This window comes from Dendrobates tinctorius, unplaced genomic scaffold, assembly GCF_039654945.1.
Source record: "Dendrobates tinctorius isolate UK_male_01 unplaced genomic scaffold, ASM3965494v1 ptg000036l, whole genome shotgun sequence".
In the NCBI taxonomy this organism is placed as follows: Eukaryota; Metazoa; Chordata; class Amphibia; order Anura; family Dendrobatidae; genus Dendrobates; species Dendrobates tinctorius.
The window spans coordinates 34,562,731-34,706,909 of NW_027361704.1; the positions used below are offsets into that span (position 1 = coordinate 34,562,731).

Genomic DNA, 144,179 nt, shown 5'->3' on the forward strand with positions numbered 1-144,179 from the left:
AAAAGGTTGAAAACTCTGCTGTGCATAATAATTTGGAACATGCATTTTGAGTGTTTCTTATTTTTAAAAATATACTGTTTTCATAGGCAGTTTGTTCAAAAACATTGCAATTATACTAGAATATTAGATGACTGGAAGCTAACAATGACTGCAATTCATATAGGTAATTTAGAGAAAATAGGAGGAAATATTTTTTGCATAATAATTTGGAACACAGTGTAGAAAAGGGGTAAACATCCTGTGGCCCACAATGCCATTCTGTGAGGTCCCCCCAACCATACGGACAGAAAAAATGCTTGTCTGACTGATTAACTATATGTGAGCGGCCACGCACAGAAGAGGAGAGACAGCAGTTGAGGAGCAGCGACTGGGAAGTACTAATGGCATCCTGTGTCCAATATTGTCTGTTCGCCCGTTCGGTACTCAAAAAAGTGGTATGTGAATTAGGTGGTCTTCCGTGCCTGTGGCTTGCTCCACTCCATGCGAGTTCTGAATCATTAGGTGGTAAGCAACAAAATGATCTATTGTAGCAAGCCACGCACACACATGACCTGTTCCTCTTCAGGGCCTTGTTCACACAGGTTTTTAGAAGATTTTACTGCAAAATCCACATAGACATGATTCAGATGCTCTTGAATAAACTTCCTATTAGTTTTGCTGAGAAATGTCCAAAATAACGTTATAAGACCAGCACCGTGTGCACTAGAGGAACTTTTCCCATTGGTTCAGTATGACAATGTAGCCTTTGGAAAAAAGGTACAGTGTTGCCCAGGCATTTTCTGTCAGTATTACTTCTTTAACCCCTTTGCGACCTTGGACGTACCTATACATCCAGGTTGGTAGGTACTTACCGAACTTGGACATATGGATACTTCCAGGTGATTTTGCACGCACAGAGGCTGTTCACGCGTTATCGCCGCAGGATGCTCAGCGATTCTGACAGCTGACACCTGCCACTTGAACACCCTAAGGCCCCTTTCACACGTCAGTGTCTCCGGTACATGTGGTGACAGTTTTCTTACGTACCGGAGACACTGACACACGTAGACCCATTCAAATGAATGGGTCTATGCACATAGCGTGTTTTCATGGACCGTGTGTATGTGTGCAAAATGCGCAGACATGTCCGTTTTCACCCGGACACACAGGCCGCACACAGAGAACAGTGCGCACTGTCCTCCGTGTGCACAGACAGCTGCCGGGGAAGTAGCACTACTGTAAGCTGCTGTTCCCCGGCGGCAGGTGCTGAACGGGGCTGTCATTTTTCTCCCCTGCTCTGCCGGCGAGCAGAGGAGAATGAATGAATGAAAAGCTGACCTGCTGTGACCTCAGGACTGTCGGAGAATGCAAGTGATGAGGTCATGGCAGTTCAAGCTCTGTCATAGTGACCTCATCACTTACATTTTCCGGAGATCACAGCAGGTCAGTTTTTCATTCATTCATTCTCCTCTGCTCGTGCTGATCGTGACAGAGATGGGGAGAATGGATGACAGCCGGCTTCAGCACCTGCCGCCAGGGAACCGGCTTACAGTAGCGCTTCTTCCCCGGCAGCTGTCCGTGTGGTACTGATGCGGCACACGTGTGCCGCATGTAGTACACACGGACACTGATATCTCCGGTACCGGAAATATCAGGACGTGTGAAACCGACCTAAATGCTACTATTAATATCGATCTGAGTATTTAGAAGGAAGGAAAAGGGAGGGAACCCCCTCTGCACTCCGATCGTCGCCCCGCGCTACTTCTGGGTCACCAGGTTCTAGCAAGCTTGATAGATCTATCATGCTCACTGCATATATAACAAGTTTGTGTGTTGAAGCAGGCTGGCAGTTCTAATGTATAGCAATGCTAGTGCATTGCAATGCATTAGAACTTCGATCAGATGCTGAAAGTGAAACTCCCATAGAGGACTAAGTGAAAGAGTAAAAAAAAAAAAATGTACAAATATTTTTTTTAAATATGCCCCCAGAAATGTACCCATAAATGAATATTTTTTATGAAAGAAAAAAGTTACACATATTTGATATCCCCACATCTGGAACGACCCGACCTATACAACTGTCCCACTAGTTAACCCCTTCAGTGAACAGCTTAAAATCATAGGCGATGCAAAAAACAATGCTTTTTCATCATACTGCCGAGCAAAAAGTTTAATAAAACGCAATCAAAAAGATAAATGTAAATAAAAATCGTACTGCTGAAAACGTCATCTTGTCCCACTATGAGTAAGCCGACATACAGCATCATCAGCAGAAAAATAAACAAGTTATAGCTCTCAGAATAAAATGATGTAAAAATAATAATTTTTTTCTATAAAATAGTTTTTATCGTGTAAAAGCGCCAAAACATTAAAAAAAATGAACTTGGCATTGCTGTAATTTTACTGACCCGAAGAATAAAGTTGCCTTATCAATTTTACCACACGCGAAACTGTATTAAAAAAATGGAAAAAATTCTAGAAGTGCTGTTTTTGTTCATTCTGCGTTTTTTTTTACGTAACAAATAGCAAGAGATCAAAAAATGTCTTGTGCCCGAAAATGGTGCCAATAAAAACGTAAACTTTTCCTGCAAAATACAAGCCATAACAATGCTGGCGGCCAAAATATGGAAAAATTAAAGCTCTCAAAATATGGTGATGTGTTTTTGCAATACAAAGCGTCTTTTAGTGTGTGTCAGCAGCCAAACATAAAAACCCAATATAAATCTGGTATCGCTGTAATCGCACAGACCCGAAGAATAAAGTCGCCTAATCACTTATACTGCACGAGGAATGGCGCCAAAAATAAAACCAATTCTCCTACTGTTGATTTTTTCATTCTGCCTCCCAAAGATTGCAGAAAGACTCGGCGCACATTTATCCTGCGCTCTACACTGAGCGATTACGCCAGGTTTTCCGTGTAAATCTCTGAAATACGAGATTCAGACGGATCCCCCAGCCGAAGATTCCCTATAATGAGGCAGATGGAGTCACTGTGGACGCCGTAGGACCCTGTGATCCAGCGGTGTTCATCTTTTTAGAATTGCATAATAGTGCAGTCGGCCACAGTTTTGTGCACTTCTGAAAAGAAGGCCACCACTGAACAGAGGCCAGATGGAGTCAAGAGTAACTCTGTTGCCTCATTATAATAAATGGATTCCTCGGGGGTCTCATCTGAATTGCATCATTCGGAGATTTAGATGGAAACTCCGATGTAAGCGATCAGCATAGAGCATTGGATAAATGTGATCGCAAATGTTATGTAGAATGTTCTCAATAAAAGCTTCAACTCAGTCCACTTCAGAATAGTCCAATATTTTCCTTTTAGGGCATGTTTCCACGGTCCGGAAACATTCAGTGTTATGGATGAGTCACCGAATGAGGAAAAAACAAAAATAATAGCTAAGTCCAGAAAACCAGAGAAGTTGGAAGCTATCGGATTGCAGACCCCTGAACCTATCCACAACAAATAGCAGTAGCCGTGGGGGATTCCTACGGTGCCCTAGACCTCTCGATCACAGCTGGAGAACTAAATTAGCCTAAAGACAGAAAGGGGAAATCTAAACTGCCCCAGAGCAGACCCCAAAGCAATAGGCAGCCCCCAACATATAATGACTGTGAAGCAAGATGAAAAAACACTAACACAGATAGAAAGATAGGTTGAGCAAATGATGGGGCCCAAGCTAACTAAATAGGACAGGATAGAAAAGCTGCTGTCTGCAATCTGCCAAAACCCTATCCAAAAATGAACCAACAGACTGATAGGAAAAACAGGCCCTGAAGTCACTAGGCTTCAAAAAGACTATATCAGCACTCAGGTATATTCTGAAGACAGAGCAAGAGATCAACAGATCAGAGACAAAAATGGAATTCAGCTCACCCCCAGCCGGGGATGGCTAAACTCCAAAAAACAAGGCAAACAAAACCAGAACTAAAGGGTACAAAAGGCAGAGCAAAACTTAGCTTTGAGAAGCAGAAATCAGACTGGTCTCCAAGAATCCAGCAGGAAAATCACCGGCAAGGCAGCAGGGCGTCGGCTGCCTTATATCCAGTCATCAGTTCCTGTGACCCAGTCATCATCTACCTGCTCAGCTGTTTGGTAATTAGCCTCACTACCTTCCTTCGCCAGAAGAGGGAGTTCATCAGACCTCACTGGTGAAGGGAAAAATGAACTCACAACAGTACCTCCCCCTTGAGGAGGGGTCACCGAACCCTCATCCATGCCACCAGGGCGATCAGGGTGAGCCCGATGAAAGGCACGCACCAATCTTTCGGCATGAATATCAGAGGCAGAGACCCAGGAATTATCCTCCTGACCATAACCCTTCCACTTAACCAAATACTGGAGTCTCCGTCTAGCCAGATGGGAATCCATTATCTTCTCTACCTCATACTCCATGTTACCTTCAACCAATACAGGGTCAGGAGGTGCCACCCCAGGAACTACTGGTTCAACAAACCTCTTCAACAATGACTTATGGAACACATTATGAATCTTAAACGTGACAGGAAGAGCCAACCGAAAAGAGACCGGATTAATAGTCTCCAAAATCTTGTAAGGGCCAATAAATCTAGGCTTAAACTTAGGAGAAGCCACCTTCATAGCGATATTTTTTGATGACAACCAAACCATATCACCCACCTTAAACTGGGGACCAATGGTCCCATGCCGGTTGGAAAACCGCTGGGCCTTTTCCTGGGAGAGAGACAACTTATCCACCACTTGGTCCCAGATCTGGTGCATTCTCTCCACCACAGTGTCAACACCTGGGCAAGCAGAAGGCTCCACCTGCCCTGAAGAAAATCGAGGATGAAACCCAAAGTTACAAAAAAAAGGTGACATCAAAGTGGCAGAACTAGCTCTATTATTTAAAGCAAATTCGGCCAAGGGCAAAAATGAAACCCAATCATCCTGATCAGCCGAAATAAAACATCTCAAATACGACTCCAAAGTCTGGTTTGTTCTCTCCGTCTGCCCGTTGGTCTGAGGGTGAAACGCAGAGGAGAAGGACAACTGAATTCCCAGCTTGGAACAGAAAGTCCTCCAAAATCTAGACACAAACTGAACTCCTCTGTCAGACACAATGTTCTCAGGAATCCCGTGCAAGCGAACTACCTGTTGCAAAAACAAGGGCACCAACTCAGAGGAAGACGGCAACTTAGGGAGTGGTACAAGATGGACCATCTTAGAGAATCTATCACAAATCACCCAAATAACGGTCATTCTCTGAGAGACAGGCATATCAGAGATAAAATCCATTGAAATATGGGTCCATGGCCTCTTGGGCACCGGCAAAGGCATCAACAACCCACCGGAGCGAGAACAAGGTTTAGACCGGGAGCAAGTCCCACAGGACTGCACAAAATTCCTGACATCACGAGACAAGGCGGGCCACCAAAAAGACCGACTCACCAGATCTCTAGTACCAAAAATACCTGGATGACCAGCCAATGCAGAGCAATGAACTTCAGACATCACTCTCTTCCTCCACTGGTCAGGAACATACAACTTTCCACTGGGACAACGCTCAGTTTTGTCCTCCTGAAACTCTTCCAGAGCACGTCTCAAATCGGGCGAGATGGCAGAAAGAAGTACCCCCTCGCCTAAGATGGTAGCAGGCTTGGTCACAACAGGAGAATCAGCAAAGAAACTCCTAGAGAGGGCATCTGCCTTGACATTCTTAGTGCCAGGAAGAAAAGAGACCACAAAATCAAAACGTGTGAAAAACAAGGCCCACCTAGCCTGTCTAGGATTCAAGCGTTTGGCCGACTCCAGGTAAATCAAATTCTTGTGGTCAGTAAGGACCACGACCTGGTGTTTAGCTCCCTCCAACCAATGTCTCCACTCCTCAAATGCCCATTTCATGGCCAACAGTTCCCGATTCCCCACATCATAGTTACGTTCGGATGGGGAGAACTTTCGGGAAAAGAAAGCACAGGGATTCATTTTAGATGTCATAGGATCTTTTTGGGACAAAACAGCTCCTGCACCAATCTCAGAGGCGTCCACCTCTACCTGAAACGGGAGTGAGACATCAGGTTGCCGCAGAACCGGAGCAGAAGTGAATCTTCGCTTCAGCTCCTGAAAGGAAGAAACAGCCTCCGGAGACGAATTCAGCACATCAGCACCCTTCTTAGTCAAATCAGGCAATACTAGAAAAATTAGCTATAAATTTCCGATAAGAATTAGCAAAACCCAAAAACTTCTGGAGGGCCTTCAAAGAAGTGGGCTGAACCCAATCATAAATGGCCTGTACCTTGGCCGGGTCCATTTCAGTAGTTGACGGAGACAAAATGAATCCCAAAAATGAAATCCTCTGTACCCCAAAAAGGCATTTCGATCCCTTGACATACAGGGAATTCTCCCTCAAAATCCGGAACACAGTCTGAACATGTTCCACATGAGAGTCCCAATCCTTGGAAAAGATCAAAATATCATCCAGATAGATAATCAAAAATGTATCCACAAAGTCTCGGAAAATATCGTTCATGAAGGATTGGAAAACAGAAGGGGCATTAGTGAGCCCAAAAAGCATCACCAGGTACTCAAAATGTCCCTCCGGAGTATTAAACGCCGTCTTCCATTCATCCCCATGCTTAATGCGAATAAGATTATACGCCCGCCTGAGGTCAAGCTTGGTAAACCAGCAAGCACCTTTAACTCTGGAGAATAGATCAGAAATCAGGGGTAACGGATATTGATATTTAACAGTAATTTTGTTGAGGGCACGATAGTCAATACAAGGCCTTAATGAACCATCTTTTTTAGCCACGAAAAAAACCCCAGCACCTAAGGGTGAAGAGGATGGTCTAATATGACCCTTCTCCAACGACTCCTTAATATAGGATCGCATAGCCTCGTGCTCGGGTACAGATAAATTGAAAAGCTGACCCTTGGGAAATTTACACCCTGGGCTCAGCTCAATTGCACAGTCATAACTCCTATGAGGAGGCAAAGACGCAGACTCATTCTCACTAAATACATCATAAAAGTCCGCCAAATAGTCAGGAACATCATGCGACTGGGGAGAGGTGGAGAAAACAGGAGCATCACTAAGGGCACACCGACAACCCCAACTCACCACAGACACAGATTTCCAATCCAAAACTGGATTATGGATTTGCAACCAGGGAAACCCCAGAACAATGGTATCATGCAAATTATGCAAGACCAAAAATCTGCAATTTTCTTGATGGTCTTGGGCGTCCCGCATTACCACCTGGGTCCAAAACTGAGGTTTATTTTTCGCCAAAGGGGTCGCATCAATACCCCTCAAAGGGATAGGCGTCCGCAAAGGCGTCATAGGAAATCCAGAACGTCTAGCAAAATCCAAGTCCATCAGGTTCAGAGCTGCTCCCGAATCCACAAAAGCCTTGGCGGAAAATGTGGACAGGGAGCAGATCAGAGTAATTGCCAGAAGAAACTTAGGTTGAACACCACCCACAGAAAACGTGTGAGCACAACTTTCTCTCGTTTAGGGCAGACAGAAATAATATGCGAGGCATCTCCACAAAAAAACACAGCTTATTATGCCTTCTGAACTCCTGACGTTGCGCCCTGGACAAAACTCTATCACATTGCATAGGTTCAGACATTTATTCAACAGGTGGCAACACCTCTCGTGCGGTCTTGCGTTCACGCAAACGCCGATCAACCTGAATGGCTAATGACATAGAATCATCAAGACCAGAGGGAACAGGAAATCCCACCATAGTATCTTTTACGGTTTCTGACAAACCTTTCCGAAAGAGAGCAGCCAAGGCATCATCATTCCAGGAGGTAAGGACCGCCCACTTTCGGAATTTTTGACAGTACAACTCTGCAGAATCCCGACCCTGGCTCAATGCCAACAGGGCCTTTTCAGCCTGATCAATAGCATTAGGTTCATCATACAACAACCCCAAGGTTTGAAAAAATGCATCCACATTATTTAGAATAGGATCATCAGGTTTCAAAGAAAACGCCCAATCCTGGGGATCGCCGCGCAGCAAAGACTACGAGTTAGGCTTCAAGGCAAAAAATAATTTACAATTATTCTTGAAATTCAAAAATTTAGACCGATCCCCAAAAAACACATCAGGAGTGGGGATCTTTGGTTCAGCAGCATGTGAATGAGTAAGATAGGCGGAAATTCCCCACACTTCCGCAGCGAGCTGCTCCACACGATCAGACAATTGCTTCATCTCCAATTTGAGAAAAAAAAATTCCCCCTACGGCCTCAGAGATATAGAGGAAAAAATATACACAAAGAAATTCTGCCACTTTTTTTTTTTTTTTTTCTTTCCTGCTATTGAGTACCCTAGGATCTGCGGTATGGCCAGTGATTCTGTTATGGATGAGTCACCGAAGGAGGAAGAAACAAAAATAATAGCTAAGTCCAAAAAACCAGAGAAGTTGGAAGCTATCGATTGCAGACCCCTGAACCTATCCACAACAACTAGCAGTAGCCGTGGGGGGTTCCTACGGTGCCCTAGACCCCTCGATCACAGCCGGAGAACTAAATTAGCCTAAAGACAGAAAGGGGAAATCTAAACTGCCCCAGAGCAGACCCCAAAGCAATAGGCAGCCCCCAACATATAATGACTGTGAAGCAAGATGAAAAAACACTAACACAGATAGAAAGATAGGTTGAGCAAATGATGGGGCCCAAGCTAACTAAATAGGACAGGATAGAAAAGCTGCTGTCTGCAATCTGCAAAAACCCTATCCAAAAATGAACCAATAGACTGATAGGGAAAACAGGCCCTGAAGTCACTAGGCTTCAAAAAGACTATATCAGCACTCAGGTATATTCTGAAGACAGAGCCAGAGATCAACAGATCAGAGACAAAAATGGAATTCAGCTCACCCCCGGCCGGGGATGGCTGAACTCCAAAAATCAAGGCAAACAAAACCAGAACTAAAGGGTACAAAAGGCAGAGCAAAACTTAGCTTTGAGAAGCAGAAATCAGACTGGTCTCCAAGAATCCAGCAGGAAAATCACCGGCAAGGCAGCAGAGCGTCGGCTGCCTTATATCCAGTCATCAGTTCCTGTGACCCAGTCATCATCTACCTGCTCAGCTGTTTGGTAATTAGCCTCACTACCTTCCTTCGCCAGAAGAGGGAGTTCATCAGACCTCACTGGTGAAGGGAAAAATGAACTCACAACAATTAAGTATTTGCTGCGGATTGAACGCTGCGTCCTGCCGCAGCGTTTAATCCGCAGTGGCCAGATGTTCCTGCATAGTGGAGGGGATGTTATGAAATCCCGTCTCCACTATGCGTCCGATTACGCGGGTGTCTTTTTAGTACGCAGCATGTCGGTTTACGTTGCGGAGACGCTCAGTCTACGCAAGGTAAACAGCCTGCGGCGATTAAGGATGTGTTTAATGAGCACATCCTGAATCACCGCGCATACAGAAGGGGGTGGGGCTTTGGGGGAGCGGGGTTTCCGCTTCGTCCAAAGCGCTGCGATTACGGTACGTGGAAACGTACCCTAAGTCATTCTTGCGTGTTTTTAGCTATGTGTTTTGGGTCATTATCTTGTTGTCTTGTTGCAAGACCCATGACCTGTGACTGAGACCAAACTTTCTGACACTGGGCAGCACATTTCTCTCTAGAATTTCTTGATAGTCTTGAGATTTCATTGTACCCTGCACAGATTCTAGACACCCTGTGCCAGATGCAGCAAAGCAGCCCTAGAACATAACAGAGCCTCCTCCATGTTTCACAGTAGGGACTGTGTTCTTTTCTTGTTATGCTTCATTTTTCCATCTGTGAAAATAGAGCTGATGTGCCTTGCCAAAAAGTTCCATTTTTGTCTCATCTGTCCATAGGACATTCTCCCAGAAGCTTTGTGGCTTGTCAACATGTAGTTTGGCAAATTCCAGTCTGGCTTTTTTCTGATTTCTTTTCAACACTAATGTCCTTCTTGGTCGTCTCCCATGATGTCCACTTTGGCTCATTCAATGACGGATGGTGCGATCTGACATTGATGTTTCTTGAGCTTGAAGTTCACCTTTAATCTGATTAGAAGTTTTTCTGGGCTCTTTCCCAACCATTCGTATTATCCGTCTCTTTGATTTGTCATCAATTTTCCTCCTGCGGCCACATCCATGGAGGTTGGCTACAGTCTCATGGAGCTTAAATTTCTGAATAATATGTGCAACTGTAGTCACAGGAACATCAAGCTGCTTGGAGATGGTCTTATAACTTTTAGCTTTAGCATGTTTGTCTATAATTTTCTTTCTAATCTCCTGAGACAACCCTTTCCTTCGCTTCCTCTGGTCCATGTTGAGTGTGATACACATTATGTCACCAAACAGCACAGTGAGTATCTGTAGCCCTCTATGCAGGCCACTCACTCATTCCAAGATTGTAAACACCTGTGATGCTAATTAGTGGACACACCTTGATTTAACATGTCCCTTTTGTCACATTATTTTCCGGGGTGCCATAATTTCTGTCCAGGCTTATTTCACGAGTTTTATTTTTTTAAAATTCTGTGGAAGCATGGTTGAAAAGCAATGTTTGAATTTCATTTGTTTATTTTCATAGATTTTTTATTTATTATTAATTTTGTCAGATTCAAGTTATTTCTGCCACCATTGTGGGTTTTTCTGTCATTAAACGAGGGGTACCAACAATTTTGACCACGTGTGTACCTCATAAAATGACACTGTTCAGAATTGTAAAATTTGGCCTGGTCATGAAGGTGAAAACAGGCTTGGGGAGTAAAGGTATTAAAAATAAATTTGATAATGGAGATCAACCTTATAACGATCAGTGCAATCCTGCTTCAGTTTGCATCAATAAAAATGGCCAAAAGATGCAAATTAAAGTTTTACTCTAGTATTCTTTCAAACTCCTTGATAAATACTGGCTTGTATCCACAGCTATCTGTCACTCCAAACTTCTACTTAGGTCTTTATAAAAACAAATCAGTTTGTTTGAATTCTGTTATTATAGAGGAGCAGTGCACCATATGATATTGAAAATGCTTCAGACAATTGATAATTGTTCTTTTGAGTCCAATACTTACACCACATTTAGGTGGTAAACGGTGAGGTACAGCACTGTTTTGGGTAATGTCCTCTTCGTTGGCATGAAACAGCAAAGGAAGAAGCTACATTAGTTAGATTTCCGATTCATTATTACTGGTGTTTTATACACCAGTCTAGATGGAGTGCACTGTAGTAAGATGTGTGCCTCTTAACCCCTTCACCCCTGAGCCTGTTTTCACCTTCATGACCAGGCCAAATTTTACAATTCTGACCAGTGTCACTTTATGTGTTAATAACTCTGGAACGCTTCAATGTATCCTACTGATTCTGAGAATGTTTTTTCGTGACATACTGTACTTCATGACAGTGGTAAAATTTGTTCTAGGACCTGAATTTCTTTGTGAAAAAATCGGAAATTTGTCAAAAATTTTGCAATTTTTAAACTTTTAATTGAAAGCAGCTGGATATGTAGACTAGGCCCTTTTACACCCCAGGGACTAAGGGTACGTGCACACGCTGCGGATTGTAGTGCGGATTTGGCCGCGCGGATTTTGTAAAATCTGCAGGCAAATTTGCAGGTCAAAAGACCTGCGGATTGCTCTGCGGTTTTGCCCTGCGGTTTTTCATCTCCTCAATGGAGGAGATGGCAAACCGCAGCGGAATCCGCAGAAAGAATTGACATGTCAATTCTTTCTGCGGTTTCAAAACCGCAGAAAAATCCGCTCCGTCTGCACTGCGGTTTTTTATTCCCATGGGGAATAATGGTACTGTATACTGCAGCAAAAATTGCTGTGGACCCGCAGCGGCAAAAACCGCTGCAGAACCACAGCAGAATCCGCAGCGTGTGCACACACCCTTAATGAGAGTTTTGGGTTTGGGGAATTTCAATGTACAATTGTTGATCTAGTCAAGAAAGGCCGAACATACAGCTCTGGCAAAAATTAAGAGACCACTTCCAAGTGTTCAGTTTGTCTGATTTTTCTCTTTATAGGTATATTTTTGAGTAGAATGTAAATTGTTCTTTTAGTCTACAAACTTCTGACATGTCTCCGAATTTCCAAGCAATAATTTTTTTTTTCTGAAAAGGAGAAATGGTCAAAATTTAAAAAAAAACAGTGCTTTCAGACCTCAAATAATGTAAAGAAAACAAGTTCATAATCATTTAGAAACAACAATACTAATGTTTTATCTCAGGAAGTGATCAGAAATCAAAATTTTGTGGAATAACCAAGATTTTTAATCACAGCTTTCATGTGACTTCGCATGCTTTCCACCAGTCTTTCACACTGCTTCTGGCCAAAAAATTTAAGCAGTTCTTCTTTGTTTGATGTCTTCCTCTTGATTACATTCCAGAGGTTTTCAATGGGGTTCAGGTCTGGAGAATGGTCTGCCCTTGGCAGGGTTTTGATGTGGTGGTCACTTAATTTTTGCCAGAGCTGTATATTTCCATCTCTTTACCCATCACCTGTTACTTCCCTCGTTTAATGTACAAGAAAGGAGAATGGCTTGGGATGATCAGAATTGAATATTTAGTAGACTGGTACCGCCTTCATTTTTCCGATACCAATTGTGAAATGCAACTTCGATGACAAAAAAAAATATTTTAACAAGTGAGTTTTCTCCAGCTCGAATATACAGTTAGGTCCATATATATTTGGAAAGAGACAGCATTTTTCTAATTTTGGTTCTAGACATTACCACAATGAATTTTAAGCAAAACAATTCAGATGCAGTTGAATTTCAGACTTTCAGCTTTCATTTGAGGGTATCCACATTAAAATTGGATGAAGGGTTTAGGAGTTTCAGCTCCTTAACATGTGCCACCCTGTTTTTAAAGGGACCAAAATTAATTGGACAATTGACTCCAAGGCTATTTCATGGACAGGTGTGGGCAATCCCTTCGTTATGTCATTCTCAATTAAGCAGATACAAGGCCTGGAGTTGATTTGAGGTGTGGTGCTTGCATTTGGAAGGTTTTGCTGTGAAGGAAACATGCGGTCAAAGGAGCTCTCTATGCAGGTGAAACAAGCCATCCTTAAGCTGCAAAAACAGAAAAAACCCATCCGAGAAATTGCTACAACATTAGGAGTGGCAAAATCTACAGTTTGGTACATCCTGAGAAAGAAAAAAAGCACCAGTGAACTCATCATTGCAAAAAGACCTGGGCGCCCACGGAAGACAACAGTGGTGGATGATCGCAGAATAATCTCCATGGTGAAGAGAAACCCTTTCACAACAGCAAACCAAGTGAACAACATTCTCCAGGAGGTAGGCGTATCAATATCCAAATCTACCATAAAGAGAAGACTGCATGAAAGTAAATACAGAGGGTTCACTGCACGGTGCAAGCCACTCATAAGCATCAAGAATCAAAAGGCTAGACTGGACTTTGCTAAAAAACATCTAAAAAAGCCAGCACAGTTCTGGAAGAACATTCTTTGGACAGATGAAACCAAGATCAACCTCTACCAGAATGATGGAAAGAGAAAAGTATGACGAAGGTACAGCTCATGATCCAAAGAATACTACATCATCTGTAAAACACGGCGGAGGCAGTGTGATGGCTTGGGCATGCATGGCTGCCAGTGGCACTGGGTCACTAGTGTTTATTGATGATCTGACACAGGACAGAAGCAGCCAAATGAATTCTGAGGTATTCAGAGCCATACTGTGTGCTCAGATCCAGCCAAATGCAGCCAAACTGATTGGTAGTCGTTTCATACTACAGATGGACAATAACCCAAAACATAAAGCCAAAGCAACCCAGGAGTTTATTAAAGCAAAGAAGTGGAATATTCTTGAATGGCCAAGTCAGTCACTTGATCTCAACCCAATTGAGCATGCATTTCACTTGTTAAAGACTAAACTTCAGACAGAAAGGACCACAAACAAACAGCAACTGAAAACCACCGCAGTGAAGGCCTGGCAGAGCATCAAAAAGGAGGAAACACAACGTCTGGTGATGTCCATGAGTTCAAGACTTCAGGCAGTCATTGCCAACAAAGGGTTTTCAACCAAGTACTAGAAATGAACATTTTATTTACAATTATTTAATCTGTCCAATTACTTCTGGTCCCTTTAAAAACAGGGTGGCACATGTTAAGGAGCTGAAACTCCTAAACCCTTCATCCAATTTTAATGTGGATACCCTCAAATGATTTGTTTTGTTTAAAATTCATTGTGGTAATGTCTAGAACCAAAATTAGAAAAATGTTGTCTCTGTCCAAATATACAGTGGGGCAAAAAAGTATTTAGTCAGTCAGCAATAGTGCAAGTTCCACCACTTAAAAAGATGAGAGGCGTCTGTAATTTACATCATAGGTAGACCTCAACTATGGGAGACAAACTGAGAAAAAAAAATCCAGAAAATCACATTGTCTGTTTTTTTTCATTTTATTTGCATATTATGGTGGAAAATAAGTATTTGGTCAGAAACAAAATTTCATCACAATACTTTGTGATATATCCTTTGTTGGCAATGACAGAGGTCAAACGTTTTCTGTAAGTCTTCACAAGGTTGCCACACACTGTTGTTGGTATGTTGGCCCATTCCTCCATGCAGATCTCCTCTAGAGCAGTGATGTTTTTGGCTTTTCGCTTGGCAACACGGACTTTCAACTCCCTCCAAAGGTTTTCTATAGGGTTGAGATCTGGAGATTGGCTAGGCCACTCCAGGACCTTGAAATGCTTCTTACGAAGCCACTCCTTCGTTGCCCTGGCGGTGTGCTTTGGATCATTGTCATGTTGAAAGACCCAGCCACGTTTCATCTGCAATGCCATTGCTGATGGAAGGAGGTTTGCACTCAAAATCTCACGATACATGGCCCCATTCATTCTTTCATGTACCCGGATCAGTCGTCCTGGCCCCTTTGCAGAGAAACACCCCCAAAGCATGATGTTTCCACCACCATGCTTTACAGTAGGTATGGTGTTTGATGGATGCAACTCAGTATTCTTTTTCCTCCAAACACGACAAGTTGTGTTCCTACCAAACAGTTCCAGTTTGGTTTCATCAGACCATAGGACATTCTCCCAAAACTCCTCTGGATCATCCAAATGCTCTCTAGCAAACTTCAGACGGGCCCGGACATGTACAGGCTTAAGCAGTGGGACACGTCTGGCACTGCAGGATCTGAATCCATGGTGGCGTAGTGTGTTACTTATGGTAGGCCTTGTTACATTGGTCCCAGCTCTCTGCAGTTCATTCACTAGGTCCCCCCGCGTGGTTCTGGGATTTTTGCTCACCGTTCTTGTGATCATTCTGACCCCACGGGGTGGGATTTTGCGTGGAGCACCAGATCGAGGGAGATTATCAGTGGTCTTGTATGTCTTCCATTTTCTAATTATTGCTCCCACAGTTGATTTCTTCACTCCAAGCTGGTTGGCTAAGTGTACGCAGAGATTCAAAATCTCCATTATCCTCTCGTCACTTTGGTCACAGGCAGCTGTGCCATCGAGCGTGTCACATAGCACTCAGATATCAGTGGGCCGCACACAATCCACAAGTGTCCAGTGTCCAAAAGTGTACGCAGAGATTCAAAATCTCCATTATCCTCTCGTCACTTTGGTCACAGGCAGCTGTGCCATCGAGCGTGTCACATAGCGCTCAGATATCAGTGGGCCGCACACAATCCACAAGTGTCCACTGTCCACAAGTGTACGCAGAGATTCAAAATCTCCATTATCCTCTCGTCACTTTGGTCACAGGCAGCTGTGCCATCGAGCGTGTCACATAGCGCTCAGATATCAGTGGGCCGCACACAATCCACAAGTGTCCACTGTCCACAAGTGTACGCAGAGATTCAAAATCTCCATTATCCTCTCGTCACTTTGGTCACAGGCAGCTGTGCCATCGAGCGTGTCACATAGCGCTCAGATATCAGTGGGCCGCACACAATCCACAAGTGTCCACTGTCCACAAGTGTGTGCAGAAATTCTAAAACTCCCCTGTCCTATAGACACCTTGTACCTTGTTTTACATTACTATATAGTTTGTTGGATTTTGTCTACATTTCTACCAAAAATGAGGAAGGCTGGTGGAAGAGGCCGTGGAATTGGGCGGGGGTTGGCAGCTGGTAATGATGGTGTTGGTGGTGGATCTGATGGTAGTGGCAAGAGCAAAATAGGACCGAATGCAGGAGGTGCTGACCCTGCGTCATCGTCTGGCTACATAAGGAGTCGAACGCTTAGTTTTCTAGGAGTTGGCAAACCGCTTTTAAAGGCAGAGCATCAGGAAAAAGTTCTGTCTTACATTGCTGACTCAGCCTCCAGCTCTATCGTCTCCTCTTCTTCAGTTGTAAAAAGTAAAAGCACTGAGTCGTCATTGGAGGCTCATGTTCATGAACCACACCTTTCCTTGTGTCCTTCACCCCAACCAAGATTGAAGGATGACGCAGGCCATACTACTGATTACTCCATGGAGCTGTTTTCACATACCATGCCTGGATTATCAAGTCAAATGGTGAATTACCCAGGCCAAGATGAATCTGACATGGAGTGCACTGATGCACAGCCGCTGATGGATGATTCTGCTGGTACATTCACTCAGAGCACTACATTGTCCTCGCAGTGTACAGAGCCAGATTTTGACCCTGATGAGACTCAGGTGCCCCTTCCCGCACACTATACCACCATACACGGTGACACAGAGAAAGGTGCACATGACATAGAAGAGGAGGTGATGGATGACCCAGTTGTTGACCCAGATTGGCATCCATTGGGGGAAGAGGGTGCTGCTTCCAATAGATCAGATGAGGAGCATCCACAGCAGACATCGACATCACAACAGCTGTTATCTGGCAGGCCCGGAGCACTCCAAAGACAGGTTCCAAACATCAAAAGAGTTGCTGGACAGCTTGTCCAGAGGGTCAAAAGATCACAGCGTGCTAGGCCGCAAAATGTCTGCCAAAGTAGGAAGAGTGCAGTGTGGCACTTTTTTGAACAAAATCCTCATGATCAGGCCAAGGTTATCTGTAAGAAGTGCGCAAAGACCTTTAGCCGAGGGAAAAATCTGAAAAATTTGAATACCAGTTGCATGCTTAGACATTTAACCAGCATGCACTTGCAAGCGTGGACACAACACCAAACCTCAAGTGCCACATGTGCAACTGATCACAACGAAGGTAGTCAGCAACGCTACATTGTTTCCCCCACTGTAAGCCCACCGGTTAGCACAGCAGCAAATGTTGAGGTGTCGTTGCAAGGCCACAGCAGTCAGGGAATCCCACTGTTATATCAACGAAAGACTGATTCTAGGCCATCAGAAAGAACACCAACTCCATCACAATCATCAACCCTCTCTCAGTCCGCCCTGTCCACCGCTACTTCCACCATATGCAGCTCTCAAGTCCAGCTCACCCTCCCAGACACTATGAGTAGGTCAAGAAAGTACTCAGTCTCTCATCCGCGTACACTGGGTTTGAACGCCCACATTGCCAAACTAATCTCGTTTGAGATGATGCCCTTTCGGTTGGTGGAAAGCACAGCTTTCCGCGAACTCATGGCCTATGCAGTACCACGCTATGACCTACCCAGTCGCCACTTCTTCTCTCGCAAAGCCATCCCAGCCCTCCACCATCATGTGAAAGACCGCATTGTCCATGCACTCAAGCAGTCAGTGAGCGGAAAGGTGCACCTCACAACTGATGCATGGTCCAGTCGGCATGGCCAGGGCCGTTACGTGTCCATCACTGCGCACTGGGTTAATGTGGTGGATGCAGGGTCCACAGGGGACAGCGGTGGTGGGACAGTGCTGCCTAGCCCACGGTATAGGAAACAGTTGGCTGTAGGCGTTCGAACCCTCCTCCTCCTCCTCCGCCAGAAGCGACAGCTCGTCCACAGAACGCAGTCGTACGAGCACTCCGTCTGCAGCTGCCACTGTTGCACACGATGTGTCCCCCTATCGAGCAGCTAGTGGAAAGCGTCAGCAGGCTGTGTTGCAGATGATGTGTTTGGGCGACAGACACACCGCCGAGGTGCTGGCCGAGTACTTGAAGCGACAAACTGAGTCATGGCTGGGCAGTGTACATCTTGAGGCAGGCAAGGTAGTTAGTGATAACGGCCGTAATTTTGTGGCAGCCATAGCCCTTTCAAAACTCAGCCACATACCTTGCTTGGCTCACACCTTGAACCTGGTGGTGCAGTGCTTCCTCAAAAATTATCCGGAGTTAACAGCCCTGCTCCAGAAGGTGCGAAGACTGTGCGCGCACATCCGCCGGTCGCCTGTACACTCCGTTCGTATGCAGAAGCTGCAGCGATTGCTCCACCTTCCCAACCACCGCCTCATTATCGACATTGCAACAAGGTGGAACTCCACCCTGCACATGGTGGAGCGGCTGTGCGAGCAGAGGCAGGCCATAATGCATTTGTGGGAGGATACACGGCCAGGCACTTTGAGAGCAGACATGGAGTTGACAGGCGTGCAGTGGTCGAAGCTGAAAGACCTTTGTAAAGTCCTTCAGTGTTTTGAGGAATGCACACGGCTGGTAAGCGCAGACGACGCCATCCTAAGCATGAGCATCCCACTTATGCGTCTGCTCATGCAAACTTTGACGCACCTTAAGGAGCAGGCGTCTGCAGCCAATGTTGATGAGGAGGAAGAGGAGGAGGGAATCCTTGATGACATTCAGCCATTGTCTGCTCAGGGACCTCTCCTGGACGAGGTGGAGGAAGAAGAGGAGGAGGAGGATGATGGGGATGATTACTTAGGGGAGGAGGATGCATCTCGTGGGGCAAGTGAAAATGTTGGCGTGGCAAGGTCTGGTACAGGGTTTGTGCGTGACTGGAGGGATGTGGATTTGCCAGAAAGTGCTCCTCCACCCAGCACTCGCAGTGCATCATTGACACCGGGAACATTGGCCCACATGTCAGATTATGCCTTGCGGGTCCTAAAAAGGGACCCCCGCATTGCCAAAATGATGAACGATGACGACTACTGGTTGGCCAGCATCCTGGATCCACGCTATAAAGGCAAATTACAAAACATCATGCCACAGGAGAACCTTGACCTAATATTGGCTAATAAACAAGCAACTCTGGTAAATCGGTTGCTTGAGGCATTCCCAGCACACAGCAGCGGTGATGGTTCTCACACGAGCCGTACGGGCCGGGGGCAGCTTGGCAGAGGTGTTCGTGGTGCACACAGCAGAAGTGGCGTTGGAGACAGGGGTTTCATGACAATGTTGTGGACTGATTTTTCAAATACCGCTCACACAACTGGTAATACTGCATCGATGGAAAGTGACAGGAGACAGCAGTTGTCAACTATGGTTACAAACTACTTTTCTTCCCATATCGATGTTCTCCCACACAGGTCATTCCCCTTTGACTATTGGGCCGCTAAACTGGACACCTGGCCTGAATTGGCCCAATGTGCCTTACAGGAGCTCGCTTGCCCAGCTGCAAGTGTGCTATCGGAAAGAGTCTTCAGTGCAGCTGGATCAATCCTGACAGAAAAAAGGACCCGTCTGTCAACCCAAAATGTGGATGATCTAACCTTCATTAAAATGAACCACGCATGGGTTTCCAAGGATTTTGTCCCACCTTCCCCTGATGACACATAGGGTGACAGAAAAATGGCTTGCTTTGGTCCACCTCTTCCTGGTACTTCACCTATTTCTCCTTTTGCATCAGTTGAATGTCCAACATCAACATATGCCACTTTCTAAAACTCCCTAACTGTGCTGCCTCCCCCCCCCATGGCCGGGGTCACCACCTAGCGCACGACACCGTGCGAGTGCCGGTGCCCTGGACAGGTGGGTAGGCCGACTCTTGGGCGCAGGCACTGGCACAGGGTCCCTCATAGTGCAATCAAGTGTCTCTGACGGTGGTGGTGCACACCCGCCGTCAGACACACCGCTGTACTATGAGGGGCCCAGTGCCAGTACCGACGCCCACGAGTGGGCCCCCCTTGCTTGGCCAGGGCCCCAGCATTTGCAATCTTTACCTCTCCCTGCTCCTCCGCTGTGTAATCTGGGCCGTCAAATCCATACTGTGCCTGACACCGTCTGAGCCTGCCTCCTGAGACATATATTTTGAATGTGTACGCTATCCATACATGTTATCCGGGGATATGGTACCCTTTCTAACCTTTGTGCAATGACGTGCAATCCATACTGGGCCTAACACCGTCTGAGCCTGCCTCATGCTGTATAGACATATATTTTGAATGTGTACGCTATCCATACATGTTATCCGGGGATACGGTACCCCTTCTAACCTTTGTGCAATGACGTGCAATCCATACTGGGCCTAACACCGTCTGAGCCTGCCTCATGCTGTATAGACATATATTTTAAATGTGTACGCTATCCATACATGTTATCCTGGGATACGGTACCCCTTCTAACCTTTGTGCAATGACGTGCAATCCATACTGGGCCTAACACCGTCTGAGCCTGCCTCATGCTGTATAGACATATATTTTGAATGTGTACGCTATCCATACATGTTATCCGGGGATACATTACCCCTTCTAACCTTTGTGCAATGACGTGCAATCCATACTGGGCCTAACACCGTCTGAGCCTGCCTCATGCTGTATAGACATATATTTTGAATGTGTACGCTATCCATACATGTTATCCGGGGATACGGTACCCCTTCTAACCTTTGTGCAATGACGTGCAATCCATACTGGGCCTAACACCGTCTGAGCCTGCCTCATGCTGTATAGACATATATTTTGAATGTGTACGCTATCCATACATGTTATCCGGGGATACGGTACCCCTTCTAACCTTTGTGCAATGACGTGCAATCCATACTGGGCATAACACCATCTGAGCCTGCCTCATGCTGTATAGACATATATTTTGAATGTGTACGCTATCCATACATGTTATCCGTGGATACGGTACCCCTTCTAACCTTTGTGCAATGACGTGCAATCCATACTGGGCCTAACACCGTCTGAGCCTGCCTCATGCTGTATAGACATATATTTTGAATGTGTACGCTATCCATACATGTTATCCGGGGATACGGTACCCCTTCTAACCTTTGTGCAATGACGTGCAATCCATACTGGGCCTAACACCGTCTGAGCCTGCCTCATGCTGTATAGACATATATTTTGAATGTGTACGCTATCCATACATGTTATCCGGGGATACGATACCCCTTCTAACCTTTGTGGAATGACGTGCAATCCATACTGGGCCTAACACCGTCTGAGCCTGCCTCATGCTGTATAGACATATATTTTGAATGTGTACGCTATCCATACATGTTATCCGGGGATACGGTACCCCTTCTAACCTTTGTGCAATGACGTGCAATCCATACTGGGCCTAACACCGTCTGAGCCTGCCTCATGCTGTATAGACATATATTTTGAATGTGTACGCTATCCATACATGTTATCCGGGGATACGGTACCCCTTCTAACCTTTGTGCAATGACGTGCAATCCATACTGGGCCTAACACGGTCTGAGCCTGCCTCATGCTGTATAGACATATATTTTGAATGTGTACGCTATCCATACATGTTATCCGGGGATACGGTACCCCTTCTAACCTTTGTGCAATGGCGTGCAATCCATACTGGGCCTAACACCGTCTGAGCCTGCCTCATGCTGTATAGACATATATTTTGAATGTGTACGCTATCCATACATGTTATCCGGGGATACGGTACCCCTTCTAACCTTTGTGCAATGACGTGCAATCCATACTGGGCCTAACACCGTCTGAGCCTGCCTCATGCTGTATAGACATATATTTTGAATGTGTACGCTATCCATACATGTTATCCGGGGATACGGTACCCCTTCTAACCTTTGTGCAATGACGTGCAATCCATACTGGGCCTAACACTGTCTGAGCCTGCCTCATGCTGTATAGACATATATTTTGAATGTGTACGCTATCCATACATGTTATCCGGGGATACGGTACCCCTTCTAACCTTTGTGCAATGACGTGCAATCCATACTGGGCCTAACACCGTCTGAGCCTGCCTCATGCTGTATAGACATATATTTTGAATGTGTACGCTATCCATACATGTTATCCGGGGATACGGTACCCCTTCTAACCTTTGTGCAATGACGTGCAATCCATACTGGGCCTAACACCGTCTGAGTCTGCCTCATGCTGTATAGACATATATTTTGAATGTGTGCGCTATCCATACATGTTATCCGGGGATACGGTACCCCTTCTAACCTTTGTGCAATGACGTGCAATCCATACTGGGCCTAACACCGTCTGAGCCTGCCTCATGCTGTATAGACATATATTTTGAATGTGTACGCTATCCATACATGTTATCCAGGGATACGGTACCCTTTCTAACCTTTGTGCAATCACGTGCAATCCATACTGGGCGTGAGAACGGCTGGCGAGCTGTTAAGCAAGCTACAGCACCTGTCCAGACAAGTACAGGGATTCCCTAGCGAGGAGACTTATTTGATTGTTTTCTATGTTGGGACAGCAATTTTTGGGGAGCACTATACTCTGGAGAATGATAGATGGGGCCCACCATACACTGGAACATTCCAAAGGTGGACATCAGACACTGGAGCAGCATTTACAGGGCCCATTATACACTAGAGCAGTAGAAATGGGGCCCATTATGTTTGGAGCATTATTTGGGCCCATAAGACAGTGGAGCTTCATCCATGGGGACCAACATATACTGTAGCATTATGTGGAGCTCATCATATACTGTTTCAAACATTATATGGGACCAATGATTTTGTATGGAGAAATAGATGGGCCTCGTCATGAGATGTAAAAAGTGAGGTATTTTTCATTGTACTATACCGCTATTTCTCTGCCGTATCGGAGCATGATGAGTTGTGGTATGTGTTAAAGGGGCGCTCTTTCGCCCAGGGCACATGAAAACCTGCAGCCAGCCCTCCCCCCCCACAAATTTAGCCAAATAACCCCCATTTTTCAGTGCGTAACTTGTATTATGAAGTTAATTAAGGTTGACAAGCTTAAGTAAGAAGAATTGATGCTTTTGGCATTCAAATGGGCACTGTAGGTGTGTTTCCTGTCCTCCTCTCACTGCCGACTTTTATTCCCCATTGACTTACATTGGGTTTCGTGTTTCGGGACGACCCCGACTTTTCCCTATAATCGGACGATCTTGCTCGACCCGACTTTTGGAAAAGTCGGGTTTCACGAAACGAAACGCGACCCTAAAAAAGCAAAAGTCGCTCAACTCTAGTTGTTATTACTGGCACAAAATGTAATAGTGCATAAAGGCATACTATTCCATGCAGGAATTAACATGTACTGTACCAGCAAAAGTGTGGACTAGTAGTGTGCTTTACAGATGCCTGTGATGATGTAGCAGTGTTGGCTGCTAGGGGTGAGGTATAAGTGCAAAGTGCATGTGCAAATGTTAAAGTAACATGGGTCCCCGCATAGTCTCCACCGAGGCATCAATCACAGGCACCAAAAGAAATCCATGAATGCATGAAAGTGTGGTAAAAAAAGGGGCATATGACCTGAGTATGGCAGTGCAGATCTGCGTCTTTTGACTTTTTTAAAGCAAAATTTGCTGGAATAATTAGCGGTCGTCATGTCGCTGTCACTAATTATTTTGGGATTCGTAGCAGCTTTGGGCCTGCTGTAATTTAAATGTTGTGGGTTTTTTTTTTGGTCCAGCAAGAGTTAATGTCTGTCTCTTGCTGGAGGAGGTTTTCTGTTAGGTTGGTCAGCTGATGTCGGTTGGTAACCACTCCCACCACCCTTTAAATAGTCACATGACCCATCAACTGATCGTCGGTTATAGAATTCTTCTAGGCAGACCAGCTAGGTGTTTGGAGCTCTTTGGTGACGGTGGTATTTCTGCGATTTGAGTTCCTATTCCTGGTGTTTTTAGAATCCTCGCCAGCCAGTGCACTTGTCAGTGTACACATGTGATGGCAGCGGGGGGAATGACCAGCATAGGGCGTTAGGGGAGCTTAGGGACAGGCACATGTTGTGTCAGGAGGTGTCCCAACCCTTGTTCCCTACCTTTCGGGCCTTCCTCTCCCTTTTCAGTCCTGTCGAACTTATATGCTGTGTCATTCGCCGGATCTACCTGTGTCCAAGTGTGACATTATAAACAACTCTACCTTTTTTCCAGAGACCCTATAGCTCAAGCGGAGACTTTTGCACGCCTGATCACAGATGAGGTTAGGGAGTTGCCGTCTCAGGTTGTGCAGCAGCTTCAGCTTGTGTCTGAGTTCTTGGTCTCGGCTCATGCCCAGGCTCAATCAGAACCTAAGATTTCTCTCCCTGACAGGTTCTCTCGAGGAAGAGATAAATTTATAGTGTTTAAGAAAGCCTATAAATTATATTTCAGGCTTCACGCTCATTCCTCAGAAAGTGAGGAACAATGAGTGGGGATTGTAATCTCTTTTCTTAAGGATTATTCCCAATCCTGGGCCTTCTCCCTGCTGACTAACTCTTCTTCTTTACGTTCGGTAGATAAGTTTTTTGCAGCTTTGGAGCTAGCGTATGGTAATCCTGATGGTGATTCACTGGCTAAGCTCTGTAAGATCAAACAGGGGGCCTGGCCGGCTCGGAGTTCCATAGATATACCACTGACACTCAGTGGAATGACCCTGTCCTTAGGAGTCATTTTTGTCAGGGTCTGTCAGCTAGACCAGGATTCTCTGGTGCAATATGCTACTCTAAGACCATTGGAGGCTGCCATGGCCTTTGCTATCAGAGTGCATAGACACCTCATGAAGAAGCTTACACCGACTCTGCCTCCTGTTGTTCTTCTTAGGGAGGAGGTTACACAGGTGCTGTCAGACGAACCCATGCAATTGGGGAGAGTCTCCCCTCCTACGAAGTTGTCTGCAGTTCGCCATGGGACTGTGGTCTTACAGATCACTATATTAACATCTGTCCATTTTGCCCCAAGTTGGTACTGCATCACAAAAACATCCCCTGGATGTTTGGAGGGAGATGACAAGGGTGTGTACATTTCCTTCACTTTTATGTCTCTGTTTACCATTTTGGCTAAAATAATGATTGGTGGGAAAGCTGAGACCATTCCGGTTCTTGTGGATAGTGGAGCTGAAATCACTTTGGTGGAGTCTCGACTTGCTCAGACCCATGATTTAGTCGTTAGGACACTAACAAGATCCATTCCTATTCGTGGTATTGATTCCGATCCTCTCAGCCAGAAGAGTTTAACCCGAATCGTACATAATGTGAACTTGCGCATAGGTTCTCTTCACGAAGAGTTCCTGTCGTGCTACGTCTTGGACAGTATGACTATGCTCATTGTCTTAGGCCTTCCCTTGCTGAAAAAACACAATCCGATCATTGATTGGTGGTCCAGAGAAGTAGTCAGTTGGGACAAGTTTTGTAAAAATAGTTGCCTGGGTGCTAATATCTCTGCCATCTTTATTAAATCTACCCCTTCTTCTCAGGTGGAGGTGCTACCAAGGAATAGGGGCAATACGCTACCACACCTCAGGTAAACACTGAATCTCGGTGTCCTCCTGGGAAGATTAGTCAGGGAAGGGTGGTGGTTCCCTTTGAGGTTCCTGAGGATATGAGTTTGATGACTAGAGATGAGCAAACGTTTCATGGTTCAGTTCGGATTCACCGAACGGTTCGTTGAACGTACCCGAACCACATTAGATTCAATGGGAAGCAAAACCAAACTCATAGACAAAAAGCTTTACAAACAACTAAAATTAGGGGCAGACACCAGGAAAAATTGCATCAATTGACCCACAGTAGAAACTTGCAAACGGCACAGAAGCAGTCAGCCATGGGGAATGCATGAGGTATCTGGTCCAGCATTTACAGCTTGGAATTGAAGTTTAAATGAGGACTTGGTGTTGACTCGGTTTGGGCTCCATGGGACTACTTTTGGGCTCAGAGAATTGAATAGGCCATTCCTTGCGTGTTTGGTTCCCTCCTGTCTCAGAATGTATGCTTTGCCCTTTCCTTTTCCCTCATGTGGTGTGTGTCCTGTCTTTGTGTCTGTATTCATAAAGTTATAATTTCAACAATCGGTGATATTATTTTATCATTACCGGATTTTTTGCTATATCAGTGTAGTTCATTTAATCTCTTCTGATTTGAAATGTAACTATTTATCCAGATCTATGATCTATGTTTATTTGTTAAAAATTCATAAAACGTTAATAAAAATTTACAAAGGATGGATGAGGATAAAATAGTTGAGGGCAGAGCTGCTTGTGCAGCGGTATGGTGGAGCAATGGTTAGTGTAGGTTGTAGGCTTGTCGGAAGAGGTATTTCTTCAGGTTCCTTTTGAAAGTTCCCATGGTAGGCGAGAGTATGATATGTTGAGGGACACAGTTCCAGAGTAGAGGGGATCTACGTGAGCGGAGATAAAAGGAGAGTAGAGAAGGAGATCTTGTGACGATCGAAGGTTGCGTTCAGGTAACTACGAGACTAGGTCACAGATGTATGGAGGAGACAGGTTTTGGATCACTTTGTATGCAATGTTTAGGGTTCAGAGATGGAGTCTCTGGGTAATGGGGAGTCAGTGCAAAGATTGACAGAGGGGAGAAGCCAGGGAATAGCAGGGTGACAGGTGGATTAATCAGGCAGCAGAGTTTAGGATAGGTTGGATGGGTGTGATAGTGTTACAAGGGAGGTCACAGAGCAGGAGGTTGCAGTAGTTGAGGCGGGAGATGATAAGGACATTCATTAGTGTTTTTGCAGTTTCATGGTTTGTGAATCTTCGAAACCAGGAGATATTTTTGAGTTTGACTCAGCAGGAAGGGGAAAGGGCTTGGATCTTAGACTTGAAGGAAAGATCATAGTCAAGCCATTGATTTTGATGGATAGGTCAGTTGGGGGGGGGTTGAAAGAGATGGTGGATAGATGATTAATTTGGTTTTATCCATGTTAAGTTTTAGAAACCTAGCAGAGAAGAAAAATGAAATAGAGGACTGACATTGTGGGATTCTGGTAAGTTAGGTGATATCAGGTCCAAAGAGGTGATACTGAAAGCCGTGAGGCTCTATGAGCTGTTCCAGGCCGAAGGTGTAGTTGAAGTAACGCAGGGGTCCTAAAACTGAACCTTGGGGGGCACTTTCAGATAGGGGGCGAGACGAGGAGTTGGTGTGTGAGTGAGAGACACTGAATATCCTGTCTGTTAGGTATGAGGAGATAAAAGATAGGGCCAAGTCTGTGATGCCAAGAGATGAGAGAGTCTAGTATTAGGAATGGTCCACTGTGTCGCAGGCAGATGACAGTTCCAGGAGGAGGAGGACACAGTTGTATCGCTTGGATTTGGCAATCAGTAGGTCGTTGTTGACTTTAGTCAGGGCAATTCAGTGAAATGGTGCAGTTAGAAGCCAGATTGTAAGCAGTCAAAGAGGGTAAAGGAGGATAGATTTGATGACAGTTCAAAATGGATGTGTTGTTCCACTAGTTTTGAGACATAGGGGAGAAGTGATAGAGCTATACACAAAGGATGGGTCAAGGGAGGACTTTTTGAGGATGGGTGTGATCAAGGTATGTCTAAAGCATGAGGGGAATACAACTGTTGTTATTGAGAGGTGGAAGTGGTGAGTTAGTTTTGGGATGAAGAATATTGTACGGCTTGGAATGAGGTGGGAAGGGATTGAGTCAAGTTCACAGGTGGGGAGACATGATTTGGATAGTAAAGTGGAAACTTGATCTTCTGTGATGGTGAAGTTGGTTTTGGAGGAAGAGAGTTCAGTAGTTATGAGGAGGGGCTGTGAGGACTTTAGGCAAAAGCTTTGCATTATGTTGTCAATCTTCTGCTAAAAGAAAGAGGCAAAGTTTTTAGCTGAGATGAGTGGATAGGGAGGGGAGCTGGGGGACAAAGAGAGAATTGAATGTATTGAATGTATAGCTGTTTAGTGTTGTGAGACAGGGATGATATGAGGGGTGAGAAGTAGGTTAGTTTTGCTGCAGTGAAAAATTGCACAGCATTTTGACAACTTCTGTTACTGGACAGACTACTCGACTCCCTTTCTTTGGCAGCCGCACATGGGTACGCCTTGTAGATGAGGGACATAATGTGCTCCAGTGGATGGCAAGCTCTGCATCAAGTGACCTCTCCTCCTCTTCCTCATCCTTAACATCACACACAGTACAGTCCTCATAAGTGACACCCCAATTACCCTTGTTTCCCCTGTATCACAACTCTCCAACCGCCCAACTGACTGTGGGGAACCACAGATGGGTGCGTCTTCGAAGCTGTTTGCACATTCTATTCAATGGCCATCACAGTTCTGCTCCAAAGATTCACAGACTCAAGAGGAGAAAAGCATCTGCATCAATGGGCAAATTTTTTTGCAGGTGGATTCAGGGCTGGACGAATTAGGGTTCAAGCAGAATTCAGACCCTCGTCACCAGACATTAACCCCCGGGAGTGTAGGTGATCCATTCCTGATGCGACTCAAAAACCTGAGGCACACGTGCATTTTAATGTGCTATCAGGGCAGGAAGAGGAGTATGGTGATTCTTAGGGCGAGGAATGGGAGAACAGAGAGAATGATAATTGGGTTGTAGACCCCATTTGATGTGAACCCAGAGCCATGCAGTTTAGTAGCTCATCAGAGAAGGTGGAGGAGGAGGAAGTTGAGTCGGTTACGTTGAGACAGTAGTGAGACAGATAGTGAGTGATGCAAACACGACGAGCACTGCATCCTCAGTCACAAATCTGGCTGTTGCAAGCAGTGGTCGTGGCAGCTCTGAAATTTGCAGAGGTGACAAGGCTTGGCTAGCCTGGCCTTTTTTTGAAACCACAATGGATGACTCAACTCAGGTTATCTGCCAACTTTGTAAAAAACTACTGAGTAGAGGCTAAAAATCCTATACTTTGCCTATTACATGCATGAACTGGAACAAGTGTGACCAACATGTGTCAGTCTGGTAATTGCACTGCCATAAAGTGCGGACTAGCGGGCCTCACCAACCACAGGCTGGCCATTTAACCACATCTACTGCTTCTTTCTCCTCCGTCAATTTGGCAAGTGTTCTTGCACAATTCTCCATCCGCAGAACCTTTACTTGTTTACCCGCTACAGTCATGGTGAGTGAGAGCCCGTCAGCTGTTACAGAAGTGGGCATGCCTCCTGTTTTTGACCGATCTCAGACAATGAGCACATCACATCTTTCTCAATCCACCATAACATCCGCGCCTGCACCTCAATCACAGTCCAGAAGTTTGTCATGTTCACCCCTACTCCATCCTCTGTCAGCACAGCAGCTAGACCTCCTACACATGGCAAAGCTAAGAGCTTGAACTTCACCATCTTCAATCTACTAATAATAATAACCTTTATTTATATAGCGCAAACATATTCCGCAGGGCTTTACAAGTCAGCAGTTCATATAAAACAGTCATAAGTTAAAAAGTTAACGATAATCCAATAATGAAAGCAAAAATAATGATTACTCTGCTCATAAAAGCTTACAATCTACAATGAGGTGGTGGTGACTAGTGTTGAGCATTCCGATACCGCAAGTATCGGGTATCGGCCGATACTTGCTGTATCGGAATTCCGATACCGACTTCCGATATTTTTTCAATATCGGAAGTCGGCATCGGAATCGGAAGTTCAAAGTTGATTGACAGCCTGACGTCATCATGATGCGCGGTGTGTGCGCATCATGATGCGCCGTCATTTCGGGCCTTCCGGGGGTCTCTGCCGGCCTGCCGGGGGGCTGTGCCGGCCTGCCGGGGGGCTGTGTGGACTGCCCGGGGTCTGTACCGGCCTGCCGGGGGGCTGTGCCGGCCTGCCGGTGGTCTGTGCACCCTGTGGGGGTCTGTGCCGGCCTGCCGGGGGGCTGTGCCGGCCTGCCGGGGGGCTGTGCTGATGTCCGGGGGTCTGTGCAAGCATCGTCCGATGGGACTACAAGTCCCATCGGGCGATGCCTGCTACCATGACAGTGATTGACACATTAGCCAATGATGGGACAGTAGTAGTCCCATCATCCGGCTAATGTGTTAAATGTTAAAAAAAAAAAAAAAAAATACTACATACATACTACATGCATGCTACATACATACTACATGCTACATACATACTACATACATACTACATACATACTACATACATACCACATATATACTACATACATACTACATACATACTACATACATAACACATATATACTACATACATACTACATACATACTACATACATACTACATACATGCTACATATATACTACATGCATGCTACATACATACTACATGCTACATACATACTACATATATACTACATACATACTACATACATACTACATACATACTACATGCATGCTACATACATACTACATGCTACATACATACTACATATATACTACATGCATGCTACATACATACTACATGCTACATACATACTACATATATACTACATACATACTACATACATACTACATGCATGCTACATACATACTACATGCTACATACATACTACATATATACTACATGCATGCTACATACATACTGCATGCTACATACATACTACATATATACTACATGCATGCTACATACATACTACATGCTACATACATACTACATATATACTACATACATACTACATACATACTACATGCATGCTACATACATACTACATGCTACATACATACTACATATATACTACATGCATGCTACATACATACTACATGCTACATACATACTACATATATACTACATACATACTACATATATGCTACATACATACTACATATATACTACATGCATGCTACATACATACTGCATGCTACATACATACTACATGCTACATACATACTACATATATGCTACATACATACCACATATATACTACATGCATGCTACATACATACTGCATGCTACATACATACTACATGCTACATACATACCACATATATACTACATACATACTACATGCATGCTACATGCTACATACATACCACATACATACTACATACATACTACATACATACTACATACATACTACATGCTACATACATACTACATATATACTACATGCATGCTACATACATACTACATGCTACATACATACTACATATATACTACATGCATGCTACATACATACTGCATGCTACATGCATGCTACATACATACTACATACATACTACATGTATGTAGCATGTAGCATGCATGTAGTATGTATGTAGTATATATGTGGTATGTATGTAGCATGTAGTATGTATGTAGCATGCAGTATGTATGTAGCATGCATGTAGTATATATGTAGTATGTATGTAGCATATATGTAGTATGTATGTAGCATGTAGTATGTATGTAGCATGCAGTATGTATGTAGCATGCATGTAGTATATATGTAGTATGTATGTAGCATATATGTAGTATGTATGTAGTATATATGTAGTATGTATGTAGCATGTAGTATGTATGTAGCATGCATGTAGTATATATGTAGTATGTATGTAGCATGTAGTATGTATGTAGCATGCATGTAGTATGTATGTAGTATGTATGTAGTATATATGTAGTATGTATGTAGCATGTAGTATGTATGTAGCATGCATGTAGTATATATGTAGTATGTATGTAGCATGTAGTATGTATGTAGCATGCATGTAGTATGTATGTAGTATGTATGTAGTATACTACATACATACTACATACAATACATTCATACAATACATACATAGACATACAGTACATATAACATAGAGTAACATACTTACCAATACTTGTCACATTGTTCCCCGAAGCCATTGTCTTTTATGGAATAAATATTAACATAACAAACCACAAAAATACTCACCCACGATCCGAAGCAGTCCACGAGTGTGTCCCACGACGATCTTGGGTAGAGAACTGCAGCATCAGCTGTTGCTGCCGTTCTCTACGGGCTGCAGGAATCCAATGACGGAAGGTAGGTATCCTTCCGCACTGTATTCCTCTGCCACTTAAAAAAAGTCCCTAGTCTCACTTTATGCCATTGCTGCGTGGGAATTTCCCACCGTGGACTCCCCAGGATCATCTACAGCAAAGTCATGACATCGGATCCATGGAAGGTGCCGCAGAGGAATGATAAAGGATGCACCCATTGTTTGGAACGGTGGCCGAATTGCCAGTCGAATAGACGTACAAGCATAGAGGCCCAATGGTAGGTTTCTAGGTCAGGGAGGCCCGCTCCGCCTCTGGACTTCGGGGCAGTCAGGATGGAATATTTCAGACGGGGTTTAGAGGCCTGCCAGATAAAGCGGATCAGTGCAGATCTGATGGTTTGGAAGAACACCTTCGGTGGTACAATCGGGACCGCCTGGAACAAATATAAAAACCTGTGAAGAATGTCCATCTTAAATGAATTCATTCTACCAAACCACGAGACATTCCTTCATCCGTATTCTCTCAGACGTTACAGAGTCGACTCTAGGAGGGGTAAGTAGTTCAGTTTATATAGGTCAGTCAGGTCAGTGGGAATCTGAACACCCAAATATTGAATAGCTCCAGACCTCCAACAAAAAGGAAAATTCCCCTTGGTCCTCACAAGTTCTGACTGTGTTAGGGAAATATTAATGGCTTCAGTTTTATGAATATTAATTTTAAAATTGCTGACTGCGCCGTATTTTTGAAAGTCGGCCATCAACGATGGGAGAGTAAGTGTGGTTGGGAGACATACAGCAGGAGGTCATCAGCATAAAGAGAGACCTTATAATGAACGCGGTCTACCCATAGTCCGTGCACACTGGGATTCTTTCTAATCGCCACTGCAAAATGTTCCATAACCACCGTATATAAAAGGCAGATAAAGGGCAGCCCTGACGTGTGCCATTCCCAATGGCTATGGAATCTGACAATGCACCATTGACTCTAACCTTTGCTGAAGGACCGGAAAACAAAGCCGCAATCCTATGTAGGAAACGATTCCCTAGGCCTATTTGTCGTAAAGCTGAGAACATGAAACCCCAGTGTACTCGGTCAAAGGCCTTCTCTGCGTCGATCGACAACAAAGCAAGAGGCTTATGTTTTAATTTGGCGTGTGCTGTCAAGATAAGGGTCTTTCCTATACCGTCTCTCGCCTCCCTTCCCTGCACAAACCCCACCTGATCCGAATGAACAACTAAAGGTAGAAGGGGTGCTATCCGGTTACCTAAGATTTTCGCATAAAGTTTTACATCGATGTTAATAAGGGATATTGGACGGTAGTTGGTTACCACTGTGGAATCTTTCCCTGGTTTCGGTATTACTGTAATAAAAGCCTCTAAGGATTGTGGGGCGAACAGTAAGTCATCTACGATGGAGTTAAAGACCGACGTCATATTGGGTTTAAGCTGCTCTCGGAACATCTTGTAGAAATGAGGAGTGAAGCCGTCCGGCCCCGGACTCTTACCTGCCAGGGTATTCTGAATGGCTTCGTCGACCTCATCAATCGTAAAGTCAGTTTCCAGTGGTGTCATTAAGTCAGCTGCTAGGAGGGCAGTATCATGTATGTAAGAGTCTATTTGAGGTTGGGAGTCTGTAGGCGGCTGATGGGGGCCATCCCCATTAATATTGTACAATGTGTGATAATAACGTCGCAATATATCAAGAATTTCCGTTGGGTTCGATGTTATTTGCCCACGGTGTCCCCGGAGAGATGGAATGTATGTGGTCTGGCAGCGTGGGTGTAGAAATCTGGCTAATAGGCGTCCACATTTGTTGGCTTGACCGTATAGTATACTTTTAAAACGGTTTCTATGGTGACGCGACTTCTCATTTAATAGGGACTTCAAGTCATCTCTACATTTGATTAGGTCAGACTGTACCCCTGCCCCCAAACCGGACTTATGCATTGTCTCCAGGGTTAGTATTTTTTCAGTGAGGTCCATGATCTCCCTGTTTTTTACCTGTTTCAGACGAGAACCGTGTTTAATAAGTACCCCTCTAAGGACGCATTTAAGAGCTTCCCATTTAATCGGCATAGCGGTATTGTCGTGTGCATGGTCTTGCAAGAATGCTGCTATGGTAGTCTTAACATCAGTCATGCAGGTAGGGTCTTTTAAGAGATTATCATTCAGTCTCCACGTCCACTGGCGCGTCCCCGAATCAGGAGGATTAATGTCCAGGAAGACTGGAGCATGATCCAACCAAAGGAAACCACCAATGGAGGGTTTCGGGTCCCATGCCAATGCACAATGGCTAAGTAGAAAGAAGTCTATTCTACCATACGAATTATGTGGCGTGGAGAAGAATGTATCGTCTTTCACATTGGGATTGAGGATTCTCCAAACATCAGTAAGATGTAGGTCATGAAGATCCTTTTTCAGAGAAGACAACTGACGATGGGAAAGGTAAGACCTCACCGCTGTGGAATCTATCGTCGGATTAAGGGTCAGGTTAAAGTCTCCTCCAAGTATAACAACCCCCTCAGCGAAATCTGCCACTTTCTTCAAAAAAGACCTAGTAGCTTGAATTTGGTCTCGGCTGGGGGCGTACCAACCCGCTATAGTGTAGGTTGTTGAAAAAATCTGGATTTTCAAGATCACGTATCTGCCTTCAGCATCAATTAGCGTGTCCAGTATGGTGTGTTGGAGGGATTTATGGAGTGATATAGACACCCCCCGGGATCGCGACTCCGGGTTGGCGCTGTGGAACCAAGTTGTATAGTAGCGGTCAGGTATGTTAGGGACATGGCCAATTTTAAAGTGGGTCTCTTGTAGTATCAATATATTTACTCTTTTCTTATGCATGCCGTATAGGATATGTGACCACTTCTGTGGTACGTTAAAGGGGAGGGAAGAGAAAAAGGGAATCAATTGACGATGACAACCGATTGAAACCTCAGTTCCGCACTGCCAGTAAGGATGATCCCCAATCCCCGTCCCCACATCCTACTAAAAGAGAAACAACCGCAAATAAAGAAGCTGAATAATCAGGCAATATCTCCATCTTCTGGATGTATACGCTCGTGTCTATTGGGCCCTCTTCTGGGTCGCCGCTGTCTCTGAGGGGCATGACCCCTGCGAGGGTCATCCATTCTATAAAATGATGGTAAAGGTGGCCACTCAGGTATGACCACTTCAGGTATATCTAGGGCGGCTGAGAATGCTGAAATTCCACTAGGATGACTCAAACGATGCACTCTGCCCCCTCTCTGAACCCGGAGGCAAAACGGAAACCCCCAGGTGTAGAGAAGATCATGTTGTCGTAGCATATCCAAGAGAGGGCGAAGAGCTCTGCGCCTCTGCAAAGTCCATCTGGACAGGTCTGGAAAGAGCTGTATGCGGGTATCCAAGTGGTCTATGGATCTTATCTTCCTGTCTGCCCCCATGACTGCATCTTTAAGTTCAATAAGGAATAAATTCTTGGACTTTGAGTGCGCTGCCAGACGAATTCAATAACCACACAAGGTTAAAAAAGTTAACCCTTTAATCCCTACGCGTTTCGAAGCGTAACGCTTCTTCTTCAGGGGTAGATACATGACTACAGAGAGCTGTCATCACATTTATACATACAGGATTCAAATTTGGCGCCCTCAGAGACACGAGGAGCGCCGCAAAAGGTCAAAGATCAAAGTGATTCAAGCATCAAAAAGTTCATAAAGGTTAAACATTCTCTAGTTAAAATCAAATCTTTATTATGTTTTACAGATAAAAGAAAAAGAAGAAGAGAAAAAGGATGATAAAAATATAAAGAAAAACGAAAAAAATGTATATATGTGTAAAAAGAACCCATGACGTTGAAAAAGAAAAAAAGAATCAAAGTCCAGCGAACACACCGCTATACCAGGGAGAGTGTTTGAATTTAAAAGAGAATTTGTGATCCGACCATTGGTATGAGTCTCAAAAATAGATATTTATAAAGTGATAAAAGGTGTATATATATGAATAAAAATATGCTAATGAAGTTGATGTGAACAAATGAATAAAGATAAAAATAATAAAAATAAAGATAAAAATAAATATGTGTCACTAGTTATTTTATTTCAAATTCCATGAGAAATCCGTGGCGTGAGCTGGAAGACAAAAGGAAAAAAAGAAGAAAAAAAGAAAAAACGCAAATGGAAGAAACCATGATCGGATACCGCTGAAGAAATATTAAAAATATTGTATAAAAAAGAAATCACCCAGAGCAAGAACTAATTATTATAAAAATCTGTATGCATGAAGATATTTTTTGAACAGAAAAACGCATAATTGATTTCATTTCAGTTGTCTTTTCGAGATGTGAGGTTCCAATAACACGAACCAGAGGAACAGGAAAAAATTGTAGGAAACGAAAAAATGCAAAACAATGACCAAAAAAAGGAAAATTAACACCTTAGTTTCCAGAACAATGTCCCATTATAAGGAATATGAACAAAAACAATACATAAAAAGTAAAAAATACGTCCAAAACACAAGCATGAATGAATAAAAAATATTATTAAATAAAAATATTGTTATTATTATTATGGAAAACGTGTAAAAGTACAAGAATTATTTAAAGAATATATACACCCGTATTGGCCATAATAAGTGCATATTAAAGTATAAATGGATAAGATTAACCCACTAAGAGGGTGTAAAAAATGTACAAAGAGAAATATATATATATATATAAAATATACATATACATAAAAAGAGAAAAATTATTAAATATTATAAACCATTCACCACCAGGTGAAAAAAAGGGAAAAAAAAGACCACATATGTGAAACATGTAGGAAAGGAATAGACACCAAAATCACAGTGTGTGAAGAGATAAAATCAAAAATTAATTGGTATAATAAAAACATATAAAATATATGAGGCATATAAAAATACAATAAAAACTCATAAATGTACCTGATTTAAAAAAGACAATAGGTAGATTAATAAATTAGTGCACATTTAGGAATAACACAGAAAATATCAAAGAAACACTTCAGAAATTTCATTTAACCCATTAGGTTTCAGAGTGTTCAACCTATAGATCCAGAAGATTTCCTTCCTATTGAGTTGTCCTATCCTATCCGGATGGTTGAAGGGAATCTGCTCAATGGGACTAATTTTTAATCCCTGAGGGTTTTTATCATGTTTTAATGAGAAATGTCTAGACAGACCATGCAAAAGAAAACCCTTTTTAATATTATGTCTATGGGAGTTCATTCTTAGATGTAACGGTTGTGTGGTTCTCCCCACATATTGTCTCCCACAGTCACACTCAATTAGATAAATGACATATTCTGAGGTGCAGTTAAGGAAATCACGAATAGGAAAAGATTCATCTGTAGTAGTGGATCTAAAATATTTCATTCTATGAGTAATATTGCTGCAACAAGCACAATTTTTCTTTCCACACCGAAAAATACCCCTAGGTATATTATTATTAATCACTCGAGTTTCTGTCTTATTTCTTAAACGACTGGGGGCTACAAAATTTTTAATATTAGGAGCCCTCCTAAAAGTAATCATTGGATTATTAGGGAGAATTTTTTGCAGAAGTGAATCATTAAGTAAAATGTGCCAGTTTTTACAGAGAACTCTCCTGATTTCCTTGTTCTCTAGACAATATTGGGTTATAAAATTAGTAGTGTATTTATTCTTATCTATTTCAACTTCTTTTTTTCTTCCGTTAATCAAGGAGTTTTGAGACATATTAAGACATCTATTATAGGCATTTGTTACTAATTTCTCAGGATAATTCTTTTTATTAAATCTGTTCATCAGGATTTTTGCTTGATCTTTATAATCCCCTACATCTGAACAATTTTTTCTAATCCTTCTATATTGATTATCAGGAATGTTCCTGAGCCACTTTCCATAGTGACCACTATTAAAAGGGATATAGCTGTTAGTATCAACGTTCTTAAAAAATGTTTTGGTTGCAATAAAATTCTCTTTAATAAAAATAGTCAAATCTAAAAAGTTAATTTCATTACTGTCAAATGTTGAGGAAAAAGACAAACCCCAATTGTTCATGTTAAGATCATGAATAAAATTATGAATATCATCATTGCTGTTATCCCATATAAAAAAGAGGTCATCAATGAATCTTTTATAAAGAATTATATTGTCATACCATTTTGATTTAAAAATATGGGACTCCTCAAAAATACCCATGAAAATATTAGCATAGGTTGGTGCGACCTTAGAGCCCATCGCAGTCCCCAGCTGTTGATGATATAAACTACCCTCAAAAGTAAAAAAATTATTTTTTAAAATAAATTCCATGCCTTTTAAAATAAAGTTTTTTTGTGCCTTGTTGAGTCTCTTATCACTTATTAAAACTTTATTAAAACAAGCCAATCCCAATGTATGCGAAATATTGGAATAAAGTGACGATACATCCATACTTAAAAATATAAAATTGGGTTTCCATTCGATATCATGAAGATATTGTATTAAATCAGTTGAGTCCCTAATGAAACTTTTCAGTGATGGGATATGTGTAACCATGATTCTATCTATAAAGTGAGATAGGTTACTAGTAACTGAGTCTATACCCGATATAATGGGTCTCCCCGGTGGATTTTCTAAATTCTTATGGATCTTAGGTAAATGATAAAAAAATTGTGTGCGAGTCCGTACAAATTTTAAAAATCTATATTCATTATTATTAAAGATATTATTATCTTTTCCTTCCTGAATTAGTTTATCATAATTGATTTTAACACTAGGGATGGTATCAAATGAAGTTTTCTTATAGTACCTGGGATCAGATAAAATTCTATGGGCTTCATTACAATAGTCTGACCTATTCTGCACGACTATACCACCACCTTTATCCGCTGAGCGAATTACTATATCGTGATTAGTTTTTAAGGATTTTAGGGCCAATTTTTCAGTTTTAGTTAAATTGGGTTTGGTTTTTACAGATTTTAATTCCTTAAATTCTTTCTGCACAATAGCGTTAAAGACATCCAGGTGATGACCTCTACTTTCAATCGGATAAAACTTGGTCTTAACCGGTACATCTAAATGAAACCCATCAGGATCTATAGTGTCATCATTAGATTAATCAATATTAATGCTTTTTCGAACAGGAATGGATTCCTTTATTAAAAAATGCCTTTTCAGTGTCAATTTTCGGATAAAAACTTGTAAATCAAGAAAAAGGTTAAAATCATTAATTTTATGTGTTGGACAAAATGTTAGTCCCTTAGATAGGACTCTAGTTTCATCTTTAGTTAAAACATAGGAAGATAGATTAAAAATGTTATTACTACCATCATCTAAATTTGCATCACTTTTAGTCTTAATTAAATTTTTACTTTCCCTTTCTTTTTTTCTCCCCCCTCTGGTTCCTCTATAGGATTTTTTCTTTTCCCGTTTTTTGGTGAAAAGAATTTTTTTATTTCTGTGTTTTTCAAAATTCGGGGTAAAAAAGGAACCGTAGCATTGTTGTCTAAATTAGTATTATCAATCAAAACAGTTTCATTAGTTGGAGTGCTGGATATATCATTATCATAAATCGAAAAATCAAAGAGGGATTTTTGTGTGCACTCTGGAAATTCGATAAGGGCAGGTGATGGGATGACTACAGGGATAGGTTTAATAATCTTAGTTTTACCAATGATAGGATTAGCGGAATCAATGAGATTTTTACTCACGTTAAATCCTTTCACTTGTTCCTTAATACTATCTAATTGTTTTATAGCATTGATTAAAGGTGCTGTCATCTTCGTGATTTTTAACTGAGGTGATTTTAAAAGAGCATTTAACACATTTCCTCCATTAAATTGCTCTTGTGCTGGGATAAGTCCATTATCCTTCCTAGTCTGTAATTTAGTACTAGGGTCAGTCATACAAACTTTATCAAAAACGTCAGAATCTTTTTTGTTGCCACATGTATTTGATTCATTGCCATTACTAACCACAGTATCAGTTCGATTTATGTTCCCTTTACCCACTATATTTTTATTTTTAATTTTATTGTCATTAAAAATCCTGTAATCCTCTCTATCCCTTTGCAATTTCTTAGATTTTTTTAAAATGGTCTCATGTTCAACCTGCATCACATGCGTTATTACATTAGAATTAATTTTTTTATATTCTGGGTGTTTAAAAAATGGGATCAGTTCTTTAGAGAAATTCAACACTTTATCTGCTGCTAATTCAGCAAGCTTAGATCTCTTCTTGTATAATAACAATATCATTCTATGCATACATATGTCCAAACTCTTATCCCATTCTTCCGTAAAATCTGAGTCCATGGGAAATGGAGAATCAAAAACTAACCTTAGCCCCCGTGGGCAAATGTTCTCCTCCAAATAAATAGATAAAAAACGGGCATCCAAATTATAGTATAGTTCTTCCTTCATAGCCTCTTTCAAATTCGTGAAGATTTTCCGGAATAAATTAGTCTCTTCATCCTTAAAGACCTCCGTAGTTTCCTCATTCTGAGCTGTATATCCAATATTCCCGATAGTCTGTAGGATTAGCCGTTCCCTTGATGAAAGCCTGTTTTGGAAATATTCCATCCTTTTTCACTGAAACGGACCCTCTGCTGCTTAATCAACCAAAAACACCGGCCGAACTTTCCAGGAACCGCCAGAGAAATTTCAAGGTTATTTTCACTAGAAGGTTGAAACAAAAGCGCAATAGGGTCTTATCCGGGTAAAATGTTCAATTCATGAATGTGTTAAACTCACCTTCTCAAAGATAAAATAAAGCTTGTATAGTGAGTCAGCCTGCTGCACGTCCAACGGTCCACAGCGGAACCGTACCACAATTCAATAAGGAATAAATTCTTGGACTTTGAGTGCGCTGCCAGACGAATTCAATAACCACACAAGGTTAAAAAAGTTAACCCTTTAATCCCTACGCGTTTCGAAGCGTAACGCTTCTTCTTCAGGGGTAGATACATGACTACAGAGAGCTGTCATCACATTTATACATACAGGATTCAAATTTGGCGCCCTCAGAGACACGAGGAGCGCCGCAAAAGGTCAAAGATCAAAGTGATTCAAGCATCAAAAAGTTCATAAAGGTTAAACATTCTCTAGTTAAAATCAAATCTTTATTATGTTTTACAGATAAAAGAAAAAGAAGAAGAGAAAAAGGATGATAAAAATATAAAGAAAAACGAAAAAAATGTATATATGTGTAAAAAGAACCCATGACGTTGAAAAAGAAAAAAAGAATCAAAGTCCAGCGAACACACCGCTATACCAGGGAGAGTGTTTGAATTTAAAAGAGAATTTGTGATCCGACCATTGGTATGAGTCTCAAAAATAGATATTTATAAAGTGATAAAAGGTGTATATATATGAATAAAAATATGCTAATGAAGTTGATGTGAACAAATGAATAAAGATAAAAATAATAAAAATATTTTTTTATATTTTTATCATCCTTTTTCTCTTCTTCTTTTTCTTTTATCTGTAAAACATAATAAAGATTTGATTTTAACTAGAGAATGTTTAACCTTTATGAACTTTTTGATGCTTGAATCACTTTGATCTTTGACCTTTTGCGGCGCTCCTCGTGTCTCTGAGGGCGCCAAATTTGAATCCTGTATGTATAAATGTGATGACAGCTCTCTGTAGTCATGTATCTACCCCTGAAGAAGAAGCGTTACGCTTCGAAACGCGTAGGGATTAAAGGGTTAACTTTTTTAACCTTGTGTGGTTATTGAATTCGTCTGGCAGCGCACTCAAAGTCCAAGAATTTATTCCTTATTGAATTGTGGTACGGTTCCGCTGTGGACCGTTGGACGTGCAGCAGGCTGACTCACTATACAAGCTTTATTTTATCTTTGAGAAGGTGAGTTTAACACATTCATGAATTGAACATTTTACCCGGATAAGACCCTATTGCGCTTTTGTTTCAACCTTCTAGTGAAAATAACCTTGAAATTTCTCTGGCGGTTCCTGGAAAGTTCGGCCGGTGTTTTTGGTTGATTAAGCAGCAGAGGGTCCGTTTCAGTGAAAAAGGATGGAATATTTCCAAAACAGGCTTTCATCAAGGGAACGGCTAATCCTACAGACTATCGGGAATATTGGATATACAGCTCAGAATGAGGAAACTACGGAGGTCTTTAAGGATGAAGAGACTAATTTATTCCGGAAAATCTTCACGAATTTGAAAGAGGCTATGAAGGAAGAACTATACTATAATTTGGATGCCCGTTTTTTATCTATTTATTTGGAGGAGAACATTTGCCCACGGGGGCTAAGGTTAGTTTTTGATTCTCCATTTCCCATGGACTCAGATTTTACGGAAGAATGGGATAAGAGTTTGGACATATGTATGCATAGAATGATATTGTTATTATACAAGAAGAGATCTAAGCTTGCTGAATTAGCAGCAGATAAAGTGTTGAATTTCTCTAAAGAACTGATCCCATTTTTTAAACACCCAGAATATAAAAAAATTAATTCTAATGTAATAACGCATGTGATGCAGGTTGAACATGAGACCATTTTAAAAAAATCTAAGAAATTGCAAAGGGATAGAGAGGATTACAGGATTTTTAATGACAATAAAATTAAAAATAAAAATATAGTGGGTAAAGGGAACATAAATCGAACTGATACTGTGGTTAGTAATGGCAATGAATCAAATACATGTGGCAACAAAAAAGATTCTGACGTTTTTGATAAAGTTTGTATGACTGACCCTAGTACTAAATTACAGACTAGGAAGGATAATGGACTTATCCCAGCACAAGAGCAATTTAATGGAGGAAATGTGTTAAATGCTCTTTTAAAATCACCTCAGTTAAAAATCACGAAGATGACAGCACCTTTAATCAATGCTATAAAACAATTAGATAGTATTAAGGAACAAGTGAAAGGATTTAACGTGAGTAAAAATCTCATTGATTCCGCTAATCCTATCATTGGTAAAACTAAGATTATTAAACCTATCCCTGTAGTCATCCCATCACCTGCCCTTATCGAATTTCCAGAGTGCACACAAAAATCCCTCTTTGATTTTTCGATTTATGATAATGATATATCCAGCACTCCAACTAATGAAACTGTTTTGATTGATAATACTAATTTAGACAACAATGCTACGGTTCCTTTTTTACCCCGAATTTTGAAAAACACAGAAATAAAAAAATTCTTTTCACCAAAAAACGGGAAAAGAAAAAATCCTATAGAGGAACCAGAGGGGGGAGAAAAAAAGAAAAAAAGAAAGGGAAAGTAAAAATTTAATTAAGACTAAAAGTGATGCAAATTTAGATGATGGTAGTAATAACATTTTTAATCTATCTTCCTATGTTTTAACTAAAGATGAAACTAGAGTCCTATCTAAGGGACTAACATTTTGTCCAACACATAAAATTAATGATTTTAACCTTTTTCTTGATTTACAAGTTTTTATCCGAAAATTGACACTGAAAAGGCATTTTTTAATAAAGGAATCCATTCCTGTTCGAAAAAGCATTAATATTGATTCATCTAATGATGACACTATAGATCCTGATGGGTTTCATTTAGATGTACCGGTTAAGACCAAGTTTTATCCGATTGAAAGTAGAGGTCATCACCTGGATGTCTTTAACGCTATTGTGCAGAAAGAATTTAAGGAATTAAAATCTGTAAAAACCAAACCCAATTTAACTAAAACTGAAAAATTGGCCCTAAAATCCTTAAAAACTAATCACGATATAGTAATTCGCTCAGCGGATAAAGGTGGTGGTATAGTCGTGCAGAATAGGTCAGACTATTGTAATGAAGCCCATAGAATTTTATCTGATCCCAGGTACTATAAGAAAACTTCATTTGATACCATCCCTAGTGTTAAAATCAATTATGATAAACTAATTCAGGAAGGAAAAGATAATAATATCTTTAATAATAATGAATATAGATTTTTAAAATTTGTACGGACTCGCACACAATTTTTTTATCATTTACCTAAGATCCATAAGAATTTAGAAAATCCACCGGGGAGACCCATTATATCGGGTATAGACTCAGTTACTAGTAACCTATCTCACTTTATAGATAGAATCATGGTTACACATATCCCATCACTGAAAAGTTTCATTAGGGACTCAACTGATTTAATACAATATCTTCATGATATCGAATGGAAACCCAATTTTATATTTTTAAGTATGGATGTATCGTCACTTTATTCCAATATTTCGCATACATTGGGATTGGCTTGTTTTAATAAAGTTTTAATAAGTGATAAGAGACTCAACAAGGCACAAAAAAACTTTATTTTAAAAGGCATGGAATTTATTTTAAAAAATAATTTTTTTACTTTTGAGGGTAGTTTATATCATCAACAGCTGGGGACTGCGATGGGCTCTAAGGTCGCACCAACCTATGCTAATATTTTCATGGGTATTTTTGAGGAGTCCCATATTTTTAAATCAAAATGGTATGACAATATAATTCTTTATAAAAGATTCATTGATGACCTCTTTTTTATATGGGATAACAGCAATGATGATATTCATAATTTTATTCATGATCTTAACATGAACAATTGGGGTTTGTCTTTTTCCTCAACATTTGACAGTAATGAAATTAACTTTTTAGATTTGACTATTTTTATTAAAGAGAATTTTATTGCAACCAAAACATTTTTTAAGAACGTTGATACTAACAGCTATATCCCTTTTAATAGTGGTCACTATGGAAAGTGGCTCAGGAACATTCCTGATAATCAATATAGAAGGATTAGAAAAAATTGTTCAGATGTAGGGGATTATAAAGATCAAGCAAAAATCCTGATGAACAGATTTAATAAAAAGAATTATCCTGAGAAATTAGTAACAAATGCCTATAATAGATGTCTTAATATGTCTCAAAACTCCTTGATTAACGGAAGAAAAAAAGAAGTTGAAATAGATAAGAATAAATACACTACTAATTTTATAACCCAATATTGTCTAGAGAACAAGGAAATCAGGAGAGTTCTCTGTAAAAACTGGCACATTTTACTTAATGATTCACTTCTGCAAAAAATTCTCCCTAATAATCCAATGATTACTTTTAGGAGGGCTCCTAATATTAAAAATTTTGTAGCCCCCAGTCGTTTAAGAAATAAGACAGAAACTCGAGTGATTAATAATAATATACCTAGGGGTATTTTTCGGTGTGGAAAGAAAAATTGTGCTTGTTGCAGCAATATTACTCATAGAATGAAATATTTTAGATCCACTACTACAGATGAATCTTTTCCTATTCGTGATTTCCTTAACTGCACCTCAGAATATGTCATTTATCTAATTGAGTGTGACTGTGGGAGACAATATGTGGGGAGAACCACACAACCGTTACATCTAAGAATGAACTCCCATAGACATAATATTAAAAAGGGTTTTCTTTTGCATGGTCTGTCTAGACATTTCTCATTAAAACATGATAAAAACCCTCAGGGATTAAAAATTAGTCCCATTGAGCAGATTCCCTTCAACCATCCGGATAGGATAGGACAACTCAATAGGAAGGAAATCTTCTGGATCTATAGGTTGAACACTCTGAAACCTAATGGGTTAAATGAAATTTCTGAAGTGTTTCTTTGATATTTTCTGTGTTATTCCTAAATGTGCACTAATTTATTAATCTACCTATTGTCTTTTTTAAATCAGGTACATTTATGAGTTTTTATTGTATTTTTATATGCCTCATATATTTTATATGTTTTTATTATACCAATTAATTTTTGATTTTATCTCTTCACACACTGTGATTTTGGTGTCTATTCCTTTCCTACACGTTTCACATATGTGGTCTTTTTTTTCCCTTTTTTTCACCTGGTGGTGAATGGTTTATAATATTTAATAATTTTTCTCTTTTTATGTATATGTATATTTTATATATATATATATATTTCTCTTTGTACATTTTTTACACCCTCTTAGTGGGTTAATCTTATCCATTTATACTTTAATATGCACTTATTATGGCCAATACGGGTGTATATATTCTTTAAATAATTCTTGTACTTTTACACGTTTTCCATAATAATAATAACAATATTTTTATTTAATAATATTTTTTATTCATTCATGCTTGTGTTTTGGACGTATTTTTTACTTTTTATGTATTGTTTTTGTTCATATTCCTTATAATGGGACATTGTTCTGGAAACTAAGGTGTTAATTTTCCTTTTTTTGGTCATTGTTTTGCATTTTTTCGTTTCCTACAATTTTTTCCTGTTCCTCTGGTTCGTGTTATTGGAACCTCACATCTCGAAAAGACAACTGAAATGAAATCAATTATGCGTTTTTCTGTTCAAAAAATATCTTCATGCATACAGATTTTTATAATAATTAGTTCTTGCTCTGGGTGATTTCTTTTTTATACAATATTTTTAATATTTCTTCAGCGGTATCCGATCATGGTTTCTTCCATTTGCGTTTTTTCTTTTTTTCTTCTTTTTTTCCTTTTGTCTTCCAGCTCACGCCACGGATTTCTCATGGAATTTGAAATAAAATAACTAGTGACACATATTTATTTTTATCTTTATTTTTATTATTTTTATCTTTATTCATTTGTTCACATCAACTTCATTAGCATATTTTTATTCATATATATACACCTTTTATCACTTTATAAATATCTATTTTTGAGACTCATACCAATGGTCGGATCACAAATTCTCTTTTAAATTCAAACACTCTCCCTGGTATAGCGGTGTGTTCGCTGGACTTTGATTCTTTTTTTCTTTTTCAACGTCATGGGTTCTTTTTACACATATATACATTTTTTTCGTTTTTCTTTATATTTTTATCATCCTTTTTCTCTTCTTCTTTTTCTTTTATCTGTAAAACATAATAAAGATTTGATTTTAACTAGAGAATGTTTAACCTTTATGAACTTTTTGATGCTTGAATCACTTTGATCTTTGACCTTTTGCGGCGCTCCTCGTGTCTCTGAGGGCGCCAAATTTGAATCCTGTATGTATAAATGTGATGACAGCTCTCTGTAGTCATGTATCTACCCCTGAAGAAGAAGCGTTACGCTTCGAAACGCGTAGGGATTAAAGGGTTAACTTTTTTAACCTTGTGTGGTTATTGAATTCGTCTGGCAGCGCACTCAAAGTCCAAGAATTTATTCCTTATTGAATTGTGGTACGGTTCCGCTGTGGACCGTTGGACGTGCAGCAGGCTGACTCACTATACAAGCTTTATTTTATCTTTGAGAAGGTGAGTTTAACACATTCATGAATTGAACATTTTACCCGGATAAGACCCTATTGCGCTTTTGTTTCAACCTTCTAGTGAAAATAACCTTGCATCTTTAAGTTGGTATTTGTGTACACGGCATATCACATCTCTCGGTGGGTCCTGCTCACTGGGCTGCGGGCCTAGAGCCCTATGGGCACGGTCTAGTTCCAATGGGGCATCTTGAGGTCTGTCCAATACCGAATTAAAAATGCCCCTTAAGGTGGAATCCAACTCCTGAGGGGGCACGGACTCTGGTAGTCCCCGTATTCTTATGTTGTTCCTGCGTCCCCTGTTTTCAGAATCATCTAGCATTTCTGCTAAGGTCTGTAGCTGTCTAGTTTGAATGGTCATAGCTGCCTCCTGAGCCTCTATCCTTCAGTCAGGGAAGCCAATAGCTGGTCATGGGACTCAACTTTCTCCCCGCATTGCTGAATGTCATCTTTAAGTATGGAAAGTTCAGCTTTATAGGAGGATTCCAAACGGGTAATGTATTGTTCCATATCCTGTTTCGTCGGGATAGCTTTTATTTTATCATATAACAAAGTGAGATTGATTCCCATGGGAGCTGTAGAGTGTCCCATAAAGAATGGAACTGCTGGTCCGCACTGCGGTATCGGTGAAGTTTTAGGCTGATGTGTAAGTGGGAGAGTCATGATGGGTGGGAGTCCAGCCTGATGGGCAGATGATATGGTACAGTTTGACTGCCCTCTCCCCATCGGATCGGTAGTCTCCTGCTCTGTAGCGCCTACGTTGGTGGCAAGGCCGGTGTCAGGGGGAGCAATGATACCTGTCTGGGGGCATACCGTGGAAAGCTTCGGGGACATCTCCTCCGGGCCCACGTGTGTCGCACTGGTGTGAGGCTGCGCTGCCGTGCCCGCGGGGTCTCCCTGTGAGAGGCATGTCTCCAGGGGTTTTGTGGTGTTACTCTGAGGAGAGCCCTCGGTCTCCCGCGGGGCCCCTGAGGTTATTGTGATAGGTCTCCGGGGGGTCTCTCCACGGTCTTTGTTTCCCGTGGCCTGCTTCCCCATCTCCTGTACCGTGCCTCCTGATGTCGGCGGAGCCGTCTTCACTCTGCGCGCCGGATCCAATATGGCGCCTGCAGCTCTTGTCCTCCCTGCTCCTGTAAAATAGCAGGGTATGCCGTGGGGAGCCTTCTCGGGTACCGCGGAGCTGATGGGCTTGCTCCCTTTGCCTCTCCTAGTATGCATCGGGGTAGAGGATTTCTGTATAGGTCTCTGATAGGTCGGTAGCCGGTATAGGAGCGGGAGCTCCCTAAAGCACGTCCTCACTCCTCAGCAGCCATGCCACACCCCCCCGGCCTGTATTTATTTCTTTTTTTTTAAATAAAGCATTGGTGATGTCAGCGAGTAGTGTCGGGTTATCATAGAGTAAGTGATCATACGGTGGTATATACAAATATTCCATGCATTGTAATCCGGAGGTGTATATGCCATATGCTCACTGCGTGACTCCCTCCCTGTGAGCTCTGTGATAATTAGATGAAATCCTTGACAAATTGGTTGGTCAGTCCAATCTGTTGGTCACGGAAATGCAGCTTTCCGCCTTGTGGATGGAGACGATTTTCGAAAGCTGATAGCCATTGCAGTCCCCCAGTACCAGTTGCCCAGTCGCCATTACTTCTCCAAGAAAGATGTGCGTGCACTACACCAGTATGTAGCAGACAATATCACCCGTTCATTGAAAAACATCTATGTCTGACAGCGTGCATTTCAACACTGACACCTGGACGAGAAAGCATGGACAGGGGCGTTACATTTTGCTGACTAGGCACTGGGTGACTCTGGTGGCTGTGGGGGAAGGGGCTGCTCCACAAGTCTTGGAATTCTCAAGGCTTGCAGGACGCTTAGGGATGGAGAACTAAACACACCATAAGAAGGAGAACTAAACTACTAGAGAACAGAGGTTGGAAAACTAAGCTACTAAACACCCAGGGATGGATGACTAAACCACTACACACCAGAAGAAGGGGAGTTAAACTACTAAACCACTACACACCAAGAGATGGTGAACTAAATCACTAGACACCAAAATGTCACTAGACACAAAGTCTTGGAATCCCCAAGGCTTGCAGGACAAACCTTTGTATTCAACCGTTCCTCCACTGCTTCTGCTTCTTCCACCACCTGTAGGGCCTTCACCTGTGCCATCAACCTCTCCCTTAATGAGACATGCTTTCCAACAGTGCATAAACAATCCCACCACCTCTGCACAGCCAGGGAAAACCACAGTCAAGCAGTGTTTAAATTAATATGCCTTGGAAAATGCAGTCAGACAGCTCAAGCATTGTGAACAGCTATCCAGGCTGAGTTTGAGCAATAAGTTTCTCCAGTGAATCTGGAGTCAGTGACGGCCGTGTGCGATAACGGTGTGAACTTGGTGGCAGACATATGTCTGGGCAACCTCACACATGTGCCTTGCATAGCTAACTGTCATGTCGGACGCTGTTCACACCACAGCGTCCGGCAGGCAGCGGTAGTTCCATCTCCGTCCACTATAGCCTCAGTGGCGCCGACTTGATTTTACTCAGGTTATCTGGGGTTAATCTAGCTGGAAATCAGGTGGGATGTTTGGTCACGCCCACGGTCTTTAAATAGTCGTGCTGGCCTGTGGGCGTCGCCGATTATAGCTTTTGTTTTGTGCCAAGTGGTTCCGGTCTGGAGTGGAAGCGTTGGAGAGAGAAATTCATAGCTGGTGTCGTATGATCCGTTGTTACCTTTTCGTCTTCCTATATTTGTGCTTTGTTTTGCCCTGTTCACATTATAGTATTGTCCTGTGTGGTTGCGGCGCGGTGTGGTTTGAGTTCTCCCTGTCTGTCATTACTGTGTGGGTTTTGGTGGTTTGACAACTCACTGGGTGGAGGGTGGAGGGTTCAGCTTAGGGCTGAGCAGGAGATAAGGAGGCTCAGGCATTTGCACCTTTAGCAAAAACCCTGGGTTGAGGGTCAGACAGGGTTTTCCCTAGTTTGAGGGACTCCGCAGAGGCCCGGGTTTTGTCAGCCTCCTTCGACCTAAGCCTCGCATAACACTAACGTCTTCTACCTGGTGGTACAGCAATTTCTACGTCACTGGGTGCCCTGCTGCAGAAAGTACAGTCGCTGTGTGCTCATTTCTGATGTCTGACATTGCCAAAATCAGCATCACTATTCCGATCATCTTCATGCTGGAATATACTTTGAATAGTCTGTAGGAGGATAATGATCCCCTCTCTGTTGTCTGTGGTTGGCAGGAGAGGATGGAGGAAGCAAGCTCTCCCGCTCTGCAGTGCGTTCGAAGATGGTGAGGAAGGCCTCCATATCATCCTCAGGACCCATCTTCCTCAGCGCTGATCGGATTTTGTACCTGGCCTCCGAATGGAAGGTGGTCGCTGGTGTGGACGTCTCTCGCAGAGCTGCAATCTGCTGCATCAACATGTTGTTTGTCTGCTGCAATTGGTGCTGCTCCTGCTGCCGTGACTGCAGCTCCTGCTGCCATTGCTCTTGTTGTTGGCACTGAAACTGCAACTGCTGCTACTGCATGAAGACCAACTGCTTCAACAGTTCCTTCATTTTGTCAGCAGGCTTGAGCTGTAGCGTTGCAGGCTTAATCACTGACATGCAGCACGCTTTAGGGTATGCCTCAGTTCACACTGCCCGCATTCTCCAACCATATGTAGTGCAGTGGAGTTTGTGCAGTGTGACAGACAGGCAGTGACCCAGGAAAGTTCAAAACAAGGTCTTTTAATGTCCAAAGAAAACTTACACTGGAACTCAAAAAGTATCCTCCGGATCGCAGCCGGGAATACAAGATAGTTCGTAACCGGGACCTGTTGCCATAGGTGTCAGGCATTTTGGCTCTGCTTGGCTCTGTGTTGCTTCACACAGGTTGGGCTCTGCAGAGCTTTCTGCTCTGCAGGCTTGCAAAACCAAACTGACACACCCAACCCTTTGTTGCAGGGGTTTTACAAGAAACCTGTAGTCTTAGGCCACATGGAAAACCCAGCCGTGGAGAAAACGGACTGCCTCACTACCATCCTGTAGTCCATTTAAAAAATAAAAGCCCATGACAGGTTTTCCTACATCTGCCTTGGACCAATAGCTTGCCAAAGACCAACACTTAGGGTCCCGTTTCACAAAGCAACGCTCCAGCGATCCCGACAATGATACGACCTGGTAAGGATCGCTGGTGCATCGCTACATGGTCGCTTGTAAGCTGTCAAACAGGCAGATCTATTCAATGACGCAGCAACGATACGGCGATCCGTGTAATGACCTCGGTGGTCGTTGGTACCTTGTCGCACAGCAGCTATTCTGACGACTTACACTTGTGTCCCTGAGTTCTGCGTCGCCAACAAGGTGACTTGTCGGCATCAAACACAGCGATGCATGCTGGCCAGTGGGACGCTAACTATCAAAAAATGGCCCAGGACATTCGCGCACAATCAACGATATCCAGGGGGGGGGGGCGGTCGCCGCTATTTGTCACACGTAGCGAGATAGCTGGTGAGGTCGCTGTTGTGTCACAAAATCCGTGACGTTTCAGCGATCTCGCTACCGATCTTGTTATGTGAGACGGGGCCATTGCTTTTATCTTGCATTGCAATCACAGTTATGCCTGTGACTGCAATGCTTTCCCGTGGCCTCAATACGCTTCACTGCGCATCCTGGGGGACATATAGCGACCCTTGCATATGAGACCGGTCACTGCCTCACAATGACCATGGGGTGAATTATACTGCAATATATGACTATGAGGTGCATTGTACTACTATATAGGACTATGTGGTGCATTATACTACTATAAAGGACTATGTGGTGCATTATACTACTATATATGACTATGGAGTGAATTACACTTTGCATGACTATGGGGTGCATTATACTACTATGTATTATTATTATTTATTATTATAGTGCCATTTATTCCATGACGCTTTACATGTGAAAAGGGGTATACATAATAAAAACGAGTAAAGTAATCTTAAGCAATACAAGTCACGACTGGTACAGGAGGAGAGAGGACACTGTCCGCAAGGGATCACAATCTGCCAGGGATGGGTCAGGATACAGTAGGAGAGGGTAGAGCTGGTCGTGCAGTGGCTTGGTCGATCGGTGGTTACTGCAGGTTGTAGGCTTGTCAGAAGAGGTAGGTCTTCAGGTTCTTGTTGAAGGTTTTCATGGTAGGTGAGAGTCTGATAAGTTGTGGTAGAGAGTTCCAGAGTAGGGTTGATGTATGGGAGAAATCTTGTATGTGATTGTGGGAAGAGGAGATAAGAGAGGAGTAGAGAAGGAAATCTTGTGAGGATCGGAGGTTGCATGTAGGCAAGTATCGGGAGATAAGGTCGGAGATGTATGAAGGGGACAGGTTGTGGATGGCTTTGTATGCCATGGCTAGAGATTTGAACTGGAGTCTTTCTGTAATGGGGAGCCAGTGCAGGGATTGACAGAGGGGAGAGGCCGGGAAATAGCATGAGGACAGGTGGATTAGTCAAGCAGCAGAGTTTAGAATAGATTGAAGGGGTGTGAGAGTGTTAGAGGGGAGGCCACAGAGCAAAAGGTTGCAATAGTCAAGGCGGGAGATGATGAGGGCATGGACTAGGGTTTTTGAAGATTCCTGGTTGAGGAATGTACGGATTCGTGAAATATTTTTGAGTTGAAGTTGGCAAGAAGTGTAAAGGGCTTGGATATGTGGTTTGAAAGAGAGATGTGTATCAAGGATTACCCCGAGGCAGCGAGCTTGTGGGACTAGGGAGAGTGGGCAGCCATATACTTTAATGGATAGGTCCGCTGGTGGGGGGTCGAGTGAGATGGGGGAAAGATGGCAAATCCTGTTTTGTCCATATTAAGTTTTAGAAATCTAGTGGAGAAAAAGGATGAAATGGCAGGCAGACATTGTGGGATTCTGGTTAGTAGGGAGGTGATATCTGGTCCAGAAATGTAGATCTGTGTGTCATCAGCATAGAGGTGATACAGAAAGCTGTGATATTCTATGAGCTGTCCGAGGCCAAAGATGTAAATGGAGAAGAGCAGGGGCCTAGGACTGAACCTTGCGGGACTCTGACAGATAGGGGGCGAGGTGAGGAGGTGGTGTGTGAATGGGTGACGCTGAATGTCCAGTCTGTTAGGTATGACGAGATCCAAATAGGGCCAAGTCTGTGATGCCAAGAGATGAGAGGGTTTGTAGTAATAGGGAATGGTCCACTGTGTCAAAGGCAAAGGACAGATCCAGGAGGAGGAGGAGAGAGTAGTGTCGCTTGGCCTTGGTGGTTAATATGTAATTGGTCACCTTAGTTAGCGCAGTTTCAGTGGAGTGATGCAGCCGGAAGCCAGATTGTGAGCAGTAGAAGAGGGAGCAGTTCAAGACGGACGTGTTGTTCCAGTAGTTTTGAGGCATAGGGGAGAAATGATATAGGGCGATAGCTAGACACAGAGGATGGGTGAAGAGAGGGTTTTTTGAGGATAGGTGTGATTGAGGCATGTTTAAAGCATGAGGGGAAACACCAGTTGTTAGTGTTATGTTGAAGAGATGGGTTAGGATTGGGATGAAGACTGTGGTGAGGTTTGGGATGAAGTGGGAAGGGATCAGGTCGAGTGCACAGGTGGTGAGATGTAATCTTGAGAATAGAGTGGAGAGTCGATCTTCTGTAATGGTGGAGAAGTTGGTTTTGGAGGAGGAGGGCTGGGCAGTTAGGAGAAAGGACTCTGGGTGTTGTCGAACAAAACTATCTCTGATGCTATCAATCGTCTGCTAGAAAAATGAGGCAAAGTCTTCAGCTGAGATGAATGGAGAGGGGGGTGGTGCTGGGGGATGGAGGAGAGAATTGAAGGTGTTGAATAGCTGTTTAGGGTTGTGAGATAGGGAGGATATGAGCGATGAGATGTAAGTTTGTTTTGCTACAGCGAGTGTGGCCTTGAAAGTAGTGAGGGACTGTTTGAATGAGATGAAGTGTTCTTAGGAGTGTGATCTTTTCCATCTCCGCTCAGCAACCCTGGAAGCCCGCTTCAGTTCTTTGGTCAGGCTGGTGTGACATGGCTGTCTGTTGATTTTGCAAGCTTTGGTATGTGTGAGTGGGGCAACCAATTCCTGAGCTACAGCTATTGTGGTTTTATATAGAGCGGCTGCAACATCCGCATTGTATATGAAATGTATGTCTGTAAGAGGGAGGAGGGATTCAGACAGTGAGTGTAGATCAAGGTGTTTAAGATTTCTGAAAGGATGTGCAAGTTTGTGGGGTGGGGATTGTGGACCTGGAGAGGTGAGGAAAGAGAATATAAGTAGGTTGTGGTCAGAAAGAGGTAGAGGTGAGTTAGAGAGGTTAAATAGGGAGCAGAGGAGGGTGAAGATGAGGTTCAATGTGTGGCTATCTTTGTGAGAGCCTGCAGAAGACCATTGATTGAGGAGGAAGTGAGAGATAGAAGTTTAGTGGCAGCTGAGAGGGAAGTGTCAATAGGGATGATGAAGTCGCCCAAGATGATAGTGGGGATGTCAGCGGAAAGGAAATGAAGTAGCAAGGTGGTGAAGTGGTCGAAGAAGGTGGTGGCTGGCCCTGGAGTGCGGTAAATGACAGCCAATTGGAGGTTGGAGGGGGAGTAGATACGCACAGAGTGCACCTCAAAGGAAGGGAGGGTATCAGAGGGTGGCAGTGGGATTGGAGTGAAGGAGCAGTTATCTGACAGGAGAAAACCAACTCCTCCGTCATGCTTGCTGTTGTGGCGGGGGGTGTGGGAAAGATGGAAGGTGAGCCAGGTTTTGGTGATGGCGAGGAAGGAAAGTTTGTGAGTAATGAAAAGATCATGGATGTAGGAAAGTTTGTTGCAGACAGAGTGAGCATTCCATAGAGCTCCTGTTAGTGGGACTGGGGAAGCGGGGCTGGGCGAATGGTTATAATGTTAGAGAGGTTACGGAAAGTTGTGATAGAGCGTGGATGGGAGGTAGAAATGACTGTGGGAATGTGGTGAGGAAGACCAGGATTTGGAGAGATATCACCAGCAGTGAGGAGGAGCAGAGAAAGTGTTAGCAGGTGGGAGCACTAGAGGGCATGAGGGGGCTGTCTGTGTTTGGAGACAGAGTATTGTATGTTGAGGAACAGTTCTGAGGAGGAGGTGAGATGGATGGGGAGGATGGAGGGAGAGATGAATAGTTCCCAACTAGGTGTAGGGATTAAGGGGGTTAGCAGAAAGTGAAGGATTATAGGGGTGAGAGTGAAAACAAACTGAAACATTGTTTACAGTTTCTCCTACTCTCCTCCACACTTATTCATTCCTCACACAACCGCCTCCAAGATTTCTCCCAAATATCCCCTATCTTCTGTAATGCCATGCCCTAACACGTCCGATTATCCACCACCCTCGGATCCTTAAAACGGAACCTGAAAAACCATCTTTTCAGGAAATCTTACAGCCTGCAATGACCATTCTGCCGCCTCATCACCATCAGAGCTGCTGCACCCTCGACCTTCTGTCTCTTCCCCACTATCCCGTAGAATGTGAGTCCGCAAGGACAGGGTCCCCTCCCCTCTGTACCAGTCTGTCATTGTAATTTTGTTTACTGTTAACGATATCTATAACGTTGTATCTAACCCCCCTTCTCATGTACAGCACCATGGAATTAATGGCGCTATATAAATAATAATAATAGTAATAATAATACAGTGACTGTATCCAGTTACCTTCAGTTCACTTCTGGTTCAATTCTGGATTAATTCTAAGCATCACAATTGTATGATACACACTTATGTGATACACGGGGCAGACTGACGTCTTGGCAGACTTAGGGTCTTTTAATTCAATCATTGAATGTGATTGAATTAAAAGCTATATTTTAGAGGTTTTTGTGTTTTGCTTCTGGTGCCTTTTTCAGACTTAGGGTCTGCAATATATTTGCTAGAAAGTGCATTCAGGTGTGAAGCAGAGAGGAGTGGTCTGTGCTCATCATGGTCAGATAAGTAAGAATCAGCCAGATGCATGTGATCAAGGCAGTGTATGATTATGGAGAGCATTATACTGCTATATATGACTATGTAGAGAATATAAACACATGGACCATGCACACAGTGAACAAGTCTGTAGGACAGTGTTCACACCACCAAAAGATTGAAACAAAGAAAAACATAGTATAACAAACGTATAAAAGTACTCTGTTGCAAAAAGTAACACTATACAGCAAGTGCTAGGAAAAAGATGATTACAAAAAAGGGTATTTGGTTGATAAGTTTTTTGCAAAAATGTATACTAAGCCGTTCTAGCAAACGTCAATATATACCCATGTAAGAGCAGTCCCTAACCGATGTATTTAAAAACCTGACCATGTGTATAGTACCTATATGAGCAGGATTCAGAATGGCAATGTCCGATGTGGACACGCTATGGAAGACAGCTTATATGTGCATGGCCCAAAATGTGTTGCATTCTACTATTGTATATGATTTTGGGGTGCCTTATACTGCTGTACATGACTATGTGGTGCATTATACTACTATGTATGACTGTGGGGTGCATTATACTACTATATATGACTGAGATACAATATACTACTATATATGACTATGGGGCTCATTGCACTATTATGTATGACTATGGTATATGGTACATTATACTACTATATATGACTATGTGGTGCATTATACAACTATATATGACTATGTGGTGCATTATACTACTATATATGACTATGTGGTGCATTATACTACTATAAAACAAAAATTAAGAGACCACTGCACAGTTTTATAAAAATCAGCTTCTCTACATGTCTGACAGCCATTCCATTCCAGTGTCAGTTGAATTTCAACCAGAGTACACCTCATTCTACTTAATGTGTTTCTGATTAGGTGATCACCTGAATCAAATCTTATTTAACAAAGGAAAGTATAAAAAACCCTGCTGTGGTGTTCACAATCCTCTTGCAATAGGACAAGCTGGATTGCAAAACAAGTGCTAGTAATATCCCAAAAGTAATAGGAATGAAAAAATAACTTTTAACCAAGCCAAAGGAGTTGAAAAGAAAAGTCTTGAGTGAGGAAAATAAGGGCTCAATTCTGGCTTTACTAGCAGAGGGATACAGTGAGCCTCATGTTGCCTACATCCATAAAATTTCTAAGACGCAGTCCATTACCACAAGGTCAAGCAGCAGATATTGGGGACAACAAAGCTACAGACCTTCAGAGGGTCGAAAACGACTCTCCACTGACCGGGATGACCGTCATCGTATTCAAATGTCACTCAGCAGCCGCAGGATGACATCTAGTGACCTACAAAATTAATGGCAGCTGGGGTGAAGTGCAGAACAGTTCATAACAGGCTCCTAGAGGCAGGGCTCAAGTCAGGTAAAGCTAGAAAAAAGCCTTTCATCAATGAGAAGCAAAGGAGGGCCAGGCTGAATTTTGCCAAAGACCATAAGGATTGGACCATAGAGGACTGGAGTAAGGTAATCTTCTCTGATGAGTCTAATTTTCAGCTTTGCCCAATACCTCATCATCTAATGGTTAGATGGAGACCTGGAGAGGCGTACAAGCCACAGTGTCTTGCACCCACTGTGAAATTTGGTGGAGGATTGGTGATGATCTGGGGATACTTCAGCAAGGCTGGATTTGGGCAGGTTAATCTTTGCGAAGGACGCATGAATCAAGCCGCATACAAGGTTATCCTGGAAAAACAGTTGATTCCTTTTGCTCAGGCAATGTTCCCCACTCTGAGGACTGTTTTTCCAGCAGGACAATGCGCCATGCCACACAGCTAGGTCAATCAATGTGTTGATGAAGGACCACCACATCAAATTCCTGTAATGGCCAGCTCTATCTCCAGACCTGAACCCCATCGAAAATCTCTGGCATGTAAGCAAGAGGAAGAAGGATAATCATAAGCCATCAAACAATGAAGAACTGCTTAAATTTTTGTACCAGGAGTGGCATAAGGTCACCCAAAAGCAGTGTGAAAGACTGGTGGAAAGCATGCGAAGATGCATGAAGCTGTGATTAAAAATCATGATTATTCAAAAAAATATTGATTTATTAACTCTTCCTGAGTTAAAACATTATTATTGTTGTTTCTAAATGATTATGAACTTGTTTTCTTAGCATTATTTGAGGTCTAAAAGCACTGGTACTTTTATTTAATTTTGACCATTTCTCATTTTCTGAAAATAAATTTAGTGCTTGGAAATTCGAACCCCCCCCAGCACCCCGCATAGGAGATGTATGCTCTTAATACAGCAACCAACCGGCTGTGACCCCCTGGGCAGAGGTAAACGAGATATCCCACTTCTGACCTCCCCCCTCCTTTGTAAATCCCACGGCTATTGTAATGTACGTCCGGAGTCTTAATTGGAGCCTGTTATCTACTGGCACGACACACATTGATTGTCCTGCCCTCTGTATGTATATACAGTTGTGGCCAAAAGTATTGACACCCCTGCAATTTTGTCAGATAATACTCAGTTTCTTCCTGAAAATGATTGCAATCACAAATTCTTTGGTATTATAATCTTCATTTAATTTCTCTTAAATGAAAAAACACAAAAGAGAATGAAGCAAAAAGCAAAACATTGATCATTTCACGCAATACTCCAAAAATGGGCCAGACAAAAGTATTGACACCCTCAGCCTAATACTTGGTTGCACAACCTTTAGCCAAAATAACTGCGACCAACCGCTTCCGGTAACCATCAATGAGTTTGTTACAATGCTCTGCTGGAATTTTAGACCATTCTTCTTTGGCAAACTGCTCCAGGTCCCTGATATTAGAAGGGTGCCTTCTCCAAACTGCCATTTTTAGATCTCTCCACAGGTGTTCTATGGGATTCAGGTCTGAACTCATTGCTGGCCACCTTAGAAGTCTCCAGTGCTTTCTCTCAAACCATATTCTAGTGCTTTTTGAAGTGTGTTTTGGGTCATTGTCCTGCTGGAAGACCCATGACCTCTGAGGGAGACCCAGCTTTCTCACACTGGGCCCTACATTATGCTGCAAAATTTGTTGGTAGTCTTCAGACTTCATAATGCCATGCACACGGTCAAGCAGTCCAGTGCCAGAGACAGCAAAGCAACCCCAAAACATCAGGGAACCTCCGCCATGTTTGACTGTAGGGACCGTGTTTTTTCTTTGAATGCCTCTTTTTTTCTCCTGTAAACTCTATGTTGATGCCTTTGCCCAAAAAGCTCTACTTTTGTCTCATTTGACCAGAGAACATTCTTCCAAAACGCTTTAGGCTTTTTCAGGTAAGTTTTGGCAAACTCCAGCCTGGCTTTTTTATGTCTCGGGGTAAGAAGTGGGGTCTTCCTGGGTCTCTTACCATACAGTCCCTTTTCATTCAGACGCCGATGGATAGTACAGGTTGACACTGTTGTACCCTCAGACTGCAGGGCAGCTTGAACTTGTTTGGATGTTAGTCAAGGTTCTTTATCCAACATCCGCACAATCTTGCGTTGAAATCTCTTGTCAATTTTTCTTTTCCGTCCACATCTAGGGAGGTTAGCCACAGTGCCATGGGCTTTAAACTTCTTGATGACACTGCGCACGGTAGACACAGGAACATTCAGGTCTTTGGAGATGGACTTGTAGCCTTGAGATTGCTCATGCTTCCTCACAATTTGGTTTCTCAAGTCCTCAGACAGTTCTTTGGTCTTCTTTCTTTTCTCCATGCTCAATGTGGTACACACAAGGACACAGGACAGAGGTTGAGTCAACTTTAATCCATCTCAACTGGCTGCAAGTGTGATTTAGTTATTGCCAACACCTGTTAGGTGCCACAGGTAAGTTACAGGTGCTGTTAATTACACAAATTAGAGAAGCATCACATGATTTTTCGAACAGTGCCAATACTTTTGTCCACCCTCTTTTTTTATGTTTGGTGTGGAATTATATCCAATTTGGCTTTAGGACAATTCTTTTTGTGTTTTTTCATTTAAGACAAATTAAATGAAGATAATAATATCAAAGAATTTGTGTTTGCAATAATTTTCAGGAAGAAACTGAGTATTATCTGACAAAATTGCAGGGGTGTTAATACTTTTGGCCACAACTGTATATTCTGAGACCGATGAGTAAAATGTTGTCACACTGGAAATACATGGAGTAGCAGTGATCTTTTATATGTTCCCATGTTACAAAGCCTTTCGAACCAGCGTCCTTCATTCAGAAGTAAGGAAAAGCAGACTGAACCTCCTGGGAAACGGGGTGGTAATGTAAGAGGTATTACAGCACAGAAGACCCCGTTACACTGGTGGCAGACAGCGGGATATGATACCCCGTCTATAGGAGTAAAGGACTGAATGGAAAACAACTACCAGAAGTTAAAGAGGACTACATTAAAACACCTGGTGGAAGCTCGAGGATTAATAGCCAGCAACAAAACAAAAGCGGATTTGATAGCAGCCATCATGGAACACGACAGTGCAGTGCCCCCCAATGTGAACGTGGAAGAGACTGAATTCCAGAGGGAGGTAAAGAGCAGAGGTAAAGGTTCTATGGCCAAAACCCTGCAGTAGAGATCATACGAGAGGTGATGGCTGATGTGCGTACTGATCAGAAGGAAAAAATGGCAGAGCGGACCAGGATAGTGCTCGCCAAGATGGAGATGGCAGAGCGGACCAAAGTAGAGCTAGCCAAGATAGAGCTAGCCATGATGGAGATGGCAGAGCAGAGAGAGGAGAGTCAGCGAGCAGGGGGAGCTCTGGCCTCCGCCCAGGTACCATCAGCAGTAAGCCATAAAAAAAATCCAGTATAATGCCTTCCGACAGTTGGGGGAGGCAGAGGAAGACATTGATGGTTTTCTGCAGGACTTTGAGTGGCAGTGTGCCCTTCATGAAGTGAAGCCGGAGAATTGGGTTCAGGTTCTGGCCAGCAAGCTGACAGGCCAGGCAGCGGACGCCTATCGCACGATATCTGATAAGAACTGCATGGACTATGAGCGGGTCAAAGAAGTGATCTTGGCCCGGTATGCGCTGACACCAGAGGCATACCACCAAACGTTCCGCGGACTTATAAAACAGGTTAACAGATAACCACGCTGAATGGGCCTGTACACTACGGTGATCACTGCTACAGTGGGTACAAGGAAGCCAAGCAACCACTAAGGAGGACGTCCTCCAGCTCTTGTTAGAGCGATTCTTTACTGGACTAAACCCCGAGACACAAGAATGGCTTCGGGACAGACGGCCAATGACTCTTGAGGAGGACGCTCGTCTGGCCGATGAACATCATGATGCCAGGAGGTCTCAGTTGTCAGGATTAGAGTTGAGCGAAACGGGTCAGCCAAATTCAGAATCCGCTGACTTTTGCTAAAGTCGGGTTTTGCCGATCGAAACCCGACCATAGCGTGAGGTCGGCCATGAGGTCGCCGACTTGAGCGCCAAAGTCACGTTTCAAATAATGCTTCCAGCGCCTTTTCTCTGTCAATCATCAAGGACGCACACTGTGGGCAACACGATTACGTCGGCAGCGGCCCCCACATGTTAGAGAAGGGCATGCAAGTGATTGGCTGGCTTTGTGTGGCGTCGCAGTGCCTATAAAAGGCCGTGACCGCCCACCGCCATCTTACTTCTGCCGATCTTAGAATAGGGAGAGCTGCTGCTGCTGATTCTGAATAGGGAGAGCGTAAGGCAGGGAAGAAGAAAAAAAAATAGCTTCTGCTGATAGCGCTTTTCACTGTACAGTTAGTGTGCAGTGAAAGGGGAGGATTTTTGTTGTGTGCAGTAGCGCTGGTGGTGATTAGGCTGCCTTTTAAGGCTACCTGATAGCTGCATTGCTGTGTGCACACTGCTGTTCAAACTGCTTTTTTCAAAGCACTCCAACTTTTATTATTTTGTTCTGCTCAGTTACCGAGCGGTCATTTTTTCACACACCGTATAGCGGCGTACGCTCCTCACACACTACTGTGTACCAGCTGGTATCACGGACAAATACAAGCTATCTGTGTGTGACTCTGGAAAAAAAAAGAGGAGATTTTCCATTTTTCCAGACCTACACCGTATAGAGCTGTCCTCTTTTCAAACAGTGAAGCTATCTGTGTGTGACTCTGGGAAAAAAAAAAAGAGGAGATTTTCCATTTTTCCAGACCTACACCGTATAGAGCTGTCCGCTTTTCATACAGTGAAGCTGTCTGTGTGTGACTCTGTAAAAAAAAGAGGAGATTTTCCATTTTTCCAGACCTACACCATATAGAGCTGTCCTCTTTTCAAACAGTGAAGCTATCTGTGTGTGACTCTGTAAAAAAAAAGAGGAGATTTTCCATTTTTCCAGACCTACACGGTATAGAGCTGTCCGCTTTTCAAACAGTATCGTATATCTGCTGTTTGATTACGGTCAAATCTATACAGAGACAGCATGTGTCACTCCGTATAAAAATAGATGGAGATTTACAATTTTCCATACAGACACCGTATAAAGCTGTCCGATTCTCAAACAGTATTGTATATCTGCTGTTCGCATTACAGTCACATCTATACAGAGTCAGCGTGTGTGTGACACTCCGTAAATACATATACGGACATTTCCATTTCTTCATACACCGTATTGAGCTGTCCGATTCTCAAACAGTATTGTATATCTGCTGTTCGCATTACAGTCACATCTACACAGAGTCAGCGTGTGTGTGACACTCCGTAAATACATATACAGACATTTCCATTTCTGCATACACTGTATTGAGCTGTCCGATTCTCAAACAGTATTGTATATCTTCTGTTCACATTACAGTCACATCTATACAGAGTCAGCGTGTGTGTGACACTCCGCAAATACATATACGAAGATTGTTAGTTTCACTAAAAACGTATACAGCTGTACACTTCTGATACAGTTCTGTATATCTGCTTGTTGGATTATGGTCAAATACATACTGGTAGAGGGTCTGTGACTAACAAAATAAATACGGAGATTTAATTTTTTTAATACACCTTACACAGCTGTACGCTCCTCATACAGTACCATCTCTCTTCTGGTATTTTTGGTACATTTTCCCAAACATGAGGAAGTATGGTGGAAGAGGATGCAGACGTGGGAAGGGGGGCACAGCTGGTACTGATGGTGGTGGTGCATCGGCTGGTTCTGGCAAAAGCCCAATAGCAGCTAAGGAAGGAGGTGTTGAGCCTGCGTCATCGTCTGGCACAAGAAGGCCTTTAAGGTTCCTTTTTCTGGGAGTAGGTAAACCGATTTTAAAGCCGGAGCATCAGGAACAGGTTTTGGCTTACATTGCCGAAACAGCCTCCAGCTCTATTGCCTCCTCTTCTGAAGTTACAAAAACTGCAAGCACAGAGTTGTCAGTGCAGGCCTCTGGTCAGGAACAACACCTTTCATTGTGTCCTTCACCCACACCAAAAGTGAAGGATGCTGCAGCAGACACTTCAGATAACTCCATGGAGCTCTTTTCACATACCATTCCTGGGTTATCAAGTCAAATCCTGAATTCCCCAGTCCAAGATGAATCTGACATTGAGTGCACTGATGCACAGCCGCTGCTAGATGAATCTGCTGGTACATTCACCCACAGCACTACATTGCCCTCGCAGTCTACTGAGCCCGAATCAGACCCTGATGAAACTCAGGTGCCCCTTCCCGCATACTATACCACCTTACACGGTGACACAGAGGAAGGTTCAGAGGAAGGTGCAGATGACATTGAAGACGAGGTCATGGATGACCCAGTTGTTGACCCGGATTGGCATCCATTGGGGGAAGAGGGTGCTGGTGACAATAGGTCAGAACAGGAGAAGGATCCGCAGCAGGCATCGTCATCGCAGCAGTGGTTATCCGGCAGGCCCATAGCTGTCAAAAAACTTGGCAAGAAAACTAAAAGAGTTGCAGGACAGCTTGGCCAGACAGTCAAATTAGCACAGTGTGCAAGCCCTGAAAATTTGTACCATAGTAAGAAGTGTGCAGTGTGGCACTTTTTTTACCAAAATCCTACTGATGATGCAAAGGTTATCTGTAAGAAGTGCCGAAGGACCTTTAGCAGAGGTAATAAATCTAAGAAATTTGAATATCAGTTGCATGCTTAGACATTTAACCAACATGCACTTGCAAGCGTGGACGGACTACAAAAGGTCAGGTAGCACATGTGCACCTGCTCCGACTGAAGTTAGCTGGAAACGCTCCATCGCTTCCCCCACTGTAAGGCCACCGCTAAGCACACCACCATCAAGAAATGTTGAGGTGTCGTCACTAGGCCAAACCAGTCAGGCAATCACAATATTTTCGTGAGGAAACATTGAATCGAGGCCATCAACACCCTCACCATCACCAACCCCTTCTCAGTCCGTCATGTCCAATGCTAGTTCCCCCATATGCAGCTCTCAAGTCCAGCTCACTCTACCAGACACTATGAGTAGGACAAGAAAGTACTCATCCTCTCATCCGCGGACACTGGATTTGAACGCCTACATTGCCAAACTGATCTCATTAGAGATGATGCCTTTCCGTTTGGTAGAAAGCGAAGCTTTCTGAGAGCTCATGGCTTACGCTGTCCCACGCTATGACCTACCCAGTCGGTACTTCTTTTCTCAAAAAGCCATCCCTGCCCTCCACCGGCATGTGAAAGACCGCATCGTCCATGCACTAAAACAATCAGTGAGTGGAAAGGTGCACCTCACAACAGATGCATGGACCAGTAGGCATGGCCAGGGCCATTACGTGTCCATCACTGCGCACTGGGTTAATGTGGTGAATGCAGGCTCCACAGGGGACAGCGGCAGTGGAACAGTGCTGCCTAGCCCACGGTATAGGAAACAGTTGGCTGTAGGCGTTCGACCCTCCTCCTCCTCCAGAAGCAAAAGCTCGTCCACAGAGCGCAGTCGCACGAGCACTCCATCCACATCTGTTAGTGTTGCACATGAGGTGTCCCACTATCTAACAGCTAGCGGTAAGCGGCAGCAGGCTGTTTTAAAAATGATGTCTTTGGGTGACAATAGACACACCGCGGAGGTACTGGCCAACTACTTGCATAGACAAACTGAGTCATGGCTGGGCAGTCTACATCTTGAGCCAGGCAAGGTAGTCAGTGATAATGGGCGGAATTTTGTGGCAACCATAGCCCTTTCAACACTCACACACATACCTTGCCTAGCTCACTACTTGAACCTGGTGGTGCACGCTTCCTAAATAATTATCCGGAGATAACAGCCCTTCTCCATAAGGTGCGAAGACTCTGCTCGCACATCCGTTGCTCAAATGTCCACTCCAGTCGTATGCAGAAGCTGCAGCGATCACTCAACCTTCCCAAGCACCGCCTAATCATAGACGTTGCTACAAGATGGAACTCCACCATGCACATGGTTGAGAGGCTCTGCGAACAGAGGCAGACTGTAATGCATTTGTGGGAGTATACACGGGCAGGCAGTTTGAGGGCAGACATGGAATTGTCGGGTGTGCAGTGGTCAAAGCTGAAAGACCTCTGTAAAGTCCTTCAGTGATTTGAGGAATGCACACGGCTGGTAAGCGCAGACGACGCCATCATAAGCATGAGCATACCACTTATGCGTCTGCTCATGCAAACTTTGACGCACATCAAGAATCAGGCGTCTGCAGCTGAGGAGCTACAAGAGGAGGAGGAGGGAAGCCTTGATGACAGTCAGCCATTGTCTGGTCAGGGAACTGGCGTGGACGAGGTGGAGGAAGAAGAGGAAGATGAGGAGGAGGATGAGGGGGATGAATATTTTGGGGAGGAGGATGCTTCTCAGGGGGCAAGAGAACATGTGGGCGCGCCAAGGTCAGGTACAGGGTTTGTGCGTGACTGGAGGGATGTGGATTTGCCAGAAAGTGCTCCTCCACCCACCACTGGTAGTGCAGCATTGACACCTGGAACATTAGCCCACATGTGTGACTATGCCTTGCGGATCCTAAAAGGGACCCCCGCATTGCCAAAATGATGAGGGATGACGACTACTGGTTGTCCAGCAACCTCGATCCACGCATAAAGGCAAATTACACAACATCATGCCACAGGAGAACCTAGAGCTAATATTGGCTAACAAGCAACTCTGGTAAACAGGTTGTTTGAGGCATTCCCAGCACACAGCTGGTTCTCGCACGAGCCGTAGTGGACAAAATGGAAGAGTTGTTCGTGGTGCACACAACTAAACTGGCGTTAGAGACAGGGGTTTCCTGACCATGTTGTGGTCTGATTTCTCAAGTGACAGGAGACAGCAGTTGTCAACTATGGTTACAAACTACTTTGACTCCCATATCGAGGTTCTCCCTCACAGGGCATTCCCCTTTGATTATTGGGCCTCAAAACTGGACACATGGCCTGAATTGGCACAATATGCCTTATAGGAGCTTGCTTGCCTTGCTGGTAGTGTGCTATCTGAAAGAGTCTTCAGTGCTGCTGGATCAATCCTGACAGAAAAAAGGACCCATCTGTCGACCCAAAATGTTGATGATCTATCCTTCATTAGGTTTCAAAAGATTTTGTCCCACCTTCCCCTGATAGCACATAGGTTGGCACAAAAAAGGCTCGCTTTTGTCCTCCTCTTCCTCTGACTTCTCCAATTCCTCCATTTGCAGCAGCTGAAAGTCCAGCCTACACATCGACATATGCCATTTTCTAAACCAACCGAAATGGGCTGCCCCCCCACCCCAGGGTCAACACCTGCCGCACCCGGGCAAGTGCAGTTGCCCTGAACAGGTGTGTGGCCCCACCCTTGGGTGACGGGACACAGCACTTGCAATACTTACCTCTCCATGCTCCACCGCTGTGTAGTCTGGCCAGTTAAATCCATCACAGGGACGGCCACTACAAATTTGGTGTACTGATCGATGATGGTTAAGATGTAGCTATGTCCTGTGCTGCTGACCTCTACTTTCAGACTACCAATGGCTACCATTTGTAATGTATGTCAACTCCAAATCGGATGGAGTGGTGCTTTATGATCACCTTTCACATTTTTCATAGTCACAGACATGTGACATTCCTGCCACCATTTTTCAATGTCTCCTCTCATGGCAATCCAATAGAATCCCCTACGGCCTGTGGCTTGTATGTTTTGCACTCCAAAGTGACCAGACAGATCATGATAGGCAGTGAGGACCATGTCTACAGCTCTCCCTGTGATCACAATTTGATGGAGACGAGATACTGTGATGGGATCAACGCTACTGTGATACAGCAACCCTTTCTTCACTAATTTGCGTTTTAGCTGTATCCACAGTTAAAGTTATTGAGGGTCAGTATCGCCTCTGCGAATTCTCACGGGAGGTTTTCCTGTGATTATAAATTCAAAAACATCTAAAATCACTCGACTTTACGTCTGTACTTTTATCCATCTACCTTCCTCTAGCGGAGAGTCTGGACTGGCAAACTGACACTGAAATATAAACAAAGATTTCAAAGTACTCCAACACTGTATACTGGTGTACGTTTCAAATACATTTCCCTTTTTCTCATTTTAATATTCTGGTGTAATCCATACTGAGCCTGTGAGAGTTTGTGTCTTACTATGGTAAAATATAAGGAGATTTAAAATGACACCAGCACTGTATGCAGCTGAATGATTGCAAAACATTACCCTTTTTCAAGTTTTTATATTCTTGTGTAATCCATACTGAGCCTGTGAGAGGCTGTGTGTTACTCTTGAAATATATATGTAGATCGCCAAATGACCCCAACACTGTATACAGCAGTACGCTTGGGATCCATTCCCCTTTTACTGTTTTACTGCTTTTTATATTGTTGTGTAATCCATACTGGGCCTCAGAGCGTCTGTGTCTGCCTCCTGAAATAAATATAGAGATTTTGAATGTTGAAACTATACTATATATACCTTTGATCTGGTGATACTGTACCCTTTTTTGACTTTTTTAGATTGTTGTCGAATCCATACTGGCCATGACAGCGTCTGTGTCTGCCTCCTCAAATATATACGTAGATTTATAATGTTGAAACTATACAATATATCCCTGTTATCTGGTGTTAAAATGAAACGCCACGCAGGGCCAGGGGTTACTCAGTACCGGTCCTTTCAGGCTCTTTTAAGGGGGAAGTATGTCACGGTGGTGATTGGGACCCGGTCCGTGGCCCTTGGGTGTCCAATAAAGAAGATGACGGTTCAGATGAGGGGGAAGATGGTATGATAATTAATTTGGAAAAGGGGGATTGTGACGCCACCCGTGGTAATCGGCTAGGGTAGCCGACACTGCAATGCAGATCCTCTGGGCCGGTGTTAAAGCAGCCAAGATGATCAAGCTCTCCACGGGCAGAGCTGTATCCCAGGGCAGTTGAGATGGTGTTTGTGAGCCATTGACGGTGATGGTGAGTGTAGCGTGTGTAGCAGGCGAGTTGTAAAAGCCACCAAGGACACAGTTGGGTGCAGTTTCTGAGTTTTTCCTTTAAAATTTGGGCACAAGATGACCCGATTGGTACTGAGTCATCTGAGGGAGGGGTCCGGCAAACTCCAAGCTAGATCAGGAACACCTGTTCAAGACTCCTCCTTGTGTATCCTTTCTAGGCCGTGTCTCTGCGCTGATCTCTCCCTTCCTTCCTGCTGTGCGCCTTCACAAACAGTGTCCCAAGCCGGCAGCCACGGATCACACCGGGCGACGTGGGTCAGGCTCCGGGGTCCTTTATTCCAACAACTGCCTTTTTGAGTATTGAATGCGGCTGCGACTGAGGCACTTAAAGTTACCTCAGCCTCCGTCTTTCTAGCTGAGCCCTGTATTTCTCCACTACCTTCAGGAGCCACCTTCCCCAACGAGGCCTGGTCCTTCCTTCTCCAAAAACGGGCATCACAGGTGTCTTATTGCACTTCCCGTGCCCCAAGGACCCCTTCCTTCCAGTCTATGAGCTTGGACAAGATTTTTCTCTCTTCTCTGACCCTCAGCCCTCTCACAGCAATCCTGCTCTTACTCTGTCCTGTCACCGACTGACAACTCTCTAGAAAGATCCATTTACCTCAGACTAGCTACACCCATCAACTGTCAGCTTGCTCTCTCTGATTGGATGCCCACAATCACTCCACTACCTAAGCTCCTCCCACTGTACCTACTTTCCACACTAACCCCCAACACCCTTTCCTAGTCAGTCTGGGATGAGGCCATCCTCCCGCCGGGTACACCCAGAAAGCACTGACTAACTAGTATGTGTGTTGAGTGCAGGGTTAGGAGTCCTGAGTGGTGATCCCTCCTTACCTGAGGGTGGGATACCACACCTTTGGATGAGGTGCAGCACCTCTGTGGCGACCGTACCCTCAGGGGCGCCATAGTACCCTTTCTCAACTTTTGATATTGTTGTCGGATCCATACTGGGCGTGAGAGTGTCTGTGTTTGCCTCCTGAAAGGTATACGGAGAGTCAGTATGTTTAAACTATACTATATATACCCTGTATCTAGTGATACTGTACCCTTTTGCAAATTTTTAGATTATTGTCTAATCCATACTGAGCCTGTGACCATCTGTGTCTGACTCATGAAATATATACGGAGATTTGCAATTATCGCTAGACTGTATAGAGCTGTCCGCTTCTGAAACAGTACCATATATCTGCTGGTATTTTTAGTCCATTTTCACAAAAATTTTTACGTATGCTGGAAGAGGCCGCGGACGTGGGTGTGGGGGGGCCAACTGGTACTGATGGTGGTGGTGCATCTGCAGGTATTGCCAAAAGCACAATAGCAGCTAAGGCAGGAGGTGTTGAGCCTGCGTCATCAGCTGGCACAAGAAGGCATTTAAGGCTCCCTTTTCTCGGATTAGGTAAACTGCTTTTAAAGCCAGAGCATCAGGAACAGGTTTTGGCTTACATTGTCGAAACAGCCTCCAGCTCTATTGCCTCCTCTTCTGAAGTTACAAAAACTGCAAGCACAGAGTCGTCAGTGCAGGCTTCTGGTCAGGAACCACCCCTTTCCTTGTCTCCTTCACCCCCACTAAAAGTGAAGGATGCGGTAGCCCACACTTCAGATTACTCCATGGAGCTCTTTTCACAGGCCATGCCTGTGTTATCAAGTGAAATTCTGAATTCCCCAGTCCAACATGAATCGGAGATGGAGTGCACTGATGCACAGCCACTGATAGATGATTCCGCTGGTACATTCACCCACAGTACTACATTCCTCTCGCACTCTATAGAGCTAGAATGTGACACTGATGAAACTCAGGTGCCCCTTCCCACATACTATACCACCTTACACGGTGACACAGAGGGAGGTGCAGATGAAAGTGCCGGTTCCCTGAGCAGGTGGGGGGGTCCTACTCGTGGGTGATGGCAGTGGCACAGGCCCCTCATAGTACGCAAAAGTGTCTCTGCCGGTGGGAGGGCCCACTCGCCGTCAGCCATACCGTCGTACTATGAGGGGCCCTGTGCCAGTGCCGTCGCCCACGAGTGGGCCCCCCATGCTTGTTCAGGGCCACAACACTTGCAATACTTACCTCTCCCTGCCGTGACGTCTTCCGCCTTTCCTGACAGTGACATTCAGGTTACAGAGCGCGATGACATCACGTCTGTATGCCCTCTACCGAAACAGTACAAGTGCAGAGAGCTTTAAAATGGCAATGCTGAGGAGTCCAGAGTAGAGCAGTGCCCAGCGAGGAGAGGTATTTAACTTTTTTAAAATGTTGGGAGCATTTTTTGGGGAGCAATATACACTGGAAAATGATATATGGGGCCCATCATACACTGGAGCATCATCCATTTGGCCCATCATATACTGGAGCATTCTAAATGGGGGACATCAGACACTGGAGCAGCATTTACGGGGCCCATTATACACTGGATGATTAGAAATGGGGCCCATTATATATGGAGCATAATTTGGGCCCATAACACACTGGAGCATCTTCCATGGGGACCAACATATACTGGAGCATTACAAATGGGGGACATCAGACACTGAAGCAGCATTTATTGACTACTGCAACCTCATGCTCTGTGGCCTCCCCTCAAACACTCTTGCACCCCTCCAATCTATTCTAAACTCTGCTGCCCGACTAATCCACCTGTCCCCCCGCTATTCCCCAGCTTCTCCCCTCTGTCAATCCCTTCACTGGCTCCCAATTGCCCAGAGACTCCATTACAAAACCCTAACCATGACATACAAAGCCATCCACAACCTGTCTCCTCCATACATCTGTGACCTCGTCTCCCGGTACTTTCCCGCACGCAACCTCCGATCCTCACAAGATCTCCTTCTCTACTCCCCTCTTATCTCCTCTTCCCACAATCGCTTACAAGATTTCTCTCGCGCATCACCCCTACTCTGGAACTCTCTACCACAACATATCAGACTCTCACCTACCATCGAAACCTTCAAAAAGAGCCTGAAGACCCACCTCTTCCGACAAGCCTACAACTTGCAGTAACCACCGATCGACCAAACCGCTGCACGACCAGCTCTACCCTCGCCTACTGTATTATCACCCATCCCTTGAAGATTGTGAGCCCTCGCGGGCAGGGTCCTCTCTCCTCCTGTACCAGTTATGACTTGTATTGATTAAGATTATTGTACTTGTTTTTATGTATACTCCTCCTTACATGTAAAGCGCCATGGAATAAATGGCGCTATAACAATAAATAATAATAAATAATAATAATAATTTACGGGGCCCATTATACACTGGAGCATTATAAATGGGGCCCATTATATATGGACTCTATGGAGCATTATTTGGGCCCATAAGACAGTGGCGCATCATCCATGGGGACCAACATATACTGTAGCATTATGTGGAGCTCATCATATACTGTATGGAACATTATATGGGACCAATTATTCTGTATGGAGAAATATATGGGGCTCATTATTCTGTATGGCGCACTAGGTGGTGGCCATAATACTGTATGGAGTAATATATTGTCCCTTTTTTGAGCTATTGTAGAATTTAAAATGGATATCAGTCATGTCATGTAAGCAGTGAAGCATTTTTCATTGTACTATACCTATATTTCAGTGCCGTATCGTAGCATTATGAATTGTGGTATGTGTTAAAAGGGCGCACTGACACTCTTTGGCCCAGGGCACACGAAAACCTGGCGCCAGCCCTACCCCCCCACAACTTTAGCCAAATAACTCCCAGTTTTCAATGCGTAACTATTACTATAAAGTAAATTAAGGTTGCCAAGCTTAAGTAATAAGAATTGATGTTGTTGGCATTGAAATGGGCACTGTAGGTGTGTTTACTGTCCTCCACTCCCTGCCGACTTTGCTCCCCCATTGACTTGGATTGGGTTTCGTGTTTCAGTCGGACCCCGACTTTTCCCTATAGTCGGCCGATTTCGTTCGACCCGACTTTTTAGAAAGTCGGGTTTCATGAAACCCGACTCGACCCAAAAAAAGGCAAAGTCGCTCATCTCTAGTCAGGATCAAAGACTGTCACTAGGGGCCCTCCCATGGGTCTGGAGGCCCCTAAACCACAGAAGATTGTCAGGGGACCAGCTAAAACCCCGGCTTACCAGAGTCCCCCTGGGGTGCGATGCCACACCTGCCATCAGCTGGGCCACCTGCAAAGACAATGTCCCAACTGGACTCAGCGTACCCAGTGGCCAAAGGCGGGAACGGCTACCGTCAACCGGGCCGCTGTACACTACTACCAGGGCGAAGCTGACCCGGAATTGGGGGCTAGGACTAATCCAAGGATGCAAGAGATGGAGGAAGTGCTGCATGAAGTAGACCCCGTGCAGGTAGCCCGGGCAGATAATCGACAACAGCATCGACAGGCGGTGTGGGTTAATGGGAAATGTATCCAGGGACTAAGAGATTCCGGAGCAACTTTGACCCTTGTGAAGCCTCATCTCGTCCGGGACCAAGAGAAGACGGACCGGACAGTGGCCGTCCGTGTAGCAGGGGGAGCCATATATCAACTGCCCACTGCCAGGATTCACCTGAAATGGGGAGTCGGGGATGGCCTTGTTGAGGTCGGCCTGATGGAGGATTTGTCTGCAGACGTCTTGCTGGGAAATGACTTGGGGCCCATGTTGTCTGCATTCTCGGTTGCCCCTCTGGCTGAGACCTATCCTGTGACCACCCGGAGACAAGTTCGAGCTGCGGAGGCGGAATCACACTCAGAGGAGGCCCAGGTAAGACACCCCAGCCCTACACGTATCCCCAGAGCCAGACACATTTCTTGGGCCACCCCAGCTGAGTTTAAAAGGGAGGTACTTGAGGATACCTCATTACAGGGGTATCGTGGGAAGGCTCAGGAGGGGAGAGGAGTACTGGAAGGGGAACAGTTTGTATGGCATCAGGGACTCCTCTACCAGGTTACAGAGCAGTGCCACACAGGGACGAGCCCCACTATAAAACGACAGCTGGTAGTTCCCAAGAAGTATAGGCAGGAGCTACTGCGAATCTCTCATGACATACCTTCGGCCGGGCACCTCGGCGTCAGTCGCACCAGGCATCGTCTGACACAAAACTTCTTTTGGCCGAGGGTAACCTATGATGTTCGTCTGTACTGCCAGACCTGTGACAGTTGCCAGCACATTGGCAAGAGGGGAGATCACTGCAAGGCCAAACTACACCCCCTCCCCATTGTGGAGGAGCCATTTAGCTGAGTAGCGGTCGATCTCATAGGGCCGTTAGCCAAACACAGTCCGTCAGGGAAAAAGTATATATTGACAGTGGTAGATTATGCCACACGGTATCCAGAGGCAGTTGCATTACCTAACATACTGGCAGAGACAGTGGCGGCTGCCCTGCTCCAGGTTTTCTCACGGGTTGGATTTCCCCGGGAGGTTATCTCGGACCAGGGTACCCAGTTTACAGCAGAGGTGACCAACCAACTGTGGAAGCTGTGCAGCGTATAGTCCATTAGAAGCACCCCGTACCACCCACAAACCAATGGGTTGTGTGAACGTTTTAACGGAACATTAAAACAACTCATTGGGACTTTTACCAGGACTTACAGGGACTGGGAGAAATTCTTGACACACCTCCTGTTTGCCTGTCGGGAGGTGCCCCAAGAATCCACGGGGTTCTCCCCATTCAAACTGTTATACGGGAGGCGGGTTTAGGGGACCCCTAGACTTAGTGCGAGAACACTGGGAAGGGGAGGGAACCATAGAAGGGATACCTATTTTGCCCTATGTGCTGGAATTCCGGGACCGCCTACAGGAGCTGACTCAGGCTGTACGTGGGAACATGCAGGCGGCCCAACAGTGCCAGCGTGTATGGTACGATCGGACGGCCAGAGAACGCACCTTTGAAATAGGACAGAAGGTCCTGGTGTTAGAACCAACTAGGCAGAACAAGTTCAAAGCTGCATGGCAGGGGCCCTACCAGGTAGTGGGGAAAATAGCCGACACCACCTACAATGTCGCCGATTGTGGCGACCCCAGGGTTATCCGCTTGTTCCACGTGAATATGCTGAAGCCCTACCGGGAGCACCCTGAAGGGGTAGTGGCCATCTGTGCACCCGAAGCAGAGGATTTAGCAGGATTCCCCTTGCCTGATGTCTTAGGGGAGAGGACTCAGTCTAAAACATGGGACCAGGTACACTTGGGAGAAAACCTAGGGCCCCGGGAGAGACAGCAGGTGGAGGCGTTGTTGAGGCAGCGACAGAGGATGATGTTTTCAGAGAGACCGGGGTACACCTGCCTAGCACAACACAAGGTTGAGACCCAGGATCAGACCCCCCCCCCGAGACAAGCCCCCTTTCGCGTCCCTGAGTCTGTACGAGAAGGGATGCGACAAGAGATACAAGAGATGTTGCGTTTAGGGGTCATTGAAGAGTCAGATAGTCCCTGGGCATCCCTCGTATTTTTAGTGCCCAAGAAGCATGGGACTACCCGGTTTTGTGTAGGCTATCGCAAGCTAAATGAGAAAAATGGTGATGGATGCGTATCCCATGCCGCGTGTGGGTGAGTTGTTAGACCGGCTGGTGGGAGCAACGTATTTGACCACCATCGATCTATGCAAAGGCTATTGGCAGATCCCCCTAAGTCCTGACGCTATTCCCAAGTCTGCATTTGTCACCCCGTTCGGCTTATTCCAGTTTCGAGTTATGCCATTCGGGATGAAGAATGCCCCTGCGACCTTCCAGAGGCTGGCTGACTGGCTTCTGGATGGTCTCCAGGACTATGCTTGTGCCTACCTGGATGACATCGCCATCTACAGCGTGACATGGGATGAGCATCTAAATCACCTAGAGACAGTATTGGACAGGATCCACAAGGCCAGAATCACCTTGAACCCCAACAATTGTCATGTGGGCAAAGCAGAGGTTCAGTATTTAGGACATTGGGTGGGAAGTGGGAAACAGCAACCAGAACCAGCCAAAATTGAGGCCATAGCAAAATGGCCCACCCCACGCCCTAAAACCCAGGTCATGGCGTTTCTAAGGACAGCAGGGTATTATAGGAAATTTGTCCCCAATTACAGCAGCATAGCCAAGCCCCTCACTGATCTGACCCGTAAGAACCTCCCCCGCCAGGTATCCTGGACCCCCGAGTGTGAGGAAGCCTTCCACCAGCTAAAGGACGCCCTCACAAATACCCCGGTATTGGCCACACCCGATCCAACTAAACGTTTCCTTGTTCACACAGACGCTTCTATGTTTGGATTGGGGCAGTGCTGAGCCAAGTCGGGCCGGACGGTCAAGACCACCCGGTAGCTTACCTAAGTCGGAAACTTTTGCCCCGCGAAGTAAGCTATACGGCCATCGAGAAGGAGTGCCTGGCAGTAGTATGGGCACTCAAGAAGTTACAACCATATTTGTATGGACGACAGTTTTTCCTCCTAATCTATAATAATAAATGCCCTAACCAGCTTCCGGTTGTAACAACTTCCGTCCAGTTGTAACCGGTGACGTCACCACACACACACGCACATGTTAACCCTCAACACACCACACCGCCTCAACACACACTCCTCTCACCTTTCACCTCCACTCATGTCCACTCACTCTTTCACTCCACATACGTTCCTTTCTCTCACTCCGTTTCTCATACTCACACCGTCATCGTCGCTGCCCCGACATCTTCCTCCGCCGCCGCGATCCAGGATCCAGACGTTCTCCAGGCCGCCGACATGTTCTTGCGGGACGCCATCTTGGATGTCGTGAAGTCCCGCGAGATTCAAGATGGCGTCGCCGCAACAATATGTCGCTGGTGTGGACGACATCGGGATCCAAAAAGATGGCGTCGGCGAAATCTCGCGAGATTACGCCGACGCCATTTTGGATCCCGATGTCGCCCATGCCAGCGACATGTTGTTGCGGCGACGCTATCTTGAATATCGCGGGATTTCACGACATCCAAGATGGCGTCCCGCAAGAATATGTCGCTGGCGTGGGCGACATCGGGATCCAAAATGGCGTCTGCGTAATCTCGCGAGATTTTGCCGACGCCATCTTTTTGGATCCCGATGTCGTCCACGCCAGCGACATGTTGTTGCGGCGACGCTATCTTGAATATCGCGGGATTTCACGAAATCCAAGATGGCGTCCCGCAAGAACATGTCGGCAGCCTGGAGAACATCTGGATCCTGGATCGCGGCGGCGGAGGAAGATGTCGGGGATCGTGGAGCAGCGGCGATGACGGCGTGAGTATGAGAGACGGAGTGAGAGAAGGGGTCGTATGTGGAGTGAAAGAGTGAGTGGAGATGGTGAAAGGTGAGAGGAGTGTGTGTTGAGGAGTGTGTGTGTTGAGGGTTAACATGGCAAGAGGTGTGATGCTATCGCATCCTCCCGATGCGATAGCATCGGGCCATAATCTAGTGGACCATAATCCCCTAGTGTGGCTTAATTGGGTCTCTGGAGACAACGCCAGATTATTGCGGTGGAGTTTAGCCCTACAACCTCTAGCTTCACCATCCACTACAGACCCGGCAAACAAAATGGTAATGCCGATGGACTAAGTCAACAAACGGAACTTGTACCAACCCCATAGACTTCGGTTATCCCCAAGCCAATCTGTTAAGGATCATACCGTTCGCGTCGCTGAAAAGGGGAGCCATGTTACAGAACCCCCCAGCACCCCGCATAGGAGATGTATGCCCTTAAAGCAGCAACCGACCAACTGCGACCACCTGAGCAGAGGTAAACGAGATATCCCACTTCTGACCTCCCCCCACCTTTGTAAATCCCACGGCTATTGTAATGTACGTCTGGAGTCTTAATTGGAGACTGTTATCTACTGGCACGACACACATTGATTGTCCTGCCCTCTGTATGTATATATATTCTGAGACCGATGAGTAAAATGTTGTCACACTGGAAATACATGGAGTAGCAGTGATCTTTTATATGTTCCCATGTTACAAAGCCTTTCGAACCAGCGTCCTTCATTCAGAAGTGAGGAAAAGCAGACTGAACCTCCTGAGAAACGGGGGTGGGGTAATGTAAGAGGTATTACAGCACAGAAGACCCCGTTACAATGTTGTCAGTAGTTTATAGAATAAATGAGCAATTCACATTTTACTCAAAAATATACCATATTTTCCGGCGTATAAGACGACTTTTTAACCCCTGAAAATCTTCTTAAAAGTCTGGGATCGTCTTATATGCCTTCGGGCTTTGAGGAAGTGGCGGCAGAGCCCCCCATGCTGCACAAAGCCGCCGGTAGAGCCCCCCATGCTGCACAAAGAGCTGCCGCTGCCACCACCCCCCAGCACAGAGAGCCGCACAGAGCACAGCTGCCGCAAGGATGTAATAGGGATACGGTACTTCATTTACACCTTCCTGGTGAAGGGCCCCCTCACCTCGTCATCGGTACCACTCCTCCGCACCGCCCTATAAGACGACACCCGGTGTATAAGAAGACACCCCGACTTTTAAGAAGATTTTAAATTTTAACTGGAAAAGATGGGGGTCGTCTTATACGCCCAGTCATGTTATACGCCAGAAAAAAATCAGACAAACTGAAAATTTTGCAGTGGTCTCTTAATTTTTGCCAGAGCTATACATATATATATATATATATACATATACAGTAGAGACCAAAAGTTTGGACACACCTTCTCATTCAAAGAGTTTTCTTTATTTTCATGATTATGAAAATTGTAGATTCACTCTGAAGGCATCAAAACTATGAATTAACACATGTGGAATTATATAATTAACAAGAAAGTGTTCAGTACAAAATACTGTAGATAAGCCCCTGATGGCGGTGGCCGCATCTCATATCGGAAAAATGAGGTGACAGATTCCCTTTAAAAAGATGAGAGAGGCCTGTAATTGACATCTTAGGTAGACCACAGCTTTGAGAGTCAAAATAAGAAAACAAATCCAGAAATTCACCTTGTCTCATTTGGCAAGATTTATTTTGCACATTATGGTGGAAAATAAGTATTTGGTCACCTAAAACATGCAAGATTTCTAGCTCTCACAGACCTGTAACTTCTTCTTTAAGAGGCTTCTCTGTCCTACACTCATTACCTGTAGTAATGGCACCTGCTTGAACTTGTTATCACTATAAGGCTGAGTTCACATGTAGCGTTTTTTTCCGCATTTCCGCAGCGGTTTTGCCGCGAAAAATAAGCGTCCCATGCATTCCTATGGGATTCCGCAATGCTGTGCTAATGCTGCGTTTTTTTCCGCAGCGGAATCGTTTTGCGGTAAAAAATGCAGCATGCTCATTAATTTAGCGTAATTGCGGCGATTCCGCCCACATAGGAATGCATTGTTCTGCTTACTTTCCGCATGTGGCTGTGCACACCATGTGAAAAGTAGGCAGAACATTTGCGAATGGTACCCACGGTCCGGAGGAGAGGAGACTGTCCTCCGGGCTCTGGGCACCATATCCCTGTAAAAAATAGAATTTAAAATAAAAAATGTTGTTATTCTTACCTTCTGGCGTCCCGCGCAGCCTTCCCGCTGTTCTCTACGCTCCCGGTCCCAGTAATCCTTTGCGAGAATGACCGCGATGGCTTCCATTCTCGCGGGATCACGACATCTCGCGGTAATTCGCGATGATGTCGGAGCGCGACATCATCGCGAATGACCGCAAGACGTCACGATCCCGCGAGAACGGACGCCATCGCGGTCATTCTCACAAAGAATTACTGGGACCGGGAGCGTGGAGAGAGGCGGGAAGGCTGCGCGGGACGCCGGAAGGTAAGAATAACAATATTTTTATTTTTTTTATTATTTTTTACATCCTATCTTTTATTACTGATGCTGCATAGGCAGCCTCTGTAGTAAAAAGTTGGTCACACTCGTCAAACACTATGTTTGACGAGTGTGACCAACCTGTCAATCAGTTCTCCAAGAGATGCTACAGATCGCTTGGAAAATGCTAGCATTCTGCAAGCTAATTACGCTTGCAAAACGCTAGTTTTTCTGCGGGAAAATTGCGTGAATTTAAAATGCGGTTTTCCCGCGGAATGGAATCCGGAATTCTCATGGTAATTTCCGCGAGAGTTCCACTACGTGTGAACGTAGCCTAAATGACACCTGTCCACAACCTCAAATGCACGATCCAGACCAGATTAATATTCAGGATACTTTGGTGATTAAGGATGGTTCAGGCAATTTGTCCACCGACCTGTATTCTAAACCTACGGACCGGAACAGCCTACTACACTACGATAGTTTTCATCCTACCAAAATGAAGAATTCCATACCCAGTTTCCAAATACAAAGAGTTACCAGAATAGTTTCCAGACCCCACTTACAACAACAAAGAATTGGGGAAATAAAGTTCAAATTTCTTGCAAGGGGTTACCCCCCACAGCTTCTAAATGCAACTAATAATCCCACCAGAAATCAGAATAATGTAATGAGTAAGTGAATCCCTTTTCTACACCATTATCATTCGTCACCGTATATTGTCCACAAAACTATTCGCAAACACTGGCATATCTTACAAACGGCTCATCCTACCACCGAAGCTTTCGAAAATCCTTTCTTACATTGCTTTAGAAGAGCACGCAGTATACGTGATACTCTAGTTAGAGCTCACATCAGTCCCACCTGGACATCCACCACACAACGTTTTCTACGCAATCCAAAAATGAGCACATTCCCCTCTCTAAACTGCAACCAGTGCAGTAATGTTCTCATGGGAGGCACCAGTCACCACCCTCACATGGGCAAGAGATATACTATCAACCAATTTTTTACTTGCGAATCCAACTTTGTGGTACAACTTGATCAAATGCCCTTGTGGTCTCCTCTATGTGGGTGAGGCCACCCAATCAATCAAAGACAGAATTTCAACGCACAAATCTACCATTAGGTGCAAGAATCTCTTACTCCCTATTCCACAACATTTTGTATCCAGAGGTCATTATGTGTCTCAGTTAAGATTTCAAGTTATTGAACACATCTCACCCCCCACCCCCGGCGTGGTGGGGATCGTGTCACAATACTCAAGTGTAGGGAGGCGTTCTGGATCCACGAGTTGAACACCTTGGCTCCTAAAGGACTTAACAGAGATTTTGATCTGCAATCATTTATGTAATTTTATTATCATCTGTATTATTATTCTGACTTTATTTCATTTTATTTATGCTTGCATATCCTGGCATATTAATTCTATAATTCTTCATTTTATTTAGTTACACTTAATGTCTCATATGTACCAGAGTTTGACATATTATCTCTTTTACAGAGCCATCTCTATTGAATATCCTTTGTGATTATTTCTGAAGCACTCCGTCCTCTCTATGTCACTGTTCTGCCACGGACCCATAGACTTCTCCATAGCAATTTTCAAGATACAACTCCTTTACCCGGTGACACGCAAGCACTCATTCTCTCTGGAACGCACACCATCCTATTCCATCATATGTAGTGCATAGCGCCATCACTTCCGGTCACTGACACGCATGCATCACTTCCGGTAAGCCGTTTCCAGCTTCCCAGCACAGTACACAGCATGGGCACTCTGCCAGGTATAAATAGGGGCTACGGAACCACTGCATTCACCTTCCAGACTAGCGGTGGATACTGTGTCTTAGGACACATGCCCCCTTCAGATCCTTTGGTAAGTTGATGCACCTTAAGGCCTCTCTTGCTGTCTACCCTGGCAACATTTACTAATTACATGTATTTGCCATAGATTCTCCATTAACTGGCTCCTGACCACCAGTTTATTTGGTATATTCCACTATTATACATCACCGGTCTCAAATTTACCCTCTTCTTATTTAAGATCACCATCTTAGTGATTGTGTCAATGTCATGGTTTCTTGGCTATGTTCTAGTTTGGATTCTCTGGGGTTAATCCTGGTAGCATCATTTTGGCTTCTATGAGGCTTTTTATAGCCTCTTTATGTGTCCATGCTTTGTCGGTTATACTTTTGCCCTCGGATGAGTTAGTCGACCCCGTTGTGCCTGTGCCTCGTGCCTGTGTGTATTGTATGGTTCCGATCTGGTTTGTCCTCTGATTACGAGTTTTTCCTGCTGATTCTGTACCTGCTTTTGCTGTTCTGGTTTTGACCTCTGCCTGTCCCTGGTTTCTGCTTTCTACTTGCCCCTCTGGTACTGTCTCTGCCCGCCCAGTGTTATCTGACTTTGGCTAGTTTCACTACTCTTGTCTCTCTTGTATGCCCCTTCTGTTTTGACCTCACTTAGGGTCCTAGTCTGGCTGCCGCGCTCCACTGCTCCGTACTATTGTCTTGTATGAGGCTCCACGTCCGTCTCCACTGACCTGCGGTCACGTGCCGCAGGTCCTGTAGCAGCGTTCCCCTGTGCTGTTACGCTGCTCTGCCTAACGCGTTCTGTCCTTCAGGTTAACTACCAAGGCTGCAGCTCCTCCTTAGCTATGGAATTAACCCTTTCCCTGCTACCCAGTCTTCCAAGCCCCTGGTGAGTGCCCGCTTAGGCGACCGCTGACACCCTTACTGCCTGGCAGTCAAACTACACATCCCTTCACTACTTTTTATAGGTAGATCTGTATCTCATTACCCGTCTCCTCATATTGCTATCCGGTATTCCTCATATGCCAAGACTATTTACAGTTGTGGCCAAAAGTATTGACACCCCTGCAATTTTGTCAGATAATACTCAGTTTCTTCCTGAAAATGATTGCAAACACAAATTCTTTGTTATTATTATCTTCATTTAATTTGTCTTAAATGAAAAAACACAAAAAGAATTGTCCTAAAGCCAAATTGGATGTAATTCCACACCAAACATAAAAAAGAGGATGTACAAAATTATTGGCACTGTTCGAAAAATCATGTGATGCTTCTCTAATTTGTGTAATTAACAGCACCTGTAACTTACCTGTGGCACCTAACAGGTGTTGGCAATAACTAAATCACACTTGCAGCCAGTTGACATGGATTAAAGTTGACTCAACCTCTGTCCTGTGCCCTTGTGTGTACCACACTGAGCATGGAGAAAAGAAAGAAGACCAAAGAACTGTCTGAGGACTTGAGAAACCAAATTGTGAGGAAGCATGAGCAATCTCAAGGCTACAAGTCCATCTCCAAAGACCTGAATGTTCCTGTGTCTACCGTGCGCAGTGTCATCAAGAAGTTTAAAGCCCATAGCACTGTGGCTAACCTCCCTAGATGTGGACGGAAAAGAAAAATTGACAAGAGATTTCAACGCAAGATTGTGCAGATGTTGGATAAAGAACCTCGACTAACATCCAAACAAGTTCAAGCTGCCCTGCAGTCGGAGGGTACAACAGTGTCAACCCGTACAATCCGTCGGCGTCTGAATGAAAAGGGACTGTATGGTAGGAGACCCAGGAAGACCCCACTTCTTACCCCGTGACATAAAAAAGCCAGGCTAGAGTTTGCCAAAACTTACCTGAAAAAGCCTAAAACGTTTTGGAAGAATGTACTCTGGTCAGATGAGACAAAAGTAGAGCTTTTTGGGCAAAGGCATCAACATAGAGTTTACAGGAGAAAAAAAGAGGCATTCAAAGAAAAGAACACGGTCCCTACAGTCAAACATGGCGGAGGCTCCCTGATGTTTTGGGGTTGCTTTGCTGCCTCTGGCACTGGACTTCTTGACCGTGTGCATGGCATTATGAAGTCTGAAGACTACCAACAAATTTTGCAGCATAATGTAGGGCCCAGTGTGAGAAAACTGGGTCTCCCTCAGAGGTCATGGGTCTTCCAGCAGGACAATGACCCAAAACACACTTCAAAAAGCACTAGAATATGGTTTGAGAGAAAGCACTGGAGACTTCTACGGTGGCCAGTAGGGTGACCGGATCTCTTATGGGGGGAAAAAAATGTCGGAATCTTGTTCGTCTGGACCCCACAAAACGATTCCCCTTTCCAGATATTGAGATAGCCAAAATTTGAGCTCGATCAAATGACGTTAACCCGTGCCGCTCGTTGCTCAAAGTTTGAAAAAATCCAAATTTTTGGACAAAAAGCTGACATATGGAGCCATAACTCCAGAACGGTAAATAATAAAAACACGCTTAATATCTCAAAAGAAAGCTAATGTTGTTCTTCAAAATTTATATTTTATACATAATTGTTGTTATTTTAGGTCAAACTGAGTTACAACAGCTTTTAGCCCCAAGAACGTGACCTGGTACCACTAGGAGCAATGGAGCATACTTCGTATATTTTGTTATTAAGTGATAAATTTTGTTTTTTTTTGGTATATTTTTGAGTTTAAAGTAGAAATATAACAAAAAAACAAGTAATACTGATAAGTCTAATGACATTTTTTATTGAAATTAAAGTTTGTAATATATTTTGTTTCGTTTTTCTAGTTAACTGTTATTTACGGATTGGACTCTGAAATGGCATTCACATCAGGTGTACAAAGCCAGAACAAGGATAAATTATTTCTTGTGGGCTATCCCATTCACCAGATCACCTGTTGTAAACTACCCTCAAATCGTCAAGTCTTATGTGCTTTATTTTATAATTTACGTACTGTGAAATTAACTGTAAGAGAATCAGCAAAACTGACCATACGAGAAGTGTTCATTTTTTGGGGGAAAGCTCGAATCCCGACTAAACATGAGCAAGATGCAATTACTAAGCTGGAAAAACTTCACGCCGAGTGGAGAAGTCTTCAAAAAGACCGGAAGAAAACATCGGAAACGGCCAAGAACAAATTTAAACAGTTTGTTGAAAAGTTGAATGATCTCTTTGATATTGCTCAACAAGATGCCTTGGCTCTGATGAAATTGGAAGAAGATAAGGCATTTCTCGTGAAACAGAGGCAGAAGGGCCGCCCAGGTTCCATGGCTGGAGTGGATCTCAAGTTGTCTCGAGCTGAAGAAATCAAGGCGCAAAAGGAACTTGCAAAAATGAACCGACAAACCCAAGAAGAAACTTTTGATATTGGTGAGTTTATTTTATTATTATTATTATTATTCTAAAAAGTAGATAAACAAATAAGTAAATAGTTTCATTATAATTGAAAGAAAATTGTACATGAGAGCATCATTTGGCATCTTTATGATTGAGTTTATAGTCTTAAAATAATACCTATTGATAATTAGAAGTAGGTAATTTAGTACCTATGTATTATTACTATTCTGCTAAAACGACAAGTTTTTATAGTCTTTTTTTTCTCTTTCTTTTGTTGCTTCTTAGAGACGGATGATGAAGACAAGCTCGAAGAAGGAAAAGAAGAAGAAGATACTGAAGAGGACAGCATCTACCAGGAACTTGAGAGCTTGGAGGAAATGGACATCCCTGAAGAAGCTGCAGAAGATCCAGGACCATCTGAGAGCAAGAGGATGAAAGTTTCATTTGCAAGGGGCGTTAAAGAGATTTTAAACATGAAATTATCCATTGTGTTAAATCGATGTAAGGTATCCGACAGAAATGCCACGAGAATTTTAATAGCTACTCTAGAAGCACTAAACCTTGACCCTCTTGAGTACAAAGTCTCGAAAACTTTATTACATTCTAGAAGGCAAATGTTCAGAGAACAATATACTAAAAATTTTTTAGATAAAGTAAACATTCCTGAAAAAGAGCCCGTGGTTGTCCATTGGGATGGTAAACTTTTACCGGGTGTTTTAAAACATGAGCAATGTGAGCGAATAGCTATTGCTATTTCATATGGCAAAAAGGAACAGCTGCTGGGAGTTCCTGTAACAGCAAGCAGCTCTGGAGAAAAGCAAGCCGTAGCCGTATATGAATGCCTACAGGAATGGGGTCTTCCCAACACCGTCAAGGCGATGTGCTTCGACACTGCAGCATCGAACACGGGAAGACTCAAAGGAGCATGCGTCCTATTGGAGCAAATGTTAGGAAGAGAATTGCTACACCTAGCTTGCCGTCACCATATCTTGGAAATTGTGTTAAGAGGCGTATTCGACACAAAAATGGGATCAACCACTGGACCTCATCGAGACATTTTCTAAAGATTCCTCACTGCGTGGCCCAAGATAGACAAAGGAAAATACGACACAGGTATCAGTGACAATCTAATACAAAAGCAGCTAACTCCAGAAGTAATTGCAAATGTTACTGCTGAATTCGAGACCAAATTAACTGAGAGCCACCCCAGAGATGACTACAAGGAACTGTTGCAGTTGGTTCTCGTATTTGTTGGATCACTAGACGGCAATGTTGTGGGTTTTAGAACTCCAGGAGCCATTCATCACGCTAGGTGGATGGCAAAGGCTATTTACTGCTTAAAAATGTTCATTTTTCGTCGTCAATTTAAGATGTCTAAAGAAGAAGAAAGTTCTGTGCGTGCCATTTCTGTTTTCCTAGTTAAAATTTATTGTAAAGCTTGGTTCAATGCTCCAAAAGCTCATCTTGCGCCAAAGCAAGATTTAGGTATTTTGCATAGTCTGTTAGACTATAAAGAATGTGACAACGACATTGCAGAAATAGCCCTGACCAAATTTTCGAACCATTTGTGGTATTTGAATGCAGAGTTGGTGGGATTATCGTTTTTTGATCCCACTATTACAGACGATGAAAAGTTGTTAATGGCTAATAAATTGCTCAGTAGCACAGATGAACCATCAGAGCATGCTAGGGTTGTAAATCCAAAAGTTAGGAAAGAAAAATTAAAAGAGGTAGTTGATGGAGGATTGGTAAATTTACTTACCAAAGAAACATTTACATTCTTTGACCGATTTAATATAAAAACAGATTTCCTAAGACAAAATCCAAACACCTGGCCTCAAAATAATGACTTCCAAGAAGGATTGAAAATTGTCAAAACATTAAAAGTAGTTAATGATATGGCTGAGCGTGGTGTTAAATTAATAACCGACTTTAACGACCTTCTGACAAAAGATGAAGAACAAAAGCAATATGTCCTGCAAGTTGTAAGCAAATGCCAAACATTATATTCTGACGTTTCAAAAACTACTTTAACAAAAGCTCTAGAATAGATTAGATAACTATGTAAAATTATCAACTCATGTAGGTACTACGTCTGTATCTTTTCTGTGTCTGTTTTGTATGTATTATATACCTCATTTTTTTATTTTAAAATAAAAAATGTCATTAGACTTATCAGTATTACTTGTTTTTTTGTTATATTTCTACTTTAAACTCAAAAATATACCAAAAAAAACAAAATTTATCACTTAATAACAAAATATACGAAGTATGCTCCATTGCTCCTAGTGGTACCAGGACACGTTCTTGGGGCTAAAAGCTGTTGTAACTCAGTTTGACTTAAAATAACAACAATTATGTATAAAATATAAATTTTGAAGAACAACATTAGCTTTCTTTTGAGATATTAAGCATGTTTTTATTATTTACCGTTCTGGAGTTATGGCTCCATATGTCAGCTTTTTGGCCAAAAATTTGGATTTTTTCAGACTTTGAGCGACGAGCGGCACGGGTTAACGTCATTTGATCGAGCTCAAATTTTGGCTATCTCAATATCTGGAAAGGGGAATTGTTTTGTGGGGTCCAGACGGACAAAATTCCGACATCGATTTTTTGTGGTCACCCTAGTGGCCAGCAATGAGTCCAGACCTGAATCCCATAGAACACCTGTGGAGAGATCTAAAAATGGCAGTTTGGAGAAGGCACCCTTAAAATATCAGGGACCTGGAGCAGTTTGCCAAAGAAGAATGGTCTAAAATTCCAGCAGAGCATTGTAAAAAACTCATTGATGGTTACTGGAAGCGGTTGGTCGCAGTTATTTTGGCTAAAGGTTGTGCAACCAAGTATTAGGCTGAGGGTGCCAATACTTTTGTCTGGCCCATTTTTGGAGTTTTGTGTGAAATGATCAATGCTTTGCTTTTTGCTTCATTCTCTTTTGTGTTTTTTCATTTAAGACAAATTAAATGAAGATAATAATACCAAAGAATTTGTGATTGCAATCATTTTCAGGAAGAAACTGAGTATTATCTGACAGAATTGCAGGGTGTCAATAATTTTGGCCACAACTGTATTTCTGTATACCATTGTTGGTCAATGATGTTGGATATACTCACTGTATTACCGATTTATTTATTGCGACCCTCTTACTGCAATTATGATCCCATTGTATATACTTTTGTTATGTATGATTTTTTATTTTGATTTATTTCTTCTTATTTTGATTGTAGTACACTGATAAAGGTCTTGAAAGACCAAAACGTTTGTTGTGACTACTGTATGTATTTCAGATCACATCAAATTCTTCTCACCTCATCCACTTGAGTGTGCCAAGTATATATACTATATATTAAGGTTTGGGAACCTACTGTAGGCACCTCCCTCACTGGTTGTGCTGGCATTCTCTACTTTACCACAACCTCAAACAGTCACACTCCAAACTCCACTATGGTGAAGACCAAAGAGGTGTCAAAGGACATCAGAAATAAAATTGGAGCCCTGCACCAGGCTGTGAAGACTGAATCTGCAATAGGCAAGCAGATTGGTGTGATGAAATCAACTGTGGGAGCAATAATAAGAAAATGGAATACATACAAGACCACTGATAATCTCCCTCGAACTGGGGCTCCACTAAAGATCTCACCCCGTGGGGTCAAAATGATCACAAGAACAGTGAATAAACATCCCAGAACCACACGGGGGGACCTAGCGAATGAACTGCATAGAGCTGGGACCACCGTAACAAAGGCTACCATCGGTAACACACTACGCTGCCAGATCCTGCAGTGCCAGATGTGTCCCCCTGCTTAAGCCAGTACATGTCTGGGCCCGTCTAAAGTTTGATAGAGAGCATTTGGATTATCCAGAAGAGTATTGGGAGAATGTCATATGGTCTGATGAAACCAAAGTAGAACTGTTTGGTAGAAACCAAACTCGTCGTGTTTGGAGGAGACAGAATGCTGAGTTGCATCCAAAGAACACAATACCTACAGTGAAGCATGGGGGATAGGCAACATCATGCTTTGGGGCTGTTTCTCTGCAAAGGGACCAGGACGACTAATCCATGTACATGAAAGAATAAATGGGGCCATGTATTGTGAGATTTTGAGTGCAAACCTCGTTCCATCAGCAAGGGCATTGAAGATGAAGCGTGGATGGGTCTTTCAGCATGATAATAATCCCAAGCACACCACCAGTGCAATGAAGGATTGGCTTCGCAAGAAGCATATGAAGGTCCTGGAGTGGCATAGCCAGTCTCCAGATCTCAACCCCATAGAAAACTTTTGGAGGGATTTGAAAGTCCGTGTTGCCCAGCGACAGGCCCAAACCATCACTACTCCAGAGGAGATCTGCATGGAGGAATGGGCCAACATACCACCAACAGTGTGTGCCAACCTTGTGAAGACTTACAGAAAACGTTTGATTTTTGTCACTGCCAACAAATAATAATGATAATAATTTTCATTCTATAGCGCCGACATTTTCCGCAGCACTTTACATTTCAGAGGGGACTTGTACAGACAATAGACATTAAACATAAGAAAAATGGAGTGCTGACTTCAATAATAATAAAAGATAAGATTTTTATTAATAAATTGAAACAATATACAACATAGTACAAACAACAAGGAAAAATTCCACGCAGATAATCATGGGAGATTTGTCAAGGAACGGTTAGTGCCAAAGGCCTGGAGTTATGTATATACTAGCCCAGTCACCCATATAATATAACCAGGGTACAAGCAGTAACCCTGGTGGGGCGAACATAAAGTGCATAGTGCATAGTGCAGAGGGATTAAACAGGCCAATTAAGGACACTTACCCATTTAAATAAGAAAGCAGTGCTCACAAATCCCCTAAGAAGACCCTGGACGCGCGTTTCGCGATATGCTTTATCAACAGGGGTAGTTAGTATAATGAGTCTGTCCTTTTTATATACAGACTAATTAGCGTGGTGCCCAAAGCGGCGCATGCGCAGTGCGGAGCTGCACCCGGAAGCACCATCACATAACGGCGTCCCTCCAGTGCGCAGGTCCAGGAAAATTCCCGTAACGTCACAGACCTGCGCACTAATAGTATAGAGGCCGGATGGGATGGGCAAAGGTACAGACGCACCGGGCATGCGCACAACGGCGGCCATTTTTGAGAAGCTAAGTTTATTAAAAACTTTACCGAGACACTTCAGGGTCCATCATGGCTGTAATGCGAAGGGTCTAAAAATCAGGGCGATCGATTGTGTACATGGGGGGATCAGGGGAGGCGATTTAAAACGGCTATTGGCACAAAAGGAATGTCAGTGGATTGTCACCCTGAACTCGATGACCCCGAATGGTCTTAATGAGAAACTTAGTTTCTCATCCTTCTTGCATTAAATATATTTAACTATCTTATATATTCTTGTTTGCTCGTGGTTCCCTTACTTTATTTTAATTTGTCTGTTTCTTTTGTGTTTTTTAGCTGTTTACATCTGTGGAATGTACATGCGCATGTTTTGGAGAAGCCTTTTCATCAACCATCCAGTTTTGTGTGTGGAATATGGGACATGCCTACATCACTTCTTTCTATATATTTTTTTATTTTTTATTCATATATACATAATTTTTTTCCCTTTTCCCTTTTTTCCCTTTTTTATTCATATGTAAAGTGTGACTGGTTCAAAATCAGAGTGTGAGCTAGATGCAGTGGAGGAGGAAGGAAAATGCATGGTATGAGGTGATTGGGAGATAATTTGATAATTTCCTGTCGGATATGGTCAATTTTTTCTTTGAAGTAATTGGCCAGATCATCAGCTTGAAGCTCCATGGTTAGGGCCTGCACTCTTGGGTTAAGTAGGGAATGAAATGTGTCAAAGAGACGTTTAGGGTTATTGGACAGTGAGATGATGAGGATGTTAAAATAGGTTTGTTTGGAGGGGTGAAAAGCAGTGTTGTATGTTCTAAGCCAGGGGTGGGGAACCTTTTTTCTGCCGAGGGCCATTTGGAATTTTATAATAGCGGTGGGGGCCATATAAAATTATTTGCTCGGGTGTCCTCCGAGTATTTTCGCGTGCTTGGAGATTTCGTTTATGTTGACGCATTTGCATCATTTGCGGCTGCTGGACAGCCTGAGTACATGTGGGGATTCCTTAACAAACAGGCATTCCTCACATGTATTCAGGCTGTCCAGCAGCCATAAATTATGCAGCTGAGGCGACGAAAACTAAATCTCCTATTTAGTCACCGCTCTGTGTATGGAGAGCAGTGGCTGTAACCGCAGCCTTCCGCACTGACTGACAGCTGCTCTGCATTGCAACCATGAAGGGGGGGCACAGTTACAGCCGCTGCTCTAGATTTACAAAGCCGTGACTGAGCACCTTCGGGAGGATTAGAGTTCATTTCCTCCCAGCAGTGGGGTTTTATATGCAGGAGCCAAGCAGGTTCAGAATGCTACTAACCTGCAGATTAACCCCATTTCTGGGGCCTGAGGTATACAACACATGGGTGGTATATGGAGTCTGAGGTATACAGTACATGGGGGTACATGGGGCCTGAGTTATACAGCACATGGGGGTACTTGGGGCCTGAGGTACCATGATTACCCTGCACACTGCAGCCATCTCCCCAGTACAGCCATCTCCTCACTGCAGCCGTCTTCCCAGTGCAGCCATCTCCCCAGTGCAGCCGTCTCCCCAGTGCAGCCGTCTCCCCAGTGCAGCCATCTTCCCAGTGCAGCCATCTCCCCAGTGCAGCCATCTCTCCAGTGCAGCTATCTCCTCAGTGCAGCCATTTCCCTAGTGCAGCCATCTCCTCAGTGCAGCCATCTCCTCAGTGCAGCTGTCTCCCCAGTGCAGCCATCTCCCCAGTACAGCCGTCTCCCCAGTACAGCCATCTCCCCAGTACAGCCATCTCCCCAGTGCAGCCATCTCCCCAGTGCAGCCATCTCCCCAGTGCAGCCATCTCCTCAGTGCAACCATCTCCTCAGTGCAGCCATCTCCTCAGTGCACCTGTTTCCCCAGTGCAGCCATCTCCCCAGTGCAGCCATCTCCCCAGTGCACCCGTTTCCCCAGTGCAGCTGTCTCCCCAGTGCAGCCATCTCCCCAGTACAGCCGTCTCCCCAGTGCACCGGTCTCCCCAGTGCAGCCATCTCCCCATTGCACCCGTTTCCCCAGTGCACCCGTTTCCCCAGTGCAGCCATCTCCCCAGTGCACCCATTTCCCCAGTTCAGCCATCTTCTCAGTGCAGCCATCTCCTTAGTGCAGCCATCTCCCCCAGTACAGCCATCTCCCCAGTGCAGCCATCTCCCCAGTGCAGCCATCTCCCCAATGCAGCCGTCTCCCCAGTGCATCCGTTTCCCCATTGCAGCCATCTCCCCAGTGCAGCCATCTCCCCAGTCACCCGTTTTCCCAGTGCAGCCATCTCCCCAGTGCAGCCATCTCCCCAGTGCTCCCGTTTCCCCAGTGCAGCCATCTCCCCAGTGCACCGGTTTCCCCAGGGCACCGGTTTCACCAGTGCAGCCATCTCCTCAGTGCAGCCATCTCCCCAGTGTAGCCATCTCCCCAGTGTAGCCGTCTCCCCAGTGCAGCCATCTCCCCAGTGCACCCACTTCCCCGATGCACCCATTTCCCCAGTGCAGCCATCTCCCCAGTGTAGCCGTCTCCCCAGTGCAGCCATCTCCCCAGTGCAGCCATCTCCCCAGTGCACCCACTTCCCCAATGCACCCATTTCCCCAGTGCAGCCGTCTTCCCAGTGCAGGCTCCGCTCATTACCCCCAGCGCAGGCTCCGCTCGCCCCCCAGCGCTTATTACCCCCTCGGCGCTCATTCTTCCCCTGCTCATTCTGCCCCCTGCCGCGTCGCCTCCGCTGCCGTTGCTCATTCACCATACGGCTCACCTGTGCCGTGGCTTGGTCCATTCACTGCTGCTGCGGGTATCACTACTTTCGGTTTGTGTGTGAGCACGTGATCATCGGTCACATGGTACCGGTCATTAAGGTCATGAATATGGGCGCCACGCCTATGAGAGTGGAGTGGCGTCCATATTCATGATCTTAATGAGCGGTACCACGTGTGACCGCGCACTCACACAGGACCATCAGAGCTGCAGCGCAGTCACCACTGGAGGAGGTGAGTATGGGGGGGCAAATGGCAAATACGGCCCTGCTGAGCACTGATGGGAAAAGCCCGGCACAATACCGCACACACCTCTTAAAGGACCCATGGCCAAAAAATGGGGAAAGTGGCTGCGGGCCGCATAAGATGATATGGCGGGCTGTATACGACCCGCGGGCCGGACGTTCCCCACCCCTATTCTAAGCATAAACTTATAATGGATGAAATCTTCGTGTAGATTGGATTTTCTCCACAGAAATTCGGCGCACCTGGAGCACCGCTGCAGGAAACGTGTTTGCAGGGTGTGCCAGGGTTGTCGCCGTCTGTGTCATGTTTTATGTCTAGAAGGTGAAATTTCATCCAGGGCACTTTGAAGTGTTTAATTGTAATGCTTCAGTGCAGAATCAGGACATGAGAGGGAGGAGATAGGGGCCAAAGATGACTGCAAGTTCTTCATGAGTTTCTGGGTGTTAATGGCCTGTATGTTTCTATAAGTGTGTACAGTGGGGGTGACCTGAGCGGGATGGCAGTTCTTGATAGAGAATGAAAGAAGGTTGTGGTCAGAGAGCCGAGAGAAGACCAAGTCGAGGGAGTTTCCGTCTTCATGTGTTGGAGAGTTAGTAGGCTGCGAAAGGTCGAACGAGGAGGTTAGAGATAAAAGGTGAGTAGCAGATGGGGAGAGGGGAAGAGCAATAAGGATGTTGAAATCGCCCATGATGAGGGTGGGGATGTCACAGGAGAGAAAATGTGGAAGCCATGTGACAAAATGATCCAGGAACTGATGAGAGGGGCCGGGAGGATGATACACCACCACCACTCGCATAGAGAAGGGGGTGTAGAGTTTGACAGCATGGACCTCAAAGGAAGGGAACACAAGTGAGGATACTTGAGAGATAACCTGAAAGGTACATTTTGGTGATAGGAGCAGACCAACGCCTCCACCTGCTCTATTGTCTGATCTTGGGGTATGAGAAAAGTGTAGCCCCCCATATGAAAGAGCCGCAGCAGCAGTGGTGTCTGACTGCTGGATCCAGGTTTCAGTAAGATCCAGAAGGTTAAGAGAATCTGAAAGGAAGAAGTCATGGATGAAGGAGAGTTTATTACATACTGAGCGAGAATTCCAAAGGGCACAATTAAGAGAGACAGATATATTACAAAATATTGAGAACTTTTGTTAACAGGGCCGCCATCAGGGCATTACAGCCCTTACTACTGTATGGGGCCCGGTCGGCAGTAGCAAAAAGGGGGGCCCGGAAGCACTGGCAGACCGGGCCCTTCTCTCTTGCTTCTACTGGTGGGGCCCCAGGCACAATAGGTCAGGGCCACTGCAAGCCAGATACATAACAACACTGTGTGATTTAAAGATACACTTACATTGTTGTTAATGCATCCAGCAGCCAGAAATCGGTGCTGTACCTTTAAAAATAGCATCATGCCTGAGTGCATCATGGTCCGGATCCTGGTCAGGTGACAGGCTGCGTGCTCTTCTTCACTATGGAGCAGAACAGCATGCCTTGTTTGTGGGAGACAGGAGACACTGAAGTTGGCGCCGGGCAGGCAGAGGAGGGGGCAATGTGTGAGGACTCGGAGGACGCTGCAGAGGGGAATGAGGAGAGGGAGAAGGAAGCTGCTGAGCTGAGTGAGGAGAAGGGAGGCTACCGAGGTGAGTGAGGAGATGGGAGGCTGCTGAGGTGAGGGAGGAGATGGGAGGCTGCCGAGGTGAGTGAAGAGATCATGAGAGGCTCCCGAGATGAGTGAGAAGGGAGGCTACCAAGGTGAGTGAAGAGATGGGAGGCTGCCGAGGTGAGTGAGAAGGGAGGCTGCCGAGTTGAGTGAGGAGAAGGGAGTCTGCCGAGGTGAGTGAGGAGATGGGAGGCTGCCGAGGTGAGTGAGGAGATGGGAGGCTGCCGATGTGAGTGAGGAGAAGGGAGGCTGCCGAGGAGAGTGAGGAGAAGGGAGGCTGCCGAGGTGAGTGAGGAGAAGGGAGGCTGTCGAGCTGAGGGAGGAGATGGGAGGCTGCTGAGGTGAGTGAGGAGGAGATGGGAAGCTGCTGAGGTGAGTGAGGAGATGGGAGGCTGCCGAGGTGAGTGAGAAGGGAGGCTGTCAAGGTGAATGAGGAGAAGGGAGGCTGCTGAGTTGAGTGAGATGGGAGGCTGCCGAGGTGAGTAAGGAGATGGGAGGCTGCTGAGGTAAGTGAGGAGATGGGAGGCTGCCGAGGTGATTGAGGAGATGGGAGGCTGCCGAGATGAGTGATGAGATAGGAGGCTGCATCCGGCAAGGGTGAGGCTGCTGAGGAGAAGCTACTGATGTGTGTGTCTGGCAGGGGGTGAGGCTGTTGAGGGAATTCTACATTTGGCAGGGGGAGGTTAGTGACGGGAGGCTGCATCCGGCAGGGGGAGGGTGCTTACGGTTGTGAGGAGAGGCTGCTGATAGAATTCTACGTTTGGCAGGGGGAGGCTAGTGAGGGGAGGCTGAATCCGGCAGGGAGAGGCTGCTTATGGTAGTGAGGGGAGGCTGCATCCGGCAGGGAGAGGCTGCTTACGGTAGTGAGGGGAGGCTGCATGCCGCAGGGGGAGGCTGCTTACGGTAGTGAGGAGAGGCTGCTGATGGAATTCTGCGTTTGGCAGGGGAAGGCTAGTGAGGGGAGGCTGCTTACGGTAGTGAGGAGAGGCTGCTGAGGGAAGTCTGCATCCAGCAGGGGGAAGCTACTGAGGGCAGTCTGCGTCCTGTGTCTGACAGGGTGAGGCTGAGGATGCAGCGGTGGCGAGGATGACCAAGGCTTGTTGACGAGGAGCAGTGGCACCAATTGCATTTTAAAAGGATGACAACCTCTGCAGACAGGTAGGAACAAGAGTTTTTGAGTTCTCATGTTTTTAATGTAAACCAATAAAGAGATTTTTTGTAGTGTATAATCGGTGAATACACAGTAATGTATATGCAACAGCATATGATCAGCTGTCATGTGCCCCTAACAGACGCAGGTGGAATCGCGATCCACCCGCGGCTGTTAACATATTAAATGCCGCTGCCAATGTCTGACAGTGGCACTTAACATGCGCGCGTCGCAAACCATGCCCATCAGCGCCCATGTCACATGACTGTGGGTCACCAATGGGTTGGCATGACAACCTGGGGTCTGCAGCAGACCCCTGTGGTTGTCATTGCCCCTCTGCTATGAGCGTCACCTAGTGGTCGTCGCTCATAGCAAATGAGCATTTTTGCTACATCGAGCAGGGCTCTGTATGTATGTCCCAGGAGCAAATAAAGATTGATACGTTATTGCATCAGGTGCGCGCGCCACTTTTGTGTTTGGCCTTTTTCCTTCCCCTTGTGCAATTGCTTTCTAGACAAGGTGTGGTACCCTGCTAAACATATACAGTATATATTATTTCTGATGGAGGTGCACCCTACCCTTCTACTAGTATAAACTCCTAAGGACCTGGAGAATCATAATGGCAGGTCAATTTTAGCATTTGGTGAACATGGTAAAAAAACAATTGTAGAATTCCACTTTTTTTGCAATTTCACCGCACTTTTAGTTTTTTCCCCATTTTCCAGTACACTATTTGGTAAAACCAATCATGTCATTCAAAAGTACTGTACAACTCGTCCCACAAAAAACAAGCCCTCACATGGCCATATTGATGGAAAAATAAAAAGTGGGTATATCTGATTTTTAAACAGAGTAACAGTAACATAGTTATTAAGGTTGAAGGAAGACTTTAAGTCCATCTAGTTCAACCCATATCCTATCCTAACCTGCGCTAACATGTTGATCCAGAGGAAGGCAAAAAAACCCATGTGGCAAACAGTAAACTTCACATTGGGGAAAAAAAATTCCTTCCCGACTCCACATACGGCAATCAGACAAGCTCCCTGGATCAACACAATATTAAGGAAACTAGTGTATATACCCTGTAATATTATACTTTTCAAGAAATGCTTCCAGTCCCTTCTTAAATTTTAGTAGGGAATCACTCATTACAACATCATATGGCAGAGAGTTCCATAGTCTCACTGCTCTTACAGTAAATAATCCGCGTCTGTGAGTTTGCTTAAACCTTCTTTCCTCCAGACGTAGAGGATGCCCCCTTGTCCCCGTCACAGGTCTAAGAGTAAAAAGATCATTAGAAAGGTCTTGGTATTGTCCCCGCATATATTTATACATTGTAATAACATCACCCCAAAGCCTTCGATTCTCCAAACTAAATAACCCCAAGTGTAATAACCTGTCTTGGTATTGCAGACCCCCCAGTTCCTTAATAACCTTGGTCGCTCTTCTCTGCACCCGCTCCAGTTCAGCTATATCTTTCTTATACACCGGAGACCAGAACTGTACACAGTATTCTAAGTGTGGTCGCACTAGTGACATATATAGAGGTAAAATTATGTTCTCCTCATGAGCATCTATGCCTCTTTTAATTCATTTCATTATTTTATTTGCCTTTGCAGCAGCTGCCTGACACTGGCCACTAAATGTGAGTTTGTCGTCCACCCATACACCCAGGTCTTTTTCAGTGACTGTTTTGCCCAGTGTTTTACAATTAAGCACATAATTATACATCTTGTTCGTTCTACCCAAGTGCATGACCTTACATTTATCCCTATTAAAGCTCATTTGCCATTTATCAGCCCAAGCTTCTAGTTTACATAAATCCTCCTGTAATATAAAATTGTCCTCCGCTGTATTGATTACCCTGCAGAGTTTAGTGTCATCTGCAAATATTGAAATTCTACTCTCTATGCCCCCTACAAGGTCATTAATAAATATGTTAAAAAGAAGCGGGCCCAAAACTGACCCCTGTGGTACCCCACTGCTAACCGTGACCCAGTCCGAGTGTGCTCCATTAATAACCACCCTTTGTTTCCTATCCCTGAGCCAGCTCTTAACCCACCTACCCATATTTTCACCTATCCCCATTGTTCTCATTTTATGTATCAACCTTTTGTGTGGCACCGTATCAAAAGCTTTTGAAAAGTCCATGTACACCACGTCCACTGCATTCCTTGGTCCAGTCCAGAACTTACCTCTTCATAAAAGCTTATCAGATTAGTCTGACAGGAACGGTCCCTTGTAAATCCATGTTGATATTGGGTCATGAGGTTATTCTTCTCCAGATGCTCCAGTATAGTATCTCTTAGAAAACCCTCCAGGATTTTACCCACAGTTGAGGTTAAACTTACTGGCCTATAATTTCCAAGTTCAGTTTTTGTCCCCTTTTTGAATATTGGCACCACATTTGCTATACGCCAGTCCTGTGGTACAGACCCTGTTATTATGGAATCTTTAAAGATTAAAAATAACGGTCTATCTATGACTGTGCTTAATTACTGCAGTACTCGGGGGTGTATCCCATCCTGGCCCGGGGATTTGTCAATTTTAGTAATTTTTAGACGCCGCCGTACTTCCTGCTGGGTGAAGCAGGTGACATTTAGTGGAGAATTTTTATCCCTGATCATGTTATCCGTCATGGGATTTTCTTGTGTAAATACTGTTGAAAAAAAGTCATTTAGCATATTGGCTTTTTCCTCATCCTCATCCACCATTTCACCCAGACTATTTTAAGGGGACCAGCACTATCATTTTTTAGTTTCTTACTGTTTATGTAGTTAAAGAATATTTTGGGATTATTTTTACTTTCTCTGGCAATGAGTCTCTCTCTCAATCTTTGCTGTTTTGATTTGCTTTTTACAGAATTTATTTAATTTTCTGTATTTAGTTAATGCCTCATCACTACCTACTTGCTTTAATTCTCTAAATGCTTTATTTTTATCTCTTATTGCGCCCCTTACAGCTCTATTTAGCCATAGTGGTTTCCTCCTATTTCTAGCATGTTTATTCCCATACGGTATATATTGTGCACAGGTCCTATTCAGGATGCTAATAAACGTCCCACATCTTTATCATTATGGCAGTATAATTATTGGAAGGGGGAAATTGGTCTGTGCTCCCACTTCAGTGCATGGAATGGGCGCTGATCTCCCGGCCCGCATCCTCATACATGCTGTGAGGCTGCTGAGTTCAAGTCAAGAGACCCGCGGCCCGTCCATGCACTGCGGTCTGAGTGCAGACCAATATCCACATTCCATAAATGTACAGAATACAATAATTAGAAATGCAGATTATAAAAAAGTCACAGGTTTTCCAAGAGTGGGCGGTGGGACTGTGGAAGAATTGTGGGGTAGAGGTGGGCCTGGGGTGGAGACTGGGCGGAGTCTCAAGGGGGCCTTGAAAAGTTTGATAGTATGGGGCCCTGAAATTCCTAGTGGCAGCCCTGTTTGTTAATAAGCAAATACTTATTTTCCACTAACTTGCACAATTGGTGGCTGACTAAATACTTTTTCAGAGAATATGACACCAAAACTTTTTCTCCACTCATGGTTAGTGGTTGGATGAAGCCATTTATTGTCAAACTACTGTGGTTTCTCTTTTTCAATCATAATGACAACCCAAAACATCCAAATGACCCTGATCAAAAGTTTACATACCCCATTTCCTAATACCGTGTATTGCACCCTCTAACATCAATAACAGCATGAAGTCTTTTGTGGTAGTTGTGGATGAGGGTCTTTATATTCTCCATGTTAACTGATTCAGCATCAGATGGGGAGTCCTGGGAGCCACTCTCAGTATCCTGAGTCATGCAATGATGGTGTTGCCTCCAATTCCATGTCTGCACCTTTTTTTTTTTTTTTAAACCAATTCTTCCTTGCTTGTGAACTGATTACCGTTGCGACTTTGGTGGCATAATGTCTCCGGTAATGTGGACTCCTTTTACACAAACCAGTCCAGTGATATTGGATGGACCGTGGTTCTCTGATCCCTCCGTAATGATTCAGTTCATCTCTCCCCCTTCGCTTTCACCAGTGTGTTGTACATGGATATTGGATAATTTTCTCTCTGGGGACGTTGAGGTCTTGAACTGTACTTTTTAGGTGGCCATCAGGTATTTCTCGACCTCTAGATCCAAGTAAGCTAATCTTTGGGTAGGTGAAGCCTTCTGGAGATTGAATTTTGATGAAGTGAGAAAGTCAATAGTGTAGTTACAAGAAAGGCCACAAGGTGGCAGCAGAGCGCAGCAAATAATATTATTTTATTATTTATTATTATAGCGCCATTTATTCCATGGCGCTTGACATGTGAGGATGAGTATACATAACAAAAACAAGTACAATAATCTTAAACACTACAAGTCACAACTGGCACAGGATGAGAGAGGACCCTGCCCGCCAGGGCTCACAGTCTACAGGGGATGGGTGAGGATACAGTAGGTGAGGGTAGAGCTGGTCATGCAGCGGTGTGGTGGATCGGTGGTTACTGCAGGTTGTAGGCTTAGTTGTAGTTTAATCTTTTGAAGTATATACTATCACAGATTTGTTTATTTTACTGCATTTAAAATTGGTAAGAGTCAATGAGTGTCCTTGTAATACCAGAGCTCAGGTGCTCAGTAATCCCAAACATCACTTCCCCAGGGTCTTCAGTACACTATTGAGCTTAATTTTCCTAAGGGATTGTCTGGAGGTTTATTTCACCACACTTTTACGTATATCTCATGGAGGTCCTGTTTCTATTTCTTATTTCCTCTAATTTTTTATTATGTGGAGAAGGAGGTGGGGAGTGAGGTTCAGGCCCCCAATCAGGTTGTTCTAGCTTGAGTCTACTAAGATGGTGTCTTCTAAGATGGAGTGTTTGGCGCCAAAACTAGCAGTTATGTGGGGGAGAGGAGATTGTGCAGAGTGCCCGGTTTGTATTTCTCACACCCTGCTCCGGCACAGAGATGCCCAATGTTCTGCACTGAGATTCCGGTATTCGGGAGTCTCAGGCATTATCTGTTGTGTGTTTGCGTTTCGCATCAAGCTCAGGTCTCACTGGATGCTGGCGGGAAATCTCACCTCCGTCTTCAGGCACCGTGGGTTATGTCACTTCTCTCCGTCCAGGGCTGGAACAGGATTGGTCCTCCGTGTGCAGGGGAAGGGGTGCTTAGTCTGTCTCCCTTAGTCAGTGGTCAGGTACCAGAGATGTCTCTCTGAGACCCTCTGTGGGACTTCTTGGCTGTGCAGGTGCGCAGGTAAGACCAGAAGGTCAGAGGGTTCGTGTGGGTAGTTTAGGGCACTTTTATCTGGGGAAAAATACTTTTAAAAAGGCTTAAGAAAGGGAGCTGTGCTCAAGCACTTCTTTCCTACTTGGTGCCTAGGCCACGCTCTTGTTTATTTTTTTTTTTTATATTTCTCTATTGTTAAAGGGAATCTGTCACCCTTCTTTTCGACTATGAGCTGCCGGCACCGACATCAGGGGCTTATGTAAAGCATTCTGTAATGCTGTATATAGCCCCCAATGTAACCTGAAAGAGAAGTAAAACAAGTTAGATTATACTCACACCCAGGAGTCCGGTCCGATGGGTGTTGCGGTCCGGCGCCTCCCATCTTCATATGATGCAGTCCTCTTCTTTCCTTCCTGTCGTGGCTCCTGCGCAGGCACACTGTTCTGCCATGTCGAGGGCAGAGCAGAGTCCTGCAGTGCGCAGGCGCAGGAAGAGGTCCGGCACCTGCGCAAAGCAGTATTATGCTCTGCTCTCAACAGGGCAGAGCAGTGCACCTGAGCCACGACAAGCAGCAAAGAAGAGGACGGCATCATATGAAGATGGGAGGCGCCGGACCGCAACACCCATCGGACCAAGACCGGCCGCCCCCTCCAGGTGAGTATAATCTAACTCCTTTTTCTTATCTTTCGGGTTACATCGGGGGGGCTTATCTACAGCATAACAGAATGCTGTAGATAAGCCCCTGATGTCTGTGCCGGAAGCTCATAGCCGAAAAAAGGGTGTAAAGGCCCCTTTACATTTGCGATGCACCAGCGATCCGACCCGGTCAGGATTGCTGGTGCATCGCTAAATGATCGCTAGTGAGCTGTCACACAGGCAGATCTCACAGCGATGCAGCAGCGATGCAGCAGCGACGCAGCGCACAATACTCACCTTTCACACACAGCGATCCTGACGTCCTCCCGCCTGCCTCCACGCGTCGCTCGTCAGCGCCAGCAGGAAGCGCCCGACGAGAAACGGAGCCGGACATTCTCGCGCGATCAGCGATGGACAGCCGGTCGGAGGTAAGTATCACACATACCGATATCGCTATAACGTCACAAAATCGGTGACGTTATAGCGATATCGCTATGTGTAAAACCCCCTTAAGATTCCCTTTAAATTAGATGAAAGGAGATGGTGATTCAATTTTTTTTTTTTTTAAACTTTATTTGTTAATATCTTTAGTAGAGTATCACTTGTAACAGTCTTCCATGCTTTCCAGCCACAGTCAATTTCACAATTGAGTTCATATGGCAGGCACGGGAGTCTTCAGCTGGCACCCCGGCGTTCAGGTGAACCAACAGCTCCCTATGATCACGTCACAGAGGGACGATGGGCACCTAACCTACTGTCTGAATCAGACTGTGGCGCTTAAATACCACTGTCAACGATTGATAGTTGACAGATAATATCCTTTGGTATTTTTTTGTAGCTATATATTTATATATATTTTTTTCACTCTGCATGTATTTGATTCCATACTGATCCCTGAATATATTCAGTCTATATTTTTACATTGTGGTATATATACATTTTTTAATGTGGAACGCTGATGTAATGGGGAACGATCCTGTGCCATCATTATATGTTATACTGTAGTAGTTTGAGATTTGTTCTTAGTTATACCTGATGAAGTCAGACAGACTTCGAAACGCGTTGTATGGAATAAAGATTCTTTAGTTTTTCTGCCCTCATGCCATTTTATCATTTTTATTTAACACAAACAGTGTCCAGTTTCTTATTGCTATTTTCGCTATGAATTTTGGTATATTCTCAGGAGTCTTGGTTTCTGGCTTGGTGGGTGCGGAAGCAGTCAGTCTGCATTCTGATGCCAATCACAAAGTTGTGTCTGGTCCTGCACAACCAAAACAGATCAGCACATTATGCACCTCATAGAATCATAGAATGTTAGGGTATGTACAACGATCCGGAAGTGGCAGCGCTTTGGGCGCAGAATATGTCCGCTGCATCCAAAGCGCTGCTGTCTATTGAACGCAGGTGAACCTGCATGTGTTCATTGAACTGTTGGCATTTACTGCGTCTAATACATTGTACGGGTGAAATTTCTCTTGCTGAGACTAGCTTCTTGTCAAGAGAAATTAACATGCTGTGGGCTGGAGAGATGGGCCGCATGTCTGTTGCCGCGGGTGAGGAGCAGGGGTCTCTGGATGTACAGTGGGCATGGGATTTCTTGAAATCTCATCCACTCTGCTGTAACATCTGGATGCTGTGGGTTGGATGCTGCACAAGTACACAGCGTCCAACCCGCAGCATATACTGACCGTATGCACCTACCCTTTGTAAGAAGGGACCTCAAGGGTCATCGTGTCCAACCCCCTGCTCAATGCAGGGGGTTGTTAACTGCCTACATTTCTGCAATACGTCTTTACACTATGGAGCGCACCTTTCCTTGTTTTGTAGAACGCTGATCATGTAAATGGAGAAACCTTTTGTACGGTGGAGCCAGTAAAGATTACACATCCAGAAACTAGGACATATAGAAAGAGTTTCCTGCGATGCCCTGCCATGACTCACTCCGGAGCGAACTATATAAAGCCTCTGGGATCTTTATAGTCCCAAGATATCATCACACACACCGTGACTGCCTTTCACTAGGTCACCTACATATTTGTGAAATCAGACTCTGGAGACTCTATTTCCTGTAGTCACATGAGCAATATGTCTAATTTTATATGATCTAGTATCACTGGATCCAGACGGAGGATGGATGAAAGTATCATACCTGCCTGTAGACCTACTGCTGATGAATAAATGCTCACATACTATAGACAAAATCATTTTAATATGCACACAATACAATTCAATGTTTTCTATCAAAGCAATACATACTGAAAATGTTACAAACCATCAACTTACACATTGCCATATGATTTCTCAGTATTGGCTACCCTGCTCTACATGTATGTAGCCTCTTCGACATCTACTGACCATGCCGCTGCATGCCTGTAACTAATATACAGTATTTCCTGTAAGCTGTAAGAAACTTGATTTCTCAGCTTTAAAGGGAATCTGTCCGCAGGTTTTGTCTATCCCATCTGAGAGCAGCTCGATGTAGAGGCAGAGACCCTGATTCCAGCGATGTACAGTATCACTTGGCTGGTTGCTGTCAAGTATTCTCTGCTGAAGATCTAGCAGTTCTCTGAATGCTGAGCCTTGTATAACCCCACCCACACCACTGATTGGCAGCTTTCTGATCACATTGTACACAGAAAGCAGCCAATCAGTGGAGGGGGCGTGGTTATGCAGAATACATGAATATGCTTGACTACCTGGTAGTAGGTTTACTAGACCTCTAAGGATAATCTCCTGCTAATAAAAAGTGATTTTAGCAAAACAACAGTAAGAAACACATCGCTGGAATCAGGGTCACTTCCATTCAGTTATGCTTTTCTCAGATTAGGAGACGAAAACCTGGTGACAGATTCCCTTTAAAGTGGTTGTCCACTACTTAGATAAGTGTGACCTGTCCTAAGGGGGCTTTACACATAGCGATATTGCTAGCAATATTGCTAAAGCGTCACCGATTTTGTGACGCAGCCGCGATATTGCTAGCGATATCGCTATGTGTGATACTTACCTCCGACCGGCTCCCCCGCTGTCTGTCGCTGATCACGTGAGATCGTGCAGGTCCATTTCTCGTCGGGCGCTTCCTGCTGGCGCCAACGAGCGACGCGTGGACTTGGGTGGAGGACGTCATGATCGCCGCGTCTGAAAGGTAAGTAATGACCGCTGCTGCGTCGCTACATCGCTAGTGAGATCTGCCTGTTTGGCAGCTCACTAGTGACCATTTAGCGATGCACCAGCGATCCTGACCGGGTCGTATCGTGGTCAAGATCGCTGGTGCATCGCTAAATGTAAAGGTGCCTTTAGAATGCGTTGTGTATTGGTGATTGGAGGGGGTCGACGCCTGGCATCCCCCATCAATCATCTGTTTGCAGCAGAGGTGGCAGTCGGATGTAAAAACTGTATAGAGTCAAACAGCACAGAGTTGAGGTGCAGTACGGATCACCAGAATGGGGGGCTTTTGTCCCTTTTCTCCTGGTTGCCAGAACATGGCATGGAGGAGCTGAGTGGAACATGTGAGCTGCTCTAGTCTAAGCTTATAGCACTGACAAGACTGGATCACAGTACAATGCATGACTATCTCAGTATTGTTAGTGTCATAGACTCAGAGAATCTACAATGCCAGTCAGCAACTCTTGGCTTCAATCTTGAAACCATTGTATAATGAGAACGCAAGGACCCTCATTGACATAGTTATTACACCTGTTCAGTATATAGGTGCTTCATAAATTCCAGGGTGATATATGACATGCTCCCATGCTGCAAAATCATGGGTGACAAGGTCACTGTTACATGCAATGTTGTAGAACAGAAAATAAGATGCAAATTTAAAAATTTTTAGGGTCTTTGTGAGGCCCTAAAGGGAATCTGTCATGTCCCTAAATGCTATTAAAGGGAACCTGTCAGCTGTTTTGGCCGCTATAAGATGCAGCTACTGCTTTTCAGGGCTGATATCTACAGCATTATATATAGAATGCTATATGTGGGTATGTGCACAGCACACGCTGCGGATTGGGGTGCGGATTTTGTAAAATCCGCAGGTAATAGGCCTGCGGTTTTTCATCTCCACAATGGAGGAGATGGCAAACTGCAGCGGAATCCGCAGAAAGAATTGACATGTCAATTCTTTCTGCGGTTTAGAAACCGCAGAAAAACCGTGCGGAAAAATCCGCACTGTCTGCACTGTGGTTTTTAATACCCATAGGATATTATGCTACTGTACACCGCAGCAAAAACTGCTGCGGATCCGCAGCTGCCAAATCCGCTGTGAAACCGCAGCGGAATCCGCAGCATGTGCACACACCCTAAGCCCTTGGTCTGACCTGCAAGAGAAGAAAAAAAAGTTTTAATATACTCACCCGGGGGGGGCTGCTCTGATGGGTGTCGCAGATCCGGATCCGGCCCTGTTTGCCTCATCGCTCCCAGACATCGCACTCCTGCGCAGGCATACGTCTCTGCCATGTTGAGGGCAGCGCAAATTCCCGTAGTGCGCAGGTGCCGGGAAAGGTCAGAGAGGTTCAGCGCCTGGGCACTGGAGTACTTTACCCTCAACAGGGCAGAGAAGTATGCCTGCGCAGGAGCGCGATGCTGGGAAGTGATGAAGCAAGCAGGAGGGCGACATCGCAAGAAGATGGGAGGCGCCAGACCCTTAACCTGCAACGCTCCCACCCCCCCCCCCCGAGTGAGTATAAGTTATTTTTCTTATCTTTCTGTTATGAATAGGTCACCGAGGAGGATGGCAGGAATAGGCTAGACCACCAGGAAACCAGAAAGGTTGGTAACTTAGCAGATTGCAGACCACTAATCCTAACAACAGAACTAGCAGTAGCCGGGGGGTGTACCTACGATGCCCGAGACGCCTCGGACAGTCGAAGAACTAACTAAGCTTAAAGCAAGAAAGGTGAAAGTCTTAGTTACTCACCGGTTAACGGTATTTTTCGGAGTCCATGACAGCACCACCTGAGAGAGGGGATCCACCTCTTAGGAACAGGAAACCTACAGATACAAAAGGGTGGCACCTCTCCCACGCATCAGTTGGATTACAGAGCACAAGAGGACTTCCAAGGTTAATGCATGATTTATGTACAGTATTCTTTACAATTATAAACTTTTACCACCAGTGAGCATATACAAGAAATAGACGTGCACACCCCAATCAACTATAAGGGAGGGAATATACGGGTGCTGTCATGGACTCCGAAAAATACCGTTAACTGGTGAGTAACTAAGACTTTATTCGGTCGTCCATGACAGCACCACCTGAGAGATTTACAGAGAGTAATATCAGCTTTAGGGAGGGACTACAGCCTGCAGCACCCTTATACCAAAAGAGAGGTCTGTGGAAGCACCCAGGTCTAGCCTATAATGACTATAAAAGGTGCTCGGAGAGGACCAAGTAGCCGCCTTACAAATCTGGTCAATGGAGACTTCTGATCTTTCGGCCCATGAGGTTGCCATGGCTCTGGTGGAATGCGCCCTCAGCTTCCCGGGTGGCGACCTGCCCTTTGAGGTGTATGCTATTGAAATCGCCTCTGTAATCCATCTGGCTAGTGTATTTTTTGATGCTCTACAACCTTTCCTGGGGCCTTGATGAGAGATAAATAGGGCATTATCTTTCTTCCAAGGATCGGTGACTGTCAGATATTCTATGAGGCCTCTCCTGACATCCAGGGTGTGTAGTTTCTTTTCCTTCTCGTTAGTTGGATTAGGGAGGAAGGATGGAAGAACTATTTCCTGTGTCCTATGGAAACTAGACACTACCTTCGGCAAGTACGCTGGGTCAGGTCTAAGTATTACCCTATCCTCTTTGAACTGTAAATAAGGAGGACACCTAGATAAAGCCTGGATATCGCTTATTCTGCGGGCTGATGTTAGAGCTACCAGGAAGGCTACCTTGAGGGACAGGTTTTTTAGGGAAGCCGACGAGATAGGTTCGAATGGGGTCTGTGTCATAGCAGTGAGGACTAGGGTTAAGTCCCACGGCATGAACCTATCCTTCATTATTGGCCTGGATCTACCTGCCGCCTTAATGAACCTGCTTACCCAATAATTACCAGCGATGTTACAGCTAAACAGAGCCCCCAAGGCTGACACTTGTACTTTAAGGGTACTGGTAGAGAGTCCCATGTCCAGACCTTTTTGTAGGAACTCTAATATCTGCATTATTGGCGCTGAATCCCCAGCGACTACTCCTGAGTTTTGAAGGAATTTCTTCAAAATTCTGACAAATTTTTGTGGTAATGATTTTCCTACTCTTAAGTAGGGTGTTAACTAGGTCTGCGGAGAAGCCCTTCTCTTCTAATAATGACCGTTCAAACTCCACGCCGTCAGATGAAGGCCAGCTACCTGAGGATGAAAGACTGGGCCCTGGGACAGGAGATCCGGGATGTCCGGCAGAACCCAAGGATCGGATACCGACATGGTCCTGAGGCATGAGAACCATGCTCTCCTGGGCCAAAATGGAGCGATGACTATAACCCTTGCTCTGTCTTTCCTGATTTTCCTCATCACCAGGGGTAGAAGAGATAGGGGAGGGAAGGCGTAGGCTAGTTTGAAGTCCCACTTTATCAGGAAGGCATCTACCGCCAGAGGATTCTCTCTGGGATTTAGGGAGCAGAATTGTTTCAATTGTCTGTTGTCTCTGGTGGCGAAGAGGTCTACCTCTGGATATCCCCACTTTTGAACAATCAGATTGAATATGGAGGAGTTTAGGGACCATTCCCCCTGCTTTAGCTGATTGCAGCTTAAAAAGTCTGCCGTGATGTTGTCTCTTCCTTTTATATGCAACGCTGTTAAAGATAGAAAGTATTGTTCTGCTAGATGGAACAACCGCTCTGCTACAATCATCAGGGGTCTGGAACGGGTCCCGCCTTGGTGATTGATATATGCCACGGCGACCTGATTGTCGGAGAACACCCGCACGTGATGGCCCTGTAGATACACAAGGAGCTTTTTAGCCGCCTGTTCTACCGCTGTCAATTCTTTTAGGTTAGATGACATTCCTAACTGATCATGTTGCCACTGGTCCTGGACTAATATTTCACCCATATGAGCTCCCCAACCGTAAGGACTAGCATCCGTGGTGACTATGCGGGTTACGTTATACTCCCAGGGCACCCCTTTAGACAAGTTATCCTGGTCTAACCACCACTCTAGGGACTCCCTTGTGTTACGGGACAAGGTTAGCTGACCCTCCAAGTAACCCCCAAGGACCTTTTGATGTAATAAGACCTCGCTCTGTAGTTTCCTTGCATGAAACTGGGCCCACTGGACTGCCGGGATACAGGCCGAAAGAGAGCCTAGAAGGGACATGGCTTTCCTGAGGGACATGGTGGGGTTATTGGAGGCGTTCAGGATCTGATAACGGAGGCGAACAAGCTTCTCCGGGGGCAGACGGCATTCCTGTTTTTCAGAATCCAGGGTTAGGCCCAAGAATTGTTGGACTTTCATTGGTTGCAACCGAGACTTTTTGACGTTCAGCAACCATCCTAACCGTTCTAGGGCGGACATTGCCTTTTGTAGCTGTTGTGAACAATGATTCGCCGTTTTACCTACAATAAGAAAATCGTCCAGGTAGGGGATCACCAGAATGTTCGATTCACGTAGATGGGCCATGACCTCCGCTATTACTTTAGTAAATACTCGGGGAGCGACTGCCACTCCAAAAGGGAGGGCCGCATATTGGAAATGTCGAATTGACCCATCCAACTGAACCGCCACTCTGAGAAACCGCTGATGGCCTGCATGGATGGGTATATGGTAGTATGCGTCTTTCAGATCTAACACCACCATAAAGCAGTTTTGGAACAGCAATTTTATTGCAGATTTAATTGTATCCATTTTAAAAGGACGTATGACCAAAAACTTGTTGAGGGCCTTAAGGTTTATTATTGTCCTAAAGGAGCTGTCTGGTTTGCGGACCAGGAACAGAGGGGAGTAGAATCCCTTCCCCCATTCTGTCTCTGGAACCTCTATCAGGACTTTTTTGGCGCACAGGTCATGAACCTCGGCCTCCAGGGCAGCTTGCTCTGAAGCAGACGACCTGAGTGGGGTGATTTTAAATTGATCAAGGGGAACCCTAGAAAACTCTAGTCGTAGTCCCACGGCTATTATCCCCAATATCCAGCTGCTATTAGAGATCAGAGACCAGGATGGGTAGAAGGCAGCTAGTCTCCCTCCTACCGGGGTAACTAGTCATTGGGGCGGCTTTTTCGTATCTCGAGCTGGACCTTCCTGGCGCCCCCCTCCAAACATGAATCCTGTACCTTTCCTTTTTTTCTCCTCCCATCTGCCCTGATCTCTGGATGGCCTTCTCCGGAAAAAACCTTTTCTGGTAAAAGGACCTCTGTACGAGGGGTTCGGGAGACTGGGAAATTTCTTTTTGTCATCTCCAGCTTTCTCTAACAATTCGTCCAAGACAGGGCCGAATAGGTACTCCCCCTCGCAGGGAATGGAACAGAGACGGGACCGGGCTTGAATATCTCCTGGCCAACATTTTAACCAGAGCGCTCTTCGCGCTGCATTAGATAGACCCGCGGCTTTAGCCGCCATTCTTGCAGAGTCTGCAGACGCATCGGCTAAAAATGCCGCGGCATTCTGAATGATCGGCAAACTTTTCCGAATAGATGATCTTGAGGCTCCGTCTTTTAGCTCGGAATCCAGCTGATCTAGCCAGACCATCATCGATCTGGCTGTACAGGTGGCAGCTACCGCTGGTCTTAACGCGCCTGCTGACATCTCCCATGTCCCTTTAAGAAAAGAATCCGCTTTTTTATCTAGCGGATCTTTCAAGGAGGCCATATCATCAAATGGTATGGCAGATTTTTTAGATGCTTTGGCTACTGCTGCGTCTAGTTTCGGGGCTTTATCCCATCTGTTTACTACCGGGTTATCAAAGGGGTATCTCCGCTTAAAGGCTGGTGGCATGGAGCCCCTTTTTTCCGGTCTCTTCCATTCTCTGTCAATTAGGTTTTGAACCTTATTGTTTAATGGAAAGGCTCTGCGTTTTTTGGGGTCTAGACCCCCGAACATTATGTCCTGTGCTGAGAGTTCCCGTTTTTTGTCCGCTACCCCCATGGTGGACCATATTGCTTTCACTAATCTGTCCATCTGGTCTAAGGGGAAGCAGAACCGGCTAGAGTCTTCATCCGAGGAGGCCGAGGAGTCCGAGGAATTGTCACCTTTCCTAGGGGCGACTAAGGTCTCCGAGCCTGAACCACTAGCCTCTCTTCTCCTAGAAGGTTCTCTTTGAGGTAAGACTTTCATTTCTGCCCTGATCATCTCTCTCAGGTTCGAAGTGAAGTCAGGTGTCTCTTCCGCTACCTGCATAAACGGGGGAGAGTATAAGGGCCTGACAATCTACCCCTGGACTCCCTGTCTTTAATAACCCCTACCGTTTGCCGAATGCATGGTTGGCATAATTTTTTAGGGTGGCCATCTGGTAGGGGGGAACTACAGAGGGCACATTCCCTGTGCTTCTGTTTTCCCGTAGCCTTCTTCCCCTGAAAAAAAAAACATAAGGGAACACTGCATCAGGGTACATTCACGGAGATCTCTTACCCATGCAGATGAAGCAGGTACCGGATCACGGAGGGAGGCAGGGGGGTCCTTTCTGGAGGAACTTTCGCGGCTCTGGTCGCTAGTTCGTCTCTGTTTTTTCTGCTGGCCACTCGCAAGCGGTTATGTCGTGGCCTGTTTTTGCGGGCGCTCCTGCGCCTCGTCCTGCCGGTCCAAGGGGGCTTCCGTTGAATCCATTGCTGGGGCCTTCAGAAGCACCCCAGCGGCATCCCCATCTGCCTTATATGGCCTCCTGGTGTCCGGGTCAGCAGGTATCCTGCCATAGCACCACCCACCCGGCTTTCCGCACTCCCTCCCCCATGCTCCGGCCCCCCCGCCTTACCCGGGTCGCCGCGCGACCCCCGGACTGGCATGCACCCGCGGCGCGCGCCGGAGGCCGGCCGGCACCCGACTTCCGGTATCGGCGCTATCGCTCCGCCCCTTCCGCCGCGTCACTTCCGCCGCTCATCAGAGCCCTGCGGGAGCGCGCGCGAAGGAGCCGCGCAGCGCCTCCTGGCCGGAATGCCCCACTGCCTCCACTGCGCACGCCGCCATGAGCCCGCCAGGGGCCAGCACTGACCGGGAGGACCGGGCCTGGGGAAGCGCAGCCGGGGCATACGTACCAGGTGCTGGCGTTTTTTGGAGACGGCATCCACCGGACCCCTGCTCCACCTGCTCCGTCCACTGCCGTGGTGACCTACCCGGCCCCACCGTGGCGCTTCCAGGGACCCCGCACTGACCAAGGTAGGAGACCCCCTCGCTACCTGGGTCGGTCAGCCGGCCTGGGTACTCAACGACGACTCCATGACGGACGATCTGTAGAGAGTCCTGTCCTCTAGGAACAGGAAACCAACTGATGCGTGGGAGAGGTGCCACCCTTTTGTATCTGTAGGTTTCCTGTTCCTAAGGGGTGGATCCCCTCTCTCAGGTGGTGCTGTCATGGACGACCGAATAAATCTAAACTACCCCGGAGTAGAACCCCGAAGAAATAGATAGCCCCCAAAACATATATTGTCGGTGAGACAAGATGAGGCACAAACACAGGCAGAAAATAGACTGAGCAAATGATGGGGCCCAAACTGTCTAGATAGGATAGGAAAGGAAAGACACTGTCTGCAATCACGCAAAAACCCTTAAAAATCCAACACGTCTGATGTACAAAAACACTGAGGTCTCACCACCTCTCCCCCACTATATCAGCATTCTGGTGTGAACTGGCAGCAAAGCAAAAGAGACTAATATAACAGGGGACTGAACAAACTGACACAAGCTGTAACATATGGAGCGGGGTCCAGCACAGCCCCAGCAGGGAGCACGCTGAACTCTCAGAGCAAAGCAGAAAGAGGCAAAACCAGATCAGATGCAAAGGATTAGCAAATGAACAACTTAACTGAAAAATGCAGGATCAGGCAGGAGACAGCAGACCTCAAAATGCACAGGAAAAAGCAAATCACCAGCAGCAACTGAGGGAAGCCTGCTCACTTATATCCTCCCAGTCAGTAACCCCTGATTTCCAATCATCGTTGTCAGGTGGCAGACTTCTGGCAACCCGGCCAGCTCAACTACCCGCAATAACCACCAGAGGGAGCCCCGACTCAGAAGTCAGATCAAGAGAATTCACAACATCTTTCAGGTCGGAGCGGGGGCATATCTACAACATTACAGAATGCTGTAGATAAGGCCTGAAAGATGGTGGCCATATCTTTTAGCGGCTAAAACAGGCGACAGGTTCCCTTTAACCTGCAGATATAGGGTTAATCTTAGCATTGCAATGCATTCCAGCCGCTGCACTGAAAGAGCGACTACATGGAGAATATGAAGTGTATCCCTCCCGGGATCCACCGGCTTTCAATCATACATGAGGGCGTGGAGTGGCGCTCACAGCACTGAGAGCGGTGGCTATAAGCACGCGACAGCACTTTGACATGTCACGCTGCACAGATCCCCTCCAGTGCAATATTATTTACACCAAGCATGAAAAGCAGACGAAATAAAAAAACAAAGGCGCTGATTTTCTATAAAAATATTACTATTACTGCAAATTATTTTCATAAATGCCTCCATTGTATACACCAACAGAAAATTCACTGCAGATTAATTCTGCTCCTCTATATACAGACCTGGACTTACGCTAAAGTGGAGCTCCAAATAAAGCTGAATTTCAGAGTTTGTCTGTCGTTACCGGCCCACCCAAAAACCCCTGATGCTCAATGCAGCTAAAAATGCACAAAAGTTATCGCTATACCCTCAGTGAGTATTTTGTGTGCAGATTTGCAGGCCATGTATAGCAAGATTGCTCAAGAATTTTCTTATGAGGTCTATTGTCCGATTTTCTGAATTTTTTTTTTTTTACAGCCTCTATGTATCACAGTACATAGCTAAGTTTACAAGCCTTATCGTAATAACCTCCTGAACTCTCTTCTGAGTTGATTTATGGCCACATTCATTTGAAATTTTGAAATCCGCTTAGACGATCTTTAGGGCAATTGACAGATCCCCGCCTGAAGAAGCTCAGTGACAGATTCACTGTTTACTAATTCTACAGCCAGCTATGCACAGTGATTCACAGAGGCTGTAGAAGCCATACAATCCAACATTTTTTATGAAACCCTATAGCCCAAAATATATTCATTTTGTTAAAAAAAAAAAGTGCTAAAAAATGTCCATTAGAAAAAAAATTAAAATACCTTAGACTGCAGTTTGGTTTGATAGAGAATTTCTTTCACCCAAATTGTAGGCATTCCCAATCATTACTCAAATGGCTCATTGATTCATTGATTTCAATTGAATACTTAAAAGGGACTGTCAGCACAGAAATAACAGCTAAACCAAACACAGGCCCTCGATGCATCATTGCTTGACCAAACATTTAACTGCACCTTACCACCAACTTGTTTTCCCCCTATCTATAAAGCTGTTAATTAAAGAAGGCAGCCTCATGAGGATTTTTCTAAATAGCACTCATTAGTGAATGTGACCAGAAGGACACCTAATGCTCCCCTAAAGGACCCAACTTTCTATGGTTCTGAACATCCGCGCTGTGGACATCTGCAAATCTTCATGGCTCTCCACACTGTGAAAGAGTAAGATTTCATGTGTCATTGTAATTTCGTGTTCTTTGCACTAATCCACAAACCTTACTATGAGGCTACCGAAAAGTAACAGTTGGGCTAGTGCAAAGGGCAAGGTGCTGCTCTTTGACAGCGAGGACAATGACAGCCTAAGCGCACAGAATGCTATATCACTGATCGTTCAGTCGCATCTAAAGCGCAGCTTGTCTATGTAAACAGGCCTATAAACGACCATCGATCGGTGAATTGCAGTGATAATTAGCCTCTGCAAAGTTGGCTAATATAGGGGCACCTTTAAATTGCAGATATACTTCAAGCATTCCTAAGTAACGCTGCATAGACCACTGTCTACAGCCAGTTAAAAGCTGTAAAGTTGGGGGCTGCAAAACACTCCGTTCCCAAAATTATATATGGTACATGCCACAAATACTGTTTCGTGTATTTCCAGGTTAAGTAATTATTAAAAAAAAAAACAAAAAAAAAAACACACAGATGAAAATTACTAGTATTCAAGAACATTAAAAAAAATTGCTGTTAAATAGCCCACCACAAGGAGTAGGTCTACATGACAAGATACATTAAGAATGTTTCACACGAGCATTCGTGATTGTAACTCCTACTTTGATCTATTGCATTTACGCATTCCATCAGAGGCAAAGTAATAATTAAAGAAGTTTTCTATGATCATCACCCATAGCTTAGCAGCGGTGATCAAACAGAATAAAGTGAGCCGTCAGGCGCCCACCGTCTCCAGATCTGCCTCTCATGATGACATCACTGCAGCCACCCGCTGAGCTGAACAGCTTGTACTGCTAAGAAACAATTACTGGAGCAGCGGTGGAGAGGGAGCCCTCTGGAGCTTAGTTTCCTAGCTTATGGATGATAAAAATTCGACACCTATAAGTACCCAATGGGGAGTCCCAGAAGCCTTTTGAGCAGAAAATGACAACAATTCTCCATATGTCAGTGGCCATGAGATGGTGGGTCTGGTTATTACTTTTAACTTAGGATCTTGAGGCTTCAGGTTATAGATTCATGCACTAAGGAATTTCAAAATGAAAAATTTGACATAAAGCCTGTTCCTACTAAAATGATTCTCGGACCCTACATTAAACATGAATAATTACGGTAACTGAGTCGTAAGACTAGACACTATACCAATCTGTCAATAGCAGCTGTATAATTATAAACCATATATTAATTGCTGTATATCTGACACAGAGGGTTAAAGGGAATCTGTCACCTACTTTTGGCGGGCTATTTAAATGAGGTCTGTCCGGTCCGATAGGCGGTGTTTCCGATCTTTGCCGCCTCCCCATCCTTGGCCACCGTCCGCAGTTTTTTCATGAATAGGAGTAGGTGTCTGCCATCTTTCGCGTGTGCGCTAAGCATTCTTGGCTCGCACACGCACAGTATGCTTTGCCAAACTGCGCATGCGCCGGTTAACTAAGCTCCGGTAGTATTTTGCTGTGTTCCGGGGCCTAGTTAACCGACGCATGCGCAGTAAGGCTTTTCGGCTTTACCCGCAGTTGGGCAAAGCATACTGCACGTGCGTGAGCCAAGAATGCTTATCGCACGCGCAAAAGATGGCGGACACCTACTCCTATTCATGAAAAAACTGCGGACGGCGGCCAAGGATGGGGAGGCGGCAAAGATCGGAAACACCGCCCATCGGACCAGGCAGACCACATTTAAATAGCCCGCCAAAAGTAGGTGACAGATTCCCTTTAAATTATAATGTTGATTTTGAAATGATTTCACTTGGTTTGTTAATACGACATTTTATCTACATAACTTATAATTGCATAGCAAGCAAAAGTAAGACACATCCTAAGTCGTGGACGTCATTAGTCTACCAAGTCGGCATCATATCCGGGAACCACATTCTTCCAAGGTGCTTGGAAACCTCACAATGAATTTGCTCCAGGTTGTATTTGTTGTCTGGAATAAGTACTTCCTCCATAATAGACAGCTGTGTCAGTCTTCTCCCACACATTTTGACAAACTCCACAAACGCACTGCAAGTCACTTCACACTCTCCCAGGCCAATGGCAGTCAGATTTTTACAACGGTCAGCGATACGAATCAGCTCATCATCCAAAGGCTGAAGTCCATTTGCGCAAACCACCAACTCAATCAGCCGAGGACAGTTCATGCCTATACGACCCAGCATTGCCTTGCTCACGGCCCGGCCAAAGTACAAATGGGTAACTGGTGTCTCCTCTCGGAAAAATGCATCGAATTCCTCTTCGTAAAGGAAGAAGTACATCACAATATTGACTTTTGGAGAGTGCTTGATAAGGGCATCCCAACTTTTTTTCTTTATGGTGTGAAATTGTGTTTGACCTGGATTTTCGCTCACTACATCAATGCGTAGATGTTCAAGGCGGACATGTTTTTCAGTCGAGAGGGCCAAGAGTAATTCATCGCTTAGAAGATGGTAATTCAGGGCAAGTTCTCTAAGCCCATGACACTGGTCAGCCACACATAAAATTCCTAATGAGGATAAATCAAGAGGTACAGTTTTGTTAGTATTTTAGACCAGCATTGGTTAATATTAATGCTTAAAGAGGCTGCCTTGCTACAAGTCTGCAGTCACTCCATATAACTGCAGACTTATGAATCCTCCCCTCACATACACTGCACGCTGTGAGGATTCTCCGGAGCCATAAGTGGGCTGTCATGTGACCGCAAGTATGTGATCTGCATACTCCCAGCCACATTCCGACACTTGCATTGAGTGAGGCAGCGCATGTCTAGTCGGCATGTGATTGCAAATCATATACTTGCTGTTATGGACCCGTCCCCTCAGGAAATCCTCATAGTGCGTATGATGTGAGGATTCACAAGTCTGCAGTCACATTTGTTTGTATGTTTTTACTAGCAGTATGCTCATTTCTTCCCCTCACAACAGAGCAACTTTTGTGAACAAGACATGGGACCGGGTCGAAACATTATAGGTCGCATTTATAACCTTGCACTTTATGCTTGCACTGAGCTGATGTGACCTGCACTTGAATAAAAAGAAATTGCATTGATCATCAGAGTGTTCCGTGAATTTGACTACCTATTTGTGCCATGGGCTAATAAAATTTGACTACCTAGATGTGCCATGGGCTAATAACCTCCTTCCACCTGCACTTCACCTATACTACTTATAGCATCTGATTTTTATGGCTACATTGAAATCCTTTAATATATGGACCTGTATTTGGTCTTGCAAGGTTTTAGTAACTGTATAATAAGGGATTGTATGCAGATGACAAATTAGAAAACAATCCTTAAACTTGGCCAAATTTTTATAGGCTCGTGTGAACATGGTCTTAGGCTGAGCAAATTACTGAATAAGAAGAACGAATAATCCCCTGAGCAACAAGCAAGATATTACAGGCAAGCAGCGGGTGTACCTCAAATCTTCAAGGATCTGTTATCTCACAGTAGGGCTTGTGACAAACACTATTTTGCTCCTGTTCTGTTATCAGCCCTATAGATGTCATGTCTAATGAAGCAGCAGATGACTGATCAAAGTATTGAGGATGAGAAACATAAGAAACCTATAGAAGAAACCTATAAAAGACTAGAGGGGCATTGATACCGCAAGGTAACTGAAGGAGCGTTCTTAAAATTGCTCGTCACAAATATTTGGTCGTGGGAACAGGCGCCCGATGAATGAGCAATATGCTTATTCATCAGGAGAAATGATCTTTTATGAAGCACAAAAGATCATCATTCTCAGTGGTGTATGATTCTGTGTATACAGGAATAGCGCTGCCAAGAACAATGGCCGCTTATACACACTGAGCCATGTGGTGCATATCGCTAAGTGCTGACCGTCTATTGAGGTCTGCCTGTTTACCAAACGGCATTGCTATTGTGCCGCTGGTCAGTCTGTGTAATTGGACCCTAAGGTCACGTGCACACATTGCGTATTTGGGGTGTTTTTTACCTCAGTATTTATAAGGCAAAACCAGGAGTGGAACAGTATAATAGAAACACGTCAACCATGTCTGCATTTCTTACTCCTGGTTTTGGCTTACAAATACTGAGGTAAAAAAACTAGTTCTCAACTAATTAATTCAGCCTTCTTTGCATTGCCATCACAGCAGAATTAGCAGCCCGGAGCTTTAATAAGAATGGTTATAAAGTGTTTGGTTGGAGTGCACATGTGGTGGAGTAACCAAAGCAGGACCTATTCTGGAGTCCGTTGTCTAGTTAGGGGACATATTGATTTACAGCTTTTCTACTTCTGTCCAGATTGAAATTATTGTCAAACATACCCAATAGATGTGTGTCATGAAGTCTAGTGTCTCACACGCCAAAAGTGTTTTCTAACAGGATGCCTTAATAACAAAGCACTGCAGACTATGCTTCATCAAAGCCTGCCTAAGAAAAAATATCACATCAGCTCATCCTGCCCAGGTATCATTCAATCTAATAAGGGTGAATCCGGAGTGAAAATGATCAGGTAGAACGCAGGAAGACATCCAGCAACCACAATGAAAAGGACTATAAAAACTTTATTCATTAGTAACTTTTAAAACATCAAAAAGGAAACAATAAGAATAAAACAGACTAGGCCTACGCGTTTCGAACACTAAAGCTTATTACTTGAAATGCGTAGGCCTAGTGTGTTTATTTTAATTTTTACCTTCTTTTTATTTTAATAGTTACTAATACATAAATTTTTTTATTTAAAAAAAAAGAAGGGTTATTCCAGGCACCAAGTCACTTTTTTCTGTGTATTATTTCAACCCAAATCCTCAGAAATAACCTCGTCGGATCTCTTCTGGGTAGTGCAAGCAGAAGGAATATGTATTATATCAAAAAAAGTAACAAGAAAAGCAGCACTCACCCGATCCTTTTTTCCAGATGTGGTTTTAGTCCATAAAACTGGTTACATAGATATTTGCGGAGGTGCAGGTGTCAGGGGAGTTATTTCATGAAGAGTGAGACTACGGCCGTTTCACGCCTTGCTGGCGCTTCTACGGGTCCATAAAGGTTAGTGGCACTCCCCTGACACCTGCACTTCCGAAAATATCTATGTAACCCATTTTAAGGATTAAAACCACATCTTGAAAGAAGGATCGGGTTAGTGCTGCTTTTCTTGTTACTTTTTCTGACATATTTTATAGTCCTTTGCATTGTGCTTGCTGGATGTCTTCTTGCCTTCTACCTATGCATACACTTTAAAGATAAAAAAACTCAAAACAGTAACAACCAAGATGGAAAAAGTATAATGGTAAGAAATGACACAGCTATGATGTAGGAAATGGTCCGGCTCCCAGATTTGGGTATTAATCTAACCAGATGCACACTACTTTAACTTACCAGCCGGTGACACATGAGGGCAGCTGCTCATTTTCAATAGCTTCAAGGTGTCGCTGTTGTTTGCAACTAACACCTTTAATGAAGGGTCGTCCACGGGAGTATCATCAATCTTTATTGAAGACAATGACTTTGAGTTGACAAAGACTACAGTGAGGGCAGATACGAAATGAGACTGAAAAAGAGAAGACATTGATACTGATTATAGAACGTCCGATTGTTTTAGGCAGGGGTGAACTGCGTGACCGCATAGGCACATTTATGGATTACTATTTAAAACTGTTAGTCGGAACTTTACCCATCTATTTGAAAAGTCTCAAAGAATAATAGAAACAATGTACATGTACAGTATATGCAGAGTCCACTAGAATAAGATGCTGTAGGTGTGTATAGGGGGAGTCAAGTGGAGTGTGGAAGGGAGAAACCACTGTAGACCCGCTTCCCTAGTCACCTGAGCAGCATAGTTCCTCTGACAGCTTTTAAATGTATATAAAATAACAGTGGCATGTAAAAGTTTGGGCAATCCTTGGTCAAAATTACTATTATTGTGAACAGTTAAGCAAGTTGAAGATGAAATGATCTCTAAAGGGCTAACATTAAAGATAACACATTTCCTTTCTATTTTAGACAAAAGAGATATATATATATATATATATATATACACGCACACACACACACACACACACACACACACACACACGGCTCAAAAAAAATAAAGGGAACACTAAAATACCACATCCTAGGTATTTCTCAATGAAATATTCCGGTTTCAAAATTTTATTCATTGCATAGTGGAGTGTGTTCAGAATAAAACATAACAATTATCAATGTAAATCAAAATGTATATTGTTATGGATGAGTCACCGAAGGAGGAAAAAACAAAAATAATAGCTAAGTCCAGAAAACCAGAGAAGTTGGAAGCTATCGGATTGCAGACCGCTGAACCTATCCACAACAACTAGCAGTAGCCGTGGGGGGTTCCTACGGTGCCCTAGACCCATCGATCACAGCCGGAGAACTAAATAGGCCTAAAGACAGAAAGGGGAAATCTAAACTGCCCCAGAGCAGACCCCAAAGCAATAGGCAGCCCCCAACATATAATGACAGTGAAGCAAGATGAAAAAACACTAACACAGATAGAAAGATAGGTTGAGCAAATGATGGGGCTCAAGCTAACTAAATAGGACAGGATAGAAAAACTGCTGTCTACAATCCGCAAAAACCCTATCCAAAAATGAACCAACAGACTGATAGGAAAAACAGGCCCTGAAGTCGCTAGGCTTCAAAAAGACTATATCAGCACTCAGGTATATTCTGAAGACAGAGCCAGAGATCAACAGATCAGAGACAAAAATGGAATTCAGCTCACCCCCGGCCGGGGATGGCTGAACTCCAAAAAACAAGGCAAACAAAACTAGAACTAAAGTGTACAAAAGGCAGAGCAAAACTTAGCTTTGAGAAGCAGAAATTAGACTGGTCTCCAAGAATCCAGCAGGAGAATCACCGGCAAGGCAGCAGGGCGTCGGCTGCCTTATATCCAGTCATCAGTTCCTGTGACCCAGTCATCATCTACCTGCTCAGCTGTTTGGTAATCAGCCTCACTACCTTCCTTCGCCAGAAGAGGGAGTTCATCAGACCTCACTGGTGAAGGGAAAAATGAACTCACAACAGTACCTCCCCCTTGAGGAGGGATCACCGAACCCTCATCCATGCCACCAGGGCGATCAGGGTGAGCCCGATGAAAGGCACGCACCAATCTTTCGGCATGAATATCAGAGGCAGAGATCCAGGAATTATCCTCCTGACCATAACCCTTCCACTTAACCAAATACTGGAGTCTCTGTCTAGCCAGACGGGAATCCAGTATCTTCTCTACCTCATACTCCATGTTACCTTCAACCAATACAGGGTCAGGAGGTGCCACCCCAGGAACTACTGGTTCAACAAACCTCTTCAACAAGGACTTATGGAACACATTATGAATCTTAAACGTGACAGGAAGTGCCAACCAAAAAGAGACCGGATTAATAATCTCCAAAATCTTGTAAGGTCCAATAAATCTAGGCTTATACTTAGGAGAAGCCACCTTCATAGCGATATTTTTTGATGACAACCAAACCATATCACCCACCTTAAACTGGGGACCAATGGTCCTATGCCGGTTGGAAAACCGCTGGGCCTTTTCCTGGGAGAGAGACAACTTATCCACCACTTGGTCCCAGATCTGGTGCATTCTCTCCACCACAGTGTCAACACCTGGGCAGGCAGAAGGCTCCACCTGCCCTGAAGAAAATCGAGGATGAAACCCAAAGTTACAAAAAAAAGGTGACATCAAAGTGGCAGAACTAGCTCTATTATTTAAAGCAAATTCGGCCAAGGGCAAAAATGAAACCCAATCATCCTGATCAGCCGAAATAAAACATCTCAAATACGACTCCAAAGTCTGGTTTGTTCTCTCCGTCTGCCCGTTGGTCTGAGGGTGAAACGCAGAGGAGAAGGACAACTGAATTCCCAGCTTGGAACAGAAAGTCCTCCAAAATCTAGACACAAACTGAACTCCTCTGTCAGACACAATGTTCACAGGAATCCCGTGCAAGCGAACTACCTGTTGCAAAAACAAGGGCACCAACTCAGAGGAAGATGGCAACTTAGGGAGTGGTACAAGATGGACCATCTTAGAGAATCTATCACAAATCACCCAAATAACGGTCATTCTCTGAGAGACAGGCATATCAGAGATAAAATCCATTGAAATATGGGTCCATGGCCTCTTGGGCACCGGCAAAGACATCAACAACCCACTAGAGCGAGAACAAGGTTTAGACCGGGAGCAAGTCCCACAGGACTGCACAAAATTCCTGACATCATGAGACAAGGTGGGCCACCAAAAAGACCGACTCACCAGATCTCTAGTACCAAAAATACCTGGATGACCAGCCAATGCAGAGCAATGAACTTCAGACATCACTCTCTTCCTCCACTGGTCAGGAACATACAACTTTCCACTGGGACAACGCTCAGGTTTGTCCTCCTGAAACTCTTCCAGAGCACGTCTCAATTCGGGCGAGATGGCAGAAAGAACTACCCCCTTGCCTAAGATTGTAGCAGGCTTGGTCACAACAGGAGAATCAGCAACGAAACTCCTAGAGAGGGCGTCTGCCTTGACATTCTTAGTGCCAGGAAGAAAAGAGACCACAAAATCAAAACGTGTGAAAAACAAGGCCCACCTAGCCTGTCTAGGATTCAAGCGTTTGGCCGACTCCAGGTAAATCAAATTCTTGTGGTCAGTAAGGACCACGACCTGGTGTTTAGCTCCCTCCAACCAATGTCTCCACTCCTCAAATGCCCATTTCATGGCCAACTGTTCCCGATTCCCCACATCATAGTTACGTTCGGGTGGGGAGAACTTTCGGGAAAAGAAAGCACAGGGATTCATTTTAGATGTCACAGGATCTTTTTGGGACAAAACAGCTCCTGCACCAATCTCAGAGGCGTCCACCTCTAACTGAAACGGGAGTGAGAAATCAGGTTGCCGCAGAACCGGAGCAGAAGTGAATCTTCGCTTCAGCTCCTGAAAGGAAGAAACAGCCTCCGGAGACCAATTCAGCACATCAGCACCCTTCTTAGTCAAATCAGTCAATGGCTTGGCAATACTAGAAAAATTAGCTATAAATTTCCGATAAAAATTAGCAAAACCCAAAAACTTCTGGAGGGCCTTCAAAGAAGTGGGCTGAACCCAATCATAAATGGCCTGTACCTTGGCCGGGTCCATTTCAATAGTTGACGGAGACAAAATGAATCCCAAAAATGAAATCCTCTGTACCCCAAAAAGGCATTTCGATCCCTTGACATACAGGGAATTCTCCCTCAAAATCCGGAACACAGTCCGATCATGTTCCACATGAGAATCCCAATCCTTGGAAAAGATCAAAATATCATCCAGATAGACAATCAAAAATTTATTCACAAAGTCTCGGAAAATATCGTTCATGAAGGATTGGAAGACAGAAGGGGCATTAGTGAGCCCAAAAGGCATCACCAGGTACTCAAAATGTCCCTCCGGAGTATTAAACGCCGTCTTCCATTCATCCCCATGCTTAATGCGAATAAGATTATGCGCCCCCTGAGGTCAAGCTTGGTAAACCAGCAAGCACCTTTAACTCTGGAGAATAGATCAGAAATCAGGGGTAACGGATGCTGATATTTAACAGTAATTTTGTTGAGGGCACGATAGTCAATACAAGGCCTTAATGAACCATCTTTTTTAGCCACGAAAAAAAACCCAGCACCTAAGGGTGAAGAGGATGGTCTAATATGACCCTTCTCCAACGACTCCTTAATATAGGATCGCATAGCCTCGTGCTGGGGTACAGATAAATTGAAAAGCCGACCCTTGGGAAATTTACACCCCGGGCTCAGCTCAATTGCACAGTCATAACTCCTATGAGGAGGCAAAGACGCAGACTCATTCTCACTAAATACATCATAAAAGTCAGCCAAATAGTCAGGAACATCATGCGACTGGGGAGAGGTGGAGAAAACAGGAACATCACTAAGGGCACACCGACAACCCCAACTCACCACAGACACAGATTTCCAATCCAAAACTGGATTATGGATTTGCAACCAGGGAAACCCCAGAACAATGGTATCATGCAAATTATGCAACACCAAAAATCTGCAATTTTCTTGATGGTCTGGGGCGACCCGCATTACCACCTGGGTCCAAAACTGAGGTTTATTTTTCACCAAAGGAGTCGCATCAATACCCCTCAAAGGGATAGGCATTGCAAAGGCGTCATAGGAAATCCACAACGTTTAGCAAAATCCAAGTCCATCAGGTTCAGAGCTGCTCCCGAATCCACAAAAGCCTTGGCGGAAAATGTGGACAGGGAGCAGATCAGAGTAATTGCCAGAAGAAACTTAGGTTGAACACCACCCACAGAAAACGTGTGAGCACAACGTTTCTCTCGTTTAGGGCAGACAGAAATAATATGCGAGGCATCTCCACAAAAAAAACACAGCTTATTATGCCTTCTGAACTCCTGACGTTGCGCCCTGGACAAAGCTATCACATTGCATAGGCTCAGACATTTGTTCAACAGGTGGCAACACCTCTCGTGCGGTCTTGCGTTCACGCAAACGTCGATCAACCTGAATGGCTAATGACATAGAATCGTCAAGAACAGAGGGAACAGGAAATCCCACCATAGTATCTTTTACGGTTTCTGACAAATCTTTCCGAAAGAGAGCTGCCAAGGCATCATCATTCCAGGTAGTAAGGACCGCCCACTTTCGGAATTTTTGACAGTACAACTCTGCAGAATCCCGACCCTGGCTCAATGCCAACAGGGCCTTTTCAGCCTAATCAATAGCATTAGGTTCATCATGCAACAACCCCAAGGTTTGAAAAAATGCATCCACATTATTTAGAATAGGATCATCAGGTTTCAAAGAAAACGCCCAATCCTGGGGATCGCCGCGCAGCAAAGAGATGACAATTTTAACCCGCTGCGCGGAGCTCCCCGACGAGTTAGGCTTCAAGGCAAAAAATAATTTACAATTATTCTTGAAATTCAAAAATTTAGACCGATCCCCAAAAAACACATCAGGAGTGGGGATCTTTGGTTCAGCAGCATGTGAATGAGTAAGATAGGCGGAAATTCCCCGCACTTCCGCAGCGAGCTGCTCCACACGATCAGACAATTGCTTCATCTCCATTGAGAAAAAAAAAAAATTCCCCCTACGGCCTCAGAGATATAGAGGAAAAAATATACACAAAGAAATTCTGACACCTTTTTTTTTTTTTTCCTTTACAATTCTTTCCTGCTATTGAGTACCCTAGGATCTGCGGTATGGCCGATGATTCTGTTATGGATGAGTCACCGAAGGAGGAAAAAACAAAAATAATAGCTAAGTCCAGAAAACCAGAGAAGTTGGAAGCTATCGGATTGCAGACCCCTGAACCTATCCACAACAACTAGCAGTAGCCGTGGGGGGTTCCTACGGTGCCCTAGACCCCTCGATCACAGCCGGAGAACTAAATTAGCCTAAAGACAGAAAGGGGAAATTTAAACTGCCCCAGAGCAGACCCCAAAGCAATAGGCAGCCCCCAACATATAATGACAGTGAAGCAAGATGAAAAAACACTAACACAGATAGAAAGATAGTTTGAGCAAATGATGGGGCCCAAGCTAACTAAATAGGACAGGATAGAAAAGCTGCTGTCTGCAATCCGCAAAAACCCTATCCAAAAATGAACCAACAGACTGATAGGAAAAACAGGCCCTGAAGTCGCTAGGCTTCAAAAAGACTATATCAGCACTCAGGTATATTCTGAAGACAGAGCCAGAGATCAACAGATCAGAGACAAAAATGGAATTCAGCTCACCCCCGGCTGGGGATGGCTGAACTACAAAAAACAAGGCAAACAAAACCAGAACTAAAGTGTACAAAAGGCAGAGCAAAACTTAGCTTTGAGAAGCAGAAATCAGACTGGTCTCCAAGAATCCAGCAGGAAAATCACCGGCAAGGCAGCAGGGCGTCGGCTGCCTTATATCCAGTCATCAGTTCCTGTGACCCAGTCATCATCTACCTGCTCAGCTGTTTGGTAATCAGCCTCACTACCTTCCTTCGCCAGAAGAGGGAGTTCATCAGACCTCAGTGGTGAAGGGAAAAATGAACTCACAACAGTATAGCCCATGAAGGTCTGGATTTGGAATGATACTCAAAATCAAAGTGGAAAATCAAATTACAGGCTGATCCAACTTCAGTGGAAAATGCCTCATGACAAGGAAAAGATGCTCAGTATTGTGTGGCCTCCACGTGCCTGTATGACCTCCCAGCTGGACATGCTCCTGATGAGGCTGTAGGATAGGTGAGAGAGTGTAACCAACAGGGATGGGGGGGTGACCCGCTTCTTGCCGCCGACAGACACGAGACTGAGACAGAGGTTGTATTCAACAGGTCTGTTTTTATTGACCGCCTTTCTGATGACCACCGCAATTCACCACAGGGATTTCACACTTCTCTTGTACACAGACCCGGGTACCTTCACTTCTTTATTATGGTCGTGGCATCCTTTGTGGCTTTTCTCACTGTGGCTGCCCTAGGCCCATCCACCACAGCGCTTTACCAATTCAAGTACGCCATCCGTTTGGTACCCCCAGACTGTCTTAGTCTGCGACTACTGTCCTCTGGGCCACCCTCCGTGACAGCCTCAACTGTCAGTCCTCTCTGGAGCCTTTCTACCGTCTTTCTCTACAGCAGAACCTCCTTACTAGTGTGCTCCCGTCGATGACTGGACCTTCCAGAACCTTCCCTCAACCTTTAATACTCCCAGTCCTGGTAGCTCCACCCACTATCACCTGACAGTTTCTTTGACCAAAGGCAGTTATGCAGTCCCACTCTTACACTCTCCACTGCCCTCTAATGGTCAAACTAATACGGCACCCTTTTTCTTTATCTCAGCGCTTTCACAACTACGCTGCGCTATCCCTCTGCCTCTCGCTACAGGCAGATCTGTCCATCAGGTCAACCTCCCTACACTCACCTTCCTTTATCCATTGTCATCCTCGACAATCTTGTCCTATTCTCCAGGAGTGTACCTTCCACCTTTCTAATTTTCTATGCCACAACCAAGGCCCTAACCTATCAGGTCATTGTCAGAGTCCTTCTATTCTTCTGGGGATACGTGATACTGGGGGCCTGACTTGTGGACCACTGTCTGTCTACATTCTACCTGTCTCGTCGTCCTGCCAACTTAAATACGTCATGGTCGGCATACTCCAAGTACCCGGGACCTGTTGAACACACATTTTTTTTTTTTTTTTTTATAACACTTCAACATTTTAAATTTACTACACATCTTACCACGTTTACTGCAATACGTCTTTATCAAAACATTTTTTTTTTTAGCCTTTTACTTTTTTTTTTTTCCCTTTAACAAAAAACAATACACTCTTAAAAATGTTAACCATATGAGGACAAGGGTGCTCCCCCTTCCTTTAAGAAAAACACTCCCTCTAGGCATCCCTGCTGCACCAGGAGGAGGATATTCTTCCCCATGAGGACGCAGAACAGTCCCCTCATTGTGCAACGGTGCACTGCAGTCCCGGCAGTCCATTGTAATAGGTGCTCCGGGCCACCTCCTGGCGGCCGATGTTTTGCCAAACAGGAGACTCCATAGCTGTGGGGTCTCTGGGATGCTTGTAGTATCCCTGGGCCTCGAGTGTCCCTGATGCGCGAGACCCAGGACTCCTCGGCTCTTTATGGGGGCTTGTACCCCTCAGGGTAGGCGATGATGGCCACCGCATAGTAGCCGCGGGGGCAATATTCTTTGTAATAGGAGACTAGGTCTCCCTCCTGCAGAACCCGGCCGTGCTTAATTGAGTCCACGTTTAGATAAATTTTATAGCCGGTGGTGAGGTCTCGAATAAAACCGTAGCCTTTGCCGGTAATCATATACACCAGTCGCCCGTATGACCGAGTAGACATGGCGGCCTCCCCCTTCTCATGCAGCAACGCCCACACCTCCCGTTCCTTGGCCTTCTTCTCAATGATCTCCGCAACCCAAGCAGAGGGTCCGGTATAGGCTGCAGAGTTCGGTGGGTGGGCCGCAACCGAGAGTGGAGCAGAGGCGGTTGCAGACATTGGGGAGCAGGCTGCAACCGGAGTAGCGGACGGGGCAGAAACGGCCACAGGTGTCATCGGATAGGCTGTGGAGTCTGCTGCAGCAGGGATCAAGGCAGCCGTGGGCTCCGGTGAGTAGGCCGCAGCTGAGGCCAAGGCCTGCGGCAGGCCCGAAGTGATGGCAGGATCCGATGAACAGGCCGCAAGACAGATCACGGCAGGTGCAGCCGCAGGTTGGTTCCGCACTGGCGCCGCCGGGCGGGGCGAATCGGGATGGTTGTCAAGAGCCGTGAAGTCATCCAGGGCCGTAGTCACTGAAGAGCGGGAGGTCGGCCGGGGAGGTAGAAGGCCGGCGTCAGGGCCCGGGGGCCTGTTTTGTGCACTGGGCATGGGGGCGGGATCTGCTTGCGATGCCGCCGGCTGTGCCGGGGGAACGCTCACCTTCCCCGGCATTGCAGCTCCCAGCAGGCTTTCCCGCAGCTCCTCCAATAGCCATAGATCTTCACCCTGCCGTCCGGCAGGGCCGGCCTCCAGGCCCGATGGCTCCGTGGGAAGAACTTGTGCAGCTTCTTCCAACGGCTTTTGCAAAAGGGTATGGGGTATCGAGAATGGCTCCCAGGGGCAGGTCTCCCGGCGGGTTTCAACCTCCTGACGCCAATTCCACTCCAGGCGTCCGAGGCCACGGCAACTGCAGCGCTGCATATCGCCCGAGTTCCCGAAGCTCAATGGCGCCAAGCAGCTACACCCAGTCTCTTCACCTGGGCCACTCCCGCTCGGGGGTGGGGCGTTGGTCGGCCTCTACACCCATTTTCCAAGGTCCAGCATGGGAGGGCGGCTGTCTTCTGATGTAGGCCACTCCCCCCAGGGGCGGATGCGACATAGTCCTAGATTGTCCAGTATGGCTGCAAACTACCGTGTCTCTTCCTGACACTGAAATGCCACAGCCATTTTGACACAACACTTTTCTGCTCCGGTTTCATTTATTGACAGCCAGCAATCCGAAGCACAGTCCCAAATTGTAATCCACAGGATAAATAAAATTCTTCACCCAGTACAGCTTGTGGTCCTTTAGTACGTGCTGGCAGGCTTGCCGATGAAGGTGTTGTATTTGCGGCAATTATCCTGCCGACTACGCCAAATGTAGGATAGGTGAGAGAGTGCAACCAACAGGTCTGTTTTTATTGGCCGCCTTTCTGAAGACCACCGCAATTCACTACAGGGATTTCACACTTCTCTTTTACACAGACCCGGGTACCTTCACTTCTTTATTATCGTTGTGGCGTCCTTTGTTGCTTTTCTCACTGTGGCTGCCCTAGGCCCATCCACCACAGCGCTTTACCAATCCAAGTACGCCATCTGTTTGGTACCCCCAGACCGTCTTAGTCTGCGGCTACTGTCCTCTGGGCCACCCCCTGTGACCGCCTCAACTGTCAGTCCTCTCTGGAGCCTTTCTACCATCTTTCTCTACAGTAGAACCTCCTTACTAGTGTGCTCCCGTCGCTGACTGGACCTTCCAGAACCTTCCCTCAACCTTTTATACTCCCAGTCCTGGTAGCTCCGCCCACTATCACCTGACAGTTTCTTTGACCAATGGCAGTTATGCAGTCCCACTCTTACACTCTCCACTGCCCTCTAATGGTCAAACTAATACGGCACCCTTTTTCTTTATCTCAGCGCTTTCACAACTACGATGCGCTATCCCTCTGCCTCTTGCTACAGGCAGATCTGTCCGTCAGTTCAACCTCCCTACAAGGCGGCGGATGGTCTCCTGAGGGATCTCCTCCCAGACCTGGACTAAAGCATCCGCCAACTCCTGGACAGTCTGTGGTGCAACGTGACGTTGGTGGATGGAGCGAGGCATGATGTCCCAGATGTGCTGGGATTCAGGTCTGGGGAACAGGCGGTCCAGTCCATAGCTTCAATGCCTTCATCTTGCAGAAAGTGCTGACACACTCCAGCCACATGAGGTCTGGCATTGTCCTGCATTAGGAGGAACCCAGGGCCTACCGGTTGGATCAATCATGCTTGGGGGTTTTGTTGCAGACAATGGCACTGGGAACATTTCATGGGTAAAGGGAAGAAAGGATTCAATGAAATTTCAACAAATTCTTGATGAAAACATAAAACCATCTGTAAAAAAAAAAGCTGACGATGGAAAGAGGATGGCTGCTACAAATGGATGATGATCCTAAACACGAGTCAAAATCCACAATAGACTACCTCAAAAGGCCTTACAGACCTCTGATTTTAACATCACTGAAAATCAGTGACTAGACCTCAAAGTAGAGGTGCATGCAAGATTACTCAGGAATCTCACAGAGCTGGAAGAAATTTCCAAGGAAAAAGGATGACAATCCCTCAAACAAGAAGTGAAAGACTCTTGTCTGGCTACAAAAAGCGCTTACAAGCGGTGATAATTTCAAAAGGGGTTGATACTAGGTACTAACCATACAGAGTGCCCAAACTTTTGCATTTTCCTTTTTGTAATGTTTAAAATGTAAAAAATGACTACATAAAGATGAAGACAGTGCTGACGAAAAGCAATCTTGATTGCAAGATGTAGTGAGTTGCACCTTCAGACCAAAACATTCGGACGAAAATGTTACTACTATTTTTTGTCAGATTGCCAAAATAAAAATCTAATTATCTACATTTTGGAGTGCCAGGTATTTTTTTTTATATTTTTGACTTAAATGAGTGTTTAATCTGAAATACAGCGGCGTTTCAAAGAAAAGGGATCCTGTCAGCAGGATTGTGCCCAGTAACCTACAGACAGTGTCAGGTTGGCGCCATTATATTGATTAAAATGATACCTTGGCTGATGGTTGTTTAATCTTTGCTTGCAGTTTTGAGTTAATGATATGCTTGTGCCCCGAGGCGGCCGGTGGAGGGTTTTCATGTGGTGCTATGATTAGATATTCATCCTGATTGTTTATGACAGGTCACTGATCTCTCAGTAATAATATTCCCTCTAGTTTACATAAATACCTGCACATAGTGAAGAAAAAAAAACCCTTCTGCAGGCAGGTGCCGGACGGAAGTCGATTCCTCTGTAACAGAGCAGTGCCTTTGTTTAGTGAATATATGGATTCACTTGTATTCCTCTAACCTACACACATGTAATTGGATTAGGGGGTAGAATGAGCAAGAAGATTCCCTTTAGGGTTTTTGAAGACAACCCCTTTCTTCATGGTAACATAACCGAAATGCCATTGGCACTAGTTGTAATGTTCCAAAACTTGAACTTTCTTTGGCTATGTTCTAACTAGCTTTGGGAAGATCTTGATGCCAGATCCGTTGTGTGATGGATAACAACCATGCCCAAGGGAAAATATTGACTTATCATAGGCTCCATCTGGTTCCATGAGAGCTTGTCATTTTGAAGGAAAAAACAAACCAAAACAAAAAAAAAAAAACAAAAACAAACAAAACAGTGCAGCCTGCAGTGCTATTCTTTCCAGAAAAAGTGCCAAGACTGAGGAATGAGCCCCTGACAGTGACAGCAGTGTGAACAGTGCCTTATATTGCGCTTACCAACAGTTGCTTACCCTATCATGTCTAATATGATGGCAGCTGCTTTCTGGGGGAAACGGTCTCTGAGATTTGGGGAATTGTTGTCAGTTGGTCAAAACCACGGACACTCACTTATTGCAGAAACATATTACTCTGTAATTTGATGATTTCTAAAGTTACTTACTGGCTCAATGAGGACATTGCTAGCCTGCAAACACTGTACTGGGATGACACCCTCTGATTATAAGGACGGGGAAGGTATGGAAGTGGAGAGGGAGAGGGGTGCAGGAGAGCCAGCTCCATGGTTTGTATGGAAAGGTTTTCGGGGCACTGTGGCTGACTCTTTTGACGGGGTGCTTTATTACTATGTTCATTTATCTAATAAAGGTGCCCGTTCTAGGATCCACATAGCCCAATGCAATGGGACGGTAACCACTTGCCATAGTGTGCGCAGCTTTGCTTGTGTGTTTGTTCCTCATCCCCAGAAGTTGTGAAGTATGATTGTACACAAATGTCCTTCCTAAAAGTTGTTACCATGGTAACAGAGGCTGCTTTTTTGTTCTCCTTGGATACACAGAACTCGTCTTCGCACTTAAAGCAAATCTGCACATTGAAAATCCATTGTTAATCCTGTTATTTTTACCTTGGAAACATTCATGAAACTGGGCTTTGCCGTTGATATTAAGCCAAGTGTTTTAATGGAACAGTTTACGAGCTGAGAGAGGATGTCACAGGCTGCTTCTGCCGATTCTGTGCAGCTATCCACCTGAAAAATGAAGAGAAATAAAAGGAACAGTCAGATTTCACTTATAACTAGGAAATATGAGTAAAGTGTGCGCCTGTTGCTACAGCTGAAACCAGAAGTTTACATACACTACATAAAAAGACATATGCATGTTTTTCGCAATATCTGACATGAAATCAGAATAAACCTTTCCCGGTTTAGGTCAATTAAGATTTCCATTATTATTTGCCAAATGCCAAAATAATGAGAGAGAGGGAATGTTTTAAGGCATTTTTATTACAACATCTGAGTTAATTAGAGACTCACCTGTGGATGTATTTTAATGCACACCTGAAACACACTGCTTCTTTGTGTAGCATCATGGAAAAGTGTAAATAAATCAGCCAAGATATCTGGAAGAGATTCTGGACTTGCACAAGTCTGGCTCATCCTTGAGTAAAGGCCTCGTCACACTAAACGAAGCCCCAGTGATCCCGTCAATGATACGACCTTGTCAGGATCGCTGGTGCCTCGCTACATGATCGCTGGTGAGCTGCCAAACAAGCAGCTTCACCAGCGATCAGGACCAGCTAGGATGCTGGTATCTAAGGTAAATATTGGGTAACTAAGCGAGTGCATCACTTAGTTACCCGCTGTGTACCTTAGATACCAGCTCCCAGCGCCGGCACGCAGATATCTAAGGTACACAGCGGGTAACTAAGTGACGCGCATGCTTAGTTAACCGATATTTACCTTAGATACCAGCTCCCAGCGTCTGCTTACAGCACTGGGAGCTCGCTGATCGTTGGTCTCCCGCTGCCACACGCAGCGGTGCGCGTGGCCAGCGGGAGACCAACGATCAAAAAATGGCTCAGGACAATGCTGCACGATCAGCGATACCCGGCGGGGGGGGGGGCGGTCGCTGATGTGTTTCACACAGGCAAGATCGCTGTTGCGTCACAAAATCAGCAATTTCCATGAAGGTGCCTCGTTTATCTGCACAAACAATTATTCGCAAGGACAAGCAAGATAGGAATGTCCAGCCATCATACCGCTGAGGAAGGAGACAGGTTCTGTGTCCCAGAGATGAAGATGCTTTGGTCCAACATTTGCCTATCAACTCAAGGACAAATGCAAAAGACCTTGTGAAGATAATGGCGGAAGCTGGTAAGTGTGTCAATATCCACAGTGAAAGGAGTACTATATCAACATAGGCTGAAAGTCCACTCTGCCAGGAAGAAGCCATTACTCCAAAAGAAACATAAAAAGGCCAGATTAATGTTTGCAAATGCACACAGGAACAAAGACCTTATTTTCTGGAGACATGTCCTGTGGTCTGATGAAACTAAAATGGAACTTTTTGGGAATAATGACCATTGTTACGTTTGGAGGAAAAAGGGAGACGCTTGGAAGCCTAAGAATACCATCCCAACTGTGAAACATGGGGGTGGGCAGCATCATGTTGTGGGGTTGTTTTGCTGCAGGAGGGACTGTTTTACCTCACAAAATAGATGGCATCATGAGAAAAGAAGATGATGTGGCAATACTGAAGTAAAATCTCAAGACATCAGCCAGGAAGTTAAAGCTTGGGTGGAAATGGGTCTTCCAAATGGACAATGACCAGAAGCATACTGCCAAAAAAAGTGGATTAAGGATAATAAAGTCAATGTTCTGGAATGGCCATCACAAAACCCTAATCTCAATCTCATTGAAAATGTATGAGCAAAGCTGAAAAGTCAGGTGCGAGCAAAGCGACCTACAAACCTGGATCAGTTACATCAGTTTTGTCAAGAGGAATGGGCTCAAATTCCGACCAACTATTGTGAGAAGCTTGTGGAAGGATATCCCAAACATTTGACCCAAGTCATTCAGTTTAAGGGCAATGGTACCAAATATTAATGAAATGTATGTAAACTTTGACTTTGCTGTAAAGTAAGGTAATAAAAATGCCTTAAAACATTCTCCTAATTGACCAAAATGTGAAAGGTTTATTCTGATTGCATGTCAGATATTGAGAAAAATATGCATGTGTGTCTTTTTATGTAGTGCATGTAAGCTTATGGTTTCAGCTGTAAATTTGGTGCATTTCACTCCTGTGATCTTCAGTTTAAAGGGAACCTGTCAACAGATTTTCTAGAACTAAACTGCTGCCACCTCCTGCTGTGTCACTTAATTACAAACCCGACTTTAAACATCACCCAGACCCTTTGCCTTTGATTGATAGGGTGGGTTCAGAGCAGCTGCCAAGTGTAGTCTGTACCTATTCTTCAGACTGCCAGGAGCGGATTATCCTACAGGAAGAGTGATGTATAAAGTTCATTTCTCCAGGTACGCCAGTGCAGAAGAGCTGTAAGGATCGGATCATTAAAACAATTTTCTTTCTTACTTAAATGTATGCAGTTAGGGCTAAAAGACTTTTTACAATTGGGTTTCATTAATAATGTTGCACTGTTTGCCTCCTATAGCTGCTGCATTACACCATCTATTACTGGCTGGAGAATAAGTCACTAGGGGCAGCTACATTATCTTTACTTTATTATATGTATTGTGGACATGATTTTGTGACTCTGACCATTATATGCAGTTGGTAGGACAGGTTCTCCTTCTACTCTTGTTCCTGCAGCTTTCCTCACAGACCGCACAGTTCTCCACTTCATACAAAGGCTGCTGGTGTAGGAGCGTGTGACCAGAGCTGTCTTCAGTCTTGTCCAATTGAAAACCTCACATGAGAAAACTGCTTTTCTATTGGAGGAGGCTGGTGGACAGGTCTGGTCACACGCTCCTCCACCAGCAGCCTTTGTATGAAGTGGAGAACTGTGCAGTCTGCGAGGAAAGCTGCAGTAACAAGAGCAGGAGGAGAACCTGTCATTCCTATATAATGGTAAGTGCCACAAACTCATGTCCTCAATATCTTCTGCAGCCAGCAGTAGATGGTGTAATACAGAGGCTGTGGGTTTAGATCTAGGACATCTGATGTGATGACAGGTTCCCTTTAAGACTAGGATATGAGTTAAATACAGAAATGCCAGTTGCCTGCAGCCAACATTTGAGGGAGCTTTACAGTTTAGTGCATACTGCTTTATTAAAGAGAACCTGTCACCAGAAAAAAAAAATCGCTATTAAACTGCAGATATGGGGTTAATCTGCAGGTTAATAGCGTTATCCTGCCCTGCGCCTACACTTAGCCGAATGCCGCAGGGAGAAAATGAACTTTATTCCTTTTGGGTTTGTCATGGCGGCAGGGGTTGTGATCGCACTGACTATACAGAGTGACGGCTATAACTGCGCCCCCGGCTCTGACTCACAGTTGGCCCAAATGCAGAGAGTCAGTCAGAGCCGGGGGTGCGGTTACAGTGGCCGCTCTCTATACTCAGAGCAGTGACTGAACCCGCATCCCCGTGACTGAAACCCAATCACTGTCGGGAGGAATAAAGTTCATTTTCTCCTCAAAGCATTCAGCTGTGTGCAGGTGTCAAGCAGGTTAGTAAACATATTAACACCATATCTGCAGGTTTATAGCTTTTTTTTCTGGTGACAGGTTCCCTTTAATGGGCTTCATATATATATATATATATATATATATATATATAAAAAAAAAAAAAAAGATATGCAGAATTTTACTATTTAACTCTGTGTAGCGAATTTACAGATCTGCATCAGAAATATGGAACATCAGTAATTATTAAGATATAGTAAGAAATGCATCTGCACAGAATGTCGGATCTATTTAGCTATTAAAAGCAAACTATGAGGGTGGTCAATCCCTCTAAAGGTAATTTTTCGCCAGGTTTATAGTGCCCTACCAAAGGCCCAGCTCTTAAAGGGAATCTGTGACTACGTTTTTGCTAAGGCATCTGAGCGCAGCATGATGTAGGGTCGGAAACCCTAATTCCAAGGATGTATCAGTTATTTGGCTGCTTGCCTGTGTTTCAATAAAATCCCTGTTTTATCCGCTGCAGATTGCGCAGTGCTCTGAATGCTGAGCTCTGTATAACTCCGTCCACACCACTTCATTGACATCTCTCTGGGAACACTGTACTGCTAATCAGTGGTCGGGGCAGGTTTATACAGAGCTTATAAATATGGAGGACTACATAGCAGCAGGTTTACTAGTCCTCTAGTGATAATCTCCTGCTAATAAAACTTTTATCAAAGTTACAGCAAGCAGACTAGTAGCAGACACATAATTGTAGTCACAGTCTCTGCCCTTACATTATGCTGCTCTCAGATTAGGTGGTAAAAACTTGGTGACAGATTCTCTTTAAAGGGTAATTAGTGTTATGAACAATACCTTGAAACTAACATACTGAAGATGGTCAGCATGTTTTTTAATAATTTGCTGGATGAGGTCAGGGTGAGTAGATTTTAGGTATGATGTAGCCGGCTGGTTAAGTTCAAACTCAAACTTTCTCCATAACTCAGGGATATGGAAAACTTCATTCCAACGTCGGCAAACAGATGATGCACGCGCCCTGTCAACAAGTGTGAGGTACTGAAAGATGTGTAAGACTACGTGGTGCGGCAGACTTCCCCAGTCCAGCATGCAGGACTGCATTTGAGACTTCTGGAGTGGAGGTGACACAGAGTCCGTTTTTTGCTTTTTTAACCGTTTTGGTCCTTCAACAACTTGGCTGTCAATAGTTACAGTCAGTCTACCTCGTTTCATTCTGGAGAGAAATAAAAAAGTGATAAAAGTAAAAACATGAACAAAACTGTAAAGAACTCATATGATGACACATTCTACAGTACATCAGCCAATATTACTGTTATCACTAATGAAAAAAAATCAAGCTGACTTTCAGTAATCCATACCATGAATACAAGCATGTGTGCGTAACACTATGGAGGAGATAGACCTTATGGTAGCTCCTATTTTGTTTTTACATGGCTGTCAGTAATGGACTGCAGGTACCGAGCTATCTACCATGCCCAACTGCACACTACTCCCCAACCTTTCTAGTCTTCACCCATGAACAATAGGACAATGAGTATCTACCTACCCCCTGCCACCTGGACACCAGTTGCATGCCTATTCTCTATTCCTGACTACAGACTACTTACATTAAAAGTGGCGCCACTGTAGCCGTCATTCTTCTTTCTACAACTGTATAACATGATCTACCTACTTGGGTAGCACGCCAGCCTAGTCTCATGCTCAGGTCGGAAAGCCCGTCAGCCAGTCCGTACAGTGCGGTCCGGTCTTGGTCAGATTTGTACAGTCTAAATGCACCTTTCTCCCATACAATCTGGGAAATAGTTACCAGTCTCCTCTGAATTGAGGTCACCAGCTTTCATTGAACCTATGTTGTTTCATTTATATGGCTATTCTGAGTATCTTTATATTACAGGGGTATTCTTAGCTGGGCAAGTTATCACATAGACCAGTACAGCTCTTACCTATTCCATCAGGCCTATAAACAATACATGGAGATGCAGCGTCCACCACTCCATGCTAATAGACCAGTCCCGTTTCCTTGAGATAGCTTCTGATCCCAGAGGTCAGAGGGGAAGTCATTACCTATCTTGTGAATAGGTTATAACATGCCAGGATGGCAACGGCCCCATCCTAACATTGGACGTACTAGTATGTCCTATGCCAGGTCGCCATGTATGATGCAGGCTCAGGTGTCAAACAATTGAAGGTTTAAGTTCCCTAAGGGGACTACAATTAAGAATAAAATGGGAAAAAAGTAAAAAAAAAAAAAAAATTAAATTTTAATCACCCCTCGTCTCCCCCAGTGAAAATGTAAAAGAAAAAAAAACATCATATTTGACATCGTTGCTTCAATAAATGTCTGAGATCTCATATAAAATCAATAAACCAGATCGGTTGCCACAACTCTGCTAAAAAATTCAATGTGAAGTGATTAAAATGTTGTGTTAACCCCAAAATAGTGGGAATAAAACTGTCTGTTCGCCTTGCAAAAAAACAAGCGCCAACACCGCTCTATCCAAATGAAAACTTTTAGGGCATCGGAATATGGCGACACAAGCATCTTTTTTTTTTTTTTCTTCTTTCTTTTACAAATTTACACATTTTTTTCACCACTTAAAAAAAGTATGCAAGTTTGGTATCAGCAAAATCGGACTGACCTTGACAATCATATTGTCAGGTCACTTTTACAGCAAAACGAATGTCGTAAAAATAAGACCCAAAAAACAATTGAGGGATTGCATTTTTTTTTTTGCAATTTCACAGCAATTTTTTTCATGGTTTCCAGTACATTCAATTGTAAAATGAGAATGAGTGGTGTCAGTCAGAACTACAACTCATCTTGCAAAATGTGACAGAAAAATAAAAAGTTAAAGTTTTGGGAAAAAGGGGAGGGGGAAAAAAAAAAAAAAAAAAAAAAAAAAAAAAAAAAAAAAAAAAAAAAAAAAAAAAAAAAATCGCCTGGTCGAATATATACAATTTCTATAAATTCCCTATATTCACTATTAAAAATGTATTATATGTCACTTTGTACCCATTTTCACGAAACATTCTGTTTAAATCAATTTAGACTTAAAGGGGTTTTCCCACAAACAAAAGTTAATTTTAATCAGTAGCTCTTGGAATAATAATAAGTTCTACCATTGGATGTCATTAAATAAAATGTTCCTGTGCTGAGATAATCTTATAAATGTGCCCCTGCTGTGTACTGTGTAATGGCCGTGTCTGACTGTACAGGGACATGGTCATAACACAGCTCCTCGGCAGGGGGGAAGCAAGAGAGAGTACACAGACTTTACCTTACATGATTACAAGTGACTCTTCCTTAAGGCTCATTCACACGTCAGTATTTGGTCAGTATTTTGCATCAGTGTTTGTATGCCAAAGCCAGGAATGGAACTTACCAAGTAAAAAATATAATTGAAAGACTGACTCCTGTTCCTTATTTTGGAGACATTCCTGGTTCTGGCATACAAATACTGATGCAATACTGATCAAAAATACTGATGTGTGAAAGAGGCCTTAGGCCAGCGTCACACTAGAGAAATACGGATGAGTGCTATGCGAAGAAAAAAAAAAAAAAAAAAAAAAAAATCGCATAGCACTCGGACCAATGTTAATCTGTGGGGCAGCTTCCATCATCCGTTTTTTCTCGCCTGAATTATACATGCGAGAGAAATTGCGGTGTGCTGCGATTTGCGCCGTATTACGGCCGAGACTCACCAATGCAAGTCTATGGGTGCGAGAAAAAAAACGGATTACACACGGACCATGCATGTGACTTGCGAGAAATACACACCGGTGTACTTAGAAAAGCCGGCAATTTAGTGCGGTGTACAGTAAAATCACACTGACAGCTTACAATAGAATAGAAAGAATATATGTATACACATAGTATGGTCACTGAGGCTGCGCAGACTTCCCGCCTGATCCGCGGTGAACTCGGCAGCGTCGGAAAATGATCAGAAACTTTCCCACGCTACAGAGATCATCTCCGGTCAGGCTGGGAGGCTGCGCAGGCAGCTTCTCAGTCATTCCACAGTGGGTTATAGCCAGGTCGATCGCATTAGCACCGCTCCCGGTTGTAAACTATTTAACCCCTTGATTTGGATTGCAGCGTGGGACTTGACTGTATGGCGGACAGGTATGGTATATTGTTACTTTTTTTTTTTTTAAATTTTTTTACAGGAGAACGAGGGCTTCGCTTAGATTGGGAATGTAATAAAGATGGAAAACCTGTGTGTTTAATTATTTCATTAAAAGACTTTATTCTTAATGTGTGTGTGTGCTTTTTTAACCCTTTCATACTATTGGATTAATAATGGAGAGGTGTCTTATTGACACCTCTCCATTATTAACGGGGCTTAATGTCACCTTACAATACAAAGGTGACATTAACCCCTTATTACCCCATATGCCACTGCTACAAAGCAGTGGGAAGATAGAAGCTAAGTGCCAGACTTGGCACATCTTACAGATGTGCCTTTTCTGGGGCGGCTGGGTGCTGGTGTTTTTAGCCGGGGGCAATATCCATGGCCCCTTCCTAGGCTATTAATATCAGCCCGCAGCTGTCTGCTTAGCCTTTCTGGCTATTAACTAGGTCATTTTTTTGGGGCTCCCCTATTTTAATAGCCAGTAAAGGCTAAATATACATAAATATACAGCTTCAGACTGATATTCATAGCCTGGGTTGATCCATGGATATTAATCCTTTCCCAGGCTAGAAATATCGGCTCCAGCCGTCGGCTTTCCCTCTCTGGCGAAAATTGCGCTGGAGCCCACACAATTTTTTTTTGCTTGGAGGACAGAGCTTGTGGAGCCAATAATAGGCTTCCACATTATTTATTCATGCTTTTCAGGGACTGGATCCATATTATGTCCATTGTGCAAGGCTGTGAGAAAATCTCGCCTTACCGATGTCACACGGATGCTTATATGTGAGAAAATCGCATCCTCGCATTGCACACGGATCACTGTTCAGGGAACATTTTTGCGATTCTCGGCCATGAAAAAACAGACCAATTTTTTTTTATACGTTATGTGTGACGCCGGCCTTAGAAGTAAAACGTTGGTTAAAAACAGGCAGGGAAATGTATTACCTCACAAAAAGAATCATTTGTGATTCCATGCTGTTCTGTCTGTATATTCTTTTGCTTCCTCCCCGGCCCAGGAGCTGTGGTATGTTCAGACCATGTTCCTGTATGGTCAGACACGGCCATTACACAGTACACAGCAGAGGCACATTTATAAGATTATCTCAGCACAGGAACATTTTATTGCAATACATTTAATTGTAGAACTTATTATTATTATTCCAAGATCTATTGATTAAAATAAAAAATAAGCTCTTGTTTGTGGGGAAAACCCCTTTAATTAAAATAAATGAAAATAAAATTGTGTTCAGATATTTGAATTTTCACTTTTGAACAATTTTGCTTTACATCAGAAAATACAGAGGAATCTAAGTAGATTTCACAGACATACCCGACAGCTAAACTGTGCTGTGATCTGTAAATCTTTTGGAGGGACTGGATGAAGAAAAGATTGAAATGGATTGCTATAATACTGATCAGCGGAGTCAATGGCAATTTTAAAATGGCTAAAAAATAACATTTTAAAATGGCAGCAGTATTTTTATTATAACATGCTAATTTATCATGTTTTTAAGGGTGTTCTTTGGTGACAAAGTTTTTTTGCTTCATTTTGGACACGCATTTTTCCTGCTGATATTCCCATTGAAAAAATTCCATATGTAAAAAAAATAAATAAATAAATCACTCTTAAAAATACCACTAAATCGCTGCAAACAAAAACATAATAGAGCAGATTTGTGAAAATGTCTACAATAAAATGTTGCCACCAAAAGCAACCAATTATGGCAGCAGCTTTATTTTTCAAAATTAGATTATAAAATGAAAGCTGCACTGTGATTGGTTGCTAGGAGAAGACCGTTTATCTTTTAGACAATTTCAACAAAGGGAGCCTATCGTGCCCCAAAATGCTGTTAACCTTCAGACACTGGGTAAGTTGGCAGCGTTCCAAAGCTGCCTGGCTGCTTACATTAAAAGCTTGGCTGTTGGAAGGAAATGAACTATCCTCCCAGAATGCTAGGGCTTTCAGTCAGAGGTGCAGCTTCAGTCACCGCTCAGTACATGGTAAGGGTAAGCTGTAACCATGGCCCTGGCACCGACTGACAGCCAGCTCAGAAATGCATCAGTACAGGGCCGGCTGTCAGTCAGCGATAGGCTGGAGTCACACTGCCGTATTTCTCGTGCGATAATCACATCGCACTGCACAGACTGGCCGGCGCCTCTCCTGACCTGAGCACGACAGCGTGATGGATTACTATGCAGGTGTCAAGCTCGGGTCAGGAGAGCCAACAGCCAGTGCGAGTTTTACGATGCGATTCTCGCATGAGAAATTCGGCAGTGTGTCTATGCCCTTACAGTGTGTTTACAGCCACCGCTACTTATGTACTGAGCGGTGACTGAAGTCGCACCTCTATGACTGAAAGCTGGAAGATACTAGGAGGAATAACCTTCATTAGAAGTTATCCAGCACAAAATTTTTACAGCAGCACTCTCATGAAGTTTTTTTTTTTTTTTCCTTCTGCTAAATCTGTGTACGGTATATGGTGTGGTGTCAGTGTCTTAATATACTCACCTTCTCTAGTATCAAGCATTGTTCTTCTCCTCTTCTCAGTGATGTCACCGCTCTTCAGACTCTCCAGATCACACTGAGCACTGTGTGAAAGCCAGAAGTCTATTTTGCAATGTAAGCCTATGGATCTTTGTTCTGACGCGCCATAGATTTACAGTGTAAAAGCCTCTTCTGGGTCACACAGAGCATAAAGTGAGGTTCTGAAGGGTGGTACCATCACTGAGAAGAGTGGAACGGTGGCGGATCACGGAGAAGGTGGCAGCTGGTGAGTATATTAACACCCTCTATATTACATACGCATACACACAGGTTTAATTTAAAAAAAAAAAAATAAATAATAATAAGAGGGATTCTTTAACTTACACGAAGAAAAAAACAAAACAAAAACACCAAATAAATGCTGTAGTTCACGTTAAACTACAATAAAACATGTGACAAACCTTGTAGTCACATCTTCTCCTATTTTCCTAGCGTAAGAAGTGCATTTCCATAATGGGAAACAAATTTCTTACCTAAAAAATGCTTCCAAGTTATAGCTTGTACTTGATGAATGAACTGAGGTAGCCGCTGCCATGGGGCATTCACCAGCATCCGTCCACTTTGACCTCCTACCTCAGCAGAATACCATAAAAACAAGCCAATCAGAATATATTAAGACTGGGACAAGACACATTTAACAGAGGCCACAAACCACACTATTAAATGCACACAAATGTCCATGAATAGTCGCGAGGTGATAATTCAGAAATTGTAAACATAAAAATGGTTAAAACAACAAGTATACTAAAAAGAGCCAACCAATAAAGGATCATATTAAATGCTATAATATGTTCTGTGTCTGGAAAAGTCAAGAAACAGTCAGTGCGATGAAATGTGTTACATCAATCTTATTATAAACCAAGGGCCCCATTTCCTTATTACATTTGTGCTTGTTTTTGGTGTTTTTCACCTGTTTTTTTTTTATTATCGCTTTATCCTGCTTTTAAATTGCTCCTTTTTAATGATTTTTTTGTTGTTGATTTTCCGTGTTCACCATTATAGGCCGAGTTTAAGGTTTCCAGATGCTTTTGCCTGATTCACCGTTTGTGACTTTTTAAAAAGTTACAAAAATTTGTTGCAAATGTATTCCCATGCCCCCCTGGTGTGCTAGCTATTTTGACAAGTATTTTATGGCATTTTAAGTTCAACATTCTACGTTATGTGCAAAACATTGCATGTCATAGAAAACTAAAGAGCATATTTTTATTTTGCGCAACATTTTTGAACTATCTGCCCAAAATTGAAGGCTACGGCGAAAAAATGTCAATGAGTAACCCAAACCAAAAATAGAAAATGGAAGTGATCCATTGAGCTCTAAAAACCTGATCTATAGGCCCTGATTCTTAATTTGTGATTTTTTTACTTTTTCATCGTGTAGTATTCATTGCTGTTTTGTGTGTCAAATTCATCAAAATGGCGCAGACGGTGCATGAATGTTCTGCAAAGTCAAAAATGATCTTTATTTTCATTGTTAACTTTTGTATGCATCTTTTTAGCTCACAAAGCCACACATATTGCAAAATTGCCCCAATATACCAGGAAAACATAAAAATTTGAATACCTTTGCGACAAATTTTGCAACTTTTCCCAGAAAACATCTGGAAACACTTAAAACTGCCCAAAATGGCGAACTAAAAAGAAACCCCATGGGAACACATAAAATAGACTTCAAAAGAGGCAAAAGTGGAAAAATGAATAAGGGATATATAAAACAAAAAAAAAACAAAAACAAAAAAAAAGACGCAAAACACTAAAAAAGGCACAGATGCAAAAATGGATTGAGCCCCTGTATGCTGCGAGCCCATGTATGACCTATATGTGCTTCACTTGGACTTTCTACAGAATCAGCAAATAAAAGAATTACTGTTCTGCAGTAAGGCCTGACTTCAGTTTTGGTTTGAGACAAAGGTATTCAGCGGTAAACACATCAGACAAGTCCTTTAACAGGAAACCTAAAATCAAATTTTTGAACCATTTGACAAAGAGACTATACCCATACCTGTATGACAAATTTGTAAGTAAGCATATAACTAGAATTGTGAAGTCCAATCTGTACCAGGGGAATAAATGTAAATATCGTAATCTGGTTTTGATCACACTAGGCTGATAATGGTTGAATAACACCGCAATCATCTGGTGGCAACAATGCAGGCTCAGCTCCTGATGCTGCTTCAAAGATAGGAATACTACATCTGATGTAAGACTAGGTAATTTGAATGAGAGGGGTTACAGAACACTTCAAAATGCTTTGAATACTCTTCTTATTCATTTAAACGTCAAATCCTCTTTGCTGTGTAAATTATTTTTTTAAGCATTTTTTCCTCACAATAACATAAGGATCACAGACTGCAAAATAGTGCCATTCAGGTAAACTAAACTTTGCAAGCATGTGAAATTCCATACCATTAGTCAAACGCTGAATTTTGAGCATCACCCCTACTTTTGGAGATAA

The 144,179-nt window shown here is 44.3% G+C and overlaps 2 protein-coding genes across 8 annotated transcripts in view; one reads left to right on the plus strand and one right to left on the minus strand.

Annotated features, from left to right (window-relative positions):
• Positions 1 to 34,070: 34,070 nt before the first annotated feature.
• LOC141087862 (uncharacterized) lies at positions 34,071 to 87,294 on the plus strand. The gene is made up of 5 exons (XM_073573687.1): positions 34,071 to 34,138; positions 34,627 to 34,694; positions 83,522 to 84,058; positions 84,311 to 84,531; positions 87,253 to 87,294. Exons 1-5 carry the CDS (start codon positions 34,071 to 34,073, stop codon positions 87,292 to 87,294), a joined length of 936 nt encoding a protein of 311 aa, XP_073429788.1.
• Positions 87,295 to 115,167: 27,873 nt separating this feature from the next.
• The window catches only part of LOC141087925 (F-box/LRR-repeat protein 21-like), a 54,072-nt gene continuing 25,060 nt past the window's right edge, over positions 115,168 to 144,179 (minus strand). For 4 of the 7 annotated variants that reach the window (XM_073573786.1, XM_073573790.1, XM_073573791.1 and 1 more), the window contains 5 exons: positions 142,201 to 142,296; positions 135,887 to 136,262; positions 131,515 to 131,637; positions 118,731 to 118,902; positions 115,168 to 115,898 (listed from right to left, as the gene is read on the minus strand). In XM_073573786.1, coding sequence (XP_073429887.1) covers positions 115,255 to 115,898; positions 118,731 to 118,902; positions 131,515 to 131,637; positions 135,887 to 136,262; positions 142,201 to 142,296 — 1,411 coding nt within the window. In that variant the 3' untranslated portion in view covers positions 115,168 to 115,254. The remainder of the gene's footprint in view (positions 115,899 to 118,730; positions 118,903 to 131,514; positions 131,638 to 135,886; positions 136,263 to 142,200; positions 142,297 to 144,179) is intronic. The other 3 variants (XM_073573788.1, XM_073573792.1, XM_073573793.1) reach the window with 1 other exon arrangement.

Coding starts and splice junctions, on each gene's coding strand:
- LOC141087862 (XM_073573687.1), top strand. CDS start 34,071: ATGTGGCGTGGAGAAGAATGTATCGTCTTTCACATTGGGATTGAGGAT. Junction 34,139..34,626: donor TCTCCAAACATCAGTAAGAT/GTAGGTCATGAA, acceptor GGTACGTTAAAG/GGGAGGGAAGAGAAAAAGGG. Junction 84,059..84,310: donor AGAAGAAACTTTTGATATTG/GTGAGTTTATTT, acceptor GTTGCTTCTTAG/AGACGGATGATGAAGACAAG.